Here is a 144179-nt window from a genome sequence, read left to right on the forward strand (position 1 = left end):
GCAATGTCAGCAGTCACACAGTGATGATCTCTTTAAACATACCCTTCTCATTTGGCAACTTAGATTCCAAGTAATAATTAATGAGGCACACCTTGAAGATTTCTCCCATTGCATTTTCCCTCAGAACCAAGAACAGCTCTTTATGGGTTGGTCTTCTCAGGACTAGATGATATTGATGCTGTTGTACAATTTATCTTTTATTTGCCTTTGAATGCTCCCCTTCAACATTACCCTCCCCTTTACTCCTGTTTTCCATTCCTCTTATTTATTCCTGCAGTTACATCAGAGTTCTTCAAGACACCACTCTGTTATTTTACCTCTCGTCTTTTGCACGTGAGTAAACATAATAAACAACAGTGTCTCTGTAAGGACTTTGTCCAAAAGGTCCTTCACACTCACAGCTGCTATTATGACCATGACTCTATTAATAAATCTATGGGGTAGCTATGTATCTTCCCGGATTTTTCCTCCATGGTAGCAGAGATCTCACTCATTGCTCTATTCTAGTTAAGTTCATTACTTTGGCCATAATACATAACTGATGCATATATATCAAATTAGTTAAGAAATAAATAAGGTAATACTTTAAGAACTTTGGAATTTAAAAGGTAGAATGTTATTTCAGGGGTGGAATATCGAAACTGTTTTATTATTTGTAAAATAGTTCTGCTGCTGCCACTGCTGGTAACATTTGTCAATCCTACTTCATTAGACTATATGACATTAAAAGACATAATTAGCTGAGAATTATTTGCCCATAATATGACACAATTTATTACTGTAAAGCACATTGGTGATGCCATAGCTCTGTGGGCCTGAAACCATGTAGATGTCACTTGGATCTTCCAAATTAGCTATTCACACCAGCACATTTGCCTGGATTCCTGTTTAACCTCTACCTTCTAGATATTGCATAAGCGAAGGTTAGTAGTAGATGGCCTGGTGTTCAGTGGTGCTCTATGGGAAGCAACACAAGCCTTCATCTGGAGACACACTGGGCAGAGCTCTGTGCATAGGCATATCCCACTCCCAGAGAAAACTGCCTGTTTTGTTTTCCTTTGTTTCCCTTGAATTCCTCATTTATCATCACAAATTGAAGAATCTTAATGCACCAACCAAAACACTGGTGAATTAACAACTGAGGACTGTTTGAAATTATTATAATTACTGTCTTCGTCTGTATCTACAAGGCATATAAAGAAGATATAATAATAATTGATTACTCTGTGAAGGGTAGTGAGTATTTTTCATATGTTGACTTAATTCTCACGACAGCTCAGTGAGTTTAAACACCATTGTTTCTATTTGTAAATGACACAGAAAGAGGAGTGATTTTTTTTCTCAAGATCATACATCCAGAAAATTGTGGAAGTGGAATAAACCTAGATAATCTTGCTATGAAAATATGGTGGGAAATTTAACCTGTATACTACACATCTTCCATGGAAATAAGTAAATGTCCATGGGTATAGCCAGGTGGACTCATTTATATAAGAATAAAGGATTTTGTTTGTTTGTTTGTTTGTTTGTCTGTCTTCTCTGTGTATGGCAGTCAAATTCATTCAAAAGATTTTTTTAAATCTCATTTGAATTCATAGATGTAGACTTAATATGACAGCTATTTCTTTGGGTCTTGCCTTAGGGCAAGGGAAGTGCTACACCCTAAACACATCAAGATTGGCTTCTGACTCTCTTATCATGGCTTTCTTCTTTCTGGGTTCCCCTTTCCCATATATATTTTCCTATCCTGTCCAATGCATTTACAAATCTCTAACATTTTACCACATTGCCAGTTAAAAAAAAAATCCTTCACCCTCGTGAACGTTTTGGATGCATTTCTCGGCTGCTATATTTAGAATCATAAACATATGAATAAAAGATTAAAATGACAGGGTACTCACTCTGAGATGTTCGAATGATTAAGCTTTTTCAAATTTTAAGCACTTTGTATATCTTGAGAAATTCAAGCGATTTTCGGGATTATGAGGAACTGAAAATCGTAGGGAATGGATGAAGGATTTGAGGGTGTCTAACCTGAATAAAGACATAATTTGTCACAGAAGAACACCTACTTCTTTGCTTGCCTGTCTTCCACATCCGCACACATACCCTGCCTTTTGATATTTGTCAATAGGTTGCTTAACTTTTGTTTCTGGGCAGGTATGGTTTGCCCTAGAAACTTCAATAAAGTTGATACTTCATGCTGGTCTCTAAGTCGTTTGTGGCATGGCAGGGCTGAGGTTTTGCAGATGGAGCCCTGAAGCAAACAGAGGCAGCAGTAGCCAGCCCTTATTACATTTCCCTTATTGCATTCTCATCAGGGACATAGCCCCTTAGTAGACATTGTCATGGTGACCTATCTCTCCCCAACAAGACTGTGTCCAAGTCACCTCAGGGACCATTTGTTCTAGGGCATAGGTGATACAATGAAAAAGCATTGTCCAGAGGGACACGGGTGTGCACTGAAGTGGAGTAAAGTCCTCGGGTTCATTTCCTGAGTGTCATCTATGTAGAGCTTCCCCAAACCCTATTTTCAGAAGTGCCTAAGAGGTGCCTAGATATGTTGATAATTCAGGACTAAAATTCTTTTGAGGAAATAAAACAATAAAGTAAGAGTTATGGGCAAATTAATTCTGATAGGTTATTTAGACTATTACATTTTTTGAGAAGATATTTATTTGTTAAACTCTGTTCACCGTTGCCTCTTATCACTTGTTTGTGTTTATATATGAGGGAGAGATGCTTTATCTCTCTTCTGTAAGTCTACAAGCTCCATAAGGAAAGCCTGTATGCTGCTTGCCCTTCTTTACAACCTTTTGTTAATAAAACTTGGTGCACGGGGAAGATCTCAGGATAATTAGTGGGAAGATGTGTAGAGGAGTGCTTGTGAATTCCTGATTCCTGCCCCAAATCTGCATCTGTTTCTGAAAATAATGGGGTTTTCTTTCTCTTTCCACACTGGTTTTCCTGACTGTTATTCATACCCATGTTGCTTCTTTGCTTCTTGGTCTACTGAACTGTCACAAATGAAGTAGGGTACCTCATAGGGTGTGCGCTAAGCAGCCTACCACTGAAAGTGTTCAAGCAGAGCCTAGACGACCTGTTTAGGATGCAATATTGGAGAGGAAGTGCCTGCAGTAAAAATGATGGCTCTCTTCTCTTGGCAATAATGGCAATTTGTTGTTACTGCAGAACAAGAGAGCTGTAAGTAAGTACTTTGCAAAAGATTAAATGATGCTATAAGGAGTTGGAGAAATGCAGTTATTGCTGAGATTTTAGCTCAAAGTGGTAAGGAGATGGTAACTTTCAGAAAACACAGAAGGCAGAACAACATGAGAAAGCCAGGGATGAGGTCAGTCTTGACATATTAAGTTCAAGGAAAAGGCAGATATATGCAGCAATAAATCAGAAATATTGGCTTGGATCTTAATTCTGCCTTCAGTTTATAAACTTGGGAGTCAGCATTAATAAATATGTAAAATCACACTTGATAAAATGTAACCAGAGGAACAGAGCTGAGAACAAAAAGAAAGAGAAAAATGGAAAGGAAGTGCTTGAGAAATGCAGACCAAAGAAGGAAAAAGACCAAAAATTGTCCAAGACAGGAATTGTAAGAGTACAGTGTTTTCTGGAGGTTAAGGGGCTAGACAATTTCAGGAAGGTGAGGGTGGTGATAAAATAAGAAAAAAGTGTTAAAATTAAAAAGAGGAAGCTGTTTTTATACTTTTTCCTATTGGTGCAAAAAATACACAATTGCTATTTACTGAACAATCACTATGTAAAATATACTGGACATTTTGCTAAAAATTTTATACATACTTTATTTAATTATCTTAGCAATACAATGTAGCTACAATCTAAACTACCAAGTTTAAATTGGTACAAAAATATAACTGCTTAAATCAGACAGAATTTATTTCTCTTTCATATAGCCCTACAGTGGTGAGTGGTCCACAGTTGGCAGGGCCTGTGGAACAGCTTGACTTCACAAGATTGTAAAAAGCACAGGCAGATGGTTGGTTCTCCCAGACTCAATAGAAGGCTTCTGTTGGAAGTCCAAGGCACTATTCTGTTTTTCCATGTCCTTTCCATCAGGAAAGCAGAAAGAGAGAAACTGATCTTCAGAGAGATATAGAAGTTTCACCCATCATTTCCACTTACATCTCATTGATTAAAAACTTGGTCACTTAATAGTCAAACCTGGCCACAGAGAAAGCTAATAAATGTAGTAACTAACTGGCCATCTGTGTACTCAGCTAAAATTCCAGAGGGTTCTATTACTAAACTCATAGCAAGAATATATATTATCACTGGCAGTTTCAGATTCAAGAAATTATGATCCTGTTAAAGAGGTAAAAATGATGCTTTAAAAAGGTAAGTGATTATCACAGAATCACACAGTATGTGGCAGAGACAGAAATGAAACTCAGATCATATTGATTCCGAGTTTATTTTTAGATGACTGTAGATTCATATGCAATTATGAGAAATAATACAGAAAGATCTCATGTATCCTTTACTCAATTATCCTCAAGAGTAATGTCCTACAAAACTATACTATGCTGTGACAGCTAGGATGTTGACATCATTACAGTGAAGGTACAGAACATGTCAGTCACCACATGAATCCCTCTTGTTGCTCTTTTATAGGCACATTCACTTTTCTGTTACCCACATTTTTTTTTTTTTTTTTTTTGTGAGCAATAAAGCTTTTTATTCACCTGGGTGCAGGCGGCCTGAGTCTGAAAAGAGAGTCAGCAAAGGGAGATAAGGGAGGGGACATTTTATAGGATTTGGGTAGATAAAGGAAAATTACAGTCAAGCAAAAGGAATTTCACAAGATAATGTCATCGCTTAAGGCAAGGACCAGCCATTTTCACTTCTTTTGTGGTGGAATGTCATCAGTTAAGGCAGGGTATGGTTTTTGCACTTCTTTTGTGATTCTTCAGTTACTTCAGGCCATCTGGGCTTATATGTGCAAGTCACAGGGGATGTGATGGCTTGGCTTGGCTTGGGCTCCGAGGCCTGACATTCCTGCCTTCTTAATAAGAAAGATAAAACAAAATAGTGTTGAAGTGTTGGGGCAGTGAGAATTTTTTTGGGGGGGTGGTATGGAGAGAGAATGGGCGATGTTTCTCAGGGCTACTTCAAGCAGGATTAGGGGAGGCATGGGAACCTAGAGTGTGAGAGATTAAGCTGAAGACAGATTTTGTGGTAAGGGGTAATATATGTAACTCACATTCTTAACCCTTAGCAGCTTGGCAACCACTAATCTATTTTCAATTTTGATAATTGCTTCATTTGAAGTATGCTATACACACACACACACACACACACACACACACACACACATCTCTGTGTGTGTATATATATATATATGACAGAATCACAAACCTAGTATGTGACAAATACAAAAATTAAACTGAAATGTAAATATTTATGTATTTATAAATGTAGTATTTATAAATATATATGTATACACATAGCTGTATGGATTTATAAATATACATGTATACATTTATAAAGGTACATACATATATATTTTTAGTGCTCTTGTGAATTTTTCTCTTCAGTGATTATATTTTCAACTCTAGAGTTTTCATTTGGTTCTTACTTACATTTATTTATAGTATGTACCTTTAGTGATATTTTTCATTTAGCATAATTGTCTAGAGATTGATTTAGATTGTGTGTTTCTATCAACAGTTTATCCCTTTTCATTGTTGAGTAATATTTTAAGACATAGATATATACAGTTTAAGTAGTTTCTTCTTGAAGAAAATTTTCGTGATTTCCAATTTTGTGTGTGTGTGTGTGTGTGTGTGTGGGTGTGTGACAGTTTCACTCTTGTTGCCTAGGCTGGTGTGCAATGGTATGATCCTCTGCCTCCTGGATTTGAGTGGTTCTCCTGCCTCAGCCTCCCAAGTAGCTGGGATTACAGGTGTGTGCCACCATGCCTGGCTAATTTTGTATTTTTAATAAAGACAGTGTTTCACCATGTTGGTCAGTCTGGTCTCGAACGCTTGACCTCAGGTTATCTGCCTCCCTAGGCCTCCCAAAGGGCTAAGATTACAGGCTTGAGTCACCACGCCTGGCCTCCAGTTTTTGATTATTTTAAAAGAAGACAATTTTAAAATCCTTGAGATTGAATTCTTAGTTGACAAGTTTTGTTTTGTTTTTCGAACACTGAGTATGTTATCCCACTGCTTTTTAGTCTTCGTTGTTTCTGCTAAAAAGTCAGCTGTTAAACTGGGGCTGACTTGTAAATAATGGGCCATTTTTCATTTGATGCTTTTCAAAATTTCCTCACTGTCTTTGACTTTCAGCATTTTTGCTATGATGTGTCTTTTTGTGTACCTCTTTGCATTTATCCTATGTGAAATTTGTTGAGCTTCCTAGATGTGTAGCTTTATGTTTTTCAATAAATTTGGAAAGTATTCTGCCAGTATTTCTTCAAATATTTTGTTTCTTATCCTTTCTCTTTGCTCTTTCTTCCTGGTACTCCCATTACACCAGTTTTGGTGTGTTTAATTGTGTCCCAGATTTCTCTAAGGCTCTATTTTTTTCATGGTTTTTTTTTTTTTTTTTCCTCATTTTCCTTTGAGCTGCATATTTTTTATCACTCTAAGTTCATCATTTTCTTTTCCTGTTAGTTCAAATGTATTGTTGAGTGCTGTTGTAAACTTTTTAGTGGTTATACCTTCAATTCCAGAGTTTTAATTTGGTTTTTATTTATAATTTCTGTCTCTCTGTTGGTATTCTGTATTTGATGTAACATTGTCATATATCTTCCTTTACTTCTTTAATCATGATTTTCTTTAGATCTTTAAATATATTTACAATGGTTATTTGGAAGTCCATCTTTTAGATATGGCATCTAGTCACACTCTCGCCAGCAGTTTTTGTTGTCTGGTTTTCTTTTTTTTTTTTTTAAGTATGGGTCATATTTTTCTCTTTCTTTGCATAGTTTATAGTTTATATGGGAAACTGGAATTTTGTATAATATATTTTAGAAACTCTGGTTACTGGTCTTTCTCCCCTCTCTCCCCACTAGGTCTTGCTTTCATTATTTGCTTGCTTACTTGTTCAGTGACTGGCTGGATTATTTTTGTAAAGTTTATCCTCCCCTATACTTCTGCTGTGTTAAGTCTTTGATGTTGCTTTTCAGAGGACACACATTTGCCTAGTCACCCTGGGGTGACAATAATTTTGGCAGAGCTTATGTTGTCCCCTATCCTGACTACATCCAGCTTTTAATCTAATAATTACCTACTGATTTCTCCATTGTTTCCAAAATGCCCTAGAACATAAATTTCTCTACTGAGTAATTCAATAAAATTCAGACTTCTTTGAAGGAATGATTACTGAAGTCAGAGTTTGCAATTTGTTATTACCCAAAGAGGGTTCCTCCTGGCTCTTTCTTTTTCCTGTTTAGAGGATGCATTAAATGATATTCAGGTAGAACAGTCTATTCTGGGGATGTTGGCCAACAATATGGGTAAATCTTATAATGATCTTATGTGGGTACTATATCTCCTGAGTGCTGCCATAAATCTGTATAACCCTTAACTCATATTACATCATAATTTCTTAGCCTTCCCACTAGTAGAATGCAAGTTTTTTGAGAGAAAAAAATATGTCTTGTGTGCTTTTGTTTTCCTCATGGTTAGTGTAGTGTCTTGAACAGAATGAGTTTTTCATACATATAGAAGAGACAAATGGATATTTTTTCACAAAAAGCAATCTACATTTAATGCAGAACAGAAGTAAATTATCTCCTATTTTGATTCTTCATTAATGTCTTACTATATTGCTTATTGACAGGAGAGAATATTTTCATTTCTTCCCATTAAAGAAATTTCTTGGGTATAAAAATTTAGAAAACCCTAATGAGAAATTGGATAAGAGATAAAGTCTTGAATTATAATAATATCTTAGATTATAGAAGAAAGATATGATATAAAGAGGAAAAAAAGAGTTTCACATGTATGCTGAAGTATATAGCTATAGTTTATTCATTTTTATTACTACATACTGATACATACATGAATATACCATAATTTTTCTATCTATTCTGTAGTATATTAGCTGAGTAATTTTCAGCTTTTGCCATTTTGCAAATATTGCGTCTAAGGACATCTATGTATGTCTTATGATACACATGTGCCGACTATTCTTTAGGGCATGCACATAAGAGTAGAAAAGTTTAACCACAGGGTATGAGAATCTCCAAAATAAGTTTATAATACTAGACTGTTTTCTAAAATGACTGAACAAGTATACACTCTTATTAAGAGCACTGTTGGCTCATGCCTGTAATCCCAGCACTTTGGGAGGCCATGGCGGGTGGATCATCTAGATCAGGAGTTTGAGATCAGCCTGGCCAACATGGTGAAACCCTGTCTCTACTAAATATACAAAAATTAGCCAAGTGTGGTGGCAGGCACCTGTAATCCCAGTTACTCGGGAGGCTGAGGCAGAAGAATCGCTTGAACCTGGGAGGTGGAGGTTGCAGTGAGCCGAGATCACAGCATTGCACTCCAGCCTGGTTGACAGAAAAAGACTTATCTCAAAAAGAAAAAAAAAGAAAAAGAAAAAAAAAAAAAAAGCACTGAAGGGTTCTTGTTGCTGTTGCTTCATGTTTCTTTTTTGACACTCGTTAATCTAGACTTTTAATTTTAGCCATTCAAGTGAGTATGTGGTAGCACCTCATTGGCTTTTTTTTTTTTTTTTTTAATACTTTAAGTTCTAAGGTACATGTGCACAATGTGCAGGTTTGTTACATATGTATGCATGTGCCACGTTGGTGTGCTGCACCCATTCACTTGTCATTTACATTAGGTATATCTCCTAATGCTATCCCTACCCCCTCCCCACAATAGGACCCAGTGTGTGATATTCCCCTTCTTGTATCCAAGTGATCTCATTGTTCAATTCCCACCTGTGAGTGAGAACATGTGGTGTTTGGTTTTCTGTTCTTGCGATAGTTTGCTGAGAATGATGGTTTCCAGCTGCATCCATGTCCCTACAAAGGACACGAACTCATTCCTTTTTATGGCTGCATAGTATTCCATGGTGTATATGTCCCACATTTTCTTAATCCAGTCTGTCACTGATGGACATTTGGGTTGATTTCAAGTCTTTGCTATTATGAATAGTGCTGCAATAAACATATGTGTGCATGTGTCTTTATAGCAGCATGACTTATAATCTTTTGGGTGTATCCCCAGTAATGGGATGGCTGGGTCAAATGGTATTTCTAATCTAGCCTTTTAAATTTAGCTATTCAAGTGAGTATGTAGTAATACCTCATCGAGATTTTTTAAATTATTATTGGGGTTTTAATGTTCATTTTCATGCTTACTAGTGAGACCCAGCACCTTTTAAGGTATTTATTGAACATTTGGATATTCTCTTTTATAAAAGATCTATTTGCATCTCTTAGAAATTTTTCTATTGTCTTTTAATTTATTTTTTGAGAATTTTATTTCTTTTAGAAATTGTTTATACAGCCATATACCACACAATAATGCTTTGGTCAATGACAGACCACAAAGACAATGATGGTTTCACAAGAGGATAAAACCGTATTTCTATTGTACCTTTTCTATCCTTAGATATGTTTAGATACATAAACACTACTGTTAGAATTGCCTGCAGTATTCAGTACAGTAACATACTGTACACATTTGTAGCCTAGGAACATTAGGCTATATCATACAGTCTATGTGCGTTGTAGGTTTGTGTAAGTACATTCTGTGATGTTTACACATTGACAAAATCACAAAGTGACACATTTCTCAGAATATATCCTCATTGTTAAGTGATGCATGACTGTATATACTAAATGAGGGCCTTTGCCAGTTACATGTTACAGACTTTTTTCTCTTTCTGTGCATTGCTTTAATCCTTACATTATAAAATAAAATGTAAACACAGAAAATTATCTAAACAAATATATAGCTTAGTGAATCTTTCACGAGCAAAACCCTTTGCAATTACTACCTAGACCATCAGGAGTTTTTCCTCTGTTGCCCAGGCTGAGGTGCAGTGGTGCGATCTTGTCTCGCCGCAACCTCCTCCTCCCTGGTTTAAGCGATTCTTCTGCCTCAGCCTCCCTAGTAGCTGGGATTACGGGCGCACGCCACCACACCTGTCTGATTTTTGTATTTTTAGTAGAGACTAGGTTTTGCCATGTTGGCCGGGCTGATCTCAAACTCCTGACCTCAGGTGATCCGCCTGCCTCAGCCTCCCAAAGTGCTGGGGTTACAGGTGTGAGCCACCGCACCTGCCCCAGGAGTTTTTCATGTGACCCTTGCCCCTGCCCAATCACAGACCCTCCTTCTAAAAGTAATTATGATCCTAAATTTCATACTTATCACTCTGAAATTTCTTTATAGCTATATGATTTGGCTTTCTTTTCCACTCTCTCAATAGTGTCTTTTGATGAATAAAATGTCTCAATTTTGGTTTAATCTGCCTTTTTCACTTTAGTCAAAAATTTTACATACAATTTAAACAGTATTTTCTATCCCAAGTTGGTGAAGATATCTTCTTAATTACCTTTAAAAAGTTTTATTGCTTCACTTTTCAAATTTAGTTTTCGATTTCCTGAAATTGATTTTTTTTTTCAGAGTTTGTTTTTCCCATATGGATATGTTATTTTCCTAGCACCAGTTATATTGAAAGTCTATCATTTTCTCACTGTACTGAAATGCTTTACTTGTCATAAAGCAAGTGCCCATATGGGCATGAGTCTTTGGGTATTTTCAGCTTCCATTTACTTACTTATTTCTGGCAACTAGCAATCCCCACCACAGTCACTATATCAGGCACAAGCAGGCTAATTGATCCAAATTTAGGTTCAGGATCTTGAGTCTAGACTTGACGTAACATCCTCTGCATCCATAATAAGGGAGTAAATAGTATTTATTTTTGAGACTTTTAGCTTCCCTAGATTGAATAACCAATTGTCAGGAGTGGAACCAAAGTAAAAGAAAACGCTTGCCACTAAGTAATGGCTGCAGATTGAAGGTAGCAGAGATTTTTGTCTGCACCTGTGTCATGAAAATAATCCCAAAGAAAGAGTGTCATGGTCAGGGATAAATTTAATCAGTTAATGTGCATAATAAATTTATCCATTATTTCATTTGTTTCATAACATTCCCAAAAGTAACAGAACTCAAAATTACATCAATACTCTTACATCTCTTATCAGAAATGATTTGTGTCATTGGAGGTGCATTTCAGTGCTTCATAGCATTTGCCTAAAAAAAATCCTTAACTTTTACATTTTTTATTGTTGTTATTATTATTGTTGTTATTATTATTTGAGATGGAATTTTGCTCTTGTCACCCAGGCTGGATTGTAATGGCACGGTCTCTGCTCACTCTGCCTCTTGGGCTCAAACTATTCTCCTCCCTCAGCCTCCCAAGTAGCTGGGGTTACAGGCACCCCCCACCAAGTCCAGCTAAATTTTGTATTTTTAGTAGAGAAGGGGTTTTACCATGTTGGCCAGGGTTGTCTCAAACTCCTGGCCTCAAGTGATCTGCCCACTTCGACCTCCCAAAGTGGTGGGATTACAAGCCTGAGCCACGGTTGACATCTTTAGATATTTAAACATCTCTCAGTGCAATGGTTTTATATGCTGTTTTACAAGCCTGAGCCATGGTTGACATCTTTAGATATTTAAAACATCTCTCAGTGCAGTGGTTTTATATGCTATTTTTTCCTTCCACGCTTTTTACTCAATTCATGAATAGTGCAGGACGCCTGGAAGTTGATTATCAGAATCTTATATCTGCAGGGACATTCTTCTTCTGACACTGGATAGTAGAAGGGTTGGACAGCTTCTCTAACAAGCTAAGTAGATGCCTGTGTTGACTTAGTTCACAATCTGAGTCACTTGCTTCTTATATCCCAACCTCTGGAACAAGGCAAATGGTATAGGTTTCTCCAGAGGTCACAGGATAAATGCCCCTATTGAATTCTGGGGACATTGAGCCATTCTTCAAACAAGCAGCAACAACTTAAGATTATTTTTCAAGGCAATTGTGTTTCCCATCATTCTTCTAAAAGAATTTTTCATGTCCTTATTCCTCAGGCTGAATATGATGGGGCTAAGGAAGGGGGTAATGACAGTATAAGGGACTGCTATGAGTGTGTCATCTCCTGAGGCTTCTGGCTTCAAATAAACAATAGATGCAAAACCAAAGTGCATTATAACCACTGTGAGATGGGAGGCACAGGTGGAGAAGGCCTTCTGCTTGCCCTCAGCTGAAGGAATCCTGAGGACAGCAGAAATAATGAAGACATAAGTCAGGATGATGAGCAGAAAGGTACCCAGCAAGCCGGACACTGAGATCAGTGTTACAATGAATTCTGTGAGATTACTGTCTATGCAGGACAGCCTAATAACTGCCCGCATATGGCAGAAGAAATGTTTGACAAGGTTGGGTCTGCAGAAAGAGCCCCTGAATATCAGTGCAGTCTCTGTAAGAGAGATAAAGAAGCCTGCAGTCCAAGCAGAGGCCACAAGTTGTCCACATACAATGTTGGTCATAAGCAGTGGATATTTTAGAGGGTTACAGATGGCAAGGAAGCGGTCATATCCCATCAAAGTGAGGATGATACACTGTGTACCACCAAGTCCCAAGAAGAAGCACATCTGTAAGCTACAACCTATAACTGAAATGCTTCTGTCCTTGGCCAGTAGATCTTTCAGCATCTTTGGGACGATGGTCAGTGTGTAGCAGGTCTCAGAGAAGGAGAGTGAACAAAGGAAGAGATACATAGGGCTGTGGAGGGACCTGTCCACCCGGGTTAGGCCCATGATGGTCAGATTACCTGCAAGGGTGAGAAGGTAGAGACAAAAGAAGACCACAAAAAGAAATGTCTGTACATGTGGGTACACAGAAAAGCCAACAAGAATGAATTCCTTCAGGACTGTCTGGTTGATCCTCATCATTTGAATGTCTGAAATTTGAAAGAAACAACAATAAACATTCAACTTTTGAATGATACCATCAAATGAAAATTGTGATGACTAAGATAAATCATCAGAATTACAATTACCACTGCTTTTTCATGTAGTTTAGCAAAACTATTTATATGTAGATAATGTGTTTTTCTCGTTTTTCATCCATTCATTGTTTCCTTTATTCAGCGGCTAATTAGTGATGACTTAGTGTATGACATCACTATGTATATGACAAGAAGGCTTGCTCTGGCCTATTTTTAAAAGGATTTTATGAGCAGATGATATAATATGGGAGGAAACACTCCAGTTGATGCTCAGATAAAGGAGGTTCAGATGCATTAGGTGAGCTTTATTTGGATGAGCTTCTGAATACAGAGAAAACTTTTAGGTGGATAATAGAGTCAGGGTCCAACACATAAACTTCCACACATTGTATGGTCTATAAATATTTACTGTGTAAATATCGAGAATTGATTTCCAAGTAATTTAGGACAAAACTTGGACAATGACTTGCAATGTTGGAGAAACCCAAAGTCATTAACCCTTCTTGGAGAATATATTTAGGTCCTAGAATTTTAAAGGAAAGTAAAAAAAAAAAAAGAAAAAAAAAGTGTCATTATTTCTACTCTGAGAAGAGGGAAAGAAGAAAGATAGGGAAGCCTAGGACCTTTAGGATTAATAGTAATTAATTAAATCTGTGGATGGTTTGATAAGCAGACTACACAAGCATAGTGCAGGTGGCAATTGAGATTGTGTCTATTTTGTTAATTCCAAGCTCAGCATTCAAAGAAAATAAGTGGCATTTAATAATTGTATAAATTTCTCAATAATGCTACATCTGATTTAATCTCATACTCCTCTGATTTCTATAGCATGTTGTTTGTCCTTATATTTAACACATTGTTTCAACCCTGTAGTATATTGAGCTACTGTTTTCTCTGCCCCATATGTCAACATATTTAATAACTAGCATTTATGAGGTTTATATTTTTCCAAATTATTTCAAATGTTTATTGATTTTACTCTTCACAGCATAAATGTAAAGTGCATGGGACAGCTGTGAAATGGGCAGGACAAATGTGATTACTTATTTTAGAAATAAAATTGTGTCTCGGAAGTGGCATATTTGAGACTAGATGCAAAGAGTTTTGACTTGAACTGTATATTCTTTTCATTTATCAATGTTTAGTGCTTCAAGAAAGGGACTATAAGTCTTATATTTTTGTATTTTTCAGAGTAATAATATAGAACACTTTAAGAAGATAATAATTCCTGGCGAATGTTAGATGGATGAGTTAATCATCAAAAAAGTGGTTAGTATATAAATGATTTTTGTTTTCCTTTGTTATTCAGCACTGCATAGCATTTGATTTTTGAGCATGGAGGTTAACAGACTTTCCACTCTAATTAAGTTTTGTTTAAGCTAAGATTAAGCATTCTCATGGCAGAGTCTAACTTATCACTGAGAGTCAGAAGACACAGTAGAAAAATGATCTGAATTATAAGTGGCTCCTGAAATAATCCACAACCCTCTGGACTCTACTTTAAAGGCGCCTTTGGTTTTTTGTCTTCTTAGACCTTACAAGATTCTTACTCTCTGACAGTCATACATGAATCACATGACTTAATCTTTTCTTATCTCCTATCAACTGTTTCTCCATTCTGTTTCCCTTTCACTCACTGTATCTATTCTTCTTAGTGAGCAGTTATTTCTCAATAAGAAGATTATTTTTCTGGTCTCTTACCGAAGGGAACATTATAGAGGACCATTTCTATTAAAACCCGGGGCTTCCTCGTGAGGCCTTTTGGTGTGAGCCTCTTTAGTAACCACATTCAGTATGAGTATCTTTGGTTTCCAAATCTACTTGTAGATGCTTGTTCCACTTTTCTCTATGATCAGCATTCTGCTACATTTTCAGCTATTTCAGAGGCATCTTTTTCCTTCCAGAAGTATTAGGCTTCAATAGGTTCCTTCTACTTATTCCTAAGCCACTGTAAAAAATTCCTCCTATCAGTAGTGCGCTTCACACACCAAGGCTCCAAAGCACTCTTGACCCTTCACAGTAACTCTGTAAGAAAGGAAATTATGTGGATTCTAGAACTGAAGGATTAAATATAGCAAAGGGAAAATATAAAACAGATTAGTATAGCAATAAGTTATTTTAGTACTTGATGTCCTTGGTACAAAACCCAAGCTTTTTCTAACATACTACCAGAAAAAACAGTCTGATTTTACACGTGTTCTACCTCTTCCAACACAGCCCTGGGATTTGAGGCAGGGACTAGGAGGCAGCTAAGGAGTTGGAAGAGGTGCTGTTTTTAAAGTCACCATTAAATTCATAAGCATTTTGAAAATGCAAATAATCACCCATACAAATTCCAAGATAGGTCTTTCCTTATCTAGTCCTTACTTGACTGTGTGCTAAATATTTTCTTGGTGAATCATCAGCAGTAGAGTATAAATGTCAGAATCTCTACTTCTGGTATATTCCAAATGTGTGCAAGATTGTGTGTGTGTGTGTGTGTGTGTGTGTGTGTATGTATGTGTTGTGAAGATATTATGTCCCACCTTACCTCATCTATCTCTGAAGTTGTCCCTAAATCCACCTGTGTCAAATTTAATTTCAATTATGAATCCACTGACACACATATATATGTTATATACATATATGTGGTGGTATATATACACACATATGACACACATATGACACACATATATATATGACATATGTATGACACACATATATGTGTGTATACACATACATACACATATGCACACACACTTTCCAAAGAGAAATGGTGATATGGAAAAGGATGTAATTTTATCCCAATGACCCTTTCTTTTTGTAGTGACAATTAGTTATGAGGAGAAGAGAGTAAAACCATCTAGAATAGTTTCCTACCTCGTTTATTTTATCAGGCTCCAAAGCCAATTCACTGTCACGATTACATTCTTCCAAAAGATAATCTTCACAATATCGCTGGAAGCATACTTTTTTCACCGCTCGAAAGAGACAGAGATTGATTTAATATGAAAAACATTGGTGTTAGCTTAGTGACATTGCGTAAGCTGCTGCATCTTCTGAATTTGAGTTTCCCCAGATGGGAAGTAAGAAAAAAGGTCCTGAGTTCATGCAAGCTGTAATATTCTACGGCTCTAGAGTTCCGTGACAGGAGTTGTGAGGTTAGGCCATACCTGATGTGATCAGCCCCCACTGCCCACTAAATTACAGTGGTTTAGAACCTCCTTTCTATGGATTTAGAGGTATGGTTTGATTATTATAAGCACTTGAGATTCCTGAGCTCTAGAGGTTTGGTTTTGGTTAGGAGATCCTAAGGGATTCCTCTGTCTTTCATCAGAGAAAGCAGATAACTTCCTCACCCAACTTTGTAATTTGTTCTCATTAGTTACAGTGCTTTGTGTAACATGTGACTTGTAAAACTCTTCTGGGAGTCTCTGGAGATTTTAAACTTGCAGAGTTTATATCCTGCCCATAAACAATGCTTTCTGCTACTTTATGTTTTGTTTTTGGCAGCGAGGGTGAATAAAATTTGCAACCCTAATGCTTATTCAATTCATTCTCTTGCTGACAAAAGTGCTCACCTAGACCAGACTTTAGTCACACTCCTCTAAGCTCTCTTCTCAACTGGACTTCAGATTGTCCATCCTTGTTGAGTCTGTACCACCTAGTTGTAGCAAGAACCTTGCTAAGTCAGGTTGGAGAGAATCCCTTACCGTTGATATTCAGTCACCCTCAATAGCTAATAAAATTCCTCATCCTCCACCAACCTCTGGGTAATATATAATCATCCTGACCGGTCTTCAGCAAGTGTTCTGTTAGATCAGTTCAGTGAGAATTCCTCCTTACTCCTGATGTGGAGTCATATTCACTGACTCCACTACCCATCCTTTGGCTATGGATTCCCGCTTTTCCACACTGTATTCAAAATTAAGCCCAGTGTTAAATGGACATCTGTTTTTCTCTATTGCAATAGCTCCTGAATAAAATACATTTTGCTATCTTAACTACTGCATAGCTCTGAATTTCATTGACACCACTCACCACAAATACACTAACTATTTCCCTTTAATCACTGACTCCCTTTCTGGGTACTTAAGAAAGGTCTACAGTGTATAAAAGACTGCTCCAAACATTGCAGGAGAACTCAGAAAAATACAAGAAATGATATCTTCTAACAAGAGGTTTATACTCCTTTGGAGGAAAGAAGGTTGTGTCCATGAAAAGTGTATTATAGTAAGCAGCACTGTAGTAAGCTGAGAACTACAACAATGATTAGATGAGGTAAGATAAAAACAACTGGACCAGGTTGTCAGAAAGACATATAGAGTAGGGGTGTTAGGAAAGACTTCTAAAAATAAGCAGCAAGTCGGTGGTGTTTGCTCATGTCTGTAATCCCAGCGACTCAGGAGGCTAAGGCGGGGAGGATTGCCTTAGGCCAGGAGTTTGAGATAAGCCTGGATAACATAGTGAGATCCCATCTCTAAAAATAAATAAAATAATAAATAAAATAGAGTTGAAATTCCCGTTTCCATTGTACTATAGGTTGTACTATCTTGTGGCAGTTCAGTACAAATATATAATTAGATGGGAAATAAGTACTTGAAAAGATACTCAGCCTTATCATTTATTAGACAATACAAATTAAAAACACAATATGATTCTACTACATAAGTGTTCAAATATTTAAAATTAAGAAAAAAAGATTGACCATACCAGTATTGGTGAGGATTTGAAAGAACTATAACTCATACACTATTCTTAGAGATGTGTAAGTGATAAAATAGTCTGAAATTTTGAAAAATAATTTTTCAGTCTCTTGAAAAGTTTAATCTATTCAGGTTCCCAGACAAGATGATGTATATTCACTATTTTTCTGTCCTTCTTCTCTAAATACAACTAAATAACCTGGAAAGAATTCAATAGACAATCAAAAAATGACTCTAAAAGGTGAAAAAGAAAGAGAAGGTGGACTGACCACATACCTCAGGACTTGAAGAACAACACCACAGTAAGCTTCCTAGGATTTATTTTATCTCTCATAAATCCCAGACTGGGATGTGGAAAGTCCTACAGCTCAAAACCTTGAACTGGCAACAGGCATAGACAAAAACAAATAAAGGAAAGGTAAAATCCATTGTCTTTGGTCAAAGGAAAAGAAAAAGGAAGCCCAACAGAGACTTCATAGGGAGACTCATCACCAACGGCAATGAGAGCTCTAATCTGTTTGTAGCTGCACTACCAAGAAAGCTTGAATCCTAATTCAATCCCCATCTTGCACCAGCCATTTAGACCTCATCTGCCCATAGATGCATGGCCAGCAGTGCCTAGAAGAGCAATCTATCCTCTGTCTCACACAAGCTGACAGTAGCAGGATGATCATTGCTAGAAAAACTTGGGAAGTTCAACTTGTCTCTTGGCCCAGTGTTGATAGGTGGTGAGCTCTTTGACTCCAGAGTCTGTGTCAACAAGGTCCGGGATGGTTTCCAGAACCTACGCACTAAGTCTAAATATGGAGACCTTACCATACTATTAAACATGCCAAGATTCAACTGAAAATCATCCCTGATACCAAGAACCAATACAATCTCAATTAAGTGAGAAAAGACAACCAATTGATGCCAGTACCAAGTGAACAAGATAGTAGAATTGAAAATGATTTTAAAGTAGCCTCCATAAGATTGATTCAATAAGTAATTACAAATTTCCTTGAAACATATGAAAAAAATAAAAATTATAAAAGCCATAAAAATGGGATTACAGAAATGAAAAATATAATAAGTAATATCTCAGATTGTTTCAGATCGGCTTGGGAAGTTCCCTTTATATTGGGGACTGCTAAATATTTATTTACATATGGAGATAAATAACTATCATATATTATATATATTACTGTTTTAATATAGTCCTGTTAGCTCATTTTAAAAAATGTATTCAATACAATTTAAATGCAACAGTAATTTGTTTTACATCTTCCATTAATATATATCTTATTTTTCTTTTTGAAAATTTCTAATACACACACACACACCCCATATATATTTATGTTTATACATCTTTTGTTGACTGCCTTATACCTTTACTTATACTTTTGAACATTTACTTATAGTTTTGAACATTTCTAATACACACACACACACATATATATATACATATATATATACACACATGTATACATCTTTGGTTGACTGCCTTGTACTTCTCTATAACAAAATCTTTGTTCGTTGATTGCAAAATAAGTTTTTATTATACATTATATAAAAGAGAAAATGTTAGTAAGTGTGATAGTTAAAATTTTAAAGTAAAATTATCCCCGAATAAAAACATTGCTTTAGAATTACTTCATATATCCATGATAAGTATTTATTTTTATAAAAACAAAACAGATCAGAATCCATTTTATTGCAAAATGTTTTATTTTTACAGACAGAAACACTGGAAATTCTTATTTATGGTAACATGAAGAAAATCTTTAAAGGAGTTTTAATGAATTTTTTTTTTAATAGTAATGCTACTTGATTCTTTGAATTCCATCCAAGTTATATACCATTCATAGATTAATGATCTATCACTTAAAGTTCAATTCAGTAATTTAAATGGAAGATAATTTTATCAGTTCCTTTTTCTATGTTCCCAAAATAATAAGGACTCTACTTGACTTGTAAAGAAAGGTATTTACTGTTTTTCATTAACATTCAATTTTCTTTCAGTTTCTGAGTAATTCATCATAAGTTTTCCAGTTATTATCAAATGATTGTTAAATATGATTGTTCAGCTGTTTCTTCTGAACACTTTGTTTAAGGTTTTATGTCCAGAAGTTTGGGATAAATGAAAATACTGTTTATTTCAATCACCTTGGTTCATAGATATTTTGGTAAAATCCTTTTAGCCTACAATATGCTTTAGCTATTTATACTCTTCTATTCACCCTATCTCCCATGGAAGTGTTTGTGGAGACCATGTAGGAACCTGGGATTTCCACCCTCACTTGGAAGAAGCAAGGCACTCTGTGGTGTCGAAGACACCTACTGCAGAGTCAGGACTTTCACCACTTCCCAGAGGTAATAAAAATGAAATAGAGGTTCCTCTTCAAAGGGACTTTCCTCCCAGTCAAATTGAGAATAAATAGTAACCTCTCTGAGAAGCAAAATTTACTCAAATATCTGTGCTAATCCTCTTAAATATCTGCTGGCCATAATAAAGAAATCAATATACTTTGTGTTTTTAGCTCCTACATTTTAGCCTAAGATATCTGCTCTGGCACGCCTAAACAGGTCCAAGCAAGCATTAGGTCATAGCCTGTTCCTCTTCCTTATTTGGAGGTGTTTTTGCTTTTCTCAGCATTCCACAAGTTACTTCCTCTATTCCTTTGTTCTCCTCTGCTTTCACCTCTTTTGGAAAGTTCTAAGTTGCTAGCCAATTGGGACAAGGATAGAATGCGAGGTCCTGTTCCAGCCGATGGAAACTGGACACAGACTAGGATGGATGAGTCAGGTTATAAATGACCCTGCCTCCTTCGTTCGTGTGTGCTCTCGTGGCAAGACTGCTAGCAAGTGGCACCCTTTCTGCAGAAGGTAAATTAGGCTTGCTGAGAGATCCTTTGTCTCAGTGTCAATTCTTATGACACCAAATACCCATTCCCAACATAATCCTCAGTGATGTCAGTGGAGGCTAAGGGAGCCCTAAAGGGGCACCCGTTCAGAATGGTCAAGATAGGGTAAGCAAAAGAGAGTGGGGAGCTGGAAATCCCACCCAGCCCAGCAGTAAGGAGGATTCTCTCCTTAAGAGTATTCCCTTTTCTGAAGTCAACAGAGGCTGAATGGAGAATCTGGACTTCTAGCCTAATCTAGTAGTAAACGTGAGCACTCCCACTTTCCCCTGTTGGAGCAGTGTTAAAAAAAGAAGCAAGGTAAAACGGAAGGTTTAGGCCAGGCATGGTGGCTCACGCTGGTGGCTCACGCATGTAATCCCAGCACTTTGGGAGGCCAAGATGGGTGGATGACGAGGTCAGGAGATCAAGACCATCCTGGCTAACATGGTGAAACCCTGTCTCTACTAAAAATACAAAATAAATAAATAAATTAATTAATTAATTAAAAAACATAGGCATAGTGGTGGGCGCCTGTAGTCCCTGCTACTCGGGAGGCCGAGATAGGAGAATGGCGTGAACCTGGGAGGCGGAGGTTCAGTGAGCCAAGATCACGCCACTGCACTCCAGCCTGGGAGAGTGAGCGAGACTCTTGTCTCCAAAACAACAACAACAACAAAAACCCAGAAGGTTTAAATAAGATCCAAAGTGTCATAACAAGATAACTCAAATACCCAGGTTCCAATAGAAAACAGCTTATCATGCTAAAAACGAAGAAAGTTTCCACTTACTTTTTCTTTCCATTTTCTTTTGTTATTGTTGAGCAAATACTAAACAGGATAAAATCAAATAATTCTATACCAAGACACATCATAGTAGAACTTCCAAAAGACTAAAGACAAAAATATCTTGAAATGAGCAAGAAAAAGTGATATTTTATCTACAGGGAAAAACATGTTTAGCCAAGAAGTGAACATTTTTGGCAGTTGATGAGTGATATGTGTTTTCAGTATTCCATTAAAGCATGAGACCTTAACAGAAAACTAAATTATCAGTTTAGCCAGCAGTTCCAGCTTAATATCATTTAATTGTCTGAATATCAGATACAAACGGTCTAACTCTGACAATCATCTCATTTCAAGCGTTTAGCATCAAAAAGAATACCAATTCATAAGTAAGACACAATTGAGGTATAGTTATAATGCAGTTTACTTGTCTCAAAGAACATATGTCTTTTTTAGGAACTAACATATATAGTATTTTGTTTAACTTAAACACAAATTCACATATTTACTTTTAATGGAAATAAGAGTTAGGTTTATGACAGTTATAAAAACAGAGAGTTGACTCATCCAAAAGTGAACATCACATTTCATTTTAAAAAGCATCATAAACCAAGGTAATTTTACAATGTATACTTTCTCTAAACTGCAAATATTTATTGATTCTCTCTTCAGTGGAAATTTGTTTTCATGGCTATTAAAAAGCCAAAAAATAACAGATGTTTGCAAAGTTGTGGAGAAAAGGGAATGCTTAGTCACTGCTGGTGGTAATATAAATTAATTCAGTCACTGTGGGAAGTAGCTTGGAGATTTGTCAAAGACCTAGAGGTAGAAATTTGACCCAGCAATACCATTACTGGGTATATACCCAAAGAATTTAAATAATTCTACCATAAAGACACAAGCATATTTATATGTTTGTTCATCACAGTACTATTCACAATATGAAAGACATGGAGTCAATCCAGATGTTCATCCATGGTAGAGTGGATAAGGAAAATGTGGTATGCGTACACCATGGAATACTACACAGCCTTAAAAAAGAATGAGATCATGTCCTTTGTAGCAACATGGATGAAGTTGTAGGCCATTATTCTAAGTGAATTAACCTAGTAACAGAAAACCAAATACTGAATGTTCTCATTTGTAAGTGGGAGCTAAACATTGAATACAAATAGATACAAAGAAGGAAAAAATAGACACCAGGACCGAAGGTGGCAGGAGGGTGAGGACTGGAAAATTATCAGGCCTTTTGCTGATTACCGAGGTAACAAAATTATCTGTACATCAAACCCCTGTGAAACCCAATTTACTCATGTAAAAAACTTGCACATATACCCCCTTGAACCTAAAATAAAAGTTGGACTGTAAACAAACAACAGCAAAAAACCTAAAAAAAATAGCGATAATACCACATGCTGACAAGGCTGTGAAGACACAGGATCTCTCATAAATTGCTGGTGAGAATGCAAAATGGTGCAGCTACTTTGGAAAAATAGTTTGTCAGTTCCTTTTTAAACAAAACATATACTTACCATACCACCTTATAATTAATTTGGGCTTTTCTCTCAAGGAGATAAAAATTTACATCTATACAAAACTCTGTATTCAAATGTTAATAACAGCTTTATTTGTAATAACCCAAAACTGGAAATTAAAAGATATCCCTCAATAGATGAATGGCAAAACAAACTGTGGTATATCCATATCATGGCATATTTCTCAGCATTAAAAGTGAATGAACTATTGATATTGATTTAGATGAGTCTCAAGTGTATTATGTTGAGGGAAAAAATTGTAAAAGGTCACATACTTTATGATTCCATTTATATAAAATTCTGAAAATAGCAATTATAAAGAACAAAAACAAATTAGTGTTTGTCAGGGGTTATTACTGGTGAGGGTAGATGGTGAGTGTGACTATAAAAAAGTAGCACAGGAGAGATAGAATACATCTTGATTTTGGTGATGGTAAAATAAACCCACACATGCCATAAAATAACATAAAAATATACACACATATTCCAATATCAATTTCCTGGTTTTGTTATTGTCTTATAATTATGAAAAATGTAATGATTGAAGTAAGCTAAATTAAAATTTTTAAAAAAGAATCATTTTCCAAGAAGACTTTGTCAAGCTTCTGTATCTGCAATTCACATCAATAAGACAATATATTTTTTAATTGAGATATTATTTAATACAGTAGGATGCACAGATCACGAGTGTAGAGTTAGTGTTGACAAACACATGTGCATAGGAAATCAGATCTGAATTCAAGATCCAGAACATTTTTATTACTACAGAGAGGTTTCTCATATTTCTTTCCAATCAAAATGCCAGAGACAATCACTGAACTGATTTCTGTAACAATTATAACATTTTCTTGTTCTGTAAACTCATACATGGAATCATACTGTATATGTACTCTGTTGCTTCTCTCTTCTTTCATTCAACATGTTTTTCAGATTTATCCATGCTGTTGCATATCGAATCCTTTTAATTGCTAAATATTATTTCATTGTATGAATATTCCACAACCTATTTATTTACTTGCTTATGAACATTGGGCTATTTCTAGTTTTTCATTATTATGAATTAAACTAAAACTAAAACTTATTTCTACAACTCTGTGGAAATATATATACTCATCCATGTTTAGCTAAATAGAAATAGGTATTTCTTATAAAGTAGTTATATAATTTCCTCTGCCTTTCTGCTCTTTGATGAGCAGTTTTTAATTTTCATACTTTCATTTGTTAATTTTCTAAGTCTATGTGTTTTATGTTCTGGCTAAAAAATCTTTTCCTACCCTACCATAATGAAGATATTCCCCTATGTCGTATTGTAGCCACTCTATATTTTTGTTTCTTCATTTAGGCCTGTGCTCCATTTTGTATAATTTGTGTATATAAAACAAAGGAGGAATTAGGTGTTTTGTTTTTCTTATACCAAAACGCAGTTTATTTTCATACCATCTGTTGGAAAGATTTTCCTTTCTTCATTTCATTGCACAGGAACCTTTGTGGAAGTTAAATAGGAATATATGTATGAGTTTAGAATTAGTCTATGAATTTCTATAGCAAAGCTTCTTGGAATTTTGATTAAGAAAACATCAAATATGTGGATAAGTTTGGGGTATTCATATGTTTACAATATCGAGTTTTTAAATAAATTAATATTGCATTTGTTAATTTTCTAAGTCTATGTGTTTTACGTTCTGGCTAAAAAATCTTTTCCTACCCTATGATAATGAAGTCATTCGTATTTGGGTTTAACTTAATTTTTACCCATTAACTTTATAGTTTTAAGTATAGGATACTTTATCATTCTTGTTAAATTTAATTCTAATTGTTTTATATTTTTGATGCTACTAAAATTGACATTTTAAAATTTCATTTCTTATTTCTGTTACTAATATAAAAAATTAATTTGATCTGTCATCTATTTATTTACCTATCAATCTATCATAACCTGAGATCTTGCTAAATGAACTTATTAGTTCTAGTAGCTATTTTTGTAGATGTAGTGATATTTTCTAAGTACTCAGTCACATCATCTGCAAATGAAGAAAGTTTAATTATTCCCTCCAAATAAATGTACCTTTTATATCTTTTCTTGCATTAGCACACTGGTTTGGGCTTTTAATAAGATGTTGTACATAGTTGGCAAGAGTGGACATCTTAGGAGAAGGAGTTCAATATTTTGCAATTAAGTGTGATGTTAGCTTTATGTTTTTCATAGAAACAAAGTATTTACCAAAAATAAATATTGATTTTTACAAATACATTTTTTCACAAATATTGAGGTGAATAGATCAATGTGTCACCTTTTGTCTGTTAGTGTAGTGAATTATATTAATGTATTTTTAAAAAATAAATCAGTCTTGCACTCTTAGCATAAATCTCCTTTGACATGGAATATTATCCTTCATATGCATTGATATAATATGTTTTCTATTATTTTGTTAGAAACATTTTTGAAAGTATTTTAATGTATTATAGTGGTCTCTAATTTTGTTTTCTGATAATATACTTCTTGGTTTCAGTTTTAGTGCTATTCTGGTTTCATAAAACGAGATGTTAATGATTCTCCAACATCTTATTTCCTGAAACAATTTGTGTAAGCTTGTTTTATCTTTTCTCTTAAATAATGAAACAACTGTGAACTAGAGTTTTCATCCTGGGAAGTTTTATAGTTTAAAATCAATTGCTTAAACATAATTTTTATTTTTGGTAGGTTGTGGTTTTAAGAGAATTTGTTGAAATCTAAATTTTCTCCTTTATTGACAGTAACTTGTTCCCAATATTGTAGGACCTGAATTAATATTCTCTCTTTCATCTCTGCTTTTGTAATTTCTTTCTTTTTATTCCTGATCAGTCTTCTTAGGAATTTATCAATTTCTCTAAGAACTGCAAAGACTCAAATTGTGATATTGCTGATTTCCTTTTTGCTCTTTTTAAATTCTTTACTTTTCATGTCCTTATTATTTTCTTCCTTCTCCTTATTTTTGGGTTAAATTTACTTTTTCTTTTACATTCTTAATTTTAAGCATAGATTATGCTTTTATTACTATCTTCTTTACTAATATCAGAATTTAAAACCATCTCTCTTTGCTGACAATATGATTCTATATCTAGAAAACCCTAAAGACGCCACCAAAAGGCTACAAGACAGATAAACAATTTTAGTGCTATTCCTACCAAACTACCACATCATTCTTCACAGAATTAGAAAAAAGTATTCTAAAATTCATGTGGAACCAAAGAAAGATCACAAATAGCCAAAGCAATTTGAAGTAAAAAGACAAAGCTGGAGGCATTACAACACCCAACCTCAAACTATACTATAAGACTATAAGAATCTAGTAACCAAAGAAGCATAGTGCTGGTACAAAAACAGACACATAGACCAATGGAACAGAAAAAAAAAACAAAAAAACAAAAAAACTCAGAAATAAAGCCTCACTCCTACAACCATCTGATCTTTGACAACACTAACAAAAACAAGCAATGGGGAAAGGACTCCCTATTAAACAAAGAGTGCTGGGATAACTAGCTAGCCATAGGCACAAGATTGAAACTGGACTCTTACCTTTCACCACATATAAAAATCAACTCAAGATGAATTAAGGATTTAAAGGTAATACCCAAACTATAAAAATCCTATTTAAAAAAATCTAGGAAATAACCCTCATGATATTGGCCTTTGCAAATAATTTTTGGCTAAGTCACCAAAAGCAATTTCAATGGAAACAAAAACGGACAAATGGGCCTAATTAAACTAGAGTTTCTGCACAACCAAAAATAAAAATAAAATTAAAAAACGTAAAAATAGAGTAGACAACCTACTGAAACCTACTGCATGGGAGATAATATTCACAAACTATGCATCAGACAAAGGCCTACTATCTAAAAGTCTATAAGGAACTTAAACAAGTCAACAAGCAGAAAACATATAATTGCATTAAAAATGAGCAAAGAACATGAACAGATACTTCTCAAAAGAAGACATACGATTTGCCAATAAACATATGAAAAAATGCTCAGCATCACTAATCATCCAAGAAATGCAAATCAAAACCATAATGAGATACCATCTACCAAAAGTCAGAGTGGCTATTATTAAAAATTGAAAAACCAACAGATGCTGGTGAGGCTCAGAAGAATAGGGAATGTTTATATACTGTTGGTTGGAATGTAAATTAGTTCAGCCACTATGGAAAGCAGTTTAGAGATTTTTCAAAGAACTTAAAACAGAGCTACCATTCAACTCAGCAATCCTATTACTGGATATATATCCAAAGGAAAATAGATCATTATACCAAAAGACACACGCACTCATACGTTCATCACCATGCTATTCACAATAGCAAAGACATGGAATTAACCTAGGTTCCCATCAATGAATGATTGGCTAAAGAAACTGTGCTACATATATACTATGCAATACCAAACAGTCATAAAAAAGAAAAAAAATTATGTCCTTTGCAGAAGCATGGATGGATCTAGAGGCCATAGCCCTAAGTGAATTAATGCAGGAACAGAAAGCCAAATACTGCATGTTCTCACTTATAAGTGGAGCTAAACATTGAGTACACACGGACATAAACATGGGAACAATAGATACTGTGGACTATTAGAGGAGGAAGGAAATGATGGCAGCATGGGTTGAAAAACTACTTATTGGGTACTATGCTCATTACCTGGGTGCAATACACCCATGTAACAAACCTGCACATGTACTCCCTGTATCTAAAATAAAAGTTGAAATAAAAAAATTAAACTATAAATTTTCCCTTAAGCAATTTTTAGGTGCATTTCACAAACAAAACAATTTTTGTTTTTATTATCATTCAGGTATAAATGTTTCCTTATTGAACTTGTGTATTACTTTTTGGCCAGAAACTATGTAAAAAAAAAAGAGAGAGAGAGAGAGACAGATATTAGCCTGACTTTCTTCATTTGCTCACCATTTGTACCAATTACTTCATCCAGAGACTTGTGTACTCAGATTGGCCCAGTTAATATTAGGTGGTCATCCTAGATTGAGACATGGGTTGAGAAAAAAGGATATTAAGCAATAAACATGGGAATTAGGGATGTTGTATATGAAATAAAATAGAGAGAGTAAGAATGGAGTGAGAAGGTCCAGTTATTCCTCCCATAGGTAAAAATTATGAAACATGGACAAAAGCATTAGAAACAACGATTTGAAGTCATTAGAAAAAACAAAAGCCGTCAGGAACTTGAGAAGTAGTTAATAATAAAATATTGCTATTTTATCTTATCAGTAAGAACTGTGGGTTTGAAGCTTTATTGTTTAGAAACAGTCTCCAGCATACCCAACTCAACCTCTAGAGGGCAGATTATAGAGTTTAAAGCAGACACAAAATTGGAAATTTAGAAGGGAAATTTTGTAAATGAGAGAGCAACAGAAGAGTTAAAATACCAAATCTGACTATTATCTCTGCAAAAGCCCTGACTTATCATGGGGAGCTTAGTGGAAGATAAAATACATACACAAGGAAAAGGGAATATACTCTTGAAAGACTGAATGACTCTTGGTAATATTTGTGAGTTTGATAGTTTATAAGCATTGCCTGAGTGTATTCCTTTTGTACCATACAGATTTGAAGGCTGCAAGTGAACACCATATTGGCTTAAGCTGTTAGACAGCAGAATTCAGAAGTGTTAAAGGAACTACAGAACTAGGAAAATGCAGAGAGAAAATCTCAAGATCTGAGGATAAATTCTGTACAAATATTTACTGTCAGCTAAACTATATGCAGACAGCTAAACTATACATTCAGTGGAGATAATCATGAGGCCAGACTAGAAAAGAAAGATAAAAGAAATAAAGCAGCATCTTGAAGCCAAACAACATGAAAAAATACATAAACTGCTGCAAACAGTTGGTGATAAATATTTTGCATTGCTCCAGAAAAATTAACTGCCTATTAGACACACAAAAAGAATAACTCCCCAAAAATCAGATTTTAGAATCACTATAATTTCTTTCTAAAATATTTGGTTTTCAACCAAAAATATTTACTAATACAAAAATTTTGTAAACTATTTATACACAAGAATAAATATAGCCTATAGAAATTGATTTCAAGTGAACTCACAATTTGGATTTTGCAGTATTCACATTCAGGTTTTTTAGAAATATGATCAAAGAATAAAAGGAAAATATGCCAATAAAGAGTAAACATGTAGATAGTATAAAATTATAAAAAGAAAATTATAAAAAGAAACGAATTGGATATCTGGAGCTTAAAAGTCCAACAATGACTGAACTGCAAAGTGTATGAAATGGCCTCAACAACAAATTGGAGATAGTAGAAAAAAGAATAAGTGAATCTGAAGCAATTTCAATAGCAATTTATCTGATCTGAAAAAATACAGAAGAGAAAATATAAATAAAATAAACAAATAAGACCTTTTTTTTTTTTTTTTTTTTTTTTTTACAGGGTCTCACTCTGTTACCCAGGACAAAGTGTGATCATAGCTCATTGCATCCATGACCTTCTGGGCTCAAGCAATCCTCTTGCCTAAGCTTTCCAAGTAGCTGGGGCTACAGGCATGTACCATCGTGCCCGGCTAATTTTTTGATTATTTGTAGAGACAGAGTCTCACTATGTTGTCAAGGCTGGTCTCAAATTTCTGGAATAAAGCATTCTCCTACCTCAGCTTCCCAAACTGCTGGAATTGCAGGTGTGAGCCACCATGCCCAGCCTTTTTCAGACTTATGAGACAATATTAAGTGATCCAACATATATGTAATTGAAATCTCAGAAAAAGACGGAATGGAAAAAGACTTCAAGATGGCCAATTAGAAGAATTTCATGCCTGTATCCTTCATTTAGAAGAACCAAAATAGCATATAGACAGTCATACCACACATACATTATCCAAGAAGGAACACTGGAATTCAACAGAGAAGCAACAGGAAACATCAAAAGCAGAGAAAGAGAAGGGACAGTGGTAGTGTGCCTGGCCAAGATCAACTGGGAGCCAGGAGTGACTTCCCATCATGGGCAAAGAGTAAGTGAGAGACTTCTAGCAGTCCACATTTGTACAATGGAATCATACAAACGTGGCCTCAAGAGAATCCCTTGATCCTCCCAACTCCTAAAATGAACATAGAGAGCTGCTGGGAGACTGTGGGATGGAACTGCTCCAGAAAGGGAACTCATGACGTGTCCCACACCCTGTCTGAGACATAATTGGCTACAGCAAAATGCCAGCTTCAAAACTAATCTTTGGCAGATCCCATGCTTTCCTGGGGCCCAGAAATGCTAGAACTGAGGTGTTTCAGAAATTCAAACTATCACTTCTGGAATGGAATAATGAACTGGGGGTACTCCCAACGCTGGAGCTAAGAAGTATGCAAGGTGTGGGCTATAGCTGCCAGTGCCAGGAAGCAAGTGCTACCAGGACAGAGATGGGAATCTGAGTGGGGCACAAGTTGCCACTGAAACTTGGTCACTAGCTGGTTGGGGCTCCAGCAGCAGGAGCAGGAGTGTGAGCTAGTCATGGGCTATCACCACTAAACCTGGGAAGGAAGCCCTGTTGAGACAGGGGAATGAGAGGGACACTCTTTGCTGGCCTTGGCAGTGGTCACTGAGGATGACCCAACTCTCTCCATTGGCAAGGCCTCAACGTCGATGGTACTACCCCTCACTGAACACTCCACCTGGGGCCTGATTATTTCCCCTCCCAGCAGGCTAGTGCCTGCTCTCGTCATTGGCGGGGCTGGAGCACTGGGCGACCAAGCATGATTTTGCCCCCCACCCCGAGAGCACATCCCCTGAAGTCCTGGAAATTACCCAATCCAATCCACCATGTTGGACACCTGAGCACTCCTGGGTGCTCAAGTTTTGGTATAAACTTCTAGCTGTTACCACCTGTATTAGTCCATTTTCATACTGCTATGAAGAAATACCCAAGTCTGAGTAATTCACAAAGAAAACGGTTTCATGAACTCACAGTTCCACATGGTTAGGGAGGACTCACAATCATGGCAGAAGGTAAAGGAGGAGCACAGTCACATCTTACATGGCAGCAGGCAAGAGAACATGTGCAGGGGCACTGCCCTTTATAAAAAACCATTAGCTCTCATGAGACTTATTCACTATCATAAAAACAGCATGAGAATAAACTGTCTCCATGATTCAATTACCTCCTGCTGGGTCCCTCCCATGACACATGCGGATTATGAGAGCTACCGTTCAAGATGAGATTTTGATGGGGACACAGCCAAACCATATCCCCACCTCAGATGGCACCTATCTGAAGGCCTGAAGACTGGCCCACCAAGCCCATCACATTTAGTGCCAACATCAACACACACCATACAGGACCCAGAGAATCATCAAACCACAGCTATTGCCATCACTCACACCATGCCAGCTTCCCGGTGTCCTGAGAACCTCACCACTCACCTAGTCTGCTACTGCCACTGCTGAATACAAATAAGTCACCCGGAGGCCAAAGAATTGGCTTGCCAGTAACTGCTAACACAGGTGTCAGTATATATCACCCTGGTGCATAAAGATAGGCACTCTCAGCCCACAGCTGCCACCACTGGGGCCTGAAAACCAGTCCAACTGGCATCTTGGACTGCAGCACCATTTACCACAGCCTCCATTAATAACCACATCTTAATCCACCAAGGAAATCACAGATTCCACTAACTCTATTTGTAGTCAAAGAAATCATACAAAAACTACACTAATGCAAACACCTGGATTCAAAGCCAAAGTACCCTACCCAGCTAACACCATAGATACATCTTCAGGAAAAAGTCCTCCCCTACAAAAGTAAATTCAAAAATTGAAAGAAGTGATGGTTATATCAGATGAGCAAATATAAATATAAGACAAAAAAAATATGAAAAAGCAAGGAAATATAACACTTCTAAAGAAACATGTTAAATTTCCAGCAATAGATCTTAAATTTTTAAAAATTCAAAATTCAAGAAAAAGAATTAAAAATATTTATTTTCAAAAAGCTCAGTGAAACCAAGAAAATTGTGAACAACAAAATAAAAAACTACAAAAACAATAAAGGATGTAAATAAGAAATAGGTTGTTTAAAATAAACCAAATACAAACTCCAGAACTGAAGAATTCATTGAAGAAAATACAAAATACATTTGAAAGTGTCTACAATAGACTAGATCAGGCAGAAGAAAGAACCTCAGAACTTGAAGACAGGTCTTTTAAAAATAATCCAGCCAGACAAAAATAAAGAAATAATTTAAAAAATGAACAAAGCCTTTGTAACATTTGAGATAATATAAAGCAATCAAATATTCAAATTATCAGTGTTTTCAAAGGCAAAGAGGCAATAAAATAATTCAAAAACCTATTTTTACAAATGATAGATAAAATATTTCCTACTTTAGCAAGATATGTAGACATTCAGATATAAGAGGCTCAGTGATCCCTAGCAAGATATAATGGGAAAAGTGCTTCCCCGTGGCACATTATAGTCATATTTTCTAAAGTCAAAGAAAAAAGATGAATCCTAAAAATTGGAAGAGAAAAGCCTCTAGTAATCTATAAAGGAAAATCCATTAGATAAAGAGTGGATTTCTCAGTAGACACCTTATAGGCCAGAAAAGAATAGGATATTTTCAAAGTGTGGAAAGGAAAAAAAAAAAAGCTAACAACAAATAATACTATGTCAAGCAAAATTATCTTTCATAAATTAAGATGAAATAAAGTATTTCCCAGATAAGCAAATGCTGAGGAAAATCATTACATTGAACTAACCCTAAAAGAAATGCTCAAGGAAGTCCTAAATCCGGAAGCAAAAGGACAACATCATGGAAACATCTGAACATATAAAACTCACTAGTAAAGCAACTGCACAAAAGATAAAGAGAAAAGACTCATATGATACCACTACAGAAATCCACCAAATCAAAATGGTAGTCAATATAGGAAAAAGAAAGCAACAAAGAATATAGAAAACAAACAGAAAACAACCAATGATATGACAGCCTCACAATTACTAATAACCTTGAACGTAAAGAGATTGAATTTTCTACTTAAAAATATAGAATGGGTGAATGAATTTAAAAACATGATCAAACCATATGCTGCTTAGAAAAAAACTGGCCTTAAGGAAAAACTTAAGAATAATTTTTTAAAAATCATGAAACAAATGAAAATGGAAGCACAACACACCAAAACCAGTGGGATACAGCAAAAGTAGTGCTAAGAAGGAAGTTTATAGCAATACATGCCTACATCAAAAAAATCGAAAGATAAATTAACAGTCTAACAATGCACCTTAAGGAACTTGAAAAGCAAGAACAATTCAAACTTAAATTTAGCAGAATAAATGAAGGAATAATGATCAGAGCAAAAGTAAATGAAATAGAGACTAAAAAATTACAAGGGTCAACAAAATGAAAATTTAGTTTTCTATGGAGACAAAAAAAATTGATAAACCACTAGCTCAACTAATGAAGAAAAGAAGAGAGAAGACTCCAACAAATTGGACATTTAAAAGAAGACATTTCAACTGGTAAGACAGAAATTCAAAAGATCATCACACACTATGCTGACATATATGCTGACAAACTGGAAAACCTAAAGGAAATGTATAAATCCTGGAAATATACAACCTCCCAAAGTTGAGTCAGGAAGAAATAGAAAACCTGAACAGTCCAATATCAAGTAGGGAAGTTGAATCAGTTATAAAATTCTCACAACAAAGAAAAGCCCAAGAGCATATATATTCGCAGGTATATTCTACTAAATGTACAAAGAACTAATGCCAATTCTTCTGAAACTATTCTAAAAAATTAAATAGTATGAAATTTTTTTCCAACTCATCTGTGAGGTCAGGATCACCTTGATATTACAACCAGATAAGGACACAACAACAACAACAGCACATCACATGCCAGTACCGTGATGAACACAAATGCATAAATGCTCAAGAAAATACTAACAAATGGAATCTTGGAGCTCATAAGAAATGTATATACAATGATCAACTGATATTTATACTGGGCATGCAAGGATGGTTCATTATATGCAAATCAATAAACATGATACTTCACATTAACGGAATGAAGCATAAAAACCATATGATCATCTCAATAAATGTAGAAAAAGCATTTGCTAACATTCAACATTGCTTTATGATAAAAACTTTTAACAAGCTAGGCATAGGAGCAACATATCCTAAAATAATAAACGTTATATATGATAAACCCATAGCAAACATCATATGAATGAAGAAAATGTGAAAGCCTTTGTTCTAAGATACGAAACAAGGATGCCCACTTTCCCCAAAACTGTTCAACATGACACTGGAAGTTTCAGCCAGAGAAATTAGGAAATAGAAAGAAACCAAGGCATCCAAACTGGAAAAGAGGAAGTCAAATTTTTCCTCTCTGCTGTTAATATAATCTTACATATAGCAAAATCTAAAGACTCCACCAAAAATTACTAGATTTGAATTCAGTAAAGTTGCAAGGTACAAAATCAATGTACAAAATTCAGTAGCATTTCCATATATCAATAATTATCTAGCTGATACAGAAATCAAAAGACAACAACCTTTATAATACCTACCCCCCTCCAAAAAATACAGAAGAATAAATATAACCAAGGAGGTAAAAGATCTCCACAAGGAAAATGATATAACATTGATGAAAGAAATTGAAGATGACACAAACAAATGGCAAAACATCCCATGCTCATGGATGGAAAGAAATAATAGCACAGAACAAGAAAAAAAAAATTCTAAAATTTTATAAAGCCCCAAACGAGCATGAATAGCTAATGCAATTCAGGGCAGAAAGAACAAAGCTGGAGGCATCACATTACCTGACTTCAAAATGTATTACAAGGATATAGTACCCAATACAACATGCTGTTGGTAAAAAAAAAAAAAAAAAAAAAAAAAAAAAAAAGGCACAAAAACCCATGGAATAGAATAGAAAGGCCAGAAAGAAAGTCACATTCTTAGAGCCAACTGGTCTTCAACAAAGCCAATGAGAACTTACCTTGAAGACAGGACATGTTCTTCAATTTATGGTGCTGGAAAAATTGGATAGCCACATGCAGAAGAATGAAATTAGACCCCTGTTTCTCATCATAAACTCAAAATTGATTAATGACTTAAACATAAGACCTTAAATGACAAAACACTAGAACAAAACCTAGAGAAACATTTCCTGGACATTGGTTTAGGCAAGTAATTTATCACTAGGATATCAGAAGAACAGGTGACAACAACAAAAAAATGGGACCACATTAAACTAAAAAGCTTCTGCATAGTAAAGGAAACAATCAACAAAGCAGAGAGCAATCTATTGAATGGGAGAACATATTTCCAAGCTATTTATCTTGCAGGGAAATTGTATCCAGAATATATAAGCAACTCAACTCAGCAGGAATATAAACCCAAATAATCCCATTAAAAAGTGGGCAAAGAACATGAATAAACATTTTTCAAAAGAAGGTATACAAATGGCTAACAAGTATATGAAAAAATGGTCAACACCAAAAATCATCAGACAAATGCAAATCAAAACCACAATGAGATATCATCTTACCTCAGTCAGAACGGCTGTCATTAAAAATAACATGCTGGTGAGGATATGGAGAAAGTTTCACATATTTGCTAGTGGGAATGTAAACAAGTACAGTCACTATGAAAACAGTATGGAGAGTTCTCAGCTATTTTATCCAGCTATCTCACTACTAGATATCTATATAAGGGAAAAGAAATGGATATATCAAAGGGATAACTACTACACTCACATGTTTATTGTAGTACTATTTACAATAGCAAAGATATGCAATCAAGCTAAGTGTGCATAGATGGATGAATGCATAAAAAATAAAAATGCGGTAGGTATACACACTGAAACAATATTCAGGCATAAATGGATGCAATCATGCCATGTGCAGCAACATGGATGGAACTGGAGGTGATTATCTTAAGTAAAATAAACCAGACACACAAAAAGTAAATACTGCATGTTCTCACTTCTATGTGGGAGCTAAAAATTTGATCCTATGGAAGTAGATACTGGAAAGATAGATTAAAAATACTGAGAAGGGTCAGGAGGAAGGGTTGCATGAAGATAATTTTGTTAAATAGCATTAGTCAGGGTTCTCTAGGGGGACAGGACGAATAGGATAGATGTATATATGAAAGGGAGTTTATTAAGAAGTATTGACTCAAAAAATCACAAGGTGGAGACCCACAATAGGTCATCTGCAAGCTGAGGAGCAAGGAAGCCAGTCCGAGTCCCAAAACCTCAAAAGTAGGGAAGCTAACAGTGCAGCTTTCGGTCTGTGGCTGAAGGCCTGAGAGCCCCTGGCAAACTAATGGTGCAGGCCCAGGAATCCAAAAGCTGGAGAACTTCGAGTGCGATGTTTGAGGTCAGAAAGCATCCAGCACAGGAGAAAGATGGAGGCCAGAAGACAGCCAGTCTAGTCCTTCCACACCCCTCTGCCTTTTATCCTAGCTACACTGGCATCTGATTAGATTGTGCGCATCCACATGGAGGGTGGGTCGGCCTCTTCTAGTCCACTGACTCAAACGTTAATCTCCTTTGGCAACTCCCTCACAGAGACACCCAGGAACAACACTTTGCATCCTTCAATCCAATCAAGTTGACACAATAATAACCATCACCCAGCACAAATACACAGTGAGATGGAGTAAATTCAATGTTTGATATCAGAATAGGGTGACTATGCTTAACAAAAATGTATTGTGCTTGGGTGACAGAAGCTCTGAATACCCTGACTTGATTACTATGCATTATATACATGTAACAAAATATCTCATGTACCCTATACGTTTGTAAAAACAAAAAATAAAAAGATAAAGAAAAATATTGAAGAAATAATAGCAGAAAACTTCCCAAATTTGGTGGAAAATATTAATTTACTAGTTCAAGGTGTTCCATAAGCCACAAGTAAGAGAAACACATAAGGTACATTTGAGTATATTTTAGTTAAATTTCTTATAGTAAAGAGAAAATATTAAAGCAAAAAGAGAAAAATGACACATCACTTAAGGGTAGAAAAATGATACAATTAATGATAGCATTCTCAACAGAAACTTTTGAAGACAGAGACATTGAAAATGGCATAGAAAGATGAAAGAAGAAAGCCCTGATGACTAGTAATTTTATATCCAGCAAAAGTACATTTTACAAATAAAGAAAAAGTGAAGATATTTTCAAATAAATAAAAAGGTAGATAATGTATTGCTAGCAAAACTACACCATAAGAAATACTAAGAGAAATCCTTAAGGCTGAAGGAACTTAAAATCTGATTATACGAGAAAGAATGAAGAGCACTGAAAACGATAAACATTGGTTAAATATAAAAGATTATGCACAAAGGTAATTTTCTCTTAATTTCTTTATGATAGCATATGCCTGTTCAAAAATTACGACGACGTGTCAGTAGGTTTACATAATTGGGACTAAAACATTGCAAATTTTCTACATTTAACTGGAAATAATTCAATGTTAAGTTTAAGTAGATTATGTTAAAAATACATGCTGTAATTCCTAGACCAACAACTAAAACAACATTGCAAGAAAAATAGTTATAAAATTAATTGTTATTTTATTCCGACATCTAACTCATCTTTTGGATCTTCCTAACCCCACAGCAGGATCCTGGGAAATAGTATGGTGAACAAAAAAAAGGCTTCTTAAGTCTACTTGCCACTGCATCACCAATTGGCTGTGTTATCTTGGGTAAGTTATTTAATATTTTTCATGCCTCAGTTTTCTTATAGGAAAAATAGGAATAATACTACTACTTATATATTTTATTAAATTCATATAATGAAATTAGTCGATATCTGGTGATGAATACATGTTGCCAATTACCATTGTTGTTTCTATTAAATCAGTCAATGAGTGAAGATGTATGTTGAAGGTGCAACTATTTACACGATTAGTATATCAGAGACACATGCATTTTAAGAGTGACAAGTCAGATTAACCTAGTTGTAGGTAGACTTTTGGGACATTTTAAGGTTTCAGAACAATCTGAAGGTAGAAATATCACCTTCAGATTGTGAAGATTATATCAGATTATATCACATATATCACATGTCTGGATGCAGATATTGCAGCATAGTTGAAACAAAGGAAGAAGATGAAAATAAGGTAAAGTGGCTTTTAAAATGATGCATCTGAGTAAAAAATTGAATAGACAAATGAGGATGCAGGAATAGATTGACTCTGAAAGAGATCAGAATTTTCTTCAGAATGACTTTAAAACCAGACACATATCCAAAGTAGTTATATCAAGCTCTTGAGACAACAGTGGGGAACAGCTGAATTCTTGTTTCATTTTTAAATTATACATCTTATGGTATAAATGTATAAGCATAAGTCCTTAGTTCTGTAATTTTGGACTGGTTATTTAAAGTCTATTAAGCTCAGTTATACTTCTATAAAGTGTAACTATTAACACTATGTCACTAGGCTGCTGTAAATTTTAAAAGAGATTTATCTTGTGAAAAAAATTAATGTAATATTTAGCACATGGTACCATATTTATTATTTAAATCATGATCCTAGTATCTCTTGTTCACATTCCCCTTTCTGCTTTCCCCAAAAGGGTATTCCCAACTAATGACACAAAAACACAATTAGATGCGCTTCCTGAGACAGCACCCATTGGGACTAGGGAGTCCTCCGAGAAAGAAGCTGTTTGGATGGAAGAAGATATTATTTACCACCTGGAACTAGGGGTGTGGAAGAAGGTTTCTTGGTATCATTTGGAGACATCACACTGCTCAGAATAGGAGATTCCAAAATGCATCTCAGGTCTTTCTCCTGTGGGCTAGCCTGCTGGGAGGCAGTCTAGTGCATGGCAACTAAAAGGCAGGACTTGCTTTATGAGCCTCTTCAGGTCAGTGTGAGCCTGTTCAGGCGAGGGGAGAATCATCCCTTGACTTATGCTTTGGTTTAGAGTAGAGTTTTTGGAGGCAGCAGTACCTGATTTTGGGCTGAGAGATGCCTGCTGCACAACCTGCCTCGAGCTCTGGCTTTTTCTTCAGTGCTCAACATAGATTCCCAGGTAAAAGGAGCCTGCCCTACTCTGCCCAAGGAATTTGGAAAGGGTAAAATGGCATGGAAGAGGGGTTGTATAGATACAGTGATTATTGTTGAACAAGCTATTTCTTATTCTATGTTCATATTAGTGTGTGTTCCATAGTCTCTAAAGAGAGTCATCATTGCGTGGGGAAAATAAGGATAGGTTAAGACTCACCATACCTGTTTTCTAATCCTGGTTCTGTGTGACTTCAAGAAAGTCACTTCACCTCTCTTAGTCTTTGTACCTGATCTATAAAACAAAATCCATTAAGATCAAGTCTCCCCACCTACCCACAAAGTTCTTACAAGCAATACGGGTGTTTCCATATGTGTATTTTCACATGACAGTGTAGGTATAAAGACAATATAAACGTATATGTTGTGTGTGTATCTTTATATGTGATGTGTGTATGAATTTGCACACTCTAAATACATATGTATTTGTAATGTGTGTGCATGCCTGATATATTCGTGGATATGGCCATTAATATCAAATGTACAATTTATAGTTTTGAATGTGTAAAATATGCATAATTATGTGTAAATGCTATAAAGCATATATACACCTGCATGTATGTAGTCATATGTATGTTTGTGTACAAATATGTGCATATGAATGTCTGTGATTGTGTATCTGTGTATATGTATATGTACATACAGTCATATGAGAATGGACCCATACATTTGTGTCTAACAAATACTTTTTTGAAGTTTGAGTAGAGTCTAAATCAGAGCTTCCTTTTTAAGTTATAACAGGAACAAGAGAAAAAGAATCCATATCATCCACCTTTTAAAGAAGCCAGGTACCTACTAGCAAGGTGGAAGAAATCATCAAATCTATCAGGGATATATCTCTCAGAATGGGGCAAACCAATGTAACCTCCTGGAGGGATTTTGTCTTCCTGGGCTTCTCCGGTTCTGGGGAGTTGCAACACCTTCTCTTTGCCTTGTTCCTCTCTCTGTATCTCGTCACTCTGACCAGCAATGTCTTCATTATCATAGCCATTCGGCTGGATAGCCATCTGCACACTCCCATGTACCTCTTCCTTGTCTTCCTATCCTTCTCTGAGACCTGCTACACTTTGGGCATCATCCCTAGGATGCTCTTTGGCCTGGCTATGGGGGACCAGGCTATCTCCTATGTGGGCTGTGCTGCCCAGATGTTCTTTTCTGCCTCATGGGCCTGTACTAACTGCTTCCTTCTGGCTGCCATGGGCTTTGACAGATATGTGGCCATCTGTGCCCCACTGCACTATGCCAGCCGCATGAATCCTAACCTCTGTGCCCAGCTGGTTGTTACTTCCTTCCTGATTGGATACCTCTTTGGACTGGGAATGACACTAGTTATTTTCCACCTCTCATTCTGCAGCTCCCATGAAATTCAGCACTTTTTTTGTGACACACCGCCAGTGCTGAGCCTAGCCTGTGGGGATACAGGCCTGAGTGAGCTGGGGATCCTCATCCTCAGTCTTCTGGTCCTCTTGGTCTCCTTCTTCTTCATCACCATCTCCTACGCCTACATCTTGGCGGCAATACTGAAGATCCCCTCTGCAGAGGGGCAGAAGAAGGCCTTCTCCATTTGTGCCTCGCACCTCACAGTGGTCATTATTCACTACGGCTGTGCCTCCTTCATGTACTTGAGGCCCAAAGCCAGCTACTCTCTTGAGAGAGATCAGCTTATTGCCATGACCTATACTGTAGTGACTCCACTCCTTAACCCCATTGTTTATAGTCTAAGGAATAGGGCTGTACAGACTGCTCTGAGGAATGCTTTCAGAGGGAGATTGCTGGGTAAAAGATGAAGGTTACACCAATAGGACACTTTCTTCTGTGTAGGCTGGGCATAGACCAAGAACCCAAGCCAAAGGGCCAGGTATTCAAGTCCTCAGGCCAAAGCTTTCCTACCCCCAATCATCTGGAAAAGCCTTATCCTGCCTCTTGCCCTTCCCCCCGACCGCTTGGAAATGCAAAGGCGGTGCTTCCTGCCTGCTCACTGTGCACAACTCAAAATGAGCCCAAAATCTGAATTTTAACTTTCAGCCTCTTAGATGCCACCCCTAGTTACTGAAACCCATTAAGAATTTAAAAATTTAATTAAGGTAATCAAGAATTTTTTAATCGAGCTGAACAAAAGTTTGGAGTGTTCAAGTTCAAGGCAGGGCTGGCAGGAGCCTCTCAGGGATACTGTAGAGATTTCTAAAATCATTACATAATTAGACTATTTGACCTGTAATGTTCTTCCAAGATTGGAAACCTGGTGAATATAAGCTTGACAGGTTAGTTTAAAGCTTTGTTAATGAACAGGTGGGTCATTTTTACTCCCACTGGGTGTCTTTCATCTTTTTATGCTTTTACTATTTTTTTAATTGCAACTTTTATTTCATATACAGTGGGGCACATGTGCTTATAGGTTCATCATTGTGCTATTGACAGTAGCAAAAACATGGAATCATCTTTTTATATAGTTGTCCTTCCTATCTCTGACTCTATTACTTTGCCCTTTTTGTTTTAATTGATTTTCCAAGCTGGGTGGATTCTATTTCAGAAAATATATTTACTTCCTTTTTTTTTGGTAATTGTTAACGCTCTCTGATAGCTTCAGAATCTTGCATGTTAAAGACCCTTCTCATTTGGGTCACTCACCAAACTGGATACTGTTCTTTTGAATCTATTGCAAAACTATCTATTCTGCCTATTTCACTTTCCACATATAATATGGTTATATATAGTGGCAGACATTATTTGAGAAAGTGTCATGAACTCACAAGACCGTCAAGCAGGAGTTTGAATCCAAACTCTTCAACTTACTAGCTGTGTGACTCTAGGTAAGTTATTTAACATTTTTCAGCTTCAGAGTTCTTATCTTTAAAATGGTTATAACTTCAGTTTTGTGTTGGTGGCTAAACAGGATCATGCATACAAAGAATTTAGCACAACCCTTGGATCATAGTGATCTTCCAATAAATTCCAGTTGCTACTATTAAAATGTGAGAAGGAAAAAGATACTGCCTTTTAGTTCAGGTAGAGTTTACTCCAGGTAGAGGATCAGAGAAGACTTCGTGTCTTAAATAGTATTTGAACTTGTTCCTAAAGGATGGATGAGCTTTGAATGCACTGACGGGGTGGGGGGAAAGTACATTATCAGAAGAGAGAACATAAAAGCCAAAGGCTTGATGGTAAGACAATATAGGCCTGTTTCAGAGTGTGTGAGTTATTCAGAGGGGCTGGAAACACCTCACAAATGATGCTGAGAAGTTAGTTTGAATCAAGGCTTACTTGTTGAAAGAATTTGAATACCTTGCTTCAGACATGGTCCTTTTGTCTATAGGAGATAAAGCACAATAAAACGTTGAACAGAGAGTGGATCTGGGAAGGGATTTAGGAAGATTAATCTAGCAGCAGAGGGGATGATAGATTTCAGCAGAGAGAAACCAGAGGCAAGGAGATCAGCAAGAAATCCATGGATATCAGCTTAAAGAAAGGCAAAGAGGCTTTAATATGGATAGTGACATTCAGAGACTGAAGGAAATCACAAACATGAGATTTTGAGAAGATAGAATTCATAGGATTTGGCAGTGAGAGAGAAGTGGGGCATGGCTTGAAAGACGAGGAAAGAGCTTAGGCTGAGAAGATATTTTTCAGATAGCAATCCATATTTTTCTATGCTCTCAGGAAAGAAACACATACTCTAGTTGGAATTTGATGAAAACTGAATTTGAGAGGAAGGAAGCTAGATCTCAGAGAACGGGATGAAGACAAGTAGATGAGTTAGACAGCCAAAAGGGCCTCATCAGAGAGAAGGTCATCTACTCTAGAGTTCTCCATATAGGGAGAAGTAATCTCTCATTGCACTGAGGCCATGTGAGCAAATTCATTTCACCAATTCATTCAGTCTGCCCAGCATAACATTGCCTAAATGCATAGTGACCAAAGGTTAGTAAGGATGTTTCAAGTATTGCTAAGTAATACTTAATGGTCTAACTTCCACATGTAGCAGTCTTAAGTATGGAAGGGTATAAAATCACTTGGAGGGATTTTTCAAAATAGGTGTTTCTGGAATCTATCTCTATTTGTTTCTACCTTGAAACAATTGATCTGGGATAGGGAAAACATAATAGTCTTCAAAATCTCGTTTGGTGATTCAAATTTCCTCCCTTGATTAAGTATGTGACTATGTGCTTAAAAAGGGCAAACTCTTCTTCCGGGTACACACATTTGACCCACTAAAATGACTAATAATTTGATCTAGGTCTTGAAAATTTTTGGCAGGGTTAGCATTGGGGGAATGGAACCACATCCACTTTTGCTTGTGATTATTTTCAGCACAAATAGTTTTAGACTATCCATACATGATAAGTGTGATATTAAACGATGCTAATTTTTGATGGCCTATATCTTTTCCAACTGTACTATTTTTGGTAACTCATAATTAGACAATTTAGACATTTGTGAACATTAATTTTGAAAATACTTTCTGCTTGTTATAATCCATAGTATTTGACAATTTAAGAAAAGAGTCACTAAAATACCTGTATGTTGTTAGTGTCAATGATAACATTTTAGCTTTAATGATTTTTTTGTTTAAAAAAAGGCTCTTATGACAGGATTTGTCCTGCACAGATTCATTTCTATGCAGAGGAAGGGACTGAGACTTAAGATGGTAATCAAGGGGCAACATTAATGGATTGGTAATTGGGGACTATTTGTGCAGAATGCTAGCAGTTTTATACACAGCAAATAAGTGATCTAAGAATTCTCACCAGCTAATGACACCATTACCTTTTATAAATCAAATCAGAATGTTGGCATGTAAACCTGTTCAGACTAAACCTGGCCTGAAAATTTATGAAGATATTATCACCTCTTCTTTTTTTAAATTAATTCTTAATTTTATAAATAATTCTATTAACTTACTTTAATTGGATATGGAAGTATTATTTTTGTTACATTAAAACTTAAGAGAAAATACGGGTGCTTGGAGGACAAGAGAAAGCCCTGCTATGCTGGAATTTTGTCATTCTGAGAGTAATGACAGCTACCATAATTTTGAATTATGGAAAAAAAAGTTAAGAAGAAAACAGGTGTTATGTTGATCTGTGTGTTGTTTCATTGTACAAACTAAAATATTCATGTTCTCCAGAATATCAAATATCTTTATTTTCAAATTTAAATTTAAACACATTCCAAAGTTTAAAAAAATTGTTTGCAAATTGCCTTGGATTTTATTTATTTACTATACCATGGCCCTTCTTTACAGTAAAATTAGCTGCCCACTCTTATATAAGTACAGTTCTCAGAAATATAGAAGCTCAACATTTCACTTAACTTTGCCCCAAAAATATTGTTAAAAAGAATTACTATATAATAGGAATAAAGCATAATGATAAAGACATGCAAAACAGAACAAATAAAAAATAGAAACTTTGACACACCTCAGCAGTGACTAGTTGCATACAAAATAGCATCCACTCCTCCAACTCTATTAACCTTTCTATCTCCCACCCTTGAGATTTTTTAAGATCCTGCAATAAATGTAATATGCACACAAACACAAGCACACACACACACGACGCCATCTTTTATCTTCCACATTTGCCTGTACTCTTCACCCCCCAGTAAATTTCCCACAACACTAAGATTTTCTATGATCCACGAGGAGCTGCTTATGAGTTGCCAAAATAGGAATTGGTGAAGCCAGCGTAGTCATAGCCAGAGAGATGGCTTCGACCCTGTGGGTCCATATATTGCTGCATATGTGTGGCACAGAATGACACTTGCTCTGGGGTAAGGGCCTGAAAAGTATAAAAAGAGAAAAATACGGTTATAGGGATTCAAAATAGCTGGTTCCTTGGGGCTTCCCATATTATGCCCTAAATGCAGGAGATGGAGAGTCTCTGGAAGATGCAAGCGCTATTTCTATTACACACAATTTTTTTATCATAAATATATAACATCTAATGAGTAACTTAACTTTTAATCTCAGCCCTTTCTTGAAAAAGAGCTTACTTACTTTGATTATTCTGTAAATCTCATTCCCTAAAGTTGTTTTATTAAATAGAGGGAGTTATATGCCTAACAACATTTGTTGACCACTTGATCTATTTCATCCTCCTGGCTGCTTTGAGATGTGGGGACTAGCATGTTTTATGAGTAAGGTAAAATACTCAAGAAGGTAGAATAACTCACCAGTGGTCACACTGCCAGAAAGTGGCAGAGCTGAGACTTGAACTTATGATCCTCTTATGCCAAAGAGTTCCTCTCTTGGCTGTGCTGTTTGACTACCAAGTAGATCCCTAAAGATTCCAATAAGTTAGCACGTGGGTGGGTGGATGGTGGGTTCCAGATATTGTCTGAAAGACCACATCATTTTCTTTTTGTAACAGCTTTGTCGAGTTATGATTGATAAAGAATTGTACCTTTAATGTGTACAGTTTGATGAGTTTAGACAATTGGATGAGTTTGTGCAAAATGATACCATTGTGTATGTGACCCTTTGTAATCTGGTTTCTGCTTAATTGTTTTCCCTTTCGCTTCCTGTTACCATCTTCCTACTTTAGGTATTAGGAAAACATGTTTTTTCAAGTTCCTTTGCACACACACTTGCCTTTGCCTGAAACACTTAAGCTTTCCTTTGGTCACTTGATGAGTTCCTGCACGTCCTTCAACACTCACCCTGTGTTAATCATAGATGATACCTTCCCTGATGCAAGTATTTTAAGGAGAGGAATGAAGAAAGCTCTTGGAATCAGAGAGAAGAGAGATTACTTCTGGTTGTAATAAAATCCCCCACATCTTTGTTCCCATGACAGATGTGTTTGCTTCTGTCACAGTGTTTTTAACTTGTAAAGTTCTGTCTTCCCCACTACACCTGAGTCTAGGGACTGTGTCTTACTAAACTGCACTCCTCATGCCTGGAACATAGTAAGCATTCAATAAATGCTCTTTGAATTAATGAGAAAAAAAGAGAAATATCCTTAAAAACCGAGTTGCAGATTTTGAATGGACTCTCATATTCAATAGAGAACCACAGTACATTTTTGAGTTGGGTCAAGACAAATTGAAGTGGTGACCAAACCAAATGACATCTTGTGCAAGGGGAGGTCTGAAAAAAAAAAAAAAATGGGTGGGTTTTTTCAAAGTAGGCCACCGGGCCTGAGATGACCAAAATTCAAATTAGGATGACAGTGTAATAGTGGAAGCAACCAGAATCAGACCTGCTTCATGTCTTCTTTGGTAATATATGACTTGCCCTCCGCCAGGGCTTGGAAAGCATTCTCTATTTCATTGCTGGACTTGATGTTTTCTGACTCCTTGTGAATCAGGAAAGCGGTATAGTCCTCCAGTGAGACGTAGCCCTTCCTGTGGGAGAAATGGATCAGGAGCTGAGCCTTCTCAAGGCAGAGAAGGAAGGCCCCTTTTATATCCTACTCAGTGTTGTGGAAACAGAGGAAAGCCAGATTCTCCAAGTGCCTCTTCCAGCTAAGCTTTCTAGGATGAGATGGGTTATGCTCTCCATTTTGGCTCCCCTTCATCACAATTTTACAGCCAAATATACACTGTTTACTAAGCTCCAGACTCTGTTTCAACATGGGTCATTCAGCCTGATTCTCGGTGAATTTTGAAATTTTCCATCAGCACCTCAAATAATTTCTGCTTCTTCGGTTTTTAGTATTAGCAAGAATTAGTCCCTAACAGTAACTTGATCTCTTGATGATCTAACACACTCCCATAAGCACATAACAACCCCAACCCCATGTGTTGGTCTCTGAATCACCTATGTCTCCTTAAAATCTCACATACATGAAGGGATTCTTCTCTCTAGTCTCATCCATAAAAGCAACTGAAATTCATAGATTGAACATAAATCATGAATTGGAGAAATTGTAAAGCTAGTCCTTGAGTTAAAGTTAGCACAATTTACTGCTGAGCTAATCTTGAAAGGGCACCAAGAGCTGCCTAATTCATTTATGGTTGCCTATTTCTTCCTATTCTCAGATGAGTTAATTTCATGTTTTATGGATCATTTTACTCTCTGTGCTTCTCCCTCCAAACCCCCATCCCTGCTGTGGTCTGATCCCCTAGTCTTGTTCCTACCTCCCTGGATCCACAGCATCCAGGAACTTCTTAAACTCGGGCTCATGTTCATCCTCCTCCACCATGGGCAAATAGTAATTGAGTCCTCTCAGGCAGGACAGGAACTCTTTGTGAGTCAAGTGCCCTGTCAAATTCTCATCAAAGTGTCTAAAGAATAAAAAAAGAAAAAAGTTTTTTTGTCAAGCTCAATAGAAAAACCAAGTGAGAACAGAAAGGAATATGTCTTATTGTGTCAGCTGAAGCTTTATTGACCTGTCATAAAGCTATCAGAGGACTGAATAGAAAGCCTGTCTGTGTCCTGTACATTTTTTTTAACCTAATGGATAGAAAGAAAAGCACAAAATGTTGAGAATGAAGAAACATATTTTTTGAAGTCTGAAAATCTCACAGAAAGCCATGACTGGAGCTAATGAGCATATCTAGGTCTTCATTTAAGATTCCATCAAGCCTCATAGAGTGAGAGAAACATTATTTGTAGCCTCATTCTGAATAGTCTGAAAAACAAAGAAACAGTTAACTATGAAATTATACTCACTTATAGATTGTACTAAACTCCTTCAGAGTCTCTTCACTCACACCTATCGTGTCCCTGAAAGAAAAAACAAAAACATGAATTTACCCTGTATATAAAACACAGGGTAGAAGAACACAAGCTACATGGAAGAGAGAGAAATTTGAATGGACAATTTGCTATTTGAGTCATCTAGTTCAAGAGTTGGCAAACTGTAGTCCGTGGGCGAAATCTGGGCTGTCACCTGTTTTTGTACAGTCCAGGAGCCAAGAGTAGCTTTTACATTGTCATATGGTTGAAGATAATCAAAAGAATAAAATTTTTTGAAACATGAAAATTACATAAAATTTAAATTTCAATGTCCATATACAAAGCTTTATTGGAACATGGCCATGGTCATTCACTTATCACAGCTGCTTTTTTCACTGTAACAGCAGAGTCAAGGAGTTACAGCAGAAAATATATGAGCCTCACAAAGTCTAAATTATTTATTATCAGGCCATTTACAGAAAAAGTTTGCCAATCCTTATCTAGATAAAAATGTTGCCAAAATGCTATTGAGACCTGCAGCTGCTTTGATATGATGAATTTATCTAGAAAATAATGAGTTTCCACCCTTCTGCTCTATTTGGCCATGCTTTAAATGTTTCTTTTGTTTTAGACATTACATTTTAGATAAAATTCTATGAAAGGGAATGGTTTCCTAAGAGATCACATAAGATGGTGAAAGAACTCTGAGAAATTGGGTATAAAAGTCAGTTGTTGTACAAATGGGTGATGAGTAGGCTCAGGTGGATGGAGAGCACTGTCTTTTATTTCATGATGGATTTCAGTATAAAGAGAAATAGTCATTCTGTGGGGCAGTAAAGACCCAGAACATTGGTACTCTGAAGCAACTCTTTTATCTGGTGCACCAAACTCTAGCCCTTAGTTAAGGTCCTAACACCTAACACCACCTGCACCCCTCCCTGCTCTGGTGCGTTCCCTCAATACTTGGCCTGGATCTGTTGCTCCAGGTTGTGTTGCATCCGCAACCCAAGCTGGTACAGCTGGTCCCACTGCTGGGCCAATCCAATGGTGCTGTATTTGATATCAAGGATCAGAGCATCTTCCATGTTGTCCCCCAGGTCCTCAATCTTGGTTAGTTGACGCTTCATTGCCTGGATCTCCTTCTGTTTTCTCTGGAAAAATGACAGAGAAGAGAGACAGTCAGTCGTCCACGTTGCCAGCTCAAAACCTAGAGGTGAAAGAGGAGATAACTGGCTGATTTTGTTTTCAGGGATTTTCTTGTTGTCTGTGAAAAAATGAACTACTCAGGAAAATCACTTCACTTCTGTAGCCCTCATTTATAAAATAATGGGAAGTTTAGGTGAATAAAACCTGTCATTCTCGTATTCAGTAATATATAAATCTAAGAGTTAGTAGTTATACATACACACACATACTGTTCACTCCTGGGCTGCCTTCGTCAACTTGGGATGATGTTCATAGGCTGCTCCTGCCACGCAGACATGTTATATGCCAAATTTCTGGATCTTGCCATGCTTTCTCAATGAGGGAATATTACTCCCCACAGAGGGCAAGTGTGAATTGATTCTGATGATTGTGGAGTGCAGTGAAAACAATCTGGGATATGACAAAGCTTGTAGCCCTTCAAAGGTCAAATTTTCCTGACATATTTTTTTTAAGTTTTAATTATATATAATAGATGTACATATTTCAGAGTATACATGACAATTTAATATGTTCATATAATTTGTAAAGATCAAATCAGTATATGTTGGATGTCTATTACCTTAAACATTTGTCTTTTCTTTATGCTAGAAACATTCAAATTATTTTCTTCTAGCTATTTTAAACTATACAAGATATTATTGTAAACTATGGTCACCCTACTGATCTATCAATTACTAGTCTTATTTCTTCTATCAAACTGTATATTTATACCCAATAATCAACCTCTCTTCATTCCTCTGTGTCCCCCTACCATTCCTATCCTCTAGTAACCTCCAATATACTCTCCTCATGAGATCCATTTTATTTAGCTCCCACTTATGAGTGAGAGCATGCAATATTTGTCTTACTGTGCTTGGCTTATTTCATTTAATATAATGACATTCATTTCCTTCCATGTTACTGAAAATATCAGAATTTCATTTTTTAATGGACAAATAATATTCCATTGTGTATACCATATTTTCTTTATCAGTTAATCCATTGATGGGCAGTTAGGTTGATTCCATATTTTGGCTATTGTGAATAGTCTCCCTGTTATCTCCTGTCATAAACATGGGAGTGCAGATATTTTTTTAATATATTAATTTTCCTTCTTTTAGATATATACCCAATAATGGGATATGGTCTTTCTCTTTTTAATTTTTTGAGGAATTTCCATAGTGTTTTCCATAGTGGCTGTACTATTTCCACTTTCTCTACATCTTCACCAGCATCCATTATTTCTTGTCTTTTTGATAAAATAAATGGAGCTCATCAAGTGACCAAAGGAAAGCCTAAGTGTTTCAGGCAAAGGCAAGTGTGTGTGCAAAGGAACTTGAAAAAACTGTTTTCCTAATACCTAACGCATAAAGTAGGAAGACAGTAACAGGAAGTGAAAGGGAAAACAATTAAGCAGAAACCAGATTACAAAGGGTCACATACACGATGGTATTATTTTGCACAAACTCATCCAATTGTCTAAACTCATCAAACTGTCCACATTAAAGGTGCAATTCTTTTTCAATCATACCTCGACAAACTCACTTTAACTCAGGTGAGATGACAGTCAGAACTACCTGACATTGTATTCTTTAGTATTTCATTATTTTGTTAGAAAAATAATTAAATATAATTAGTTTTTTTTCTGCTGCAAGAATGATAGTAAAGTTGAGAAATGCTGTTCTAACCCATTACTTTGCTCAATTGTCAAGAGATTATTAGATTCAGTTGTATCATCTTACTACATCATATAATATCAGAAATTTGCCAGTGTTAGGCACTTTTACATTTGCTCCTTTACTTCATCATTATGTTTTAAATCCTTTGTAGCCACAAAACATGAACCCATCCAGTTACTGTTCCCAAAGCCTCTCCCACTCTGGGCAGATCAGAGTCTCCCATGAAATTCTTTCCTCAGGGCAAACAGTGAGTCTACAATGGATACTAACTCTATTGTATACATGCAGAGATTGAAATTCAGAGATTTAAGTAGACTGAGGTTTATATTCATGATGTGGTGGCCTATGGTTAAAACGGACTTTAGGTGATACATACCTAAAAGTATCTCCTGGGCTGCCCTTAAGTGATTATTTTTACACTCTTTATAATTTTGACAATATCTTCAGCTAATGAAAAAACAATACTTACTTTATTTGCTTCCAGCTGGGATTCCAGAGTTCCTGTTTCCTTGAGCAATGATCTAGTTAAGAACCAAAGGAAAACATTATGTATCACATCACAGGTCAATATTTTATACATTCATACCAACTCAAAGCTCCTCTGTTTCAACTTCTTCAAGGTTATGTGGCTTCCATGAAGCGAAGTTTCACAGAACCAAATTTTCACAACCTTGCCAGACTGATGAGAAGGGAAGACTTTCCCTAGTTGTTTTCTGACTAGGAGAAGGCTTTCATGTACCCCTCTTAATTATTCTTCTTAAACATACACTTAAGCAATGTAGGCAAGATTCCATCTAGTGAAGTATAAGGGTAGAATGAAATATAATGAGCTTTTCCTTCTCACGCCATATTTTTATTTCCATACTACCAGATTACAATGGAATGAAGATGCCTCAGCACTAAGTCCTTCTTAATGAATTCTTCCAGAATAATATAATAAAACAAACATGATGATAGCATAAAATACTGACCCATCCAGAAAGTAAGCCCTGGACATGGAGGTCCGGAACAGGAATCACATGAGAGAAAAGGGAGATGATATGTTAAAATGGATTACTTTAACGATCTCATTTCCTCAGATTTATGAAACATTTTAAATCTTTTGTTGCCACAAAACATGAACCTGTCCACCCACTGGTTCCCAAGGCCTCTCCCACTCTGAGAAGAACAGTCTCCCATAAAGCTCCTTGCTTCGGGACAAGGAGCACCAATGTTAAGGAATATGCTTGGTATTGGACACACACAGCCAGGATGTGATGAAGTCATCCAGGAAAGAGTAAGAGAAGGGTGTTCTGTGTCTTCTCTGCCTTCTGTCAGAGGGTTTAGACATGGTATAGGATTTCTTTTTGTTCATTTGTCATTGTCAGTGAGTATGTAGAAAAGTGTATATTATGAATTGTCTAAACCACCACATTAACTCTCAGAAGACCACAGTTTTGACCCACCTACTGGATACTATCTACCAACTTTGACCATGTATTCTAACGTATTACATCTTCTAAGTCTCCTTTTTCTAGATCATTTACCCCAGAAGATGTGACGTACGTTATCTTCAGGTGCAGAACAGTTTGCTACTAATAAGTACAATGAACATAAATTATCTCACTTGATTCTCATTAGAACTTTAGTAGGTGCACAACAGAATGGCTTCATAGGAGGTATTCATAGAAGGTTCTGCTTCTGGTTGTGCCAGTAAATACATTTGTGACCTTGAGCAAGTAAATTTATCTACTTGAACTTTCCACACTTGGAAACAGAGCTAATAAGATCTGCTCTGTACACTTTTCAAGGTTGCTCTGACAGTTAGGTGAGGTAATGGATATGGAAGTACTCTGTAAAGTGCAATGTGGCATGCAAACCTAAGAAATTGTTATTATTTTGGACTGAAATTACAGGCAACAGAAAGAAAGGTGAGAGTATCAAGGAGAGAATACAGAAGTGTACAAAATAAGCAGAAGGATGAAATTGTCATTTCTTGTTTTACCAAGGATTGATTCAGAAAACAGTCAACTCCAAATATAAAGCATAGGCAAGATATGGTGATTTTAGGGCAGAATACATGCTGTCAGAGTCTCTCCTCTTCCCTTCAAACACATATTTCATCCCTAACGCAAATGGAGGTGGTGTAAGGGTCATGGTTTGGGATGTAGCACAGCACACCTGGTTTCCAGGATCCATTGAAGGAAGGCACTGGCATTCTGTTCAAACTCCTGACACATCTCAAAATTCTTGACCTGTCTTGCCTCTTCCTTTTGCAGCTCCTGCTCCCGTTCCTAAAACCCCAAATCACAGACAACGTGACTGACACTGAAGGCCTTTATTTGCCATAAGAGAATTGGTTTGTAGGCTCAGCTGCATATCTTTCCTCTCTCAAGTCTATCATATCTTCCAGAGATATGTGCCTGTGTGCTCATATTTTATGCAGTCCACCTCTGTTACCTCTAAAATGTAAAGATAGCTCATGTATTTCCCAAAAGGACTTGCAGGCTCCTCTAAGGCCAAGTCCTGTAATAAGTATGCTAGTAATAAAGGCAAACCTCCCCTCTTTGTAATTTTTTTGGGGAAATTTAATTTAAATGAACACAAAAGCAGCCTTAAGGGCTTGCTACCCTGAGAAACAACAGTTACTATCTAAAAATGGTGACATTATGGTTAGTTTTCTATTATACATTTTATGTTTTATAGTTTTAGTAATGAACATTATTATACACAGACAAAAGTTAAAAATATATATGTAGCAAGGCACTTTTGGAGGTGTATCTAAAAAAGAAAATGCCCTGAATGAGGGGGCTATGTCAACTCTGAATCCATGTACAAGCCTCATGGACTTTTCATAGCTCATCATTAGAACTATGTCTCGGGGCTTCTGTTTGCTTCTCAGAATCATTGTTCAACACTCGGAAGCAGGGAACTGCCCAAATTATGGGGCATAGGGTATACCTATTGTAAACATGCTTTCCAGTTTTTCTTAGACTGTCATGTTTCATGCCTGCTCTCCCAGTATAATTATTAATAGTGTTCCTTCTATCTCAAAAGTCTCTTTACTTGGATAATAAAGTGGTTATGTTCACTGTAGCCAAAGGAAGTTTCTGCCGTGTCCCAGGTTACCTCGATGATGTCAGATAGGTGCTTCCAGGTCCTTTCCAGCACCTCCACTGTTAACCAGGTATAAGGGCTAGAAGGCACACCTAAGGCCTTAATCTGCTGGTCTAGCTCCAGCAAACATTTAAAGTCTCCTTGAGCCCCAGCCAAGGAGGCTAAGAAGTCCTCATGGTCTTTCTGCAGCTGCCGAATTTCATTCAGGGAGACACAGTGCACAGGCTCTGACAAGTTTTCTTCCGCCTTTTCACACCAGTTGTTGAAAGCTGAAGCCTTATGTGCAAATTCCATGAACAGGTCCTCAGCCTGCAGAGAGCAAAAAAAAGACATTACCATCTTTCCTGATAAAGCCTCTCAGCAGAAGACAAGATTGAGGATAAAAATAATGCCTGTCTTTAAATATCTGCAGGGCCAGCAATCTAAAAGGGCAGAGCTAAAACCAGTAGGGACTGTGTACTTTCATGATTGAACATGTGAGTTAGTGGAACGAGCCTTGGTTCTGGCGTTTTCTCATTGTGTGAAACTGTTTAAGTCTTCCATCATTTACAAAGGAGGGAGGTCGAATGATTTCTGAAATTATTTCAGTTTTAAAATTCCAAAAGTAGCAAAGGTAGTTTCCAATTATATGATTTCTTATTCTAAAGTCTATGCTCCAGTTCTGCCTGGCAGGAAGTAAACATGAAAAAAAAAAAAAAAAAAAAGGCATTGAATGAATGGATGAAATAATGATTGAATAAACAAACCAAGAAAATCTGTTATCTCCTTTATCTACTTTATCTTTCTATCGTACAAGCTTCTGTAGAGCACACTGAGCTGACTTCTCTTTGACAAGCCTAGGTCATTCTCCTACCTTCCTTTTAAACCTTGTTCAGGCCTCATTTCATGCCCGAAACCTTTCAAACCACTGCTTGAACTCATTTTCTACCCTCTAACCTGAATCCTTAGCACAAATATATGTATTATTGTATTACTGTCTGGCATTATCCAAATGCTCTGAATAGCTCCGAATTTTCTGTATTACTGAATGACAGAAAAAGCATGATTTTTTTCAAACAGCAAGTGATCAAAACTACTTTCCTACTTAAAATACATCACAGATTTTGGGTCAGCACATTGTACTGCTGAAGAGGTTTGTCTTGAGCAAACATAAAAATGAATTTTTCATTCCCAAATACAAGAATTAACATGGCACAAGTATACATATGTAACAAACCTGCACATTATGCACGTGTACCCTAGAACTTAAAGTATAATAAAAATAAAAAAATTAAAAATTAAAAAATTTAAAAAAAATGAAAAAAATAAAAAAATAAAAAAATAATAAAAAAATAAAAAGAAGAAAACTGGCCCAAATGGAGGGAGGATTTCAAAGGTATTAAACCATTACATCTGACCCTGTATTCATTTCAGCAATCTATATGCCAAAATAGATCAATACAGAGAAAATTAACATGACCTCTACACGAAAAGGACACAGAAACCTATAAAGTATTTCATATCGTTTTCATAATATTATAGATTGAGTGAATACTTTATAAATATTTTGTAATCAGAAAATAAAATAAAACTCCTTGCAGTTTGAATTTTTTTTAAAAAAAAAAGATTAAAAATATGAAGGAGCTTCCTATGTAGAATGCACATATATGTGTAAAATTGCCCACTTAATTGATTTAATTTTTCACCTAAGATTTATTTGATGTAGGCCTGTGTTTTTCAAAAGTGTAGAAATTAACTAAGAATCTAACTTGACTTTTACTCTTGTGTTATTTCCTAAATTCCTTAACTCCTTGACTTAATTCACTACCAAGTACAATGATTCTAAGGGTCTAGGAGTGCTCAGTAATTCCACTGACCATTCTGATTTCCTTTTATTTATTTATTCATTCATTTTTTCAAATGGAGTCTTGCTCTGTCGCCCAGGCTGGAGTATAGTGGCCGCAATCTGGGCTCACTGCAAGCTCCATCTCCTGGGTTCACGCCATTCTCCTACCTCAGCCTCCTGAGTAGCTGGGACTACAGGCGCCTGCCACCATGCCCGGCTAATTTTTTGTATTTTTAGTAGAGATGGGGCTTAATGGTGTTAGCCAGGATGATCTCAATCTCCTAACCTCGTGATCCGCTCTCCTCAGCCTCTCAAAGTGCTGGGATTATAGGTGTGAGCCACCATGCCTGGCCTCCTTCTAGTATTGATATTTTTATGATCAATATCCAATGCCTTAGCAGCCAATATTTGAAGGAACATTTTGATTACATATTTATATGGAACTTAGGGGTCTATATTGCACTTTTGATTCATTATCTTTTTTAATAGTAATAACAGAAAGGCAGAATAGAATGGTGATACTACTCTATTTTCTAAATGGGGATATCAAGGTTTAGGGATATTAAGTGACTTTTACAAGGTCTTCAACCTAGGAAAGCTTGATATAAGGTGAGAACATGTTTTATGACAACTTGTCCAGTGCTCCTTTTATTTGGGTTAGGAAAAGCACAGGGACAAACTTGACTTTTGCCTGAAAGTTTTAATTCTACCTTATACAAAGACCTCCCATCCTCTTGTTCCATCTACCTCTTCCACTATATTTGCTTGGTTTCCATCTCAAGTTGGTGATGCAACTAATCAGTCATGCTAAAAAAAAATTTTTAAGCTTCTTTTCAATCTACTTTTTGCTCAGTAAGAATGTCTTCCTGACATCTTTCAATGCAATAAAAGGCTTATGTATTATCCAAACAGAGTTTCCAATGTCTATTTCTGAATTTCATGGCTAACATACAGGTAACAGAGAACTGATCATGCCTCATAAATTTTTTAAACCTTCTGTAGAGGCAGCTGTTTCTCCAGCAATTTCTGTCTGTGGACTGCCGAGGCTTCCAGCAACTGCTCCCAGCGCTTCAGCAAGGCGGCATAACGCTCTTCAATGGCTTTCGACTGGCTGTGTTGAGCAGCAATCAATTGGTCCTTCAGGTCAGTGATCTCGGGAAGTCTCTCTTGCTGGAAACTCTGCAAACTGGCATCCAGAGTATCCTGAGAAACATCAGGAGAGAGGCCATGAACAGGAAAATGGTGCAATGATCATTCACATCTGGGTTCCACCAGATTTTAATCATAGATAAGGTTAGGCAAGAATTAAGATGATGATTAAGAAAAAGGAAATATAACTTAGAGATGTAAGCAAACATTTGGGGATGAAAGCTCCAGTTTATGTATATTTTACAGTTAGATTTTATGCTAGATATAAAATTAATTGATATGGTTTGGTTTGACTGTGTCCCCACCCAAATCTCATCTTGAATTGTATTCCCATAGTCCCGACATGTCGTGGGGGGGAGCCAGTGGGAGGTAATTGAATCATGCAGGCAGTTACTCTCATGCTGTTCTTGTGATAGTGAGTGAGTTCTCACATGATCTCATGGTTTTATAAGGGTTTTTTCCCCTTTTGCTTAACACTTCTTTCCGCTGCCTTATGAAGAAGGATGTGTTTGTTTCCCCCTCTGCCGTGATTATAAGTTTCCGTGATTATAAGGCCTCCCCAGCCGTGCTAAAATGTGTCAGTTAAACCTCGATTCTTTATAAATTACCCAGTCTTGGGTATATCTTTATTAGCAGTGTGAGAACAGACTAATACAGTACATTGGTACAGCAGAGAGTGGGGTGCTACTGTAAAGATACCTGAACATGTGGAAGTGACTTTGGAACTGGGTAACAGGTAGAGATTGGAAGAGTTTGGTGGGCTCAGAGGAAGACAGAAACATGTGTGAAGGTTTGGAACTTCCTAGAGACGTGGAGGGCTCAGAAGATAGGAAGATGTGGGAAAATTTGGGACTTTCTAGAGACTTGTTGAATGGCTTTGACCAAATTGCTGATAGTGATATAAACGATGAGGTCCAGGCTGTGGTGGTCTCAGATGGAGATGAGGAACTTGTTGGGAACTGGAAAAAAGGCCTTTCCTGCTAGGCTGTAGCAAAGAGATTGGAAGCATTTTGCCCCTGCCCTAGAGATCTGTAGAACTTTGAACTTGAGAGAGATTATTTAGCATATCTGGCAGAAGAACTTTTTTTTTTTTTTTTTTTTTTGAGACGGAGTCTGGCTCTGTCGCCCAGATTGGAGTGCAGTGGCCGGATCTCAGCTCACTGCAAGCTCCGCCTCCTGGGTTTACGCCATTCTCCTGCCTCAGCCTCCTGAGTAGCTGGGACTACAGGCGCCCACCACCTCACCCGGCTAGTTTTTTGTATTTTTTAGTAGAGACGGGGTTTCACCGTGTTAGCCAGGATGGTCTGATCTCCTGACCTCGTGATCCACCCGTCTCGGCCTCCCAAAGTGCTGGGATTACAGGCTTGAGCCACCACGCCTGGCCCAGAAGAAATTTCTAAGAGCAAAGCATGCAAGAGGAAGCAGAACATAAAAGTTTGGAATTTTTGCAGCCTGATGATGCAATAGAAAAGCAAACCCCGGCCGGGCGCGGTGGCTCAAGCCTGTGATCCCAGCACTTTGGGAGGCCGAGATGGGTGGATCACGAGGTCAGGAGATCAAGACCATCCTGACTAACACGGTGAAACCCCTTCTCTACTAAAAAATACAAAAATCTAGCCGGGCGAGGTGGCGGGCGCCTGTAGTCCCAGCTACTGGGGAGGCTGAGGCAGGAGAATGGCGTAAACCCTGGAGGTGGAGCTTGCAGTGAGCTGAGATCCACTGCACTCCAGCCTGGGTGACAGAGCGAGACTCCGTCTCAAAAAAAAAAAAAGAAAAGCAAACCCATTTACTGGGGAGAAATTCGAGTCAGCTGCAGAAATTTGCATGAGTAACAAGTAATTGAATGTTAATCACCAAGACAAAGGGTGGCGGGGGAGGAATGTCTTCAGGGCAGGTCAGAGACCTTCAAGGCAGCCCCTCCCATAACAGGCTGGAAGGCAAAGTAGGGAAAAATTATTTCCTGGGCCGGGCCCAGGGCTCTCTGATTTGTGCAGCCTAGTGACTTGGTGCTCTGCCTTCAGCTGTTCTAGCAGTAGCTAAAAGCGGCCAAGGTACAACTCAGACCATGGCTTCAGAGGGTGCAAGCCCCAATCCTTGGCAGCTTCCATGTGGCATTGAGCCTCCATGGACACAGAAGTCAAGAATTGAGGTTTGGGAGCTTTGTAGATTTCAGAGGATGTACGGAAACACTTACATGTCCAGGCAGAAGTCTGCTGCAGGGGCAGAGTCCTCATGAAGAACCTCTGCTAGGGCAGCACAGAAGGGAAAAGTGGGATTGGAGGTCCCCCACCCCACACAGAGTCCTCACTGGGGTACTGCCTAGTGTCTTCCAGACTCCAAAATGGTAGATCCAACAGCTTGCAACATGGACCTGGAAAAGCTGCAGACACTCAATGCCAGCCCATGAAAGCACCTATGAGGGAGGTTGTAACCTGCAAAGCCACAGGGGTGGAGCTGCCCAAGGCCATGGGAGCCCACCCTTTGCATCAGTGTGCCCTGGATGTGGGACATGGAGTCAAAAGAGATCATTTTGGAACTTTAAGGTTTAATGACTGTCCTATTGGATTTCAGACTTGTATGAAGCCTGTAGCCCTTTGTTAGGCCAATTTATCCCATTTGGAATTAGTGTATTTACTCAAAGCCTGTACTCTCATTGTATTTAGGAAGTAACTAACTTGTTTTTGATTTTACAGACTCATGGATAGAAGGGACTTATCTTATTTCAGATAAGACTTTGGACTTAGACTTTTGAGTTAATTCTGGAATGAGTTAAGACTTTGGGAGACTGTTAGAAGGGCATAATTGTGTTTTTAAATGTGATGACATGAGATTTGGGAGAGGCCAGGGGTGGAATGATATGGTTTGGCTGTGTCCCCACCTAAATCTCATCTTGAATTGTAGTTCCCATAGTCCCCACATGTCATGAGGGGAACTCAGTGGAAGATAATTTAATCATGAGGGCATGATAGTGAGTTCTCAAGAGATCTGATGGTTTTATAATGTGTTTTTCCACCTTTGGGTTGGCACTTCTCCTTCCTACCACCATGTGAAGAAGGAAGTGTTTGTTTGCCCTTCTGCCATGATTGTAATTTTCCTGAGGCCTCTCCAGCCATTCTGAACTGTGACTCAATTAAACCTCTATTCTTTATAAATTACCCAGTCTTGGGTATGTCTTCATCAGCAGCATGAGACTGGACTAATACATTAATATAAGGAAATACTGGAGTATGATATGACACTCTAAATTTTCACAATGAAAACTAAATCTCTCCTACAGCACACACCTTTCCAAGACTTTCCTATATTACTTATTATATTCTTTGTTCTAATTAGTAGCAGTGCACTAGTAGGGACCTTGGAAGTACACTAACAAAAGACCTCCTAGATGTGCCAATTATACAAATACATTTTTTGCAGAAACATTCATATCAAAATCACACAAAATTCAGGAAGTTTCCCTTTCAGTTTTGATAGAGTGGCTTGTATTTGTCTAATTGGGCAACTTTATTAATGGCTAGATAAACGTACAAAAAGTCAGCTGCTTGAAATGAATCAGAATGAAACAGAGGTAACTACAACTCAAGGGACTAAAATTCCAGACAGAAGGGAACATCACTGAAGTCAAAATAAGTCTCTCCACATTTCCCTTTAAAGTATAAGCTGTACAAGTTCTTATATATTGAAGTATTAGAGGGTGAGGAGTCAGCATTGCTCAGAGCATTTGAAAATCTCATGGCGTTAAAGAGACATAATTTGGCATAATGAGGAACTGTGATAGCCAGAATTTGAGGGGCTATAATAAGGAAACTGAAGAATTCTGTCATCTTTTCCCCTCAAAGCATTTTAGATGCCAAAACTGTATAGCACACAAGTCTAGAAGTCAAGCAGAAATGGTAGTTAAAAATGTAAAATCCTAACTAGAATTTTCAGCAGTGACACAGAGTTTACTTCAGGACCCATCAGGTAGGAGCAGCCCTGGTTAAAGGGCTTCCACTGAAATACCTGAAAGGCCACAGGGGCAAAGTGAAAAAAAAAAGTGAGTCTTCAAAGAGGCCAAAACTGTGTCCTGGATCATTTCAATCCCTGACCAAAATGTAGGGGGTTGGATGGCAGAGGGTGTTTAGTTAAAGCTTTAAACCAAAGTTCATGAGTTAGTTATAATACTTTAAATGTAAACAGACTCACTTTTTCCATAAAATTATCAAATTAGGTAAAGTAATAGCCAACTATATAATATTTACAAAAGATACATACAAAATATGGAGACAAAAATGTTTTAAAAAGCCCTAAAATGTGGAAATAAATATTTCTGCAGATACTAAAAAAAAAAAAAATGTTGGTGCAGTATACTGGTATCTGGAAAAGGTAGACTTTAAATCAAGAAATGTAATTCAAGATAAAGAGGAAGATTTTATAATTAAAAGTATCAGTTCATCAAGATGATTTCACAGTCCAAAATGTCAACACAACTTTTAGCCTATCCTCAAAATTTATAAAAATAATGAAGCATTTAAACAACATGATTAAAAATGAAAATCTAGTTGGTAATATAAACCACTGCAAAATACACATTCTTTTCAAACGTACGTACAATATACAACAAAATAGACTGTTACTAGATATAAATCAAGTTTCTGAAAAATATAGAATATATTTTTAAAATACAGTGGAATTAAACTAGATATAAATGTCAAAAATATAATGAGAAAAGTCCCAAATATTTGAAATTAAATAATACGCTACCAAATAATAAATAGATGATAGAATAAACCAAATAAGAAATTTCAAAAACATTAACTGAATGATAAAAGAAATGACAAAATTTGCAGAATGCGACTAAAACTTTGCTTTGGGAAAAACATATATTTAAAATCGATATGTTAGAAAAGATGAAAGGCTAAAATTTTGATAATCTAATTGTACATCTCAAGAAATTAAAAGAAAATATTAAAGTAATCCCAAATAAAGTAAAAAAAGATAATAATATAAAAAGCTTTTAATGGAATAGAATACACACACAAAAAAAGCCCAGAGAAAAATTAAAAAGCTGAATGTAGGTTCTCTAAAAAACAAAAATGATGAAAATCTAGTAGCAAGATTCATGAGAGAGAGAGAAAAAAATAATAATTAGGAAATTATAAATATTAAGAAGGGAAAATCTTACAGAAGCTACAGACAATAAAATCCCACAATTCAGAAATAATCATGGAGGATGAGCTTCTGTGTGAAACAGGTCTTAGGCTTACCTAACATCTATCAATCTCACCTGTTTTGCCAGGAGAGTGAGGAAGTCACCAAGGTCTGCACCATTACCATTGGTCTTTAGGCTTGTTTCCTTATCAGCTAAAAGGCAAAAATAATTAATAAGAGAAAGACATTTGGTCTTGTTTGAGTCCTGGTAAGCAGAAAAGGAATATTTACAGTACACAACAAGAAAGCTTCTTGACTCTCAAAGTTGATGATTCATTGGAATATGTGAGCAGTGGGACCAGTGGATCGTTTTTCTACTTAGGCAGGATAAAACTTAATGAAACAGAGCTAGAGTCATGAGAGTTTTTGAGTACTTCATAGAAAAAAAAAAAAGAGAGAAAAATCATAGATTAGATATGAATTGTAAGTAAATCAAACAAACATTTTAGATTATTTCTTAGAACATTTTGCTATGGCTTTCCCTTTCTGAATATCACACACAAAATCTCCCATTCCCCAAAAACGTGTTCTCTGGATTATGGTACATAATTACTGCATCATCATATCTATCTCTTTCTCAATTTGTGTGTGTGTGTATGTGTGTGTATGTGTGTGTGCACAAATGTGAGTGTAATTCTGTCCAGAAAGGATAAGAATGAGTAGTGATGGAGACACCTCTTTTCATACGGTAAAAGTCCCAGAGACCATTCTATACATGAGATTTACTAGGAATTCTCAAACCCAGCGACCCTGGACCTGACACATCATACCTATCCAAGCCTCTACCACATCAGCCTTCCAGTTGAATTCCTGAAAGTCATAATCATCTTTCAATTGCAACTTCCAAGCAGCTATTGCCTTGGCCAGAGAAGGGGTCTTTTCATTCAGAGCCTCTATCTTGGAAGAAATCTCTTTGTTCTGACTTTCCTCCTGCAACACCTGTGAGAAGGGGAGAGACAAATATATTTATGAATGTGCAGGGCTAGGAATGTGAATCCTTTAGTACCAATAGAAAGCCCTCATCTCTCTCATTTCAAATATATAACCACAGTCCTCTGGTCTAGTGTAATTATTTTATTATTCATTCATGTCCAAGAAGGTCATTTCCATTCCAACATTTGGATGATCTTCTCATGTTTATCTGTGTAAGTGTGACCTTCTTAGTTAGTGTAAGTTTCTAGGAGGTAGGGAGTCATCTCTGTTTAATGGTCTTTTTGTAGCAGTTAGATCAATGAGGATTTATTAAAAACTACATTTAAACAAAGAAACGATTCTCAAATTTAAAAGAGGTTTCAGTGTTGTTTTCCTCAAGGCTTAGAAAGCAATTTTTTCAAATTATTACAATATTCTATGGCCAAAGATGGTGATAAGACTTTTATAAGCACCACGTTCTGCATGGGACAACAAAATGTCAACAAAAGATTTAAGGAAAACTGAAATACGTATGTGTAAGAATTTGAAAAAAAATTGCAGCAATTGAGTAGACAATTATTTGCTAACCACACCAACAACAAAAGGCAATTTAGAAGAGATTGTTAAAGTTCTGCATATAATCTTAGCATTTCTATATTTGGGCCAGCCCCTTTTTGAGAATGGAAGTTTGAGCTGGAATTCCTGAACTAGCTCACCTTATTTAGGATGTCTTCTCCTTGTGCACACACATTTTGAACTCGGGTCTCATGGACAGCAAAGTCGTTTTCCAAAGCTTCATGCTTCATTAGCAAGCTCTGCATAAACGAGTCAGTAAGAATCAAGATATCCAAAGCTGGAAAATCTATTTTCACTCATATTCAGACTCTCTGTGATACTATTCCCTAGGGTTGATTCAATGACATTGGCAGACTAGGTGAATGCCCACTTTTTCTGGAACAACTATACTCAATTGCTTTCTCAAACTCTCACTTGTCAATGAGTGCAACTTACTGGAAAAAAGAGTCAAAGATATACAAGTGACACTCTTTCTAACTTATTACATGACTGTAATCTTATTTTGATTTTGGAATAAAGGTTTTGACTGAGGTCATATATAAAGATTCCTCCATATTGAGATTTATCTAATTCAGTGAAACAATGTGTCTAGCAGAAAAAAAATTAGTAGAAAGAACATCCTAAACTAATCCCTGATCCTAGAGAGAAGTCAAGGGGAACATGGAGCTGCCATTGACTATTACTCCAAAAGTTCTCTGACTGCTTTCTGGAAACATGATGTCTGTGTAGCTGGCAGAATGAAAAGGGAAGTGTGGCTGAAGCACGAAGAGTGGTACTTTGTCTTCTGTTGTACTTTCCAGAGAAATATCTAAATAAACCCATAATCACCACCACCAGGACCACCCACCACTGCCACTGCTCCCACTACTACCTTCACCTCCCTCTCATCATAACAGCACTCTGTCAATTTTTTTTTACTATGCAACATAGTAACTCAGGCTAAAGGAAGAAACAGAATTTCTATGACTATTATACTTTTTCAAAATCCCTTTTGAAAATAAAAGAACTATCAGTTCATTGTGTTGAGGCACTAAAATAAGATGGTTACTCATTGTAAAGCAAGATGGACTACATTATATATTATGATTGTATTACATTTCAGTTTTTGAAGAAACTGTAATGAATATTGGAAAGGTGATTGACTTTGTACGAGTGAATGCCTGAATGAATCATGTTTTTATATATGTATACTGCATGAAGTAAAGTCTCTTCAACATCTTCACCTTCTATTTTCAAATAATAAACGCAAAAACAAAAGAAGAAACATTAGAACTGATTTCAAAGAAATAAAAGAGATCACAAGAAATGGTTACAATTATATGCCAATAAACTAGAATATCTAGAGAAAATAGATAAATTCCTAGAAACAGACAACTAACCAAGACTAAATCATGAAGAAAGTCCAAACAGACCTATAACTACTATGGAGACTGAATAAGAAATAAATCTCTCAACAAAGAAAATCCCAAGACCAGACGGCTTCACTGATGAATTAAATCAAACATTTAAATAATTAATACCAATTCTTCTCAAACTGTTTCAAAAAATTTATGAAGAGGGAACATTTCTAAACACCTTCACAAAGTCAGCATTACCCTGATACTAAAGCCAGGCAATAATTCTCTTGATAGATAGATAGACAGATAGATAGACAGATAGATAGATAGATAGATAGATAGATAGATAGATAGATAGATACATATGTTTATCTATCAAGAGAGACAAACTATATCTCTATCTATCTATCTATCTATCTATCTATCTATCTGAATATATAGAGAGGGGCTAATATCCTTAATATCCTTATTGAATATAGATGCAAAACTCCTCAACAAAATACTAGCATATTGAATCCAGCAGCACATTAAAATGATTATATACCACAAACAAGAAAAATTTATCCCTGGGATGCAAGGATGGTCCAACATATGCAGATCAATAAATGTGATACAACACATTGACACAATAAAAGATAGAACCAAATAATCATCTCAACAGATTCCAAAAAAAAAATGGACAGAATTCAGCACTCTTCCATGATAAAAACCATCAACAAACGAAGAACAGAAGGATATTACTTCGAAGTGATAAAGCACATGTATGAAAAGCCCACATTTAGACTTTATTATATATAAATTATGAATTCAGATTCTATTGTTGATCAGGGTAGGGTTATAAGGTTAGCAGAGATGCTCTAGAGTTCTAAAACTTGTAATAGCTTTGTACTTACAGCAGAAGAAAACAAATGTAAACTGGGTTAAAGGATTTGGGGTGGTAAGAGAATTATTTTTTATTTATACCTATCTATCCTAGGGGGGCAACAGTTTTTTTTTTTGTTTTTGTTTTTGTTTTTTTTTTGTTGGGACTACATTAAGCACAGCAAGCAGAGAGAGACGAAATGGAAAGTCATCAATTATCTGGATATTGCCATATTTCTGGAGTGTGACCAACATCAAATATTTGTCCAAATGCTTAATATATTCACATTTTTGTTCCTCAATGAAATCAATTTCTTGACAATATACTTTAGTGGAATCTGTGTAGAGCTGCATGACCTGGGACCCAGCTCTGGTTATGCCACTGCCAGTTACTTAACTTAACTTTGGGCTGATTGCTTCACCTCACCTAGTAAATGAGAACAATGGACCCTTCAGAGGAATGAATTGAGAATACAACGTGAGAAAATGCTATGAAATTTGCAGAGAGATATGTAGGTAAGTGATATTTTTAAAAATACAGGATTATCAGATTGGTCATGTTTGTAAGAATAAAAGTATTAACTATAAGATACAATTGAGTTACCTAAGACTTACATTTTAGTGTAAAAATGAAGTGAACATAATTTTCTATTCAAACCCTTCTCTTTTTAAAGGAAATTTAGTTTCTATTCTATTAATAATACTAAATATAGTAATAAATTTAGTAGCTATAATCATAGGACATCTTTTGACCACCTCTGAGATTGCCAGGTGCTGTTGTGTTCATCTCACCTAATTGTTACAAAATTTCTGCTTGCAAGATCTCTGATTGAAAGGCAGTCTGCTAGTTGTCTTTCAATATTTAGTCTCCCTTTCCACTACAATAAAAGCATCTGTAACAGACACATAACCATGCAGAAAGAACGACTACATTTTCCAACAAGGTACGGCTCAGCTCTAGCCAATGGGTTATAGAGGAAGTACAGTGCTATTGTTTCTGGGAACTGTCTTGTGACAGAAAGACACTGGAGAAGCCCCCATGGTACCTACCCCTTGCTGTTCAGTCCTTGTAAAATACCCTCCCCCAGAGTGTGGACAGGACCTGTGACTTATTTATAACTAATAGAATATGACAAATATGATGGGATTTCACTCGTTTGTTATGTTATATTATGTTATGTTATGTTATTCTTTGTTATGCCACATAAGACTTCATCTTGCTACCAGACTAACTCTAGTGGCTCTCCTTTCTGGCTTAATGAAGCAAATGGCCACACTGGGAAAGCTCATGTGGCAAGAGACTGCAAGAGGTCTCAATAAATAATGGATTGCCTCTAGGAGTTGTGAGCTCTAGAATATCAGGGAAGCCTCCAGCCAACAGCCAGGAAGAACCTGAAGCCCTTAGTACCACAGCCACAAAAATAAATTCTGATAGCAATTTGAGTCAGCTTGGAAATGGATTCTTCCTCAGTTGAAACCCCAGATTGTAATGCAGCCCAATCAACACCATGATAGCAACATCGTGAAACCCTAAGCATAGTAACTAGCTAAGCTGTTTTTGTACTCCTGACCTAGGGAAACTATGAGATAATAAATGTCTGTTGTCTAAAAAAAAAAAAATCATATTTAATGGTGAAACTAAAAGCTTTCCCTTTAAGTTTATGAACAAGGCAAAGATACTCACTCTCACTATTTCTATTCAACACAGTACTGGAAGTCCTAGTGAAAGGCATCTAAATAAGAAAGGAAGAAGTAAAATTGTCTTTGTTTGCAAGTTACATAATCTTAAATACAGACGACTCTGAACACTCCATAAAAAACTGTTAGAACTAGTAAACCAATCAGCAAAGTTACAGAATAAAACTCAAAACATAAAAGTCTGTTTAGAAGTTGTAAACAATCAACTATCTGAAAAAGAAATTAAGAAAATAATTTCTTTCACAATCACATCAAAAAGAATAAAATATATAAAAATAAATGTAACCAAGGAGGTGAAAAGCTCATACACTGAAAACTATAAAACATTGATAAAATAAATTAAAGAAGCCACAAACAAATGGAAAAACTTTCTGTGTTCATGGATTAGAAGATTTAATATTGTTAAAAAATGTGAATACTACCCAAAGTGATGTACAAAGTCAATGAAATCCCTATTAAATTCCCAATGACACTTTTTACAGAAATAGAAAAATCAGTAAAATTTATATGGAATCAGACAAGGCCACAAATAGTCAAATCAATCTTGACAAAGAAGAACAAAGCTGAAGGAATCACACTTCCTGACTTTAAAATGCATTAAAAAGCTACAATAATTAAGAGTATGGTACTGGCATAAAAACAGACATAGATGAATGAAACAGAATAGAGAGTCCAGAAATAAACCCATGTATATGTAGTTAACTGGTCTTTGATAAAGGTGCTAAAAATATACAATGGAGAATAGACAGCTTCTTTAACAAACAGTCCTGGGAAAACTGCTTTACACTTGCAGAATAATGAAGTAAGACCCTTATACCATAACCAAGAATCAACTCAAAATTGTTTAAAGACTTAAATGTAAGTCTTGAAACTGTAGAACTCCTGAAAGAAAACATAGGGTGAAATCTTCACGATATTGGTGTTGGCAATAATTACATAGATATGACACTAAAAGCACAGGCAACAAAAAGAAAAAATAAACAAGTGGGAGTATATAAAGCTAAAACTTCTGCACAGCAAAGGAAACAATCAACAGAGTGGAAAAGCAACCCACAGAATGAGAGTTAATACTTATAAATGTCTTTTCTAATAAGGGGCTAATCTCTAAAATACATAAGGAATGAATATAACACAATACTAAAAAGTAAATAAAAAATAAAAATAAAAGTAAAAAATCCCTACTAACTTGATTTTAAAATTGGGCTAAAAACAAACATGAAAAAAATGTTCAATATCACTAATTATCAGAGACATGCAAATTAAAACCACAATAGGATATCACCTTACTCCTGAAATAATGGCCATAATAAAAAGTCAAAAAATAATAGATGCTGGTGTGGATGTGGTAAACAGGGAACACTCTCACACTGCTGGTGAAAATGTAAGCTAGCACAACCACTGTAGAAAACAGTATGGACATTCCTTAAATAACTAAAAGTAGAACTACCATTCAATTAAGCAATCCCACTACTGGGTACCTACCCAAAGGAAAACAAGTCATTTATGAAAAAGACACATGCATACTTGTGTTTATAGCAGTACAATTCGCAATTACAAAAATACTCAACCAACCAACTTATTGCCCAATTAATGAGTGGATAAAGAAAATGTGGTAATATATATATCATGGAATAGTACTCAGCCATGAAACGAAGCAAAATAATAGTGTTTACAGTGACCTGGATGGAGTTGGGGGGCCACTCTAAGTGAAGTAACTCAGGAATGGAAAAGCAAATGTCTTATGTTCTCACTTATAAATAGGAGCTAAGCTATGAGGATGAAAAGGCATTAAAATGATATAATGGACTTAGAGAAATTGAGGGAAAGGGTGGGAAATGGGTCAGGGATAAAAGACTACATATTGGATATAGTGTACACTACTCGAGTGATAGGTGTACCAGAAATTTAGATATCACCACTAAAGAACTTATCCATATAACCAAAACCACCTGTACCTAAAAAAAACTATTGAAAGAAATAAATTGAAAAATAATAAAAATGAGCTAAGAAGTTTGATAGAAATTTCCCTAAAAAGGCATGTAAATGCCCCTCAGGTATATGAAAAGATGCTTCACATTATTAACCATTAGGAAAATGCAAAGTAAACCACAATGAGATATCACTTCACACCTGTCGGGATGGCTATTAACAAAAAAATAAAAGACCAGTGTTAGTGAGGATATGTAGAAATTGAAACCCTTTCACAATGTTAGTGGGAATGCAAAACGGCACAGCTGTTATGGAAAACAATATGAATATTCTTCAAAACATTTAAAATAAAACTACCTATGGTCCAGCAATTCTATTTCTGGATATTTATCCAAAAGGATAATGAAATAATGATTTCAATAAGATATTAGCATGCTTATGTTCATTGCAGCATTATTAACAATAGCCAAGATATGGACACAACCTAAATGTCCATCAACAGATGAATGGATGAAAAAAATGTGGCATATTCATACAACAAAATACCATTTAGTGTTAAAAAATAAGAAAGTTATGCAATATATGACAACATAGATGAACCTTGAGGACATTACGCTAAGCAAAATAAGCCAATTATAGAAAGACACGTGCTACGTGATTCCACCTATATGAGGTAGACAAATTTATAAAATCAAAGAGTGGAATGCTAATTACCAGAGGCTGAGAAAAAAATTGAAGTTTTACTAATCATAAGGCATAATATATTTTTAGTAGAGAAAGAGTTTCACCATAAATAGGATACTGACATTGTCAAGCAAGATGAAAACACTTGAGAATGTTTCTATACAGCCTACAACATTGTACTTACAGTCAACAATAATATGTTATACACGTATAAATGTATTAAGAGAGTAGATCTCATGTTCAGTGTTCTTGTCACAGTAAAGCAAATCAAAATAAACAAACAATTCAATTAGAAAGTGGACAAAGACATTTCATTGAAGAAAATATACAGATTTCAAATAAACACATGACAAACATGTAAAATATCATTATCCATTAAGGAATGCACATACAAACTACAATGAGATATCATTATATATCTATTTGAATGGCTAAAATAAAAGTAGTGACAACACAGAATGCTAGCAGGGATATAGAGAAAGTACATCATTTATGCATTGTTGTTAAGAATGTAAAATGTTATAGCCATACAAACAGGAAAGCAAATTGGCTTTTTTTTTTTTTTTTTTTTTTTTTTGGTCCAAAACTAAATAGGCAGTTACCATATGGTTAAGTGATTGGGGTTCTGTACATTTATCCCAGAGAAATAGACTTATGTTTGCATTAAAATCTGTGCATGAATATTTATAGTGGCTTTTCTCACAGTCATCAAAAGTAGAAACAGTCCAGACACCCCTCACCAGGTGAGTGGTTCAACTGTGATATACTTTTACCATGACACTGCTCAGCAATAAGAAGGAATGAACTATTGTTACACACAATAACCAAAATTAATCACCAGAGTATGGTGCTGAGTGAAAAGGTCGATCTTCAAAAGTTACATCATACTATATGAGTTCATTTGTATAGCAGCATGGAAATGACAAACTCATAGAAATGTAGAACAGACTCGTGGTTGCCACAGTTTAAAGAGGCAGGAAGAGGAGGTGGCTATAAAAAAGCAACATCAGCGATCCTTGTAATGATGGTAGTCTTCTGAATCTTAACTGAATCTTGACAATGTCAATATCCCATTTATGATATACTGCTTTTCTGGATGTTTCCATTAGAGAAAACTTGGTAAAGGACAAGAGATTCTGTCTGTATTATTTCTTATAACTGCATGTGAATCTATAATTCTCAAAATAAAAAGTTCTGTTTTAATGCCTGTAATCCCAGCACTTTGGAAGGCCGAGGTGGGTGAATCATGAGGTCAGGAGATCGAAACCATCCTGGATAACATGGTGAAACCCCTTCTCCAATAAAAATACAAAAAAATTAGCCTGGCATAGGCACCTGTAGTCCCAGCTACTTGGGAGGCTGAGGCAGGAGAATGGCGTGAACCTGGGAGGCAGAGCTTGCAGTGAGCTGAGATAGCACCACTGCACTCCAGGCTGGGAGACAGAGCAAGACTCCATCTCAAAAACAAAACAAAACGAAACAAACAAAAAAAAAGTTCTGTTTTAAAGAAAGGGACGCCTTTGAAAGCATTTGATAGGAAGCCTTAAAATGCTTGAACGTGTGCAGTGGGGTGCACACACATGATCCAAAAGACTTACAAATAAGAGGAGCTGATAATTTGAATTATATGTTGTATAGGTTTAAGCTATCTTTTGCAAATCTAAGCCTTTCCTTCTGTCATCACATTAAAGTGAATTAATCTCTACAAAGAGTTCTTGGTAAATTCCCAATTTTTAGGGTTACTAGGCATAGTTTCCAAACTCCTAATACATTATTGTTTGTAATCACTCTCAAAAGCTGTCAGAATTTACATCAACTCAAGATCACACTGATTACTTGTTCATTTCTTTATAGAGAAACCCAATCCTGCATTTAAAAGGATGTCTATAAATTGTGGAACTATTTTTTCCAGTAAGACCTTCTTCCTAAAATTACATTTTTTTGAAACTGCAGCCAATGTCCAGACATAAGAAGATTTTTTTCCAAATCAATTTAACATGAAAATTTAAGGGAATCCTTAAAAAAGCTATAATCTACAAGGAATCTGACTTGTAAGGAAAGGTCTTTAACCATTATTTCTTTGACTCATAGACAGATCATAGATTATGGAATTAAGATGTGAGTTCTGCCTTCACACCTGATTGATTCCTTAATCTTGGGCAAGTCACCTACATGCTTGGACTTTAATTTTTTGTATTTAATACTGTCAGGATTATTAATATTTCCTTCATCTTCTTTCACCAGGAAAATGTCCTAATATTAAAGGTAAAAACACTGACTACCCAAGAAAATAACCAAATTGAAGAGAAGAAAATTGATTCATTCTTCCTGTTCCTCACCTGAGTAGCAGCTAATGTATCTCCAGAATCTCCTTGGACAGCCATAGCATTCTTTTCATTGATCCAAGCTTCCTCTTCCTCAGCATTCTGCATGAATTGCAAGTATTCAAGGGATTCTTCTAACTGAAGTCCTCTATAACAAGGTGACAAGCCCCAGTGAGGATAAGAACAAACTGGTAAGCAGTGGGAGTACAGTGGGGTGGCACAATCTCATTCAGGCAGACCAGCTTATTCTCACAAGGCAGCCACAGTTGAACTGGGCCTCAGCGCAATATGATATGTGCCTACTAGTCAGTGGTGAAGATCTGCTGTGAAATGGAGGAGACTCCTTCCCTAGAAGTTCATTTTGTGGCACCTTCTACTGTCTAAGAAACTTTGTTGGAGGGAGGAAACCCACCCTAGCCAAAAAAGGGAAATGATGACTTCAGTGTTGGAGAATATCAGCAGTGACACAATGTCTCTTTCTACTCTGAGCACTGCCTTCTTTCGTATATGATGAAGGCACCACAAAGTGCCAGAATCTCCCTTTTAGCCCCCCAGGAAAAATGGAATTACAGACAGCATTTGTTATATTTGGCTATATGTGTGATGTGGTTTGACTCCGTTTCGCCACCCAAATCTCATCTTGAACTGTAATCCCTATGTGTCAGTGGAGGGGCCTGGTGGGAGGTGATTGGATCATGGGGGCAGATTTCCTCCTTGCCATTTTCATGATAGCGAATGAGTTCTTGCAAGATCTGATGGTTTAAAAGTGTTTAGCACTCCCCACGCCCATGCACACTCCCTACTCTGCCTTGGTAGGATGTGCTTCTTTCCACTTTGCCTTCTGCCATGACTAAGTTTCCCGAGGCCTCCCAATCATGCTTCCTATACAGCCTATGAAACTGTGAGTGGATTAAACCTCTTTTCTTCATAAATTGCCCTGTCTCAGGTAGTTCTTTACATCAATGTGAGAACGGACTAATACATTGTATATGTGGTTCAAATTGGCTATATGGCTATAGGGGAAAATAATTCTTCATCCTTACATTACTAAGGGCTGCATATAATATGAAAACTGGGAGATAAAGCAAAACAGATGTGTGGCTAGTAACCTGATATGAAGGATAACACATGTAGGAAAACAATAGTAAAAGACGGCTGCATGTAAATGCAGAAGGAGAGGTAGATTTAGAACAGAGGCAGTGATCATATTGCCTGGGGTATATGGAGGAAAGTTTTGTGGTAGACTTGGCATTTGAGAAAGGACTTGAGATAGATGGGTAGTTGGGGAGAGCAGACAATGCTGAACGGGCATGTAAGTATCCTCCCAACATCCAAAATCCAGGAAGCGAACTGGGCCTTCTATATCCCACTCACCGGGCCTTGGCCAACTCTTTGAGCTTCTCCCAATGTTCAACAAACTGAGCCAGCCGCAACTGGATCTCCTCTTCCCCCACAGCAGCCTTGTCTTTCAGCTTCTCTGCCATATCCAGCACATTCTGAAGAACAACTCCGATTCATGTTCCATTACCTCACAATCTCTCCCCATTTAGCCATAGTCCCTTATCAAAGTATCTAGCCCATCCTGCCCTCCAGATTATTTATAAACTCCACAGGACTTTGTGAGGGTCCTGAAAGTCCAGGGAGAATGATGAAAACTGCAACAAGATTTACTATGCTAAACATTCCCAAGTATTTTAGCAAATATATCAGTACTTGCACTAGGCTACTCTTCATAATCTGCTTTTTGGTCTATTCATGGTCACAGAGTGATCCTGCTGCCAAGTCAGACCCAGAGTTGCCTTCTTCTCAGTTGGCTCAAGTATAGTTTTCCCAGATGTCCCAATCTGCTCCCAATTGTCAATCACTTCCCAAGAGTGTTAGAAGTGCTCCTTCCAGGGAAGAGCATAGGTTCTTGTTCAGAACTCTTCTACTTATAGGAGACTAAAGGTGGAAGAGAAAAGAATATTTGTAAACTCTTTGACTAATTCTCTCTGACCTTGACATCCTACTTTCACATTTTATAGCACCCTCTTATTTATCTGTAACATGACAGGTTGCTATAAGATGATTTCTATATTTTCAGGTCTGGTATTCTATTCCTACCTGGATGGCAGGCTCATGTGCTACCAGCTCCCCTTCTAGGCGTCTGTGCTTCTTCAGCAAGTTCTGAACACCCTGAAGATCTCTCCCGTAGTCCTGGGAGCTCACTCGTAACAACTTCTCCCTAAAATCAAGGAAGAAAACAGAAAGTTTGGAGTCTAGACATCCAAGGTCATCCTACAGCAATAGCTTTCTAAGAGTGTGTGTGACTGGTGGTGAGGGTGGTTGTAAATTCTGTAATACCCTGTTGCCAATGACTGAAAATATAATTAGTGGAAGAGGCTTGCAGCAAAACTTCTGACTTAGCCAATACAAATTAAAGTAATATATTGATCTCCACCAATAGGCACAACTGTAACAGTCTTTCCATTAGTCCCTTTGCCTGTCCACCTGTGTATCCTCTGTTGTTTGCTCAAGAATATACACTAATGTTTCCTATTTCAGAAAAATGTGAAAGTTATAAATGACCTCCATGGATTTTGTTATTTTCATTTATTAATGTCAATAATAAATTCAGCTAGAATGCGTATAAAGAGCTGATTTCATAGGAGTCATGGCAGTTGGGATGCTTCCAAGTATAAAATGTTTGAGCGTCACCATGAAGCACAGTCGAAGACTACATGGACAAGATTATTCTATCTTATGGTCTTATCCAAAAATGATTTGAAAACATGTTGTTTGTTGCCCTATGCACTGTGCTTCCCTCTAATTTATTGATTACTCATAAGAATTAGCAGCTTTGTAGAAGAGAAGCATGATGAGGCACGTTAAATTGGAAGTAGGCAAAATATTGTGATTTGCTAATATTTTCCCATCATATTTTACAACAAAAATAGGATGAGTAATGAAATCATGGCAGATACTTTGTAATATTCTCTTTTGGGTGTCCAACTCAGCATCATATAAGATATACTGGATATAGAATGACAAGGATCTGATCAGCTGTGTAAATGCCCAGGTGTCTCTGTGAGTATTGTACATCATTCTACGAACTACAGAGCAAATGCAGATGGCTTCTTAGTTTTGTTCCTGTCAAGTATGTTAACTGCTCCTCACTTCCTCCACACCTGTCTTTCTCTGGCTTGCATCCAGTAGGGGAATTTGGGAAAAATAAAACCAATGTTAACTTTAAGCTGAGGCAAACATGAAGTAATACTATCTTCAAGAAACAATTACACATTTCATTTCAGCATAAATTGGAACAAGTTTGGTGGATTATCTACTTGTTTGGATTATCCACACATTTTGAGCTGGTGGCACATACTCTATCCAGGATTCCTCATCATCTAGATCCTGGAAGAACTGGAACAAGGCATAGGCCTCTTTCAGTTTTTCATGGTGTGCAGCTGCCAAGTCTTGGACATTCAGGAAACGCTCGTTGACACTGTCTTTTTTCTCCATAATCTGATCAACGTTGAAAGTCCCACTGGAGAGCAAATCTTCAGCCAATGTATTCAGGTCCTTGAGCGCATCCTAGAAAGTCTCGGGATACTCAGTGAATAGTATAGTACAGGCATTACTCAGATCCCACAATTTAACAATAGCTGGTCTGGCTCAAAGATTGGGCCAAATGGATAGCTTTTAAAGATATGGAATTTGATTATGTGTTATACATGTTAGCATATGTTCAGGTTGGAGAAGGACCATATGTGGGAGCAATAGAGTTAGCATTACTACATTACTCAAACTGTATATTTAGCCTGTGTCCTGTTTCTCCTTCTGATGTTTTCAGTATTTGTCTTCTCTCCCCAACTAAAAAAGAAAATTGGCTGTGTGCGGTGGCTCATGGCTGTAATCCCAGCACTTTGGGAGGCCAAGGCAGGTGGATCAACAGATCAGGAGTTCAAGACCAGCATGGCCAACATGGTGAAACCCTGTCCCTACTAAAAATACAAAAATTAGCTGAGCATGCTGGCGCATGCCTGTAATCCCTGCTACTCGGGAGGCTGAGGCAGGAGAATTGCTTGAACTGGTACCAAAAAAAAAAAAAAGAAGGAAAATCTTTGCAGGCAATCATTTGTTCCCATACAAGACTGTCTTATACTGACTTTGACAGCCACAGATTGATTTATTTGACAGTACCAACTTTGGCGGCCACAGATTGATTGATTCAATATTCAGCAAGAGCTACTCTATGGGCAACATTCTTAGCTGCCCATTGAACACACCTATCTCTTCTGCGTCTACTCCTATTCTAACCCAGCCCCCTAGTGATGTCATAGGAAACATCACCAAGTCCCAAGGCCTTTGACCTCCTTCCTTTTCTGTATCTGTATTATCAAGTAAAACTGATAATTATAAAATTCTTTAGTATAAAATTAACAACTTTCAGCATTTTTATCACTGCTCTCAGGACAAATTTTTGGTTGCTATTAGGATGCAACTGGAATCCTTGACAGGATTTCCAGAGTGCCTGTGTAGTTCAACTTCATTTCACATGCCCCCGTTTGATTTTTTGTTTGTAATTCTATAAACTTCTACTTTCTTTCGAAGAGCAGATCAAATATATAGCTTGAAAGATAATTGGCTTATATGTATGCATCACTAAAAGATAAAAAAGATAGTTTTTAGGGTCCACTTTCTGGAATCTTAGAGTCTATAGTTTAGTGATAATTGATTATCAGTGACAGTTTTAATGGCTTCACAGCCCATTAATTTTACCTAGTTAAAATGACTGCTGGTTGAGAACACTAAGAACAATTTTGCAAGGCTGTGTTTTCAAATGGTCTCCTAAGATGGGAGGGAGAAAAGCCAGAAATATTTCTATTCTGCCCAGAGGAATGGTATGCCAGCACTACTTACCTCTCGAGCCAACATCTCTGTCTCCAATAGCTGATGTTTCTTGAGTAGGTTTCCTGCTGAAGCCAAGTCCCTGGCCTGATCTTTCATGGCCAGCAATGTCTCTGCCTGGAAATAGAGAAATAAGCAATAAAGCTGCCAGGTGAAACTGCCTTTAAGGAAAATAAGATCAGCAGCTATGTCTCTCAACTTTTCCCAGGAAAAGTCAAGGAAATTGCCCATGTAGATATTCATTTGTCTGACAAGTATGTGTTAAACTCTTTTGTCTCTGCTGTTTCCAGGTGCAATTACCTCTGAGAGCCAGAACTCAAAGTCCTGGATGCTTGTGTTGAACCTCTGTTGACGACTGGCCTCATTGAGCTTCTGCCCTTTGTCAGTTGTTTTCTCAAGCAGATAATCCCAATGTTCCTTCAGCTGTTCCAGTTGCTCCTAACCCAAGGACAGTGAGGAGTCATTACAATCTTTAGGATCCTGGGCCTTGTGACTACTTGAGAGAATAATGTAGGAAGGTTGTGAAGGCAGGAACTAGCCAAAATTTGCTGATACTTGAATATCATACATTTCAAACCAGTTATACTTAATCTGGGACAACAATAGGAGTTGTTGGACAAAGCAGAAAGTTCAAAAAAAGGGTCCTGTGTTGAGTAAAGAGATTGACACACAAATGCCAAAAAACTATTGGCAGAAGGGATAGAAAATGTAAAACAAGCATGATAAGACTTTGGAATTAAGCCTAGAGCTTTCTTAGAGTTCCAGGTACTGAGTATGATGGGAGTGACAAGGTCTGGGCATCACTCCTTTTCTCCTTTGTGCAACAATCAGAGGGAAGATTGTTCTTCTGTGATACGGTCACAGAACATATTTTATATCTCTACTCATGGAACATTGAAAGAGTAAATGATTCCTCCTCACGTGCCTTTGTAGCCAAAACTCATCCTGAGCTTTACCTTCATGGCCTCTTCATCACAATCACACGTGCTACGCTCAATCAGGGAGCGCCCCAGGTTGATGGTGGCATCCACCTGATCAGCTCGACCATAGACTTCATTTGCAAAGGCCTGGTGCTTCAGGTATTTCCTCTGAAGGGAAACAAACAGAAATTATATTATATTTTTATTTATGGAGACAAGATAAGGTAAATTATATTTAAAAGGAGGGGCTAATATTTCTATCACAACTGAGGTGATGGTGACTTCTGAGGAACCTGCTCCAAATCAGACTCTGAAGTCTCTGAGAGCAGGCATGGTAACCTCAACAGTCAGAAAGTGTTAAAGTATCAAGCCAAAAAGCTCAGAATGGTGAAATTTTCCAAGGTTCCTATTTTGAACTTGCCTGAATGTTAGTGGGGTCTTTGTAGGATTCATCACAGGCTGTGGGCAGCATCTCACTGATCCATTCTTCCAGCTCCTCAAGATCACGGTAGAATTGTTTTAGGTCGGCTTGGTCTCCAAGCTTTGTCTGCTCAGCAATCAGTTGTGCTTTGAGAGCCTTCCATCTAGAGGATGGAGCCAAATCACTCTATGCCCTCCTCCACCCTTCCCATGCTCTGATGCCATATCCATAAATCTTCCCATTTGCCAACATGCCTCTTTTCTTCTCACACAGTCTTATTATTTTCAGATATAAAATGCAGTGGTAAAGCCAGTTAATTTCTAAGGTATCTTTCATGTCTTTCATTCCATAAATCTAAGTCAGAAAGTCTGCATAGGTGTCAAGATAGTTTTAGGCACCTAGAAATGACAGGAAGTCAGAGTATTCCTCCATCTCAGTGCTAGCAAAGAGGTCAGTTTGCTACATTTTCCTTTAGTACATAAAACAATCACTCAGGCCTGACCTGTCTAGTACACGTTGGAGCCGAGTAGCAATCTCTTCTTTGGCATAGTGTTCATCAGCAATGAGGCGCTCAGCAAAATGTTGTAGGTCAGTGATCTTCCCTTCCTAAAAAGGAAAAGGAAAGAGCCCAGATGCCTGGAGATTAGGCCCTTGATGCAATCCCAGACTCCCTCCTAGAAAAGAATAAAGGTATTATCCTTTGTGGATTCAGAAGATATACTCAGGGTCAAACAATAAATGCCTTACAGGGAGGTGGGTTTCAACTTAACAGGCGGAGAAACATCTAATAATGGGCTACTTGTGTGGTACTGAGTTCCCTAAAGAACAGACACTTCTCATGACCATTGTAGAGGGTGGATCCTGTATTGAGTGAGACGTTGAAATACTATATAAAGTCATTTTCAATCCTAAAAGTCAGAGTTTAGAATGCTGGATTTAAAGTAAGAGAGTCCACTTGCTGCGTGTGACTTGGGTGAAACAATGTCAAGCGTCAGGCTGCCCTGCCTGCCTCAGTTTTTCTGTAAGAAGCAAACAGGAATCAGGGCTGGGCATGGTGGCTCACACTTGTAATCTCAGCACTTTGGGAGGCCGAGGTGTGTAGATCACTTGAGGTCAGGAGTTCGAGACCAGCCTGGCTAACATGGTGAAACCCCGTCTCCGCTAAAAGTACAAAAATTAGCTGGGCATGGTGGTGGGTGTCTGTAATCCCAGCTATTCAGGAGGCTGAGGCAGGAGAATCACTTGAACCAGGGAGGCAGAGGTTGCAGTCAACCAAGATCACACCACTGCACTCCATCCTGGGTGACAGAATGAGACTCCATTTCAAAAAAAAAATGCAAATCAAAATGTTTGTAAATTATAAAACCAGACAAATGTATAGGATTTCTGTTATTACTACTATGGATTATTATATTAACTCCTTTACTAGTCATTATTACCTGGGCAGTGATTGCTTTGTGCAAATCATCCTGTTTCTTCTTCAAGGCCTCCAGACTGTTTAAGGAATCTTTGTCATCTGACCTCAGGGCATTCTCACGTGCCACCATCCAGTTCTCAGCTTGATCACAGTTCCCCTGGAACATCTATGAGGAATTAAATGAGAGGGGTATGGTGTCGTCCAGGTAGTGTGAAGGAAATGATGTTACACCTTTCATGATCGTGACACAAAGGGTTTTGCAAGGAGTACTTAGCATCTTCCAAGACACACTCATGTGACACATCTTAGCTGTACTGGAACTTTTCCTCTTTCCCAAACATACACTTTATGTTTATGTATAAGCTACCTCCAATTCCTGGGGTGCTGTTTCCTAGTTCTTAAACCTTGTTAATACTGTCTGATCATTTCCTTAAGACTCTGTGAAATGTTATCCTTCAGGGTAGCCTGTGACACAACCGCTCATTTCCCCCAAAAGCTTTGATCACTTCTTGTTCTTTAGCCTCAAACCACTCAAACTTTTTGTTTTATTAATAATCATCTCACCGCACTAGTAAAATCTGTCTATATGTCTAATTTCACTATTTAAGAAATGGGAAACTATCTTACTAATCTTTGTGGCACTCCGAGCCTCCACAGGATAGAATCTTAACAAAAATCAGACAATCAATTCCTCAATCAATCAACAAATGATAAACAACCCACCTCATGTTCAGGACTGATCACCATCTTGTTCGACTCTTCTAACAGGAAAGAGCGGAGAATATGACAATGATCGGTATAGAAAGCATAGTACAATGCTAGGTATTTAAGAGATGAGCTCCCTTTGTGTTTATAATGTGGAAAGTCTAGTGAACTGAGCATGTAATGACCATATAAAATTGCATAGAAGAAACAAACTACTGAACCTGCTTAACAATTGGGAAATTTGCTGTACCTGCAACTCCAGGCACTGGTCTAGGATCTTCTTGCGTTGTTCCCAAGCCTTCTCCAAATCATCTCTCTCTAGCCTGACAGCTTGAAGCTTTTTTTCGATTTCAGGGCTAGCACGGTGCTCACTGTCTATAAGTTCTGCACCGAAGTCCTCTAAGGCCTGGAAGGTGGGAGCCTCTGCCTCCATGTCAGCACGGTGCTCCTGTGGGCAAAAGGGGGAAGAAATCAGTGAGGCCAACTCCGTTGGAAATTTTAAAATTAGTAGAGGTTTCAGGTGAAGTGATCAGTGGCTATGGCTTTTGTAGTTATACCTGATGTCTCTCCAGCAAGATCTCTATGCCAGTTAAGTCTTCGGCCAGCTCCTGTGATGATACCATGCCGCCAATGCTGCTGATCCAATTCTGCAGATCCCTAGATAAATAGACACATTGGAATCGACAAGAAAACTTTGCAACTTGCTACAGTGCTGTTTGCCCTACAGCTTTCCATTCTCCAGAAAACATTTCCAGAATAACATTTTTTATCTGGCTTTATATGCTTCACAGATCTTAGGTTTGCTGTTTTTATTGTATCACTTAATGGTAACAATCCCTTGTATTTGAAAGCCTCTTCACTTTTATTACATTTATCAATTCTTGCAGTAATCCTGCAGAGATTCTGGGAATTTTTTGTTTTCATTATGGAGATAAAGAAGTCAGCTTAGAAAAGATAATTAATTTGCCCATGTGATATAACTAAAAGCAGACCTCTTCAGTAGAACCCAGACCTCTGGAATCCTGGACTGTTATATATTTCATTACTTCTGTTGGTTACTGTTCCTTTTAAGTGGTTTCTAGGGTTTGAAGATACATCTTATTATAGAGTCTCAAAGAAATCATGTCTTTCCTCTTACTTTTATTCTCAAGAGAATCTAGCACATATTTTGGCCAACATACACATACACACACAGGCCTCCACACTGTTGATTAAAACAAGGTGTATTTCCCTACCCTTTTAGTAGTCAGGAAGTTAGACAAGCAAAACTAAGGTCTATCTTCTTAAAAGGCAAATTTTAACCATGCATTAACTTTAAAGCATATATAATGAATAAATTAAGCATCTCATAAAGAATGTCATTACTCTTGTTTGCTCAATGGGAACCCTTAGCTCTAGGAAAAGAGAGGTCTGTTCTTTTGTAAATTCATTTATTGAAGCAACTAAGTTTTATTGGATGCTTACTAAGTACCAAACATTGTGAAAACGGCATATCTGTGCCTTCTAGGAATTCACACTTTAGGTTAAGAACGGAAAACAAAAACAAAAACAAAAAACAGAGCATAGGCACTAATAGCAATTAAAAAACAAAACTGAAAGCAAAAGTGTCACATAGGGTAAAATAAGATATTAATGTTGCTCAGGGGCTGGGAACACTACTTTGAAATACTGAGGAGTACAGCTTCACAAAGGGAAGGAAGCACCATTGGAATGGGTGTGAGTGCTATGTATTTAAACTGTGTCAAAAACTATAGCTTTCCAGTGCGGAACTGAGGAGGGGATTTCCAAGAGGAACTACAGTCATTTGCCAAAATTTGCCTCCTTTTTTCTTGAAAAGCATTGCATTGAGAGCTACAGCTTCCTGGACCCTCAACTCTAATGCTCCTCCCAGCGAACTGATGTGATGGAGTCGAACGTGGGAACTGTTCCACAAACTATATGTTTGTGAGGTGAATTTTGGATTGTGATAATGTCTAGACTTCAGTAAGATATTCACAATTCTCTGGAATTTGGTCCCAGTAGTTTTAAGTTTATCTCTTGCTACTTCTCTTACCACCCAAACATGTTCTTATTCTTATTCTTCTTTTCTTATGATTATGTCTTTGTTTGCACAGTTCAGTCTACATGACTTGTTTTCTCTTCTGTTAAAATTTTGATTGATAAAATATAATAAAATGTTACATTATCTGCAGTGCATCATCTCTTCTACCCAACTCTGAATTCTCACTGCCGTTTGTTACAATGTGTGTTTGAGGCTTCATTATGTTCTATCATAGTTATATGTATTCAACAGAATACTGAATACAGTAGAAGACTGAATACTACTGTCTCCTCAGTAGAACAAAACTCTAAAACTCCACATCATAGTACTTTATATATAGTATACATTTACAGAAGCTCACTGAACTGGCCTAGATGGCTTCAGATTCTTTCAGACTTTGTATTTTATTGCTTTAAGTTTCAAACCTGAAATTTTTACACCTTGCAAGAGGTAAGACTTGAACGCAGTGGTGCCCTCCAAACCCAGCAGTGAACAGCATCTGTACCCAGACCACTCCTAGACAGTCTACTTAGAGGCCAGACATGGACATTACCCACCCCACTCTACCTGGCCTTGCTGAGGAACAGGTAGAATTTCTGGGCCTCATTTAGGCTCTCCTTACGATCCTTTGTGCGCCCCTGCAGGTCTTCCCAGGCCTCATTCAGCTCCATTTTCTGTCTCTGCAGGTCCTCAGTGGCATCTGGATGGGACTCACTGAGACGCTCCGCTGTCTCCCCCAATATGGTCACCTGGGGAGGTACAATAGCTCTGATAATCAGCCTAGAGACACACCTGAATCTTAGCAAAAGGAGACTCCTAAGTCCCAGTATTCAGCTCCTGAAATAGACATCAGTGATGTATAAGTATGTCATAATACTTTATAAAATAATATCAACCTTTTAGTCCACATAACTCCCTAAGGTAGTTACAATCGGCATTACCATACTTGTTTTTAAAAATAAGAGGGTTGTGGGGAAGAGTGGTTAAGTGACTCTGCTGGTTAGTGGCAACCTCAATTAGGAAACCCAAGGGTCTTGATTCTTCATGCGAGGAGCTTCTTTTTGTTCTGCATGATAATGCCAAGCCTCTGAGTATATCTGGAAAGCTCCAGAGTACACTTTTGGGTTGAAACAGAATTTAACAACTCATTCAATTCCTTGCTAAGAAAAACATGCACCATGCTCAGGCATTGGCCTGATCATCCTGGATATGGACATTTGCTATTTCTCCTGAGCTACTGGCCTCCACCTAGCTGCCACAAGATCTGGTCACTTGTCACCTACCAAAGAGACAAGGGGATATAGGGTGCTCACTCAGACAGCAGGAGTTGAACAAGTTTTTCCCCATGTTAATGGTCATGGGGCATATCCTTTTCATGGTCTTGCCTTAGGGACAGTGTACAAAAACAAATATGAAACAAAGAGAAATATAAGAATAAGAGACCGAAAAAGAGAACCAAAGAAGAGGGCATTGGTATAGGGTTAAATATAAAGTGGAAAGTGTTGGAAAAGCTTTGAAGGACCTGTCTCACCTTATCTCCCAGGGGTACGAGGTCCCTTTCAAAGCCCTCATGCTGTCGCTGAAGAGCCTGAACACTGAATAGATCTGAGCCAGGGTCTGCAGCACTGAGGGCCTGGCACTTCTTCTCAATCTGCTCCTTTGTGTCATCTGCTTCTCTGGTATACAAGAGAGTAGAGAGTTCAAAAGTAAGGATATGTACCAGAGGCAGGCTAGTGGGGCTCACAAGAAAGTTATCATCACTACCACTCACCAACCTCACACCCCCCATCCCCTACCCCCAACCCCCACCAATTATCATCATTCTTTTTTATGTGCTAGAAACTTAGGCTCGTTTAATCTTCACAACTCCAAGAAGCATAGTTACTATTACCATTCCCATTATATAGATCAGAAAACTGAGGACTAAAGAGGATAAGTATTTTCTCAAGATTATATCACTGCTGAATGGTGGCGCCTAAGCTTGAACCAGGCCATCTGACGGCAGTCACATACTTAGCTATCATACTTCATAGCTTTCTATCTTAAGCGTTCTGAACACACAGACCTATCTGAGTCTGTTTTTCCTTCCCTGCATCATCAAAAATACATTTATACACAATGAAGGTGTTTGGTTTCTGTTTTGTTTGTTTGTTTACTTGTTTGTATGTGTCTTTGTGTTTCTTAGTTTGAAAATCAAACAAGAAAAATGTTGAATGAGCTGTTAGTCAATATGATGTCTGTTGCCCTCTACTGTTGACTTCTAGTTCAGAAATGTAATTACTTAAACTTCTTGTTTCAACTTCAAGTTTCTTTCTTTCTGTTTTGATTTTAAAGACAAGGGTCTCACTCTGTTGCAATAGGCTGGAGTGCAATGGTGTGTTCAAGGCTCACTGCAGTCTCAGCCTCCTGGGCTCAAGTGATCCTCCCAGTTCAGCCTCCCAAGTAGCTGGGGCTGCAGGCCTGTGCCACCACACTGGGCTAATTTTTCATTTTTTATTTTTTTGTAGAGACAATGTCTTGCTTTGTTGCCCAGGTTGGTCTACAACTCTCAGCCTAAAGCAATCCTCCTGCCTCGGCCACCCAAAGTGCTGGGATTACAGCTATGAGCCATTGCACTCAGCCTAAGTTTTATTCATTTTCGTGGAAACATATATAGACTACTAATTGTGTTCCAAGACCCAAGCCTAGGCATTAGAAAATTGAAGTGGGTTGTCTGGGACTATCCCGTCTGCGAAGTGAGAATTATACTACTAAAAAGCCTAATTTTCTATTGGCACATTGTCTCCATCTCAGGAAGAAAGATTATATTAGTATCTATGGTTCCACCATAGTAATAGACTTAGAAATTTTGTGAGTGGGTTGTAAAGCAGCACTGCTTTTTAGAGTTAAAATTCTTACCTGTGAAACACCTCAACAGCATGGGCACTGCCCAGCAGCTGCCGCTGTTCATCTGCAAGCCTCTGCAAGGAACCCCAGCGGGCATTCAATTCCTAAAAGAGGCAAAAACATCAGACTTGAGATGGAGAACTAACTCACATGGCTCAGTAGTGTCTGAAGACAAGACAAGATTTAAATCATAATTGTTCTTATGTTATTTTCTTCAGAAATTGCATAGCTTTGCTCCTTTCTTGGACAGCTTGAGCTTGGGTCTCATTTTTGCCAGTGCCTCAGAGAAAGTGATTTTTTCTGAAGCTGATGTTAGAGGGTGAAACCATCAACTCTGGAGTAGTAATCAGTGCTTACTGTTACAAAGACGACACAATAAACTCCAAAAAAAATGAGCGGAAAGTGTTACTTTGGTAGTTAGAAGTGATCACATTTCTCTAAGACAAATAATTCTGTATCCTGAATTGAATAAATCAGGTAGCCTCTTAAAGCCCTACTTTCTATAGGGGGTAAGTACATTGCTCCCCTTTGTATTTCTTCTCCCTCATATCCCATAACAACCACTATAAAAACAGGCAGAAAACTCATCCCCACTGACTTATGGCAATCCAGAGAACTCACTGAACATTTATTAATGTTCATTAGATCTTTTATGGAATCACAGATCCAGATTTGAATCAGGTCAAGAATGGCCTCTCCTCTATCTCTACTGACCTATATTCTCCTTCTTCAGCACATTGATCAGAACCTGTGTCTTCCAGTAAATTTTCTTAATCAACCTCTTCCCACTATCATAGCTTCTTTATCTGCATTTTCTTTGCATTCATGTAATTGAGTATCTCTTGTGTGTGTGACAGTGAAAGGGAGGTGAGTATGTGTTGTAATTTAAGAATTTTAGGTCAGTTCCAATGTACATATTCTAAAATTGCAATTCAAATTCAATTATATTATTGGGTGGACATGTAAGGAAAAAACTTTATGTTTAATTTGATATAGCCTGGTACAGAAGATTAAAAGGAGGTTTGGATATCATAATTTGGATATTGTGCTATCCAATGTTTACTTTTCAGATATAGAAACTGAGGTTTTTAGAAATGAAGAGACTTGTCTGAAGACAGAGTCAGACAAGAATAGAGCTATGATGTAAATCTAATTTAACTAATGTCCAGTGTAATATTACCTAAACCTCCTAATACTGCCTCTTAAAGCTACATCTTAATTTCTGCTACCAATACTTTTGTCTCCTTTCCCACTCCATCCATGAAATGACAAACGTGAGGGCATGGAGGACACTCAATATATGTTAACAAATGAGCTTGCTTTAATTAAGTTAATTTAGACAACAAAAATACAGGGATTTTGGAGGCTATTGTCTTTGACCTTTCCTATAGCCAATGCCATACAGCTGTTACTTTCTGCATGATCTAGTGGATCTGCAGAATATAAAGTTCCATGTTGAAGTGAAATGAGGACTCCCAAAGCCCAACCTGGTAGTGAGGAGGAATGGAGGGAGCCTTAGTTACCTGCCGGATTTGAGCTCCTTCTGGTGTTAGAAGTCCTTCAAATAGCAGATCATCAGCTACCTTGTTGATATCCCTTAGCCGAGGCTCATTGGTCTTCAAATCCTGAATGAGAAAATTCATCCAAAGCAGTATAAATCCCCTCATCAAGAATCTACCATACTTACCTGTCCATCTCTGCCCCTACTTGGCTAAACAGCAAAACATTGCTGACATCACCTGTAATACACACCAAGCTCCTCTTCTCCAATCCGCCACTGAGAAGAGTATCCTTAAAGATCTTGACACCTAGTGGCTATCCAAAACTTGTCAAGAGAACTATTATTTATCTGCAGTATGAAGCATAGCCATTTTTCTAGATTTCTTTAAATCTCCCCTGGGTTAAGTTATACCATTAGAGGGATTGATACCCAAGCTGTGTAACATCCTTTTCTACCAGTACAAACTCCAGCTTTATAGAATTTCTTTAACTGAGTCACTATCTGCCTGCATTATGAGATATTTGTAAGAAACAGCTCTAGGGAGTGCGCTCTCTGTCTCTCTCTCTCCCCCCCCCACTGTGTGTGTGTGTGTGTGTGTGCGCGTGCGCGCGCATGCGTGTGTGTATGTGTTAAATCCCATGTGGAAGATATCAAAAGAAAAAGAAAAGAAGGAATGTACACTCACTGCTAGTTAAGATAATGGAAAAATATCTAATGGAAGAAAGAATGCTGAAAAGGTTTTAGGTAGGCAAAAAATTAGAAATTGTTTGTCAGGTCAGGTTCTTCCTTTTTCCACCCCAAACTCTGCCCCACAATTAAACTTTACACATGGTACAACAATACCTTATCCCAACCTGGGCATTGGAAACAAAGTATAGTATAGGGCAAGTTGTGAAGAATTCAGGAAGACCAGCACTCCAGGGAGGATTTTAGAGTGGCAGGCACTGAAGGCTGCAGTTAGGCTAACTAGTTTTCTCTGCATTTCCCTTCCAATTATTAACAACTACAATACCTAGAGGGAGATCTGAGCCACAGAGCTGCCAACAGCTTTGGGGAGAATATATAACAAGTGTGAAATAAATTAAAAGATCATGTAGGATAAGCTGTGGGATAAAAGGAAATGATGGCAACCTTCAAAACAGTGTCTGGAGAAGGTTCCTGTTTCTCACCTTTTGGAACTCATCAAACTTTTTCTGCAGCTCCCAAACATCATCTAGTTCCACCCCAGTGTTTTCTGCCTTTTTCTCTTGAATCCATTCCAGCATGTCTCCTGCCTCATAGGCCAATAAAAATTCATTGTAACGTTGCAATAGACGACGTCTGCGTTCTTCTGCCCGATCCAAGAGGGAGCGGTATCTGGATGGAGAAGTGGGAAAAGTGGAATAAAAGAAAGAGAAAATACCGAAGAGTAGAGGCTGAGTGACAAACAGAGAGAAAAAAGGAACAAAAATGAAAGAGAAAATAAATCAAAAGCAAAAGAACAGTAGAAGAGAGGAGGAAATAAAGATAGAAGGAAAACAGCCTTGGGGGCAAAAAGATAAACACATAGTATTGCATTTAAAAATAGTAAAAATGCCAGTGACCCAAGAGTATGACTGGCAGCATTCCTTTCCGTTTCATAAAAGTGACATTTTTACATGGTAACTGACAACTGGATATGAAAAACCTGGCGTAGTAAACGAAGTTCATGTAGATGTCAGGAGACTTTAACAACCTTGAAACAATGTGGGACAGGGAATCAGAAGAGCTCTGTGAAGTGTCTGACCTCAGGAAATTGATAGAATGATTCTGGGGTTGCCTTTCCTCAAAAAGAAACTGAAACATTTAAAGGATTCTAGGTTTACTTTCGATTCTTAAAATCTTCAAATTTTCTGTGGCATCTCAAATCTAACAGATGCAGGGTCATGAGAAGAAATGTCTGCGGCCAAAAATGTCTGGCCAAGTACTGTTCAGTTCTCCAGGCTCCAGAACTTACTGGTTCTCAATTTGCTCCTGGCGCTGGGCGATGTTGCCTGGCTCTTCTCGTCGCCGCTGTGGGAGCATCGGGAACTCATCATGGGCCAGTCTTTTGACATAGACAGCTGGGACAAAGCCCTGATGATCATCAGCTTCCACCTTCCACCAGTCCTGAAGGGAGAGCAGATCCCCACTGCTTCATTAATTCTTGGAAAAGCAACAAATGGGAGAGACTTCAATACTAAATCTCTTGGCCCAGGCACAGGTTAATGGCAAAGATAAGCTAACCATGTCTAATGGGTAGCACATAATTTTCATATATGACCAAGAAATGAAATGAAGAATTGCATAGACAAGCCCCTGAAATCAAGTAATTTGATACATAACGTTAGACCCTTAACTTGGGAGAGATTTTCAAACACCCAGGACGGCTCTTTTAATGATGGGGCACTTTGTTCATCAGGAATTTACAAAAAACACATGGATCCAGGTTCTAGCTGGACTTCTTGGCAGTGGAGCGTCTGTGTAGGGGGATATTGCACAAAAGTTTCTTCTCTCCTATTCTTCTTGCAGAGGTCTGAAAAATGTGAATTGCTCTGACATTCATATTCCTGAGTGTTATTTTATTTTTTTATTTTTGAACTGTTGCTACATCTGCCAAAACTCTGAGGTTAATTTTGTCAAAAAATAATGAAGAGGCCTAGACAAAGAAAAAAGGGAGTAGCATGCGTTATTTGATAAGGAAACATCTGCCACTCCAAAAATTTACTTGTCTTTGGAATAACTATAGCCCAAACTATTTTCTTTTCTTCTTCAGAATTTTTGTAGATTAATTAGGTATCAGAGTATTAAAAAATTACTTCAGTTTTTATGAAAAATATATTTAAAAATCTCAACCAGTATTTTATCATTGTTCTCCTAGGCACAAGATCCAAAGAAAATCAAGTTGACAAAAGACTCATCTTTCAGTAGGCTCCATCTAACCCGACATTGTTATTTTATCACTAGAAATACTGGCACAGAAGAGGAACAAGCAAAGAGGAAAAAAGAAAGGGACAGCTTAGCCCTTTAAATATATTACAGAATTTTCACTCATACTTTCTATATCTTTGGGCTGATTATATAACTTCAACTCTTTATGATTTTAACTGTCACACTGGGATTTTAATTCCAAAAGAACTGTGTAGGATCCTGCAAAATATCTACAGGAAAAAATACTACTTAATCAGTTATAGTTATTCAAGAAATAAAATAATAAAATAAACGTTGGATGGTAAAAATGTGAATATCTGGCAAGATTGGGAGAGATGGTTCTGAAAGAGCCACTTTTTGATGGAAACATTAGAAGGAAAAGTCACCTTATTGATGGAACTGAGCAGCGTTAAGACATCACCTTTCTTCATGGTGACCTCTCGGGGGCCGCGGGCCTGGAAGTCATATAAAGCCATGACCCTTTGTTCTCCAGCAGCTCCCTCCACTGGTGCAGCCTGTTGTTGCTGAACAAAAACAGGAAGCAGGTGTCAGTCACGCACTGCAAATATCTCCCTGTACAGCCTACCAGGGGTGAGCAGTCCTTTAGGCTTCCCAGGAGAAAAGAGCCTCTGGCTGGAACCTCTTACATGGCTGCAGAGATTAAAGTATGTGGTCTTCAGACTGTTCCTTTCTGACACTTATCAGGGGACAGACAGGTTGGGAACTATAAACCCAAAGCAAGGAAGCAAATACATGATTTGTCAGAAACATATTAAATGCTCTAAGCCATCAGTTCTTAAAATGGGAGGAATACATTTTAAGAAGTGTACTCCCTTAAGAAGGTCCAAAAGGATTATACATATGAACATTTCAGAAAATTATTTGAGAAAGTGAAAGACCCGTTATCTGTCTTTCCCCTACAGGGAAAGGAGGTACACCTTTCCCTGTACCTCCACTGACAATTCTTCCCATTCCTTCTGGCCTTTAAGTTACTATGTCAAGAGCTCTGGATCTTCTGTTTGAGAGATGAGTGATCAATAGCACAGGAAAGGCCACAGAACTTTAAAAATTGAGAACATTAACTGAGATCATTAAAAATATCTTGTGTCTCTGTTTAGTAAGCAGTATGCATTCTAAGGTAGAATTTTCTCTGATTTTTACTTTCTGCCAATTTCATATCTCTGAGAAATCAAGCAAAACATAAACTCTCTTCCTAAGGAATGACCCACTCCTTCCTCAAGTTGGAGTTGAATATGCACCTCCGCCGAGAGAGCCCTCTGATTTCATCTCCTTTAGGTAACGTGTTTCCTCATACCACACAATGTATAAATCCATCTGTTCTTGTTTACACACACACTGTGCCGAGCCTGGTGAAGGCACAGCATAGGAGGTCTGTAAATATACACTGATTTGACAGACTGAGTCTATATCTTTTGTTTATTCTGAATATGTGGATTAACAACCGCTCATTAGAAAGAATTCCTTGAAGGTAAGAAGTGTGTCTCTTCTTTTCTACCACTGCCTACAGGAGACATTGTTACAACATTAATTTGATTCCAGTTCAATGAATCTTCATGACACCCCATTTTACCTTGTACCTGAGCCATTTCATATTCTCAACCAATTGCATCTTCCATTCTCACGTTCTTAACCAACTGCATTTTCCACAAAACTTGATTGTTTTGTGCCTCAGTGCATTTGCTGTCATGGTTTATTGACTAGAAAAACTCTTATCCTCTTTCTCTGCACAGTAAACCACCCATCTGTTTTTCCTTAATAATTCAGATCAGGTGGTGTCCCTCAGCTATGAAAATTTTCCTATTTTCCAGTACTGTTATTTCAAGAGAACACAAGAGTCCTTTCTTTGAGACTTTTTGTGCTGTTCATACATCTGTTATATGCACTTACTGTCAAATGTCTGGTCTCCTAATAGGCTGCAATTTTCCTGCAAATCAGGATTTTTTATTCATACTTGCATAGAGTAGACATTTAATATGCTTTGGCATTAAAAATTAAGAAACAAAAGAAGGGAATAAAGAAGAAAGATAAGAAGGAGAGATATAAATGAAGAAAGTAAGAAAGAAAGAGGGTAGAAATATAAAAGGAAGGAAAGAGGAAATCCAAAATTACATCAGTGAAGACATGATACCATTTATCAAAAAGTTCTTTTGGATGAAGTCTCCTTTGGACTAAATTGTAGATGCTACAGTTACTGCATACCAGAGTCATAGAACTTAATGTTTTCTTTGTCATTGTTTTTGGGTTGTAGAAAGTAAAAAATCAGCAATAAAGACAATTTCTTTTTCTCTGTGGTGGGAAGTGTGATTTCTGTCATCACTGAGTTAGTCTTACCTGGCAGGCTTCTGCCTGATTCTGTAGAGCTTTCATACTGTCTCCAAATGAATTGAGATCCAATAGAAAGGCCTCATGCTTCTTTAGGAGAGCCTGGATTTATTGATGGAAGATCATCAGAATGAATACAGGAGGAACACTATTATTTCAACTACTATTATTTTGGGTTATGCTTTTCATCTTAGATCCTGGTGAAAGCTACTTTCCATCTATTATAAAGTTCTTTTTAACCCTAAATTTGCAAGCATTAAGGAAATAGGAGTTAATAAATAAATTGTAATTTCAATATGTTTACTAAAATCAAAATTAACTCAAACTTGCAAAAGTATTTTTATCAACACAGATTATAGCTGAAAAGAGGATGCTGTTGATATTGTTACTTTATAAGATAAACATTAGCGTAACTCAAAATGTGCATACCAATTACTTCTAGTGCCAAAAGTTTGTGAAGTAGTATCCCAGCTTCCTATAGGACAATGAGCAAAACAAATAAATGGATAAAAAGTGTGATTATAACCTTTGAGGTTCTTCTTGCCCCAGCATATCTCAGTGTATCTGTCCAAATTTATTTTAATAAAGTAATTAAGGTGTTTATGTCTTAAAATCGTGATTAATTTATAAATGCTCAAGGTTACTCTGGAAAGTTTAGGATGGGATTATGATGATGACTCTGATCACACTTTTTTGACTTAGATAATCTCTAAAGAATGTATGAATCTCTGTGAGATGAGAAAAATGTAGCATATCTTTGGTGATTCCTGTCAAATCTGAGGGAGTCTCAGCAGATGAAGGCCAAAGGCGATCACTCTGGAAACCCAAAATAATCTGGCAGAATCTGTCGCTGTCCCACAACCTAACCAAACCCTAAATTGACAATTTGGTTGCATTAGTTGAGGATTCACAATGTTAAACCCACCCCATCTTACCCCAGCCGCTTCTTCATCAGCTCCATAGTTAGTATTGTCTACGATAGGCTCCTTCTCTCTGATCCATGTTTCTGCTTCATGCAGGTCAGCCAGGTACTGCTGGAACTGGACATTGGCTTCCAGATCATTTTGTCGTCTAGCAGCTCGAGCACGGAGAGACTCCATATTCTGATTCAAACTCTTGACCCTAGAGGCCACATCTTCTGCAGCAAAGTGTCCTATGGAGTAGTTATAGAAAAGGTGAGTATGATCCTCAGGAGTGTTTACCATTCTCTAATCCTTTTGGTAACTTGGAAAAGAGAAAGGAAGTGATAAAAATGGTACCTTATTTAGTCAACGTTATATTTTTCTCGAGTTACCTGGGAATTGAAATATCCTGAGTGAGATTAAGTAACAAAAGTTACTAATGGGAGATATGCATGTGGTGGTGAATGGGTTGGTATTATCTGACAAATACAGACTTGAAAACAGAATACTAATGTATGGGTGATGCTCAGAATTCCAAAATCATGTCTTCTTTAGATGAAGCAGAAAAATCAGCTGATTTCCATTTCTTCCCATGAAGGAGTTATTATTATGAGAATTGCTCTTCCACCCTAAACAGCTAGAAAACAGGAAAAGCTATAAGATAAAATGATTTTCAGACAATGGATGGAGGACTGTGATTCCTGAGAGAAGGGAAATAAATGAGATATGTTCTATAATTGCCAAGCTTATGCCTCGGGAGGTTTCTGGGCTATAGGCCTGGGGAGCTAACACAAATGGAACCACCAGTCACACTGAATTGAGGACACAGAGATCAACATTTGGGAAAGACAAGAGAACTAGGATTTGTGAGGTTGAGTGTTAAAGAGAAGGGTGTTCCAGAGAGATAGAACTTATCAGAGAAGTTCCCTAGAGTATTTGTCTGATTACACACACGCACACATGTATAAGGAAATCCTGTACGGTGAGAAAAGAGTGACTTAAAAGCAGTGGCCAAACAACTTCTAGGCCTCAATTAAGAATGAAAATAGTTAACATCACCACCCATCAAAGTGGAAAAAATATTGTAATACATGAGATAGGGTCCTCAGAAGAGTAATATATCAATACTATGCTCATCTCTAAATCAGTCCCTGAATAAAGGCTGCCCCAGGAGTACCATAACAAAACAGATCCAAGAAGCTCAACAATCACCGAGCTGAAGATACAAGGAAAACCCTATCGAGTAATCACATAATCAAATTATTTAATACCAGTGATAAAGAGAAAAGCTTTAAAACAGTTAGAGGGGGGGAAAAAAGATATATTACATACAGAGGAGCAAAGATCATGATGACAACAGACATCTTATCAGAAGCTTGCAAAGTCAGAAGACAAGGCAGCACATCTTTAAAATACTGGAAGAAAGAAATTGTCAACTGAGAATTTTATATGTAGTGAAAATATATTTCAAAAAGGAAGGTAGAATGAAGACTTTTAGATGAACAAAAATCTAGAGAATTTATGGATAGAAGACCTGCAGTATAAGGAATGTTAGAGGAAGTTCTTCAAGCAGAAGAAAAATAATACAAATGAAAATATTAACCCAAATAAAGAAATTAAGAACACTGGAAATGGGAAATATGAGGGTGAGTTTTTTCTCATTTAATAATCTCATTCAAAACCAGTTGACTATCAAAGCAAAAATAATGACATTGAAATATAGGGTTTATAACATGTAAAAATATGTGACACCAATAGCACAAGGGTGAAAACAAAGGGAGATATCCATTTAAGAATCTTATATTAAACATGAAATGCATAATATTATTTGAAATTAGATTATGATAGATTAAAAATCTATATTTTAATTCCTAGAATAGAGGGCTCTCAAATTTGTGCTTTTGGGATCCCTTTACAATTTTAAAAATTATTAAGGATGCAAAAAATCTTTTGCTTATATAGTTAGACTCACTAATAGTTCCCATATCAGAAGTCAAAACAAGAAGCTTTGAAAGAAAAGAATGTACAAGTATATACTCCATTAAACAGAAGAGTGACATCATCACCCATCTATAGGCTCTGGAAAACTCCATTCTGTGCTTATGAAAGGATAAGTCTGTAAAAGGAAATAATAGTCTTAGCACCACTATGAAAATATTTTAACTTTGTGAACCCACTAAAAGTGTGTCAGAGACTCCAAAGGACTCCAAATCACAATGGCAAAATCACTGCACTATAAAAAAACATACACACACAAACACAAAACAGCAATTGTAGCTAATAGGCCAATTTGAAGATAAGATGGAATCACAATAAATACAAAATTGATCTAAAGGAGACATAAAGTGATAGATAAAAAGAAAAAATATAGCAACATGCCAGATTTAAAATAAACCATATTGATAATTGCACTAAGTGTAAACTGTCTAAATATCACAATTAAAAAAGAAAAATTATCAGATTGAATAGAATAAAAACAAGGCCTGATTATATGCTATTTATAAGAATCCCACTTTAAATATAAGAAACAGAGTACAAGCAAAAAGATGGAGAAATATGCAGCAAAAACTTATCAAAAGATAGCGTATGTGACTTTTATTAAAGTCACAGTAGGTAGGCTTCAGAACAAAGAATTTCACCATGGATAAAGATTGATATTTCTTTTTTTTTTTTTTTTTTTTTTTTTGAGACGGAGTCTCGCTCTGTCGCCCGGGCTGGAGTGCAGTGGCCAGATTTCGGCTCACTGCAAGCTCCGCCTCCCGGGTTTACACCGTTCTCCTGCCTCAGCCTCCCGAGTAGCTGGGACTACAGGCGCCCACCACCTCGCCCGGCGAGTTTTTTGTATTTTTTAGTAGAGACGAGGTTTCACCGTGTTAGCCAGGAAGGTCTCGATCTCCTGACCTCGTGATCTGCCCGCCTCGGCCTCCCAAAGTGCTAGGATTACAGGCTTGAGCCACTGCCCCCGGCCCAAAGATTGATATTTCATAATGTGAAGATTTAACTTCATCGAAAAGACATAACAATCCTAAATGTATATGCATGTAATAACAGAGCTTCAAAATATATGAAACAAAACCTGATAGAACCGAAAAGAGAAGAAGACAAAATCCACAAGTATAGTTGAAGATTTAAAAAACAGGCGAATTTCTATAGTAACACAGATATTCCAAGTAAACATTTGTTGGTTTGAATCACTCAGTTGGGATCTGAAGTTTTGCTCAGCAAACTGAATTTTAACCTACACTTTTGAAAACTAGATACTGGTTGGCATCAATTGATTCTTCAATCAATAGAGGGAAAATCCCAATGTAATCTGCATTGCTTATACCATACCTGGCTTACGAGGTTCAGAACTGAACATCATACTTAAGCACCAGGAATTTCTGAATTGGATGAAAAGAATGAACAGAGGCATTGAAACTATATGAAGTGAGAAACTAAAGAAATGGAACAGTTTACTATAAAAATAGGTCAGCATTGCATAACTAAGGTCTGCCTTCACAGATCTGGAAGCTCCCATATGGAAAAGAGACATGATTTAATTCACAGTGCTTTGTAAATTAGATTCTGAATTCTGGAACTTCTACAGAGAAGCATATTAATGATTAGGTAAAGACATTTTACTTTAATAATTTTTGTTTTACAAACAAATAGTGGTTCACAGGATTGAAATATTCCTGTTATTGAAATATACAAACAAAACCATATGTCCATTTGTCAGAAATGCCAAAAGAGAATTAAGTGGGAAAACGGGTCAGATATTTTTAAATTCCCTTGAAACCCTAAGAGAATACAAACTTCTTCCCAGAGGTCTGGCCTGGTGATGTTTTGGCCAACTGAATCTCAATCATACATACCTTCCTCTACCATTTTGTTTCCCCTTTCTGTTATCACTTGAATGCGTGGTTCATGGCTGGCAATGTTCTCCAGGATGACTTTGTGCCTATTCAGAAGCTTTTTGGAGGCAATCAAGTCCTTTCCTGCAGGAGAAAGGAATTTCAAAGTTTGGGATTATCCTGTGTATGGAAGTAGCATACCTCACTTTTTTAGAACTCTTGGACCCACAGTTCTTCCCTTTGAAGTTCTAACCGTTGAGTAAGATTCTTTAAATTTTTATCATCTGTCTGAATTCACTCCACTTATCTTTGTTCTTCCCCTAGCCTCTTTTTATTAATAAGTTTCAATTCACTATTATACAACAGATAATGAAAACATCACTATTTTTGTTGAAAGATAGGTAGGAAGGCAAGTAACTTCTTAGTTCAAATGTCCAATATTATGCACACAATTGTCTTTCAGCATATTGTGATGTACAAGGAAGGAACTTCTACTTGCTAATTTCTATGGACTTCGAAAGTTTTTAAATCTTCTATGCGTAAGTTTTCTTATCATGAAAAAGGCACAGTGTAACTGGTTTGAAGATCTATTTTTAGTCACTAGAAATAACTTACAAAAAATGCCTCATTGACTGCATAGCATTAACAAGCAAACAATAAATACTACTTACTATGAATTTCCTTCATCTTCTAAGATCCCGAAATCCTGCCGTCTGCTTTATCCTCCCTGTATCCTAACCATGCTTTATCTCTTTTCCCTCTAAACTTTCTTTCTTACTACTTCCCATTCAAAATATACTCTCTAGAAACTTTCTATGCCTTTCCAATAAGCCTCAGTCTTTTTTCTTCCAGGAAGTTTTCCCAGACTAACCCTTTCATTGCCCTCATTGTCCAGCCTTTCATAGATGTTTCCAAAATATGCATACTAAGTTGCACTGTATTTGCCTACACATTTTTCTGTGCCTCATTATAAGTGTACTGGCTTTGACACTGGTGAACTAGCAGCTTCTGAAAGAAAGGACAATATGTGCTTTATTTGCTACTTTTTAAAATTTTATTATTTTTATTCTGCTATTATCAGAATAAAAAGCTCATATAATTTATAAGAAGGGGCCAACTACAACCTAAACACAAACAGTATCTCAGACATTAACCATGACTGTTCAAAGACCTTCACAGTTTTAGAGAAAGCAACAAAATGCTGAGCACTCTGGCTCTTCCCAGGGGCTCTAAATTCATGGCATTGCTCATGTCTAGTTTTAGGAGGTATATTTTTTAATATAATTTTAAAAAATATTTTTATGAAGGACTGGACAAATTTTCATGACTGTGAGAAGAAACAGCTAAGAGCAAGCTTTTTAGGCTCCAAATTCTGTACCTCAGATCTCTCAATCTATAGACTGTGGTCCTTTCCTAATGGCTCAGCCTGCTCAGGCTATACTAACCAAGGTAGGTGGAAGTCGCTGAGGGTTCAGTCTCTTGGATCCAGGCCTCCTCATCCTCTGTGTCTCTACAAATCAGCTGCAGATGGAGGAGGTCTAAGAGCTTCTTCTTTCGGGTGGCCAGTGGCTCTTTCAGAGCTTCAAATCGGCATACCAAGGACTCTTGCCTTGCCTGTATGTCCTTAGAATCAGGATGGCCTATTTTTTCAAAATATGCAGCCAGTTCCGTAAGGATATTCACCTGATCCTAAGGGAGAAAAAGAATGAATGCCAAGAAATCCCATCATTTAGTAGAAAGTGATAGGAGGTTGTCATGGTGGAAACGGGGGCATGGGAAAATCAGTTCCCATATGCACTGTGTTCTGATCTCTAATTAAATCAGTGAAATGGAGTTGGAGGGGTTGCTACATTGAGGACCACCACATCAGGTGAGGGCTATTCATACGAAAGTAGCTCTCAAAACATAGTTTAGAAACATCAAAATCTTTATAGAATGCTTCAAGGAAATCAGAAAAATTAGAACTGCAGAGTTTGATTGTTTAAGAGTATTGATAAACTGGGTCCCAAGGAAAAAAGCTGGAAGTGTTTTTCTATCACAGTTCACCTTCTGTATTCTTTCTTTCTCTTTAAAATGAGCTACAACTGCAAATAAATGGAAATTTCTCAGGCTTAAGTTTGTTGCACAGCAGAAACAATACCTATGAGATGAAATGTGGTATTATAAAAAATTCTCAGAAGTTCAGAAAGATAAATTTAACGGAATGCCTTGCCACCAGCTAGTTGTCCTCGTTTGAGCCATATCTGAAAAAGGAGGGATACAGAAACAAGATTTTGAAGGCTCTTCCCAGAAATAAAATTTTAGTTGTATACCTATATGGTGAAATAGATACAATAGGTACATTACATTTTTATTAGTGAGGTAAACTATACGTGGCCTGGCAGACACAGTACCAGGATTTTTATTTGCTTGTTTTTCTCACTTGTTCATTGGGTATAAGAGTGGCACATATGCAAGTTCATAGTCCTGGTTCTGTTGTTAATTTTTGCTGTGACATTGGGAAAGTCGCTTTACTTCTGTGGGTTTCAATTTTCCTTATTTAAAAAAAAAAAAAAAAAAAAAAAAAAGGTAGGATTTAAAATATTTTTAAGCTTTGAATCACAGAATACCCGAACAGGAAAAGACAACTTTATCCCAAACCTTATTTTATAGGTGAGGATAGTGAGGATACTGAGATGCAAAAAGTGAAATGACCTATCAGAGATCACATAACTAGTAAGCCACAAGGGTGTATACGCAACCCAGATTTCTCGATTGAGAGAAGAGTTTATGTTTAGAAAAGTCAGTAAAGCCTTACATCAACCATGAGGTTCTGACCAAAGACGCGGAGCACCCAGCACCCCTGGCTAGACGGGAGGAGCTTTTGGGAAAAGGGAGTCGGTTTACTAAAAATTTTGAATTTTTACCTTGGGTTCTTTGCTCTTTTGCTCTCTGAATAATAATAATTACTTATTAAGTAATTAATAAGTAGTAATTACTTATTACTTAATAATGAGTGTGCTCAGAGCATATACGCCCATTGCTTATGGCTGACCAAAGAGCTAACAACAAACCTGACGAGCAGCCACAGCCGACTCCAGGAGGCCGTGTTTCCTGAGTCGATTCTGCACGTCCGCCAGGCCTTTCCCATAATCCTCAGAGGCGACTTGCCACTCCACCTCCTCCAGCCAGCGCTGCAAATCTTCTGCATTATTTTCAAATTGCAAACGCTGGTTGGCCTCATCCAACTGGGTCCCTGGGAGAAGACATCAGGTAGAAGACATTAGGTACCACAACTATTCCTCTTACACTATAATATACCTTCCTCCAATTAAAGGATCGATACAATATTTTAATATTGCAAAGAGGAGAATATAACTGTCTCACGTGGCTCACAAAAAGTCATCTTAAATTTGTGGAATTCTGATAGTATTTGTTTCTGAATATGGTAATGTTCTCAAAAGAAAAATAAATAAGAAGTTATATTGCCTGATAAGGTATAGTTTTGCTGTGTCAGATTTTAACCATCTTGGGTGTTTCCTTACGTGATTTTTACTCTCTATCCAGACCTCCTTTTCAAGGAAATTCAAATCCAAACACTCTATTTTCTAGGACAAGCATAATGAGTTTGGTTCAGTTTTAAATTGGTAAGCTTCTTTTTACAAAATTATTTCACTGAACTTTCCTTTCCCCCTTTAGTGCCTGTCTTCCATTACCAACCGTTCCCCACTATTTTATCTTTCAGAAAATGTCTTTATTCGCACTCGGCTCAGATCGATTCTGTACTATGCTCTTATTGCAATTATTTACATTATTTCCGCAAAGCAATTGCTGTATCTCCCGATGGTGAAGAGTAGCAGTGATACATTGTCATAGCCAAGTTCGATTTTGTTTCTCTAAACCAAAAATAAGGATGGTATCAAAAAAAAATCACTATGACATATTTATTATGTAATAAAGGAAAAGTTATGTTTGTAGATGATGTTTATAACAAAGGGCACACTAATAGAAAACTCATTATTTGTGTTAATTACTAAAAATTGATTAATTTTCCAAAGTAAGGGGTAAAATATAAGTGAAGACTCTCCAAGAAGACATGTAGGATTATTTTAAGAGCTTATAGCAGAACCTAAACACTTTCAAATAGGTTTAAAAAGATCAACAAGTCATCAGGCACTATAAGAATAAAATGTAGGAAAATCACATGTGACATCAACAATCTTTTAATGTCTAATGTAATAACCTGGGTCATAATATCTTGTCTAGATTATAGAACCAAAATATCTAAAACTCATGGTTCAAAAATATTTGTTCAAGGGAAAGAAAAACAACAAAGTAGGAAAAAAGTGAGGAAACCAAAAGTAATTTCAACTCACCTGCCTCTGCCAAAAAAATTTTTTTTCTAAACCCTACACACTTGAAGAAAACATAAAATTGTGTTAATATACAGTGTTATAAATTCAGGTTGGATTTTTAAAATTTTACCAATAAAAGAAAGACACATGGAAGCAAATGAGTAGTATACCTTCTCATAGAGGTCACCAGATAAATTTACAGTGGTAAAGATGAATGTAGTAGATTTCAGAATTTAGAAAATGACCTTTCACCAAAACCTCTGCTTTTTACCTTTCTGTTTTGTAGCCTCCAGCAGCTCCTTCCAGAGGCTGGCAACTTCACTCAGACGAGTGGTCACATTGTCAGAGGCGTAGTGACCGCTATCAATCATCTCTTGGCCAGTCTTCTGTATGTTTTCCAGCACGATCTCATTATCTGCCAATTCCTTTTCAAAGACTTGTTGCTTTTGAACCCTGCTCTTCAAGTTCTGTGTGTCCTGAGATAAGATGAAACAAAAAAAAGAACCATTACTTAAAGAATGAGGGACAGAAATTTTGAGAATAAGAGGTTACTTCTCACTATAAATCTAACGATGCTAACAAGAGGATAAAAGGGAGAACTTGCCTAGTCCAATGTTTCAGAAGCTCATGCAACCAATCCCTCTTTCTACATGTGGCAGACATGGCAAACTAATCTGGCAATTTTTTTCCTGGACTTAGATATAGCTTGAAGATCATTTTGAATACAACACCCCATTCAAACACTAACAATCAGAGTTATCATGAAAGGTGAAAATTATCTTCCATTCTTCACCTCATACATGAACCTTCCATCCATTTGACCCATACAGAGATCTGTTTATTAAACATATACTGGAGCCATAACTGAACAAAAGGATCAAAAGTATACATTTAAGACTAAATAATATCAGTAAAATAAATACTTTCAATAGATACTAGCCTAGAAATCAAAAGCCTAATTCTCGCCCTCATGGTAAATGTGAAGGTTTGTAAATATACATGTGTGTACATAATAGTTTATATTATATAACATTTTTTAGTGCAAAGTATATGTTAGTACAACTCTAAGGAAGAGGAATCTATGGCTCAGAGATAATTCAGGAATTTCCATAAACAAACTAAAACAAAAAGTCAAGCCCAGGTTTACCTGCTCCAGAGTTTATGCTTCTAACTTTTTGTTAAACCACCTTCTAAATAACTGGATAACTTTAGGCAACTCACTTCCCAACTTAGATCCTGGTTTCTTTATCTATCAAATAAGGGGCTTTCTCCTTCAGCTACAAAATTTTATAAGTTTATATTATGCCAAATATTTAGGTTACTTTTGAGTCCCTAGTAGTTTTCACAAACTTTAAATGTATTGGTGGGATTAGACACAATATTTACCTACTGTAGGGATGCAGAGGGGAGCAGAAAAGGTGAGAAAGGGGCAACAAGCAGCTCAATAAGGAACATTCCCCACCTTCCCCCATTTGGCTAAGAATCACCAGAAATTGTGCCAAAGGAAAAAGGTGAAGAACATTAGAGTACGAGAAAACCAAAATCTAGATCCTTGATATTTAACTGTATAAAATAGCCTTCAGGGAGTCATTACCCTTTTCTGAGCCTCTGTTTTGTCATGTATAAAATGAGGATCACCAGCTGAATGCTGAAGTTCATTTTACTCCAAGACTGTACTTCCAATGAAACGAACTCCTAATAAGTACATCCAGCTCCTGAAAACTCTGCCTACCTTGTAATCTTCATCATCTGCCAACTTTTTCTTCTTGTTGATCCAGTTCTTTAGGTCATCTGAGTTCTGATACAGTTGTTGCAGAAGCAATGAATCCTCCAGCAATCTACGTCTAGTGGTAGCCCTTCCACGTAGGGCATCCCGCCGGGCTAACAGCTGCAAAAACCATGAGTAAACTTACTGTCAGCAAAACCAAATATGGACACATGAGATCCACTGACCACCCTGGTCACCATGCCCACCAACACTCTTCCTGATTCTGGTGCGTAGGCACATAGAAGCTCTAGGCCCTTCGACATACCCCATCACGGATGGCAGCGATGTTCTCTGAATCATAATGGTTATCACCAATCAATTTGGTTGCAGTCTTGTCTACAGTCTGAAAAAATAAAAATAAAAATGAATACTATGCCCTCAGTGACCACTGAGTAAGTGGCCACAGTTTGGGTAGCTGTTTAAAGATGAAGCATAGCAATGTGGGAGGAGAAGTTTGAAGGCCAGCAGATGTAAGTCCTCATTCAGGTTTCTGTTATAAATTGTATTTCAAAATATATACCTCAGGTCATGTCAATTACATTCTCTGTGCCACACTATTTTTTAAATACAGGTTGCAGTAAATGAAAGCAGATGTTGCTATGATTGATTTGTTCTTGTCTTCAAGAGGAAGCACTACCAATGATACAGCCATGTCCATAGCCAGTCTGTTCATCCATCTATCTGTCCATGTATTCATCTCTCAAATATATCTCTATCTCTGTCTCATCTCTACCTCTATCTCTATCTCTTTCTATCTCTAACTCTAGCTATATCTCTATCTCTATCTCCAGTTACATGGGAGAAGAGTCAGAAATTGTAGAGGTAAGTTTTTACCCTTGTTTAACCAGAAATCCCCCAAATTAATAGAGCTCAGAATAATTGATTGGAACAGGAAAATGATCTAAAATAAATGATAATACTTTATAAACAATAAATTATTTTACACTGTTAGCTTTGACAAATGAGAATCAACAGAAAGGACACATGTATCAATTAATGAGGGACTTGATATTAATTGGACTTCCACCTCTTCATCATATTGATTTAAGATTAACAGAGAAGACTAGGAATTTGCCTGTTATTTTTGTTGTTGCTGTTGCTGCTGGTGGAGGTAGTGGTATGTATGTGTCTGTGGCAAGGGTGGTGTTAAAGTCAGCATCATCCTAGGAACAGCCAGAGACATACAATGTATTGGACCCATGAAGTCTTCCTTTCACTTCTCTGAGTCCTGCCTTTACATTCACCAGCTTTCTGGGACATTGTTACTTAAGGCTCACAGGAAAACTCTGTAGTCGCATTTGATGAAAAACCGAGAGATAAAGATATACTATAAAGGAAAAAGATGCTGTAAAGGAAAAGAGTAGACAGTACTTAGATATCTAGATGTTACTAAGGAATAGAAAATTATATGAAGATATTGCTAGAGGGGAAGAAACAAAAAAGTTAAAATTTCTGAGTAGTGATTCTATATTTAATAAGAATTCAATAATTTTTATTTACACTGTAGAAAATATAAAACAAAATCATGCACTTCATCAGAAAAAAAAAAATGGCCTACCATCTCGAAAAACTTTCCAAATATGCTTTGTAGAACAAGAATTGTGTGATAAAAATTGATATGAGTATTTTTCTGGCTATTTTCACTTTTTTTCTAAAGATTAGTATTAAGTTTTTGCTTTCTCACTATATAAACATTCTATGTTTATAAAATTAAAGAGTTTGAAAAACACACAAATAAACACACCGACAACAAAAGAAGAGATGCAACTTGATTATGGATAATCCTCAGGCTATATCTGGTAGTTAACAGGACCAGTGCTGTCTAGGGACAGGTATTGTGTAAAATTACGTATACAAAGAGGGAGCCAATGCCCAAACTAGGGGCCATTTCTTACTGTGATCTTCTCTTCCTGGGCAGTAAAGGCTTCCTCAAAGTCATCATGCTTCTGAAGAAGGGCTTCTGCACTGCCCAGTGAGTTTCCCAGATCCTCATTTTCCAGGAAGGCCTATAGAAGACAGAAAGACACACCTAAGCTGTGCCTGACTGGTAAGAAACATTCCTCTTGGCGTATCTCTGAGACAAGGACTGAGGCAGGAGGGAACAAGGTGGGAATTAGCACACATTATGATAATGGGTAGAGATTAACTTTAAACAGCAGGAGCTCCAGGCATCCTTCCTGATACTCATACAATTTTCTCACCTATGTTTCTGGGTCTGTCCACATGGAATTCCCCAACCAGTCTAGACATTATTCTGAGCTCTCAAAACTGCCTCAAGTGGCCTACTCACCTCCACTCTGATGTATCCTGCCTGACTCATCAGTTTTCTCTTCTTGACTCTTTACCAATTTGATATTTATTTTGCCTTATTTCAACTGTAAAGTCTCTCTGCTATGTATTTAAGTATATATGCTTTTGTTATGAGGGAATTGTAGGAGCCTTATAGAAAGGGCCCATCTTTTCTTTTTCTTGTGGATCACCCTGTAGTTCCCAAGACAAGCTTCGACTCACAGGAGTGGTTGTGAGAGAACTCACAGCAGTCACGGTGGCAAATGAAGGGTGAGAGAAATGACTTCTAGAGACGGTATGGACCCCTCCCGTTACCTCTTGTCGACTCATCCAACTGTCCACTTGCTCACTGTCTCGGTAGAAAAGATGGAAGTCCAAGCACTGCTCGTACTGACGATGACGCTGGTCCCACAGTTCCAGCAGGGCATCCCAGTTGCTGGCAAGTATTTCCATCTTTGGAAAGAAGGAAATAATGTATATGGAAGACAATTAATTTATTTTATTATATATTTATTGAGCATATAATAAATGCAAAGCCATTTGAAGGATACAAAGATAAACAGGAAATGGGCTTTTAAGATTCCAACATTTAAGCAAATGATTGTACTATAGGAAAAATGGGATAAATTCCATAAAAGAGGCAAAACATTATATGTATAAGGAAATGAAAAAGACTAATTCTAATTAAGAGAGCCAGCAAGTAGAAGTATGGGAAAGCGTGGAAAATCTCACACCAAACAGAGATTTAAAAGATAGGGAATGGGTATCAGGACTTAATGCCATAAGCAAATGAACTGTAAATAATTGTTAGATAATGTAATGTGAGCTAGAGAAAAGTGCAGTGTCTAAAAAAGTGTAGACAGTCAATGAAATCCAAGTTCATAGAGCACATAAAACATCACACTGAGACGTTTGCATTTTATTCCCAAAACAAATAAAAACCGTCAGGGAAAGAGAGAAGAGATATTCTCAAACACACGAAAAAGCCTTTGTTTCTGGTCAAGCATATGCCCAAGAATTTCCACCTTATTACACCTGCAGCTGTATTATCTCCATCAAAAAAGCAGAATAGGGCCAGGTGCTGTGACTCATGCCTGTAGTACCAGCACTTTGGGAGGCCAAGGTGGGTGGATCACTTGAGGTCAGGAGTTGAAGACCTGCCTGGCCAACATGGTAAAACCCAGTTTCTACAAAAAAAAAAAAAAAAAAAAAAAAAAAGTAAAATAAAATAAAAATACAAAAATTAGCCGGATGTGGTGGTTCACACCTCTAGTCCCAGCTACTCAGGAGGCTAAGGCAGGAGAATCACTGGAACTCGGGAGGCAGAGGCTGCAGTGAGCTGAGATTGGCCACTGCACTCCAGCCTGTGTGACAGAGTGATACTCTGTCAACAACAAAAAAGCAGAATAAATTATCAGATTGCAGGATAACTGTTAAGTTTTTAAGGACTTTGAGTTCTGCTCTTTCTTTGACAGAGCCTTGTTTAAAAAATGAAACAAAACAAAACAAAACTATATTATAATGTCCCCACAGAGTTCTGGGAGAATTCAAAACTTGGTTATCTCAGCCTCATCCACTGCCCAGTGCTAGACGCTGTGCTTGGCATCTAGTGAGATGCAAAGAGGCATGCAGATCTTACTGTAACTACCATTCCAAGGTATGCCTAGACTCTGCCACTGGTGCAAAATCTCTCTGGGTCAAGGTGCAGAGTTGAAGCCCTGTGATGTAGGAGGTTAGGATGATGGTAAAACTGGTTTCTTCATTCAGTGGAATTCTGGCTGTTTAAGATTGTCCTGTTATTTAATGTAAATTTGAAAATCACAGATGCAGGAATGTCAGCTTAATTTGAGATTGTATAGAGGAAAGAAGTACAAACACAGATGTCAGCCATGCCAGACGCTGTACTAGGCACTGTGGGGGACCCAGAGATGAATAAGGTGCAGTCCTCCTGGAGTTTACAGTCTAGAGATGAGCATGGGAAGGTCGCGAAACTGGGGATATGTCAGGAGGCAAAATGCAATGAAGGTTTCAAATTAGGTAGAAGTCAGAAGGTTGATGAAATAAAGGCTCAGAGATGAGGACGCACACATCATGTCTTGAAAATTTCAAGCAACTAAATTTAGCAAAACAGTAGAGTTAACTCTCCATATCTGTAGGTTCCACACCTGTAGATTTAACCAACCATGGATATAAAATATTTTCTAAAAATTCCATCTGTACTGAACATGTGCAGACTTTTTGCTTCTTCCCTAAACAATACAGTATAATAATTATTTACATAGCATTTACATTGTATGAAGTATTGTAAGTAATCTGAGGAGAATGTACATGCATTGTATGCAAATATTATGCCATTTCTTGAGCATCTGCAGATTTTGGCACCTGAGGGAGGTCCTGGAACCAATGCCCCATGGATAATAAGTGACAACTGTATATGAAAGGAAGCAGTGTAAAAGTTTGATTCATATTATTAACACATTTAAATGACTTCTATCCTTTTCCCATTCAGAGATTATCATATTATTGTGAGATTATGTAATGACTACATATATAATTGGAACTTGACAAACTCTATTAAACCAGATTACCTTTTCCCGAACTTCATCGGAGGCTTCATGATTGGCATCCAGGAGGTCTTCACCAGTCTCTTTAGCAGATTGAAATCGGTCATCATAAGAGTCAATCTCATGCTGTGGCCACAAAACAAAATGTCTGAAAATGCAGCAAGAAACCTGGCATTTCCGGCGTTCAGCCTGCCCCCTCCTCCTACTGGAGAGCCTTTCTTCTCTACCTTATGCTGCTGATGCCTGTCCAGCAGAACTTCCCCACCAGCCACATCTGTTGGTAGCTCATCAGCATTGATCGCAGCAGTCTTTTCCTTCATCCAGCCTGAGAGTTCATCAAAGTCAGATGAGAATCGATGGTACCTGTGGGAAAAATGAGGTAAAAGACAGGAAGGAGAAACCAAATATGAAAGGACATTGAACAAAGAGTTAGGTTTGGGGTGAGGTAAGATGTGTGAGATGCTCCTTACTCTAATCCTAGGTTCCCTTTTTCCTGATATATTTCCTGTTATTTACAGTCAGAGATTAGTGGTGCAGGTTGTAAGTCCTTCACCCCAGGTTGTATATTTCTAGGCTCGGTGTGTCACTGTGGGATGTGACCCATGAGCATCACACCTCCACCACCTCAAGGTCATACCTACCCTAGAGGTACTTAAAATGGAGGAAGGTGCTCACAATGCAGCCAATAAACAATACATATTGTTGTATAAATAAGAAGTGTCTTGTGGGAAGGAGGAACTAGAATTAGCATTAGGATTCCTCGTGTATCTAGCCCATCTTTAACCCTGTTAATAAGAAACAAGAGCTGCAAAACAGTTACCTATTTTAAAAAGTTAAATGCTCATCATTTGTTTTGAAATTATAACCATATGAGAAGCACTGTCCTCTGATTATTTAAGGATTAACCATAAGAATTAATACTAAATGATGCCTGGCTATTAGGGGTTTTTGTAAGCTTGTAATCCACATTCAAAAAATAATACTGAAGTTATTTTGATGCTCTTCAGCTTGTATTGCATGTCTTTCAGTTCCCTATCTAGAGCTAGAATTTTGAAATGTTTCTTCAGTTGCTTTTCAAGCTTTTTGAGCCACTTCATAGCATCCCACAATAATACAAGCAGGGGAAGATGGAAATTTGCAGATGAGTGGAGGTGGGATGCTGATCACAGTAGTCTCCCTTTATTTGTGAGAGATACATTTCAATATGCCCAGCAGGTGCCAGAAACTGCAGATAGTACCAAACACTATATACACTACGTTTTTTCTTATACCTATATGTCTATAATAGAGTTTGATTTATAAATTAGGTACAGCAAGAGATTAACAACAATAACTAATGATAAAAATAGAACAATTAAATAAAATAAGAATTACTTAAACATAAGCACTGTGATACTAGGACAGTCAATCCATAACTTAGACTGCTACTAAGTGACTAATGAGTGAGTAGATATATAGCACGGATATGCTGGACAAAGGAATGATTCATCTTCCAGTGGGACAAAGTGGACCAGCCAGAAATTTTATCATGCCTCTTAGAATAATAAGCAATTTAAAACTTTTAAGTTATTTATTACTGGAATTTTCCATTTAACATTTTCAAACTGTGGTTGACTGGTGGTAACTGAAACCACAGATAAGGGGGTACTACTATATTTTATCAGTCACAAAGGACTTCCTCTTTCAACTTAAATCTTTTGTCTCTACTGAGCAGGCAGGAGAGCTGATTCTCTCGCTATTTGACCCTCTTTACTCTTATTTCTGCTCTTGTGATTACATCTGGGCCCTGTAGAGATAGGTAGAGCAATAAAAGGGAGGGATTTCCCACCAATAAGTTGCCTGCAGTTTTTCGTATCTGCTGGTGGCCAGGGCACGAATGTGCTCCCAGTTGGAGACCAGATCTTCTTTCATCTCCTGGATCTGAGGTGCATCTGAAGGATGGGAAAGTGTCAGCTTCTCTGCTTTTGCACATAACTCCTTCACCTTTGGGATGAAAAAGAAACCTAGTAGGAAATCCTAGTACTTTGACTCCCCTTGGCAAATCTTTGTGGGAGAGGTATAAAAAGTCATATGAATAATAATAACTTAGAAATAGACATACAAATAGATTTCTATTAATATACTAATGTACTATATCGATAATTACAATTCACTAAGTACTTTTCAATCTCTCATTATGCTAAGTACTTTACATGAATGTTCTCATTTTATATTATTCATTTAATAATACCATGAAGTAGCAATTATTCTTATTTTTCTTTTATGTGAAAACTGAGAGATAAAGTATTTTATTTGCTTAAGATCATTCGGCTAGAAAATGTCAGGAGTAAGCTTCCAAGCTAAGTTTTTCCTTCCCTACTCCTCTATACCATTTCCCTAAATATTACTGCGAAGGCAGAAAGATATTTCTGTCCAGAAGGCCAAGAAAATTTCAGTAATGCTGGATCATTTTCAGGACAACCTCTGAGGAGCAGGGTTACTAGGGCAAAATGTGGATATGGGTGGCTTTTCATATGTTATTAGCCCTTTCATTATACTCAACTATAATCAGATGATGTCTAGGGATTGGAGTTTCAATACCACTCTTTGTCAAATTATGGGTTTTATTATTCATTATTAGGGAAAAAGACCAAAAACAACAACAACAAAAAGGAAGAATGAAAGAAAAAGTAGAATGGTGGAAGTTTGCAGAAACTGGGCACAGGGATAGGCCTAAAATTAAATTACAACAAATGTGGATCTTTCTGGAGGTTGACTCCCCTGTGCACTCTCAGTAGCAATTGGTTTCCATTCTGGCTACATTTGTGAGGGGAAGAAGTAGAGGATGGAAATCATTTAAGAAAATAGGCTTGTTCTAAGTTCTAGTGTGCCTGAGGTTTTCCAGGTTTTAAAAGGAAACCTAAAGGTAGGTTTAGCACTAAGTGCCTTGAAGTTTATTTTAAAAGGAGAAGAAAATGTTTTCTGATCGGCTGAGTATAAAAAGAATCAGGATTCAGCTGCAACAGAACAAAGTGTGGTTAGATGAAAGGGTAGAGTTTGGCCACGGTGTATTTTACTCAGTGAGATTAGGAATCAACCTTGGAGGTATAAATATTTTTGTTTCTAAATTGTGAAATAAGTTAGGAAAACACAAGAGAATATAAAACATATATGTATATTTAAATAAAAATAATTCAAATGAAAATAAGCTATATCCAGTATCCATGTACGAGTTATGAACTAGAATGAAGAAGAATATCCAAGTGCACGCAATTTCTTCTTCATTGAAAACAGTGAACTTACAGTGCCCTCTGGAGGCATAGCAATAGGCAAGATAACAGTTGCCTCTTCCAGCTCAAGGGGCTAGCCATTTCTCTAACAGCACCTTACCTTGTCACTCATGACTGCAAGATTTCTCTCAAGTCCCTTGTGACTGTGAAACAGTCCTTCAGAGGCAACAAGGTCTTTGCCATAGTCCTCAGAGGTGAGTACAGGTTCCTTCTCCTTGATCCACTGGATGGCGTCAGTCATATCCCTACAGATATTAACAAGAGCTTCAACCAAAGAAGATAGCAGGCATTGCAGGGCAAACGGTCCAACAGAACTCACAGCAAGGACCATCCTAGTTGACCCAAGAGCAATTACCCTTTCTTCCTACGTACTAGTAAAAAGTAATATAAAATGTTCTTGCTTAATGGTTATTTCTATTGAGATGTTAAGGTCCTGGGCTTCTTGACAGCTGAGCCTCTAGAGATATGCTCCATATCTGGGTCAGCTCTTTACGAATGCTTTTCTTCTTCCTAACTCCACCTTCCATTTAATTATTAACCTGTTTCCCTTCCCTCTGCAGCGCTTCCATTCCTAAATCACCAGTGCTACTTTTTTAGTTATTTTGATCTCCAGTCTCTACATCCTTGGCCGTAGAGTGGGTCACAGATTTCTTTACCCTCTCCTTTGCTGTCTCAAAGGCAAGTACATGATCCACTTTTGTTTGAAGCGTTGACCACTAATTGCTAGCAGAAGTAGAAAGAGCCTAATACAAATGACACAGTTTTTATAAAGCACTTCAAAGTTTTCTATAAAGCAGTGGCCAGGTCCATACCTTTTGAATCGCTGTAAGTCTGCAGCACTGGACAGAGCTTTCTGTCTCTGGAGAGCCAGACCACGAAGGCGCTCCCAGGCAGCATTCACCTCCTCTTGCTTAGACTGAATTAAGGGTAGTTCAGGATGCTTTTCCTGCCAAAGGAAAACAACACCAGAGTTATACAGAGAAGAGATTATATTTTAAAAATGATTCAAACACTTTTCATTTTACGCTGGTTCGTGCTTTTTCAGAAGTGAAAACTGACCATTGTAGCTAGGCACTGAACTTCATCATAGCCCTGCTCCCTAGCCCCAACTTGATGTACATTACCAAAACCCAGAAAAACAACCTGCCAGATGTTGCCTCTGTGCCCACAGCAGTGTACTAGCCTGTTAGCACAGGTTGCCCAGCCCTGATGTTATTTTGAGAGCTCCACCTTGTCAATGCTTGAAATCTCCCTGAGATCCTGGAAACCAAGGAAAAGAAGAGGAAATTCCTTTTTATGAAATATGACTTTATTTTCTCAAAGATTAGTACTGTGGGTCTTAACTTTTTTGTGGTCCTCACACCTTTGAGAATCCAATAAAAGCGATTTTTCTCTTCCCAGAATTATAGACACATGCTTTCACGTATGATTTTGCAGGAAATTTCAGGCATTTTTGCAAACCATCCAAAGTAGTGAGATCTGCGAGTACTAGATTAAGCTAGAAGCATCAGTCTGTTTTGATACTTTGTAATTTTGAGGCATTCCCGTATGCTTAAGTCTCCTTACTCTTCCTGTCCCTGTTTCTCTCCATTTTCATTCCCATTCCCAAGTCTCTCCAGACACATTCTCCTTCTCAAGTACATGGTTCTTTCTATTACAGCAGTGTAGGCCCCACTCAAGAGCACAGAATATAACCTAGCTGTGCTGGATTTATTCTTTCTGTGATAGATTGGAAAAAATGGCATGCTGTTTTGCTGTTCATCCTTTCAAAAGGTCGAGTATCTTTCCTCAAGTCTTGGATCTTGGATGCTCTTTAACTTGCTTACTGATAGAGAAGTAATTTTCTATGACTTCCAGCACCTAGGCCTCAAGAAAACTTTCATTTTCTATTCTCACACTCTTGTAACACAGGTATGTAAGAAGCATGGTCTACTGCATGATGAGAGGTCACCCAGAGATCTCCTCAATCCTCCCAAATCATCCTCACCAGGGTCCTAGACATGGGATTGAGGCCACTTTAGATCCTTCACCCCAGCTGAGCCACCTGATAACTTCAGACACATAAAAATGCCAGGTAAGATCAGGAAAACAGCCCAGCAGAGCAGCTCAATCATCTGACTCACAGAGTCATGAACAAGTAAGATGTTAAGTTTCTTGATTAGTTAGACAGTAATAGAGAAATGAAAAACTTCCACAGCAAGAGAAAAGTGATGGAGGTAGAAAATTTAGAAACTACTGGAAATATGGCCTGAAAGAAAAATAGGAAAATATAGGTTATTTTTCCTACTCCAGTACTCATTCATTCTGAAGTCTTCTTTTTATTAAGTCAGGACAATCATTCTCACCATAGAGCTGCAATCATAATGAAACTATAAATGGAAAAGCAAAATGTAGATAACAGTTGGAGTTTATTTATTTTACATATATATACTTACATATACGTGTAAACTTATATACACACACACACACACACCACAAACTCAAGTATTTTCTTAAGTAAATAAAAGTAAAACTGCTTCCTTTCCATCCTCAATCATCCCAAATAATCTTGCATAATGATATTACATATGCACATATATGTATAAATAATGATAGCTCAACATTATTTTATATGCTCTGCTACTTTATTTTTGTGCTTTTTTCATGAAGAAATGGTGCCCCATTAACATGAGTAATCAGTGTACTGCATGGTACAGGAGCTATTTAAATGGCAATAGCTTTGCTGCCTGTTGTATATTTAATTCCTCCAAACACACAAAAACACACTCTCTCTTTCTCTCTCAATCTTCCATTTCAATAGACTTGTAAGGGGTGGGTCCAGAGAGGAAAGGAAACTGCTCAGAGTATGTTACTCCAGGGACATGCCAGTCTCTGTTTTCTCACAATGCCCCATCTCCCTCATATCCCATCTACTGATGGCCAGAAGTTATTCTTAAGGATCAGAACCCTTTCCATGGAGTGAATATTTTGCTCCCACCTCACCTCGGCACACTCATTGGCATATTGGTTCACGTCATCAACTCTCCCTTCTTTAGCTACCAGGTCCACTTGGAAGTCTTCAAATTTCTTTTGCAGAACTTCTGTGCGCTCCCAGTCTTCACCTAGCTCCACAGATGTCGCTATAGCCTCCTGTAGACACATGCGTTTACTGAGTTGCCAGCAAACATTTAAGAGTTTCTGTAGGTAAAAAACTCAAAACCCCTGCTTGCATTCTCAGGATAACTCAAATGGAGATACTGGGGGAGACTGGGAGAAGCTCTCCTGGGAAAGGCCAGCAGCAGAAGTGTATGTGTTAAGGTAGCACCTTGGCACAAGGGAAAGTGCTCTTTTGGGCAGTTCTTTAGCGAGTTTGTGGCATTATTGGCAAGAGACCCTGAAAGTATCCTTTTGTGTTTGGAAACATGAGGGATAAATGCACCCTGTTTCTACTCAATTCAACATACTCAGTATCTGTGAAAGTATTTTGTTAGGCATTTGCTTATCTAAATCTTTAGTCCTAACTATTAAATTATTCCTTAAGTATTCAGAAAAATGAAACCATCCATCATTCCAGGCACTGAGACACAAAGGATTAGAGAAAGAGCTGTCAATACTCTAGGCCAGACCCCAGAGTCAGAGCAAAAATATAGGAGAAGTAGTTAAAAATCATGGAAGTGGAAGAGGGATGAGCTTCATTATCTTTCATTGCATGGTCTTTGTGTAAGTCATGCCTTTTTCGTATTCAGATCCATATGTTCAGACTTACTTCCACACAGTGTTAACCTCCAGATACCCCTAAATTTTGGCCTCAATTTCCTCTTGTTCCAAAGAACAAAGGCCAGGAACAGACATCCTGACTTCCTTGTGGGTAGTCTGTGGTAATGTGCTATGCGGTACCTGGGATAGAGGAGTGGGAGGCCCTCTGTGATTGCTATTTTAAGTTCTGTACCTTGTCTCCAATCCACTCTAAGATGTCAGCACACTCCTGTACGTACTGCTGGAACTTCAGGGCCCGCAGCAACAGGGCACCCTTCTCCAGGGTCAGCTCTAACAGCAGGTCCCACAGGCGGCGTAGTTCCTCTATATGGGCCTTTAGGAAAGAGGGGCAGAACCACTCAGCCACAGACACTGTGAGCAGGGAAACACTCAGAGACTTGTGAAGAAAGAGACTGGATAAAAATTCTTCTCTCAGTTACTCAGGCATTAGTTGCTCAACATATATTTTAAAGAGGAAATAGGATAGATATATGGAAATAGCTAATAAGCCAAGCCAAATGTGATCTTACATAAGAACATTTTGTAAAAATGCTTTGCAGTTTTAAAGGATGGAATAATTACAAACAATAAGATGGGAAGGAGGAAGAAAGCATGGAAAAGTGTTCATTTGAACTAAACCTTATGGAGTAGAAAGATTTTTGACAGGTCAATAATAAGCATAGCATGTTCTAAGAAGAGCCACAGCAACGGCAAAGGCATAGGAGAAACTTAGCATGAATTGTCTGCCAGAAAGTGTGAGAGAGATAATTTTTACAAGTTATAAGGAACCATTGGCACCAAAGCAGTAAGAGTGTTTTGGGACTATACAGTTTGAGACTCTACAGAGGGCTTTGAAGGCCAGATTAACTCAGAACTTTATGTATTAGCGGTCTTATATAACTGAAATTGCTGCCTATGTCATATCTTCAAGAATCTTATATTTTTCAACTACTCCATTGCTCTGGGTAGCATGTGGACCACATATGTCTTTAAACCCTACAATGGTACCATTTGCTATAGCCCCAGTGATTCTGACAAAAATGAAGATGTTTCAAACATTTCTCAAATATTTTAATTAATGTAGATGCTGGTTACATGCAAAACTGTGCATAATACAAAAGTTACTTCTACTATATACAAATAAACAAGTTTTGAAATTTTCCTTTTATGGGTTCTTCTTTAAAATAAGATTCTACTCTGGCTAAAATCTGTGTTCCTTGACCATATTTTGATGACAGAATGGGCTAGAATTGTTATGCTATATATAGAAAAGTCACACCCAGTTTTAAGATATATAATGCAAATTTGTTTTCACAATTTAAAAAATACATAAACAGTAAAAAGTTCACTCACACACAAAAAAACTGAATTGACAACATTAGCACCAACATTTGGAAGAGTTCATAGATTACGTCCAAAAATAGCTGTTACATTAATAATAGGTTACAGAGTGTGACTGCTTATTGAAATAGTGATGATCTTCAGTTCTAGATGTTCAGAGGAAATTTTCTGAATACATAACAGTTTAGGAGTTTTTAGAAGTAATAAGAAGGGATAGTTTGGAGAGATGCAATAGTAGTCATAGGGTATGGGGTATGAAAAGAAAGAGGCATCATAGCCAAAGGAAAAATATTTTGGAAAACATTCAAATGAGAGAGCATTCCTTGTTTGGAGAAGTTAAGAGACAAGGACATTGAGCTTAGAAGAAATAATTAGGAAGAACATTGGAAGAAACTAATTGATCTGGGCAATGTGGAATAGGTTTAAGAGGGCTTGATCTTGAGCCAAATTATCCTGCAATGTTATAGGAGGAATTTTATGCCCTTTAATGACAGCTTTCATATCACAGCTCTCTTCACCCCAAGAAACACAAAGATATCCCATCATTTTTTCTGCCTCAACCTCAAGGGAAGATAAGAGGCAGGAGTCCTGGGTACAAGCCAGTCACTTCAAGGTTTATATCTCATATAATCAATTAAAACCCTGATAACATAATCAATAATTGGAAACTTCTTCAAGGGCCCATACATATACCTTTGTTTCTTCGTGGGCAGAATGACCCATAGTAAATCGTTCTTCCCTTGTTTTTTCCAGTTCAGACATGACTCTTGATTTTGTTTGCACCTCTGCTTCAAAGGATTGATGCTTCTGATATTTCCCCTAAAGTTTAGAAAACAGAGATTTTGGCTAATGAAGCACAGTCTTCACGGGAAATGTTCACTCTATGTAGAGCCACTGAACACAGGTTCTCAAAGGGTCCCAGACTCAGTTAGAGGCCATAAAGAGTGTTTTCCTGTCCCCACTGGCTTTAGGAAGTTTTCAGTAAATACTATCCTGAGCTATGTTGAGCCTTATGACCTATGCTGAGCCTTATTTTAAAGGCTCAATAGGCTGCCATAGGAATAAAAGGGTGAAACATGCAGTGTCCTTCCTCATCAGGAAAGAGGAATAACTGATTTTTTTTCGAAGTAGAGCACAATGAGAAAGATGATAGTTATAATAATTTTTTTTAATTGAGAGGTTTTTTTTTCATGCTGTGCCTGTTCTTGTAATCTATAAATTGATCCGTTCAATATAGCACATTATTTTGCTCTTGTTCTAGGTGTTTCCTGTCCAAGTCAATTGTTTTTGATTATGACAATGTCACATGCTATAATTTTAGGTAAACAGAAAGGGGTAGGCGCTTTCACCAAATTTCTTCTACTGAAACCTCTCCTTTGAAGTTAAGAATCATGAATAGTAATTGAGGGGAAAAAAAATAATCTGGTTACCTCATCTTTCTGAGAGGAGTGGAGAACAGGTACCACATGCTATAATTTTAGGTCATCAGAAACGGGTAGGAGCTTTCACCAAACTTCTACTGAAACTTGTCATCAGAACTTGAGACCCATGAATAACATTTTAGGAAATACTTAGGAGCCATGAATAGCAATTGAGTTAACCAGGTTAACTAAATTAGATTTTAGTTAACCTGGTTAACTAAACTAGATTTTAGTTAACCTGGTTAACTCTTATCTTTCTGAGAAGAGTGGAGAACAGTTGCTTCAGAAGCATTGATGACTCTTCACCCTATTTCCCTTCTTAACATCCCAAATTATCAAAAATCACATGGTTTGTCAGAAATTTCTTGAATTAGCAGTTGCTGTTTTGCCTGTAGATCAATTTGGGATGAGTATTATAACCATCAAATTCTATATAGAATAAATCTCCTTTGCAAATAACATCCGATGTTTATGAAGTTGAAGACATGGACTATTTAGAGGCAGAATTACTGTTTCTAACAGATAGCCTAATTTTTCTGTTACATCACTTCCGCTACAGTTAACCAGATATACACTTACATTACCAAAATATTTGTGCTGGGTCTGAAAAAAAAATGATGTAATTTTTTACTTTTGGCATTGATGAATGCTTTACCATGAAAATATGTAAAGTATCCTATGCCCTTATCAATAAACAATATCCTTGGTTAATGATTTAAAAAATGTATATTCTGAATAGAAGTTCATTGTAAGAAACTGCTCTGTGCTTTCAATAACTGAAAAACTGCCGCTTTTTGTTTGATTCTTATTTTCTCAGTCTCACCTCTCCAACTTCATAAGGGAAAATGCACTTTTAGATTTTCTCTTAATTCAATTCTTTAACTTCCCACTCCACTGACTTATTTTTGTTTCTAAATGGAATCTAATTGTACCCACACATACCCATTAACATTAATATAAAGAAAAACCTATTTCCTTCTCTAGAGATCTTAGGGTCTGCTCTGGGGCAATCAAGATAAGTGAGTGACCTGTATATTAGTTGGGTCGCCATAGCTCTCATCATTTAAAATATTGACTTTCTCCATGATCCACTTCCCCAGATCATCAGCATCTCGCTTGAAAACTTGTAAGTGATAGGAATCCTCAAGCTTCTGACCCCTCTCAGCGACCCGCTCCTTGAACCTTTGATACCGAGTCAACACTTCCTGACGCCTCTCCTGGATCTCTTCTGCTGTTTCCAAAACCTTTGGCCCACTGCTCTCCACAACCTGCAAGTTAAAAAGATTCTGTTAATTGCTAGTTCTCAAATACTTAACGTGTTGCCCCGCTTATATGTGCCAAGGCATTTACTCATGTTGGACCTATATTCAGATATCCTGAAGTCTGTAGGGACCAGTGTTAGAAGAGCTGTAGTATATTTACATAACTTTTAACCAGATGCAGCTACTGTTTAGGTTAAAAATTCTTGCTTATCCAGAAGACTCTCCCCATTTTTTACATAAATTTGTGCTAGCATTTAAGTTCTAGAGATAGAATTAAATTGAACTGGTCATGGAGCAAGTTTAAGTTAGCAAAATCACAGAATTTCAGATAGATAAAAAGAAATACAATGTTATTGCTTTCAAGGGCTAAAAAGGTGTTGAGAAGTGCTTATTATTTTTAACTTAATTTAGTAAATAATTAAGAATGACTTGCAATTAGTTAATGATATATGCAATAGTTTGAAAATTTTTTCTTCATACTTAAAAATAAAGCTCATATATTGTTTACTTTTTACTTGCTTTACTCACAAACACTATAAATCAAAAAAGTTCAGCCATCTTCTACCCAATTATCACAAATTTCAAATTATTAGCATGTCTGCAATTGATTTTTGAAATATACAACCTTTTACTCTAAAATAATATATAAGTATCCTTTTCCCAGAGAGGGAGCCAATCTGTTTGTGACAATATCCAGCAAAATCACTATAGGGTTCACCTTCATTCATCCGGATATGGATACCATTTTCCCTAGCTTACCTCAGCCAAAATGCTTAATATAGAGTTTAAATTTTAATCTCCCGTTATTCCTCCTAATTGCTACTCTGCAAATTGCCATTACTGGTTTGGCTATAGAATTAGATCATTCCATGGAGACTCATGTTGTTACCAGGTGTTATTTTGCTTCAAGTTCCCTACTTATTCTCTATGGGAGCAGACTTAAGTCATTACTGGGTCTTGGTGTTGCACAGACATAAGCTCAAGGTTATTGTTCACAAAAAATAGTTAAAATTAAAATTATCTACTTGTTAAAAGCAAAAGTAATGATTAATGTTCTTGGGAAAGATAGTATAGAAAGTTTAAAGGAGACACCTTTCCTAATAATATTAGTGACTAATTGCATGGAAGAGAAATATGTACTCACGGTTTCCTTTGGAAATTGCTCCATTTTTTCAAAAGGTTTAGAACCGGGCAAGATAAAATGTGTCAGAGAGAGAGAGAGAGAATGAGAGAAATAATTCAGATGGAACTGTCTAGTTGAATTCAAATAGAAATACAGAAACGTTAAGTATGTGGGGGAGGGGGGAACACCTCTTGCTTGGTCCTAGAATCTCACCAGCCACACACAATCAACATTATCTTTCGAAGACATATTCAGCTGAGGCAACTGCTAACTATTGCAGATACTGGGTGACTCAGCAGTTTTGGGAGGCTCTGGCTCTCAAAGTTACTCAATAAGACTTAAAAAATGAAAGCAAGGTTTTTGGATGAAAACTTAGGGGAAAAACCCCATATATTGCTGGAAATACAGTTCAACAACTTCATCCAACTCAACTGCAGATTTTTGACAGCCTTTAGGTCAATGAATTATCCTGGCTTTTTCTGTAGAGTCTTTCACAAAGTAAGATTTTATTTCTAACCTCATCAATTTGGTATTTAAAAATCTGATTTAGTTGTACCCTTAATCATTTAAATGGAAGGAACAAAAAAAGTTATACGATGTGTTCATTAATATTTTGTAAAACAAAAATTAGGATACCTTATTTGAAAACTAATGATGTCACAAAAAAGTTGAAAATATGGCTGACTTCTAATATATATGGTACAAATTATCATATTTTATGTACTAATTTTAATGGAGAACAAAAGGAGGTGGACTTTTTTTCCATAGGCATAGTTATTTTAGACTAATTTACAACAGTGAAACAAACAAAGAAAAAGAAAATAGTGGGGCGCTCTTAGACCTCTCTACAAGCCAGTGGGGCTATCCATGCCATACTTCATTCCAGCGTAAATACAACTTGAATAATCTAACTTCCATGATCTACAAGAGAAGATTTTGATTCTACATTTGTGGTTTCCTCTGTTCTTGGTCCTCACACAGAAAAACTGAGAGTCCTTTACATTCTCTTCTTGAAAGTCTGGATTACTTTACTTTTCCATATAGTTTCATTATATTCAAGTCAAATTTAGTAGTAAAGGCAGGAACATAATTTTAGAGACTGCACTATAACACATGCACTGAGGAATATTTGCCTGAAGTTGGGATAAGGAGAGGAAATTATTTTATCTTTAAGAGAAAACAACCAACATCTATGAAATATTTACATATTAACATGATCAATTTACATTAATTTCTAATCATTAAAAATTCTGTGAGGAAGGTATTATCATACCCATTTTTATCTGAGAAAACATTTTATATGAGAAAACTGAAAAACAAAGTTTCATTCTATGGTTATTTGGTTTGAAAGTATTTAAATAGTCAAATCCATATCAATATGACTATCATGGCATTCTGCTTCTCATTTTTTTAGTCAATCTTCTCTCTATCCATCAACATTATTTATTCTGTTTCCCTGTTCCAGAATCATCTTACCAAGAATGCCAAATATGTGATAACCTTGTGACCAAAGAAATTGTATGGTCCATTGTGAATAGTGCCGTAATAAACATATGTGTGCATGTGTCTTTATAGTAGTATGATTTGTAATCCTTTGGGTATATACCCAGTAATGGGATTGCTGGGTCAAATGGTATTTCTGGTTCTAGACCTTTGAAGAATTGCCACACTGTCTTCCACAATGGTTGAACTAACTTACACTCCCACCAACAGTGTAAAGGCATTCCCATTTCTCCACATTGTCTCCAGCATCTGTTGTTTCCTGACTTTTTAATGAATGCCATTCTAATTGGCATGAGATGGTATCTCATTGTGGTTTTGATTTGCATTTCTCCAATGACCGGTAATGATGAGCTTTTTTCATATGTTTGCTGGCTGCATAAATGTCTTCTTTTGAGAAATGTCTATTCATATCTTTTGCTCACTTTTTGATGGGGTCATTTGTGTTTTTTTCTTGCAAATTTGTTTAATTTCCTTGTAGATTCTGGATATTAGCCCTTTGCAACCAACCCAAGTGCCTATCAATGATAGACTGGATTAGGAAAATTTGGCACATATATACCATGGAATACTAGGCAGCCATAAAAAAGGATGCATTTACGTCCTTTGCAGGGATATGGATGAAGCTGGAAACCATCATTCTCAGCAAACTATCATAAGGACAGAAAACCAAATACCACATGTTCTCACTCATAAGTGGGAGTTGAACAATGAGAACACATGGACAGAGGGAGGGGAATATCACACACTGAAGCCTCTTGGGGGGTGGGGGTGGGCTAGGGGAAGGATAGTATTAGGCGAAATACTTAATGTAGATGACAGGTTGATGGGTGCAATAAATCACCATGGCATGTGTATACCTATGTAACAAACCTGCACATTCTGCATATGTGTCCCAGAACTAAAATATAATCATCATAATAAAAAGAAAATAAAAATGCTTAATGATTCTATAATGTTTATTTTTTATAAAAGAAATAGTGTGGCCCAATCAGCAGAACTGATCATAAGGAAATAAAAATGTCTTTTCAACATATGTGTTGGAAAAATTGCATATTCACATTAAAAAAAGATATTGGACCCTTATGCTATGTACAAAAATCAATTCAAATGGGATTAAAGACTTAAATTACAACCTGAAACTGTAAAACTGCTGGAAAAAAAACAAAAGGAAAAAGCCTCATGACTTTCATCATATATAATGAGAATTACATATTTAGTATTTTATACAATTTTAAAAGGGTGGGGATAATTTAGAGGGCTGTTGTATCTGGCCATGGTTATCACCTCAGGGAGGGTTTGTACTTTACATAGTAGTTTAATCAGCACTAAGCAGCTTGCCTTAGCCTCTGCTCAGGCACCAGAGCAAAGTGATCTGTTTGGTCTTGCCAGTTACTTCTTGGATATGGTACCAGAAACAAAGGCAACAAAAGCAAAAATAGACAAATTGGACATTTTCTGCACAGCAAAGAAAACAGTCAACAACAACAAAAAAGTTCACTTATGGAATGGAAGAAAATATTTGCATACATCTAACAAGGGGTTAAAATCCAAAATGTACAAGGAGCTTCTTCAAATCCATAGCAAAAATGAAAATTAGAAAATGAGCAAAGGACTTGAATGAATGTTTTTCCGAAGAAGATATACAATTGGCTAACAGGTATGAGAAAAGGTGCTCAACATCACTAATTATCAGGGAAATGCAAATCAAAGCGATACTGAGATATTATCTCACATCTGTTAGGATGGCTATTCTCAAAGGAATAGAAAGATAAGTATTGCTGAAAATGTGGAGAAGTTGGAACAATTGTACACTGTTGATAGAAATGTAAAATGGTGCAGCCACTGTGGAAAACAGTGTAGCATTTCCTAAAAACTAAAAATAGAACTATCATATAATCTAGCAGTCCTGCTTCTGGGTATACATCCGAAAAAATTAAAATCAGGATTGTAAGGAGATATTTACACTTTTGCACTTTTATGTTTATTGCAGCACTATTAACAAAAACCAAGAAATAGAAACAATTGAAATGTCTATGACTGATGAAAGCGGCATGTACATGCAATTGAAATAATTCAGTCATAATAACAAATGGAATCCTGTCACATATGACAACATGAGTGAACCTTGATGAACCTATGCTGAGTGAAATAAGCCAGTCACAGAAGGACAAATAACTGCAAGATACTACTTATATGAAGTATATAAAATAGTCCAACTCATAGAAACAGAGTAAATAGTGCTCATCAGAGGCTGAGGGAAGGAAAAATGGGTATTAAATAGGTATGAAGTTTTATCCATGAAAGATGATTGAGTTCCAGAGCTGTGCTGTACAACACATCACATAAATGTTAACAATACAGTATTGTACACTTCAAAATGTGTTAAGAGGATAGATCTCATGTTAAGTTTCTCACCACATTAGAAAAAAAAGTATATAAGAATCATAGTCTTTTTTGTTGTTGTTTTTGAAATGGAGTCTCGCTCTGTTGCGCAGGCTGAAGTGCAGTGGTGCGATCTCGCTTCACCACAACCTCTGCCTCCCAGGTTCAAGTGATACTCCCGACTCAGCCCCCCGGTAGCTAGGATTACAGGTGCCTGCCACCATGCCTGGCTAATTTTGTGTTTTAGTAGAGACAGGGTTTCATCATGTTGGCCAGACTGGTTTCGAACTCCTGACCTCAGGTGATCCACCCGCCTCGGCCTCCCAAAGCGCTGGGATTACAGGCGTGAGCCACCGCACCTGGCCAGAATCAAAGTCTCTGGAGCAAAACTGCAATGTGGAAGCCCACAGGAGACATTCAGGGGAAAGTTTTGATACATAAAAACTGGTGAGTTCCTTGAGTTTTCTGTCATCGTAGGCAGCAGAGATTCATGATAAAGTTTGCTCTGACAGTACTCTGGCATTTAATGACTTAAAATTCAGTCCCACCCTGCACTCAAAGTCCGTCGAAACCAACATTGATTCTCCAGTTTCTAAGCATTGTTTATGATTATTAGTCCAGGTAACAAGGCATGTCCCTGAGACAGATGGAAGGGCATGATGAAAAAGTCTTATACCTTGAGGGTTTAACACTTGGACCTCTGACTTTCTTTTTCTACTTCTACAACCTCCCGAGAATATTCATTGGTTCTGATCACATAGAGACCCTTATTTAAAAGGACTCAGGGGGAAAAAAAAAAAAAAAAAAGGATGGCAAATACCATGGAAGTATAAAAGGAAGTACAATCTATGAAACTGCATGCCCCAAATGCCCACCAATGATAGACTGGATAAAGAAAATGTGGCTCATACACACCATGGAATACTAGGCAGCCATAAAAAAAATGAGTTCATGTCCTTCGCGGGGACATGGATGAAGCTGGAAACCATCATCCTCAGCAAACTAACAGGAACAGAAAACCAAACACTGCATGTTCTCACTCACAAGTGGGAGCTGAACAATAACACATGGACCCAGGAAGGGAAACATCACACACTGGGGCCTGTTGTGGGGTGAGGGGCAAAGGGAGGGAGAGCATTAGGACAAATACCTAATGCATGCGTGGCTTAAAACCTAGATGATGGGTTGATAGGTGCAGCAGACCACCATGGCACATGTATTCCTATGTAACAAACCTGCATGTTCCACACATGTATCCCATAACTTAAAGTAAAATAATAAAATAAAATAAAGTAAAATAAAATAAAATAAAAACTGCATGCTATGCTATATAAATTGGTGCTGAGAGGTTATAGGAGACACTAGTGTTTGTTACAGACAGATTATTTAAAGAGAAAATTGGAAAAGAGCTCTATTTTTTATTAGAGAATTACAAACTTGAGTAATAAGTAAATTTTCAAATAAAGTTAAGGGTTAAATAATCTTAGAGGACTCGAAGTGAAGTGAAAGTGAATACAGTTAACTGCAAAAAAAATCCTTTATTTTTTTAATTGTATTATCTAAATGCTCTGGCCCATTTAGAAGTCAAAACTTAGAGAGATTTTAAAATGAGAATTATATATTTAGAAATATTTTACACCACTTTTTTACAAGGGCAGGAATAATTTGGAGGGTTGTTATATTTGGCCATGGTTATCACCTCTGGGAGGGTCTGTACTTTACATGCTAGTTTAATCAGCACTGAACAACTTGCCTCAGCCTCTGTTCAGGCATCAGAGCAAAGTGATCTGTTCCACCTTCTCCTAGACTCAGAAACTTTAAGAGATGCTTTAGATCCAAAAATTATAAAGTCTTCTCAGCTGGAATCACTAAAATCCATACCTGTTTTCTGTGGATCTTTTGGAGTTCAGCTTTTTCTGTGGATTACCAATAAAGACAAATATTTTAACTTAAATGTAAAACTATTTTTTCTCATAAAAATTTTATTATTTTACGGTTTTACTTTTTGTTCTGCAGAAATAGTTTTTGTTTTAAAATTTCTCAAATTTTGACTTATAAATGGGCTAGAACAGTAGATAATGTCATTCAAAAAAATTTATAAGGCCTTTTGCAGTTTACTGTAGCCACCTTGATTTATCACTTTAGGTCTTTTAAGGTTATTTGTCCCTTGACTCTTTGCTTACAAAACTGCAAACTTGAGGAATATATAAGTTATCAGATGTATATATTGCTCATTTATAATTCTCTAATCAACAAAATAGAACTCTTTTCTTTTCCTATCTTAATCATCTCTCACTTTCTTATTTATTTTATTATTTTTCTGTTAACTTACTTGGTTTTACTGCTTTGAGTAAGAAAAATCCTAAAACCATGGTTTTCCTAAACGCAATTAACTATGTAATTGAAATTGGAAGACAGCTTAGGCCAATAGAACATACACTGCATTTGAAGGTGAATCATCTGATTTAAATTCTTGTTCCAGCAGTTAATGATCAGATGATTATTGGAAATTTACTTAAAATTTATTAAGCATATAATAATTACAGTAATGACTAATACCTATTCCAGAAAATCATTATATGGCTCAATTTAGGTGGAAGACTAAAAAGCATTTTGCATGTAAGTCTACATAGTAAAAGAATTATTATTGTAAACTGATTTGAATAATGTCAACCACATATATTTAAGCCTTTAAATTTATACATTTCATTTTGAAACATTCAATTTTTAAAACCAGAGGGTAAAGGACAGGGATTTGATATGGGATAATTTCTCATAAAGCTAAGTACTTATCTCTTAAAGAATAATTTTGCAATGTATCATTAGCATATCTTGCATAAAGTTGCTTCATGCTCCTGTCCACTAATAATTACCTCTGATTACAACAACCCTGAAGGGAATTATCTAAGCCTAAATTATCAGAAGCTTTACAAAACCGGCATACTTGGTCCATTCAGGGAAATATACTTAAAAAGAGCTCAATGGAAGAATATAATTTCTCATCTGAATAGAGGCAAGTAGGAAATAAAGCCAAGTGTGGAACTAAATGTATCACTGCCTTCAAAACCATGACTAAATGATGAAGTTTAATTACTATGTTTATGGTACTAGAGTCTCAAGATATTAATGAAAGCCCCATTTTACATCTAGGTTTATGTCAGTCATACAAATCTAAGTGGATTACCTATTGTATAGCTTCATTTTACTATTAAAAATTGTCTCTATGGGCCGGGTGCTGTGACTCACGCCTGTAATCCCAGCACTTTGGGAGGCTGAAGTAGGCAGATGACTTCAGGTCAGGAGTTCAAGTCCAGCCTAGGCAATATGGTGAAACCCCTGTCTCTACTAAAAAAAAAAAAAAAGAAAAAGAAAAAAAAAAGAAAATTAAGTGGCTGTGCGGCAAATACCTGTGATTCCAGTTACTCAAGAGACTGAGACACAAGGTTCACTTGAACCCAGGGAGGCTGAGGTTGCAGTGAACAGAGATTGTGCCACAGCACTTCGGTCTGAGGGACAGGGCAAGATTCTGTCTTTAAAAAAAAAAAAAAAATGTATCTAAGTGCAAATATACTCTGCATCTTATCTTTATACATTCTCTCCCCCATCCGTGCCATTCTCTGTTGAATATGAAATAGCCTGAGTTTCCAAATTAAAAGCAGGGTCTTGAAGAGATATTTGTACACCAATGTTAACAGCAGCATTATTCACAATAACTAAACAGTGGAAACAACCCAAGTGTGCATGGATAAATGAACAGATAGACAAAATGTGGCATACAAGAGAATATTCCGTGGCTGTAAAAAGAAAACTCTGACACATGGTATGAACATAAGACTCAACATGGATGAACCTTCAAGAAATTATGCTAAGCGACATAAGCCAGTCACAAAGGGACAAATACCATATGATTATTCATATGATACTCAGAGTGGTCAAATTCAAAAAGCAGAAAGTATTATAGAAGGGTCGTTGCCAGCGGCTGAAGGGAGAAGATAATCAGGAATTATGATTTAAGGCTAAAGTTTCAGTTTTGTAAGATAAAAAGAATTCTGTAGACAGGCCGGGAGCAGTGACTCACACCTATAATTGAGCACTTTGGGAGGCCGAGGCAGGTAGATCACTTGAGGTCAGGAGTTTGAGACCAGCCTGGTGGTGAAACCCCATCTCTACTAAACATGGTGAAACCCCATCTCTACTAAAACTACAAAAATTAGCCAGGCGTGGTGGCGCATGCCTCTAGTCCCAGCTACTCGGGAGGCTGAGGCAGGAGAATTGCTTGAATTCGGGAGGTGGAGGTTCCAGTGAGCTGAGATCACTCCATTGTACTCCAGCCTGGGCGACAGAGCAAGAGTCCATGTCAAAAAAAAAAAAAAAAAAAAAGAAAATTCTGATGATAATAGTTGCATTACAGTGTGAATATACTAATGCCATGAAACTGTATACCTAAAAGTTTCAGGTTACGTATAATTTAACACAATTAAAAAAAATATTCTGACATACACGCACCCATAGATACCATGTGTAAATGTGGGTAAATGTAGTTTTGTTAATTCTGGAAGTAAATACATAGGACTTATTAATGGTGCTACCTCTGAGAATGAGAGTTATTGTCAAAAATATTTTTAGTGTATCTTAAACTTCTACATTCTTAATACTGATTTTATGTATTAAGTATAAGAAAAATTGATATAAAAGTACTATTTTATGGACTCATGAGGAAAAAGATAGAAAAAATAACTGTTTCTATAAAAATACCTTTCTACCCAAGAATACTATAAAAGCTTACTATTAAAAAATGACATTTCTTAAAAAAATAAATAAAAGAGAAAATTGTCCGAGTTTCCTTTCCTATAATGTATAGCTTCAAGACATAAAGACTGCCTCTAATTATTCTTTTATTCATTCAGCAAACTATTACCAAGAGTTTCTATGGACAAAGCATTCTGTTAAGCATTGGGAATGTGGAGATGAACAAAGTAAGATACCTTCTTTCAATTAGCATACAGATTAGAGAGACATAAGATATATAAACTGTGACATAAGAAAGTATAAAAATCATGCCAAATAGAGAGTCCAAACAATGTGTTAAAGAAACAGAGAAATGTGTGTTTACTACTATATGAATATGCTGGAGAAGACGTCAGGGGAGAGACAATATTTTATGACTCTCGCTGGATTCAAAAAAATAATAAACCAAGGACCTGTGCATAGTTTTATCCTAGTTTCTTTGAATTCTGTGGTTAGTCAACCCCTGAGGACATTTACTAAGTCCACAGAGATAATAAGAATGACTAAACATCATTTACTACCTGTACATCAAAAAAGGACACACTGAACATGTTAATGTAAATATTTGCATAAATATTCATGGGTAATTAGGAGGTGTGAATTTGGTCTTATTTGACATGATGTGTGAATATCATTGATTGGCGCATGTGCTTTTTTATTGCTTTTTTTATCTCTTTTTTCCTCAGACTACAGATAATTGTGTTGAAGAATGGTGACAGCACTGCAAACATTAGACTGGTTGGATGCAAACTTTAGACTGGACTGGTCCCAGAAAAAGGAGTACTTGGCAGAGAAGAGCAGGTACATCAGGGCTACATTTCCAAAAAAGAATAAGAAAATAGTAAGGTGGGAAGCACAGGTAGAAAATGCCTTTTGGCATCCACCAGCAGAGCAGTTTCTTAAGATCACTGCAATAATCAAGACGCAAGCCAAAATCACAAGCATTACAGCTGTGATGATCTCCACAGCATACACAATATTCACAACTTTGATTAATACAACTGCGCCAGTGTCCACACACACTAGATTCAGGATAGGATCAAGGTCACAGAAAATATTCTGGATTTGATTTGGACCACAAAATGGCAGTGTGGATATCCAAGCAATCTCAGGGAGCAGCGTGAAGAAGCCACAGATGCAGCAACCTAGAGTCACCTGAGTGTGGTGCTGAGGTGCCACGATTGTGGGGTAGTGAAAGGTATTACAGATGGCCAGGTATCTGTCCATAGCCATGGTGGTGAGCAAGCAAACCTCAGTGATGACGAGGGAGTGAAAGAAATACATCTGCAAGAGGCAACCATCCAGGGAGATGGTCTTCTGATCATTGGCTAGGTTGAAGAGCATCTTGGGGATGGTGATGGTGGTATACCAGATCTCTAGGAAAGAGAGGACACTGATGAAGAAATACAAGGAGCTGTGCAAGCAGAAATCCAGTTCAATGGCAAAGAACACCATAAGACTGCCAATGATGGTGAACAGATAAATGAGCAGCAGAAGGATAAAAAACAAAAGCCAACCAAGCGCGGTGACTCACGCCTGTAATCCCAGCACTTTGGGATGCCGAGGCGGATGGATCACCTGCGGTCAGGAGTTGGAGACCAACCTGGCCAACATGGTGAAACCCTGTCTCTAGTAAAAATATAAAAATTAGATGGGCGTGGTGGCAGGCGCCTGTAATCCCAGCTACTCAGGAGGGTGAGGCAGGAGAATCACTTGAACCTGGGCAGTGGAGGTTGTAGTGAGCCGAGATCATGCCACTGCACTCCAGCCTGGGTGAAAGAGCAAGACTCTGTCTCAAAAACAAAACAAAAACAAACAAACAAAAAACCCCAGCTCACCCTCCTGCAAGCAAGGAAAGCCAGTGAATACAAATTCAGTCACGACTGTCTGATTCTTATTTATCATCTTCTCAGTAGTGAGGCAAAAAAGAAATGAGGATCCTGGATGTCTAGTTTAGAAAACCAATTGGATATTCAATTTATTAATTTATTACATTTTCATTAGTTTATTCAAATATTTAGCAAGTGCTCACTTTGTTCCATGTACTGTATACTATGCCAGAATGAAAAGGGCCGCTATTTTAAAAGCCAGCATTCCAAATACGTAAGTTGCTGCATTTGTCCTAGCCAGCCACCCCATGAGATTCACCTCCAGTAGAGGTGGCAGGGAGTGAAATGGACTCCATGAGGGTTGTTACCTTTGGTGGTTTAATGCTCTGTTTTGGTCTGGTTGGCATCCTGCCAGGAGGTGGCGCTTTCCAAAGAGCATCAGCTGTGGTAGTATGGAGAGGAACTGTTAGTGGGTGGGGCCCTAGAACTCCCAAGGTTATAAGCCCTTTGCCTTCGGCTACCAGAGTGGGAAGGACCATCAGGTGGGAGCAGGGCTAGGCGTGTATAAGCTTAGACTCTCCCTGGGGCGTCTAACTACGGCTGCTGTTGGGGATGGGGGTGAGGTTCCCAGGTCAATGGAGTTGTGTACCTAGGAGGATTATGGCTGTCTCTGCTGAGTCATGCAGGTTGTCAGGGAAGTGGGAGAAAGCTGGCAGCCACAGGCCTCACCCAGCTCCCACACAAATGAATGACTGATCTCACTACTTCCACTGTGCCCTCACAATAGCCCCAAGTCTGTTTCCAGGTAGTGGGCAAGCAGGGCTTGAGAACTTGCCCCAGGCTACCCACCTCTAGCCTCGAAAGAAAAGGGCTTGGTTCTTCCCCTGCCTGTGGAATCTGCACACCAGATTCGAGCCCTCCCCCAAGTTCTGACCAGGAGGTTTCTCACCCCATTCAAATTGTTACAAAGTTCAGCTGGGGATTTCTTTCTCCCTGTGGTGTTTTTTCCCCTGCTCCTATGGCCACCCTCCCAATGGATCCCTGGTTACTTATTGGATAAGGAAAAACCAAAGAACTATTTCAGTTTCTTCTATTTCTTAAGCCCTAATTCCCCCTGAATTATGAGATTCTGGACATCAGAGAATAAACCTTGGACCCATGTTGTTCCAACACTTAAAACACTCTCCAGCACATAGTAGATAATATACATATTATCTACCTCTAAGTTGGGATGGAAAAATTCTGATGATTCTTGGGAAATTGTGCTCCTAAATTCCGATGAGCCTTTTTTTGCCAGTGGAAGTGGCCTCCCTACCCATAGTGATATCAGCCTTTCTACTTCTTTCTGAGGTAATTAACCTTGTTTTGCTGAGACAATTGCCCCTGAAGCAATTGCCATGCAAAACAATACAGATTCTCCTCAGGACCCATCGCCACTATTCCTCTTTTCTTCTAGACCTAGAGCTAGACTCAAGACCCAGGAGGTCTTCAAAGGTGAGGTATAATATGCAACTCATGAAGAAGTGTGCTACATTGTTTAAGCTCAAGTTTATACAATTAGAAATCTAGAGAACATATATGAGAATAGATAATAAGGATGTGGAAAAATAGTGGAAGGAACATAAAGTTGGATCAAGTCAAATTTATTGATATGGGCTCACTAAGCAGAGATTTTGAATTTAATGTTGCAGCTCAGGGAGTAGGAAAGAGCTCTAATAGTTTGGTTGGTTGGTTGACTGGTTGAAAGATGGCCCAAAAGATGACCCACCAAAAGCAGAGGAAATGCTTGAAATTGGACTGTTATTCTACAGATTCCACAGTGAAGGGAAGGAAGAGTATGTCTGGTATACAGGAGATTCTTTAGGATATCTTTTAGTATTTCCGTGCCCTGTGATTAAGGCCAATAAAAAATAACAACACCACAATCCAGAAAGGACTACTAATGACCAAGATCCTTGAGGAATTAATGTTTGGGTCACCATATCAGTTAAGGAACTATGACCAACTGACGTGCTTGATGAAGGCAAAGTGAATACAGAATGAGTAGTAGAAGAAGGTAGTTATAAATACTAGCTGTGATAACATGACTAGTTATAAAAATGGAAACTGTAATTATAATTGCCAGGAGTGTTTCCTCCTTATTTTGTTGTGAACATGTTTATATATATACACACACACACATATATACACACACATTAGCAAATGTGCTTTCTTCTCTTACTTTTATCATATAAGACACATTGCTTTATATCAATATTTAATCATTGTTAATTTTACATCGTAACATTTAAGTTATGAAATATTAAGAAAAAACTAAACATCACTCAAGGACTTTACTGACTCTTCTGATCCATTGAAACCCTAAATAGAACAAAAAAGTAAAGGAAGGGCAAATTTGTTTTTGTTTAGATGGGATATTCTTCTCCTTCTGCCTTTGGACACTGGGTGCTCCTCATTCTCAGGCCTTTGGACTTGGACCTGAGTTTATACTATCGGCTTCCCTTGTTTTCAGGCCTTCAGACTTAGGCTAAATTACGTCACCAGTTTTCCTGGTTCTCTAGCTTATTATATGCAGCAGATCATGAAGTTCTTGGTCTCCATAAGCATATGAGCCAATATTTACAACACATCTTTGTAGATAAATTGATAGACATTCTATTAGTTTGGTGTCTCCAAAGAATGTTAGATAATACATCTCTCTATTTCTCAAGAATATAGCTAGAATATTTAAAAATGTAGCATGGTAGTAAAGGAAATGCTTTTGAACAAGCACAGACCTGGGTTCAAATTATAACAGCCTCTTACTAAATGTGTATCTTTGGACAAAGCTTAAGCCCTATAAGCTACAGTTTCCTCCCTCTTAAAGTAGTACTGATATCAATACCTATTGCAAAGAATTTCTATAAAGTAACATATGTGTATGCGTGTGTGTATGACAATGTCTTAAATGTGAAGAGTGCCCAATAAGTGGAAAATTGCATTAATATTATTGTCAATAAATATAATTACCATTGTGAATATACTACGGTGTATTAGTCAGGGTTCTCTAAAGGGACAGAACTAATAGGATAGATGTATTATTAAAGTGTATTGACACACTATCACAAGAAGAGGTACCACAATCGGCCGTCTGCAAGCTGAGGAGCAAGGAAAACAGTCCAAGTCCCAAAGCTGAAGAAGAACTTGGAGTCTGGTATTCGAGGACAAGAACCATCCAACACAGGAGAAAAGTGTAGGCCAGAAGACTAAACCAGTCTAGTCTTTCCACGTTCTTCTGCCAGCTTTTATTCTGACTGCACTGGCAGCTGATTAGATTGTGGCCACCCAGATTGAGGGTGGGTCTGCCTTTCCCAGTCCACTGACTCAAATGTTAAATCTCCTTTGGCAACACCTCACAGACACACCCAGGAACAATACTTTGCATCCTTCAATCCAATCAAGTTGACACTCAGTATTAACCATCACATATGGTATTTTATTATTACTAGTAAAAATTTGATTAATAAATGCAGTGAAATTTTAGGTAAAATAAATATATTTAAAACTATCACGGAATAAGTTAGCAGCTTCTATCCTCTCCAGGCCAGAAGGCGTATGTTTCCTTAATCCAGTGTATTCACTAAGAGCACATTTACAAGGTAACGGGAACATCAACACACGATGCATTTTTTTTCTGCTTTATTTTCTCTTGTTTTTCCCTCAGCTTGGAATATTTTTTCATTACCTGCATGCACACACACACACACACACACACAGAACTAGTAAAATTACTTTATGTTCATAATTTGAAATGAAGGTATGTTTAATCACAGAAGGTTTTAAGGCAGGCTAATAAAGCAATCAGATCTAAGTTGTAAGAACAGCTCAGTTTGCAGTGGGGAAAGAAGCTTGAAGTTGAGAAAGCATGCATGTAAAGCAGGTAGTGTTAGCTATATTAATTTTTAGGGATATTGATAATATTTAGGAAATGATTGCTGCAAAACTTAAAAGTGGAAAGGACAGAGAAAAAAATGGTGTGACCCTTTCGTATAATGGAGCTTTATGTGTAACAGCTCTGTAACAATATTGCACTTACAATAGCATCAATTAGTCAATAAATTAGAAAAACAATGATATTTTTCATGTCATTTGAAGAAGATTAAAAATACTTGACTTAAACTCAGTGATACTTCTTGCATTTCTTTTTCCCTCTGTCCTCCTGTTCTTAAACCAAGTATCCCCTAAAGCCTTTCTTTTACCCAGACCCCCTGCACCCACAATCAACAGATTTTCTCTGATTTTTCTTCTCTTCTGTATCCCAACTTTTATTTGATAGCATTACCCCTTTTTATAAGATCTCTCCTTAACTTCTGTCTTTCCATTTGATTTTAAAATATCATAAGATGTAGGAGTAAAAGTAATGAAAAGATTGTGGCACAAAAGTGGGGAAATCACACTGATAGCTATAGGATTTGTGTTGGCAGGGTAGAGAAGGGTAAAAATTTATTAACATTTGCACAGTAATAAGCTTTATCCTATCTTAGCTGAATCATGAGCCCTGGAGAAAAATTGCTTTTTATAAAGCGTGTATGACATGAAGACTCAGCAAGAGAAAGAAGCGTCACCAAGGAAGGATAGAAATGAGTTTGGAATCCTAAAAGCCAAAGAAGAGAGCCTGAAAGAGTTGTTGCCTAACACAATTGATCGATTGTCTAAAACAATCAGAGTGCAGCATGGTGGTAGTTTGGTTTATTCATTCAACAGATAGTTTTTATGTTTATTACTTAATATGTACAATGCATTTGATCACAGTGAATGCAACATCTGGGTTTTTTTATTTATCATGAAAAACTGATTATTTAATGAGTAACTTAATTAAATCACTTATTGATCAATACTTGGATACTCAATTTATAAATTTGAATCATTTTTCAACTATAGAAGCTGAAGGCACCATGGATAAAACTTAGTCTTATGAAGGATACTTTTTAAATGACCAGGTCTTACAGACAAATATGTTAATTGCTTTAAAATTAAAGTAAATATTTATACAGAACATTTCAACATGATGAATTTACTACGAATAACTTGAGTGGCAGAAAGTTTAATTAATAAAATCAGATTGAAAAATATGTCTAACTGAGTAAAGATTAAATAGAAGCTATTGACTTTAGCTATTACTGAATTTTTTTTTTTTTTTTTTTTTTTTTTTTTTTTTTTGGTGAGCTTTGGGAGACCAGTTTCAATAAAAGGCTGATAGGAAAAGACAGATTGCTGAGAGCTGAAGGTGAAGAGAAACCATCAACTATACAAGATCTCAACTAAAAGATCTTACTGGAGGTCCCTTGTCTTATGGAAAAAAAATACCTTAGCTTGACCTATGTGCTTTTTTATAGTTTCTTTTATTTCTTTATTCCTCAGGCTATAGATAATGGGGTTGAAGAAGGGAGACAAAACTGCAAAGGCCAGAGCAATGGCTGTATCCCAGAACAAGGAGTAGGTGGCAGAGAAGCGTAGGTACATGAGAGCCACACTGCCAAAAAAGAGCAAAAAGACTATGAGGTGAGAGACACACGTGGAAAATGCTTTGCGGCGGCCTCCAGCTGAACGAATACGTAGAATTACAGCCACAATACCAATGTAGGACATGAAGATGAGCATCACAGCTGTAATAATCTCCACTGCATGGATGACATCCACTACCTGAATCATGACGATGGCTCGTGTGTCTGTGCAGGCCAGGCGCAGCACTGGGAGGAAGTCACAGAAGATATGCTCAAGGTGATTTGAACCACAAAATGGCAGTGTAGAGATCCAGACAATCTCAGGAAGGGGTGTGATAAAGCCACAAACACAGCAACTTAAAGTCAGTTGGGTACATAGCTTGGGGGTCATGATAGTGGGATAATGAAGCGGGCTGCAGATGGCCAGGTAGCGGTCAAAGGCCATAGCTGTCAAGAGACATACCTCACTGATGCCGGTGGAATGGAAGAAATACATCTGTAGGAGACAACCATTGAAGGAAATGCTCCTCCTCTCACTAAGCAGGTTAGACAGCATCTTTGGAATTGTGGCTGTGGTATACCAAATCTCCAGGAAAGAAAGAGCACTGATAAAAATATACATGGGAGTGTGGAGGTGAGTATTCAACTGGACCACTGTGAGGATGACCAGGTTTCCAGCAACAATGAAAGCATAGATGAAGAGCAGTGGAACAAAGCAGACAACAGACTTAACCCAGGAATAAGGGAAGGCAGAGAAGATAAACTCCTGAGCGGTGGTTCGATTGGGGCTCTCCATCTCCAAGTTGGAAGTGAGAGTTTCAATTTCCAGTGCACTCAAGTCTCCTAGGAGGCGTCTACTATTGGATAAAGAAATACACTTACAAGAAGCCAGCCTCTGGATAGAGCCCTGTAATGGGGATAGAAAGGAAGACAAGGAAGAAGGACATGGTCCATATTCCATAGTTGCTTAAGACTTAAGTTGTAGTGTGGGAAAAATCCACTCGGAAAGCACAGTCAATATTTTGGATGTGAAATTATCAAATATTGACATGCATCAGAATCACCTGGAGGGTTTGTTAAAACTCAGATTTCTGGTCCTCATACTGAGAGTTCGTTCCTAATCTGTAGTTCTGAGGTAGGGCCCAAGAATTTTCATTTCTAACAGATTTTCAGGCAATGGTGGTCCTGCTAGTCAGGGGACTATATTTTAAAACGATTTTATTCAGGTAAATATAGAATTAGACAAGGCATTGAAGGAATAACAAATAATTAAGAGGATGTACTTTTCGATATTTAAATCTTATTGATTCCCTAATAATCTCCCCACACTGTTCCAAATATTTTTTTTCAAGCTCCCACTTTACTGGATTCTTGGCATATGATTTGACCGGCATATTTTTATGATAAAGACAAAGCCATTACTGGTGAATTCTTTCAACCCTCTTTCTCTGTCTAATAACTCTCCCTCTCTTCATATGTATATTCTTAATCATAATTCAGAGAATATTTGGAGAAGAAAAGCTATGGAAATAATCGTAAGTTATTTTACTTTCTTTTATAAGATGGTCTATTCTATCTCCTTCCTTTCCTTCTCTTCTACATCTTCTCGGTAAGGAGATCTTGAAGTAATTTATGAAAACTAACTATATTAATAAATAAATGCTTAATATGGTTGTACACTTGCTCTGGTACAATTGAATGGGGGTAGTTAGAAGGAATGGCAGAGCTGCAGTGCCCTGTAGAATACAATTTCAACTGCACACGCACACATTATAGGATATTGTCCTATTAATTTATTCTCTTTTCAGAATGATTTGTTTTACTTTATTTATCTCTTCTGCAATCAAACATGCATGTTTCTTCTTATCTTGGGAGAAAAATGCTGTTTCTATTCAGATTATTTCCCTCCTTTGTAACAACTGCATTATTTTTCTAATGTCTAAAAGGTATTTATTCTATTCATTCTTCTTTGAATCTCTTTGAATAATTTATCCACCTTCAACTTCCCATATCTCTTTTCTTAAGGTATATCAGTGACTTTCTCATTGAAATTTAATGGCCTCCGTCTGTCTTCATTGCCACTAACTTCCGAAGGTCAATTGCCCAATGTTTGAAACTCTCTCCTTTCTTTGCCTATTTGATGCCACGCTATCCTGGTTTTCCTCATTGGTTATTCAACTTTTTATATCCCAAGTGTAAACATAACCCCAAATTGTGTGATCATTTTCTCTTTTCTCTATATTTCCTTTCACACAGAAGAATCTATTGTTTCAAGATCTTATTTATTCAAGATTTTTTATCAACTTGTATTGGCCTTCTATTCTTGGTAGTTATTATGACTCCAGAATTCCTTGTTTTTGATATCTCTCATGAGCTCCACATTTTCTTCAGGACTGTCTTTCTTAGAAACCTCACCTTGAAGTTTCTAAGTAAACCCAAACGTACATCCTCACCTATTATGGGCTGTTACGTTGTGTCCCCTGAAAATTTGTAGGTTGAGTTTCTAACCCCCAGTTCCTCGGAATGTGACTGTACTTGGACATACAGTATTTAAAGAGGTAACAAAGTTCAAATGAGGAAATTAGGGTGGCCCTTAATTCAATAGGGTCAGTGTCCTTACAAGAAGAGTAAATTGGCTGGGCGCAGTGTCTCACGCCTGTAATCCCAGCACTTTGGGAGGCTGAGGCAGGGGGATCATGAGGTCAGGAGATCGAGATCATCCTGGCTAACACAGTGAAACCCCGTCTCTACTAAAAATACAAAAACAAAATTAGCTGGGCATGGTGGCGGGCACCTGTAGTCCCAGCTACTCGGGAGGCTGAGGTGGGAGAACAACGTGAACCCAGGAGGTGGAGGTTGCTGTGAGCCGAGATTGCACCACTGCACTCCAGGCTGGGTGACAGAGCAAGACTCTGTCAAAAAAAAAAAAAAAAAAAAAAAGAAGAAGAAGAAGAAGAAGAGGAAAGAAGAGGAAATTCAGATACAGTTTCAGAGAGAGAACCGTGTGAAGACTCAGTAAGAAAACAGCCACCTACAAGCCAAGAAGAGAGGAGTCAAAAGAAAGCAACCCTGCTGAAAACTCGATCTCATACTTCTAGTCCCCAGAATTGTGAGAAATTAAATTTCTGTTGTTTAAACCATTCACTGTGTAGTGCTTCTTATGGCAACCCTAGCAAACAAATACAACATCCTTACCCTCATTTCTAAACCAGTTTCTCTTGCTGACTTTTAAAATTTTTGTCCACCTAGATAACAACTTTACTCATTTTATGTCTATTATTCCTTACACTCTAAAACCAAATTCATCAAGGTCTGCACCATTTATTTATTTTTTACTATATCACTAATATCTTTTATTTCCACTCTCTTCACCCTAATTGGATGCCTAGTCATAATGTATACACTATTGCAATGAGTTTCCAGAAGTTTCTGCATCCAGTCTTACTTTTGGCTACCCAAGCCTCCATTCTCTAAAGGTCATCTTTGTGAAGCTAGTTTCCTCTTGTGATTCTCCTCTCATATCTATACTTAAGTATCGTTTTCTCATCATTTCCTTCATCCAAATTGCCCTTTCTTTAAAAGTGAAACAACCTCAAATCCTCTAGGGTAACCCTTTCCTAATCACTGAATCAGGAAATAATAAATTCCCTTTATTGTCTGGCATTGATAATTGTCTTGCTTTCTACATGCTTTAGGAAATGGAAATTTATTAATAACTTCCTATTGATATTAGTTATGCATGCATTTGTTTATTGATTATATGACTAAGTCCCATCAAACTCTTATTTTTTTTTACACACAAAAGTTAGCATCATCTTCCTTTAATGTGGTCCTAAAATGTATCTGTTGCTCTTTTCTGCAGAAAACAAAGAGACCTTGTCTTCTGTTGCTATTGAAACTGCAAATTATCTATCCAGTTTAGCAACACTGTTATTTCAAACATGTAACATATGTTTTTCTGGTCTCTGAACATTCCTAAAAGGAATCTGTCCTTCCTCTCCTTTCCCCTCCGATTTCTGAATTTCTGCCTCCATGTTTCCTAAGTTCTACATGTCTTTTCTAGTTTTAACACGCATGTGTGTGTGTGTGTGTGCGCGCGCGCGTGCTCACGCATATATATATAGAGAGATGATGTGTGTATTATATATGTATATTCCTATAAAAATATTTTTCTTTTTAAGTGTTCTTGAGTTTTTACATACTCATCTGATTTTTCCGTAAATCTTGATGTCTCTAAAAGTAGTCACCACATCTAACTATGGCCCTCAGAACAGGGTTTTACAAATTGAATCGGCTACGAATTCAAGCAGGTGTCTTCTGAGCAGACCCAGACCTAATTCTCTAATCTTTTGAAGAGATGCAATTATGACACAGAAACGATGAGTAAGATTTTAACCAAGAAGAAACACATTCAACTTTACCTATTGAACACTATCTCCATACAAAACTGAGTAATAGTAAGTCTAGTGCACATGTCAATGACATTAAATGACCAACAGATAACTGGAAATCTCACCTGATTACTGTAACATTTATTCCTGAGATATATCAGAAGTTAATCACAATGCTTATTTGTGGTCTTAAAGATATCCTTTGAACTTTGACCCTGTTTGAATCCCACCCATTCCCTAGGATATTTAGTAACTGAAATCTTTACGCTTTGTACTAACGTGCCCTGTAATACTTTTTCCTAAGTCCTCCTCACTCAAAACCTTCCCAACAGCTATTCTGAATATGTATAGGCCTATTTGGACATCAGTTTTTACACAGTTGTGTTATTCTTCCTCTAGTTATCTCTTATTCCCCAAAATGAGTTAATTCACTGACCTTGCTGCTGTTCGGTTCTGGAGTTAAAATAAACATGGATGAAGACTATCTTTTCTACCCTGATATGGGGCATATAGAGCTACTAAGACAAACTTTCTCTGCTCTTCTGTCATATTTCTACCTTGAGTCCCTCAAGATGAATTTCCCTTATTCAGTGATATATAGATCTGACTCTTTCTGTAGAATTATTCTCTCTCTCTCATTCCCTCTCCTCTCCGTCTTTGTCTCCTTCTATCTCTCTTTCCCTCTGTATGTGTGTATGTGGGTATCTTTTCCTAAGCATTACTAGAATGAGAAAATAGACTCTCCTGGGAATTCTACATGATGACTCAAGATTTGAGAGGAAAACAACTGTCCCTATGATGCCTCCAATTAGGTAAAGCAATTTAGGCTGGTAATTAGGGAAACCTTAGTCCCAGGGAACTCCAACTCACAGAGCTGTAGGCATCAGAATAAATGTTCGTTTTAAAAACTTCTTTTTTTCTGTGGCGCTTTTTGTTGGATTGAATTTTTAATGAATCAAAATGCTAAAATCCAAGACCCAGATTTGAGGGATGTTCATCCAGTAGAGGGAAGGAGATAATGAAAGGAGGGAGCTAGACTTACATCCTGTTTGTTTCCAGGACATTCCCCCACCTTAGGAAAAACAGTTGGTCTTCCACATCTTCCATCTACTAGTTCCTATTGAAATTTGGGGCCAATATTTTATTTAATAGTGTTGATTTTCTCTTGTTTTACTTTCTTTATGCACAGAGGTCAGAGACATTTCTAGGCAGAGAAACAACAGTCAGGGAAGTCTCCCAAGGCTAAAGCAAATTAACAGCATTGTGTGCTAGTTCTATGCTAGTCCTGTCAAAATTGTTTCCACTTTCCTTCATTTATTCATGAAAATTTTGAGAATAAAAAGATTAATATGATATGATTCCCTTTATAGTAAAATCAATATCTATAGTAAAATCAATATCTAATATAAAATATAGAAATCCTGACAAATTCGTATTTTGCAAAATGTTAATCTCCCAAGTAGATATCAAAACAAAGTGCTGGAAGGGGGCAATTAATTCTCCCTCATGAATTCAGAGGAAGCTTGACCAAAAATAAACTACATCTGAAGGAACATAGCTTGCTAAGATCCCTGACCTGGAAATGGTGAGATGAAGATCCAATTTCAGCTCTGTTCAACTCCCAAAGAACACACTCTTGTGTAGGTAAGGATCAGAAGAACGAAAAGCAGAAGGCATGCCTGCAGGCACGGGTGTCAGTAGGGTGTGTGCTCCCTTCCTATGCTCTGCAGAGCCGTCTCTGCGTAGGTGCTGTCTTAGGAAATCAGGATCTGACAGACAGATCTTACCTTTCATTTTAGGAACCAAGGTCCCTGTTTCCTTTTCTAGCTCTTCTCTCTCTATTGACTTTTAACACTGTTTAGAGGTTTCTTTTATAAAATTCACAAAGTCGAGATCCTAAAGTGCTGGGTTTGTTCACTTTTAATCAAAAATATCTGTTACCAAACAAACACACACACAATTATGTTCAGGAATACGACTCTTCCTATGCTTTCCTCCTGTGAGTTTTTTTTTTCATGTGTGTTTTGGATGGGAAAGGGAAAAGTAAATGGCTAAATTTCTGTGAATTTTCAGATTTGAGATGAGGAGGGTTCTATCAACATAATGAAGACAGCAATGCAATGAATTAACCAAGAGGGTCTGTCTGGCAGTCCACAAGTGATATGGATAAGAAGAGTTGAAGATCAAAGACTGGTGGTTACAGATACCTTCAGAAAACGTTGTTTGTTGACTGAAAGAAAACTAAGCAAACTAGGCCGTCATAAAGATGACCTTAATAATAAAAGATAACACCTATTAAACACTTACTCTGGGTCGGGAACTGCATGTACTATGGAAATTCATTTAAGAACTATGATTATGCCAATTTTACAAATGAGAGTACTGTGGTATAGAGAGGTAAAGAATCCTTCCTAGGGTCACACAACTAAGAAGAGTTACAATTAGAGTTCTACTCTAGAAGTTTAATGTCAATGCCTCTGCTGTACTTTACTGTCCTTGTCTCTGTCATTTGAACTGTGTCTTTTTTAACAGAAGAGTGGCTACTGGGCTAAAACAGTTGCTTTAGCTCTGTGCTCCAAGTCATAGAGAATGTTTCAAGAAAACCTACTCTCTGTCCCATGAGGGAGAAATGATTAACTACTTTCTCCAACGTGAAGAATGGTCATAAGAAGTATCTTACACTTTGTGGAATTTTAATAGCATTGGATAAAAAAAGAATAAAATATGGAGTGCTCAGTAATCTGGAAAATAGCATAGTGGTCCTATGAAAGTAGGCAAATGTGGAGACTCTGGTAGGCCTTACAGTCCTTTCATTGTAATTGCTAACACTGTTTAAAATATGTCTCTGGAGGAAACTTGACATGAATTTAACTTACAGGTTATAAAGATAATAGCATAGACTGTTCTTGTCTATTAAAACAGCTTTTAACATCTATGAGTAAAACACTTTAAAATAGTTTCACATTTTTTTTTATAACCTACTTTATCATTGTCTAATATATTAATCTTATGTGAGCACATGGCTATTCAATAGAACAGAATTTTTTAGGGGGCTGTCCAAAGTGCTAATCTCATTCTAGCTTTTACGGAAGACATAGTAATAAAAGATGCAATTGCATATTGAAAGTCTCAAAATGTTTTTACAATGAAAGATGTAAGTGTTTGAAAACCTAAGAGTAATGACTTTTATTTAGTTACCTATTCCTGAGTATAAATGTACTTGAATAGACTTTTCACTATATTTTTAAGGTTTGCATAACTGATTTATAAGTTATATTTTTTGTATAAATTCAAATCACATATATTAATTATTTGACAAAAAAATTTAAATTGAATTGCTTCATTTTTTGAGTATCCTTATGGACATACAGATTTTATAAGCTTATTTTTAATTGAAACGTCTATGTTTCCATTGGATTTATTATTTTATGTTTTGTTCCAGAATTTTTTTAATGTAACCATCCTTTGAGCCCTCAAGACAGTACATTCTCTTCTTAAATCTATCCTGCCCTGTGATATGGAGTAAGTTCTTTTTCAAAAAGTTCCAGTTTCCTTGTTAAAAATAACTGTTAGAAACTCAAATGAACATTTTAGGAAAATAAATGGCTTTTTTTTGTCCTTTGAGTATTATTTCACGTGAGAATAGACAGCTGGAAATTTATTTTTCTAAAATTATGTTTCACACTGACAACTTCAACTGGATGCTAACATTGTTTTTCAACATACTATGGTTTAGTAATTCTGTAATTAAACTGTATTTTACACTTATATCAGATCCTAATCTCTTAGCTTATTCCATGCTCTTAGCTTATTCAATTCCTAATTTAAAAAACTGTTCTCCTG

General features: G+C 37.1%; 4 protein-coding genes across 4 annotated transcripts; 1 reads left to right on the plus strand and 3 right to left on the minus strand.

Annotated features, from left to right (window-relative positions):
• Positions 1 to 12011: 12011 nt before the first annotated feature.
• LOC126953496 (olfactory receptor 10X1) lies at positions 12012 to 13005 on the minus strand. Its single transcript, XM_050788955.1, has one exon. The coding sequence runs from the start codon at positions 12966 to 12968 to the stop codon at positions 12012 to 12014; it is 957 nt and encodes a 318-aa protein (XP_050644912.1). The 5' UTR covers positions 12969 to 13005.
• Positions 13006 to 38685: 25680 nt separating this feature from the next.
• On the plus strand, positions 38686 to 45898 carry LOC126948339 (olfactory receptor 10Z1). The gene is made up of 2 exons (XM_050779988.1): positions 38686 to 38819; positions 39732 to 45898. The coding sequence occupies exon 2, from the start codon at positions 39845 to 39847 to the stop codon at positions 40784 to 40786; it is 942 nt and encodes a 313-aa protein (XP_050635945.1). The 5' UTR covers positions 38686 to 38819; positions 39732 to 39844; the 3' UTR covers positions 40787 to 45898.
• On the minus strand, positions 44648 to 120209 carry SPTA1 (spectrin alpha, erythrocytic 1). Its single transcript, XM_050779975.1, has 52 exons — positions 119982 to 120209; positions 118604 to 118843; positions 116848 to 116973; positions 115007 to 115147; positions 114061 to 114207; positions 111891 to 112024; positions 111179 to 111323; positions 109638 to 109792; positions 108037 to 108172; positions 107834 to 107935; positions 105561 to 105698; positions 104852 to 104962; positions 103222 to 103299; positions 102921 to 103076; positions 101460 to 101664; positions 99908 to 100089; positions 98300 to 98543; positions 96876 to 96998; positions 93052 to 93269; positions 92126 to 92218; positions 90160 to 90297; positions 88821 to 88972; positions 88015 to 88201; positions 86868 to 86969; positions 85357 to 85448; positions 83990 to 84134; positions 83026 to 83207; positions 80975 to 81074; positions 80668 to 80865; positions 79735 to 79878; positions 78798 to 78901; positions 78296 to 78458; positions 77911 to 78042; positions 77255 to 77392; positions 76967 to 77071; positions 75429 to 75637; positions 74168 to 74288; positions 73439 to 73560; positions 72080 to 72212; positions 63372 to 63470; positions 62514 to 62682; positions 61820 to 61896; positions 56398 to 56607; positions 53592 to 53888; positions 52644 to 52756; positions 51455 to 51472; positions 50953 to 51004; positions 48583 to 48770; positions 47614 to 47667; positions 47079 to 47225; positions 46199 to 46343; positions 44648 to 44776 (listed from the first exon to the last, which is right to left on the minus strand). The coding sequence occupies exons 1-52, from the start codon at positions 120003 to 120005 to the stop codon at positions 44648 to 44650; spliced, it is 7263 nt and encodes a 2420-aa protein (XP_050635932.1). The 5' UTR covers positions 120006 to 120209.
• Positions 120210 to 135669: 15460 nt separating this feature from the next.
• Positions 135670 to 136778, minus strand: LOC126931098 (olfactory receptor 6K2). Its single transcript, XM_050752627.1, has one exon. The coding sequence runs from the start codon at positions 136739 to 136741 to the stop codon at positions 135773 to 135775; it is 969 nt and encodes a 322-aa protein (XP_050608584.1). The 5' UTR covers positions 136742 to 136778; the 3' UTR covers positions 135670 to 135772.
• Between the last annotated feature and the right edge of the window lie 7401 nt (positions 136779 to 144179).

Source organism: Macaca thibetana, chromosome 1 (assembly GCF_024542745.1).
Source record: "Macaca thibetana thibetana isolate TM-01 chromosome 1, ASM2454274v1, whole genome shotgun sequence".
NCBI lineage: Eukaryota > Metazoa > Chordata > Mammalia > Primates > Cercopithecidae > Macaca > Macaca thibetana.

Excerpts from the sequence above, each read along its gene's own strand:
- LOC126953496 (XM_050788955.1), bottom strand. The coding sequence starts at position 12,968 with ATGATGAGGATCAACCAGACAGTCCTGAAGGAATTCATTCTTGTTGGC.
- LOC126948339 (XM_050779988.1), top strand. The coding sequence starts at position 39,845 with ATGGGGCAAACCAATGTAACCTCCTGGAGGGATTTTGTCTTCCTGGGC.
- SPTA1 (XM_050779975.1), bottom strand. The coding sequence starts at position 120,005 with ATGGAGCAATTTCCAAAGGAAACC. Across the intron at positions 118,844-119,981 it reads AGCAATTTCCAAAGGAAACC|GTTGTGGAGAGCAGTGGGCC; the intron begins GTGAGTACATAT and ends TTTAACTTGCAG. Across the intron at positions 78,043-78,295 it reads AAGACCCCACTAACATTCAG|AGGAAATACCTGAAGCACCA; the intron begins GCAAGTTCAAAA and ends GTTTCCCTTCAG.
- LOC126931098 (XM_050752627.1), bottom strand. The coding sequence starts at position 136,741 with ATGGAGAGCCCCAATCGAACCACCGCTCAGGAGTTTATCTTCTCTGCC.